This window comes from Rana temporaria, chromosome 4 (assembly GCF_905171775.1).
Source record: "Rana temporaria chromosome 4, aRanTem1.1, whole genome shotgun sequence".
In the NCBI taxonomy this organism is placed as follows: Eukaryota; Metazoa; Chordata; class Amphibia; order Anura; family Ranidae; genus Rana; species Rana temporaria.
Window position 1 is genome coordinate 153,688,227 of NC_053492.1, and position 144,179 is coordinate 153,832,405.

Consider the following 144,179-nt stretch of genomic DNA (forward strand, 5'->3'; position numbering starts at 1 on the left):
GTTCTTTGTGAATAAAGCACTTGCCTGTAAAACTTGCGGCGGCGTAACGTAAATGACATGCGTTACGCCGCCGCAGAGATAAGCAGATCTCTGAGAATCTGGCCCGTAGTGTCCAAAAACTATGGGATAGATTTTAAGGACTATTTTTTTTCGTTGTCTTTTACTAGTAATGGTGGCAATCAGTGATTTTTAGCGGGACTGCGACATTGTGGTGGTCAAATTGAAAACTATCTGACACTTCTTGGGGACCAGTGACACCCATACAGTAATCAGTGCTAAAAAAAACAATGCAACGATCACTGTATAAATTACATTGGCAGGGAAGGGGTTAACACCAGGGGCAATTAGGGGTTAAGTGTGTGCCTTGGAGGTGTTTTCCAACTGTGTGAGAGGGCAGCCTGGAGGAAAAGAGGGATCAAGTTTTAGCTTGGCTGAAATGCAAAGATCTCTCCTTTTGCTCCCTGACAAATCAGCTGTTTGCCTTGTTTACAAAGGCACACCGCTGATGCGTCTCTCTGCAGAAAAATCGGTGGGTCGCGGCGGCCATCATGGCCGCTGTACCTGCTGTGTCCAATTACAGCGGGAGCGGCAGTGCGCGCTTACCCCCTACACCACATGTACATGATTTTGTGCAGGTATGTGAATTTTCGCAGCAACTGACCTAAAAAAGAAAATGAATGCAGCCATAGAATCTGAGAGCTGGTAAACTGCAATAAAGTAAATGTTTGCTTTTGGGTTTAATACTGCTTTAAACGCTCTGCCGCAGCTGATGTACAGTGGGCGGTCCGGAAGCAGTATTAAACCCAAAAGCAAACATTTATTTTATTGCAGTTTACCAGTTCTCAGATTCTATGGCGGCATTCATTTTCTTTTTTTAGGTCAGTTGTTTTTCAAAAGAAAGAGAAGCTCTCTTCCAAGTGGTTACTGGGATGGAGCTAACCATTCAAGACTGGCATTAGTGCTTAACCACCTCCGTACTGGACACTTTTACCCTCTTCCTGCCCAGGCCAATTTTCGCACTTGGAATGACAATTGCGTGGTCGTGTAACAAGGTGTCCAAATTAAATTGTCATTTTTTTTGAGATGGAGCTTTCCTTTGGTGGTATTTAATCACCACAGAGAGTTTTTTTTTTTTGCTATACAGGCAGTCCCCGGTCTGCAAACAAGACAGGGACTGTAGGTTTGTTCTTGAGTTGAATCTGTAAGTCGGAACAGGTAAAAAAAATGTTTTCTTAAGTGTAGCTTTATCCCAAAAATCTATTTTTAAGCTTTTTGAATATCGTAGGCAAGGGTTAACACCCCTGTAACATTTGTTTTTCTGTCTGTGCCCCTGTTCAGAAGATTGACAAATGGATTTTGAAAATGTTGGATTGTTATGGAAACATGGACTGGTGATAAAGCATCAGTGGAGGTACCTTTTCCCCATAACTCTTACAGGAGTGAATTTCCCTTCCCTGGGGTAGATTTCCTCTCGCTTCCTGTTGTCTCCCCCTGTTTGTAGGTAGGAGTGGTTTGTGAGTGAGATGTTTGAAAGTAGGGGACTGCCTGTATAAGCGGAAAAAAATAGAGAACATTTTGAAAAAAGTTCTTAGTTTATTATAAATTTTTGCAAATATTTTTTCTTCTTCACTGATGTGCACTGAGGGGCACTAATGAGGCTGCACTGAGGGGCACTAATGAGGCAGCGGTGATGGGCAATGAAAGACTGCACTGATGATCAGTGCCCTGATTATCCGTGTGAATGTCATACTCTCTGTGCCCTGATAGATCTGCTCTCCTTCCCTCACACACTGTCCCTGTGTGAGGAAAGCAGAGGTGAAAATCAGCAAGTCTGTTTACAATGTGACCAGCTGTGATTGCACATGGGAAAGGGTCTCTGTGTAATTGACCCTGATCTGTGATCCACTGTGTCCAAGGGAGTGCGAGGAAAGTGCGTTCTAAGGAGGGCATCCAGGGTCACCGTCCCACAACTTGTGAGCTGCTATGTTGCCAAATATCAGCTATAGCGCGGTATTAAAGTGGTTAAAATTATCAGATTTCATTTAATTTCTGTAAAACCCTTATCCCAAAAAAAAAAAAAAAAAAAAAAGTTTGCTGTAACTGATTATAAAGTATAAGCTAGAGTTTGGCATCCATTTGTTAGTGTATTTAAATCTGCTTATAGATCCAACATTCTCCTACCCCACCTGACGATGTTGCTGTCTGTTGTGCTCATTTACCCAAAGTGGGGCACTTTAATACAGGAGGTGTGTTACTGTCCAGATCACTAGGTGAAAACAAAAATAAATAGGCCTAATGCTAATGATCGGTAAGCTGCATTATAATACATATTTGATTTTTGGTTTAATACTGCTTTAAGCTGATGTAGATAGGAAAAATAAATGTCTCTCTTTGGACTGTGAAAATATTAAACTCATTTGATACAGGCCAGACCTTCATATAATGCCAAATTCACTATCAATCATGTTTGGTTTTGAAAACAATTAGGTGCATTATCCTTTAGAGAATGCTAATGCACATGACACATGTGCCTTCCCCAGATACTCAAACTCCCCTAAGATTTTGACATTTGGAGACTAAAGGAACAGATCAGATGACTTATTTTTTCCAGCCGGAAGAATTTTTACTAATAGGAGAAGAAAGCTTGGTATAAAGGTGACAGCATAAAACCCTGTGGATTACAACATTGAGAAGAAATTATCAACTGGTGGATGGTTTCTGAAGAAAAAAAGTAACCTTTTGTCATTTGGGTTTATTTAATAAAGCAAGTACCATTTTCACTTCGCTCAGTGCATCTGTATTCACCTCAGTCTTCCAAATATGTGCAAATCAAATTATTATGGCAAATTGCAGGTTTACTTGGCTTAGGGAAAAATCTACCCCTGTATTAAATAACCCAATTGTATACTAAATTTAATTTAATTTATTTATATATATATATATATATATATATATATATATATATATATATATATATATATATATCTTTCTTTTGGTGCCATTCATATGTTTGTTTTTTCATATGTGTACGTTCATTTCTGAGCTAGTGTACGGGCCACGTTAAAGATGTCTGCGATGAGACGCCAGAATCCTCGGTGCTGACCTTGCAGGACATTCCGCTTGCAGGTTCCTTTAGATATTTCGGTATACAGATGACCCCTAGACCTCTGCATTATATTGGACTTAATTTGACCCCCTTGATTAACCGCTGTCGAGATAGTATTCAAGTTTGGAGCAGGCTCAAGATATCCGCGTAAACCTTATAATGATGATTGTGATGCCACATTTGCTCTATGTGCTCCACAACACCCTGATGGTCATCCCTCTGAATATATTTTGTATTATAAACTCGATTTTCCGGTCGCTTCTCTGGCAGTCAAAATCGGCCAGAATAAAACTGGAGCAGTTGCAGCACCCAAAGGAGGCTGGAGGATTGGCGCTGCCCAATCCCTGGCTTTATTACTTGGCTGCAAAGTTACAGCACATAGCGAGGGCAGTGCACCCCCAGCGGGAGTTGCACCTGAACTTGTTGGACTCCACTCCCGCGCTTACCACGGGGTCGGGGGTGGCGGATGATCTTGAGGCCCTACGCTTTAGTAAGTCCAATAAGTTATTCCCTACCTATGTACTCCTGCAAAAAATTTGGAATAAGGTAAGAACAATGCAAGGAGTACAGGGATTTACTAAATATAGCCCCATCTCTATTGGTCACAGGTCCTGGATACACTTACTAGAGTCTTCCAGACTACGATCCCTGCCGAACCTAAACATTGCTTGCTTGGTATACTTGACACACTACCAATGGAGGACATCCATAAACAAGCTGTAGCGAGGGCTCTCTTCCAGGCTCGAAAGTTAATCTTGAGGCACTGGAAATCCACGGAGTCCCCTACGTTGCAGGAATGGCTTGCCCAAATGGGTGACACTGTTCGCTTAGAAAAACTGGTCTATCAACACAGGGGTAAGAGACAAATTTGATAGATTATTGGCCCCATGGCTGGAAGTTCCCGGACTAGCCCCATTTGATCTGGTTTATGACCTATTGTTCTAGGATCTGTTATTGTTTTCACGTTTCCACCGATGTGTATGGGGAGAGGCGGGGTGGTCAGCTCTTTGCAGTGGAGAGTGGTTTGCCAATGTTCTTTTAGTCTGTTTTGTTTATTATGTTGCTCTTATGTGTGCTGAAACTTGCAGATCTTTTGTATTTGCTTTGCTCTGAACCATGTATGTGTGAATACCTTTTGTACTCAATAAACACATTTTGTTTGATAAAAAAAAAAGATGTCTGTGCAGATACAGTGCTGAGATAAAAGTGAAGTAAACTGTGCTACAAGTTTGCCAACAGATTTAATGGACTTTGTAGGTAAATATTCCTTGAGAATGGATAATTAGCTCCACTGGTAAACCCTTTACCAGATTACTTCCCACATCTAGAGCATCCCTCCTGCATACGTTCCTTTCTGGAGAGCCTCTCCCCCACTAATCCTCGGGCCTGGAGAATGAACCAGTGTACTGATTACCTGGCTATTGTTACTTTCATACCACCAATACACTTAAGCCTCATACACACGATCGGACTTCCAACTGATTTTTCCGTGGATTTTGCTCAGAATGGGAATTGACCGTGAACTTGGTATGCATACACACGGCAGGACTTTTACAGCCAACAAACACAAATGTAGTGACGTAATAGACGTACTACAGGGTTTTTCTGCTCCTTGCTGCCACCCTTTGGTCAACTTCTGCTATTGTCTGATTTTTAGCATTGGTTCTGAGCATGCGTGTTTGTACTTTAGTCCGATGGTTTTGTGTACACACGATCGGATTATATTAAATTAATGTAGCGCTATGTATATATACCAAATGAAATTACATGAAATAAGGGTGCAAATATATAATGTTATAAAATCATACACATGAATAATAAATAGTCCATAAAATTAAAATAAACTCTTCTTATGATCAGTGTTTCCACACAAGGAGTGCACACCACCACCAGTAAAAATGCGCGCTCACCTCCCAGATGAGTTAAAACTCATAAATAGATCTCTCCACGATCTTAACGATCTCTTCTTCATTAATAATCAATGATGGGTAATCCAGCAATCTGCAGACTGCTCCTCTCTATTGGTAACTCGGCACACTTGTATCCAAGAAAACAAATCACCTCCCAGCTTTGCTCAAAATTCCATGAGTTCAGGACATATAAAAAATAAGTATAGAAACCATAGTGTTCTCCGTATACAAATTTATTCAAAGCGCCCAAAAAAACAAGTTGCACTTACAAGATAAAACTGTAAAATCACATATAAAAACCTCTGCAGTAGCGCCGCCGTGTACACACTCACTGTGCCTGGCTAAAGGTCACACTGTCTGCTCCTCCCCCCTAGACACGTATCGGCCAATCACAGGCCTCAGTAGATCAGTAGGTTTAGCTGACGTAGGACATTTGTTGCCGGAAAGTTTGTCTGTTCTCACAGCGAATATTTGTCTGATGAAAAAGCAAAAAAGTTTGTCTGGTGGAGCGTACACACGGTCGGATTGTCCGCTAAAACAGGTCCGTCGGACAATTGTTGTAAAAAAGTCAGATTGTGTGTATGGGCCTTTATTTAAAGTTCATTATAGTAGACCCTTAGGCTAACCTATTAAAATTGGCACACAGGCAGGATTTTTAATGCACAAGAGACCTGTTTTGTCTCTTCTGCATTAAAAAAACTTGCCTGCCGGTCTACCCTTGTACCGTAAGCTGTGCACGGCACATGCACCAAAGTGATGTCACTCTCACCTGGCTAATGACAGCGGCTGGTGATCAAGACCTGGAAGCCGGCCAGGCAGGGGGCTCGAAGATGCCTCTTTGCTGGAGCTGAGGTGAGTATTGTTCCTCTTTAAAGATCAGGTCCAGCCTGGGTGAAAAAAGTGAAAGTCAGCAGCTACAAAAACTAGGGCGCTTACCTGTCCAGGGAGCCCGCAATGTCGACACCCCAGCTGATCTTGGGATCGACTCTCGGGTGCTGCCGCCTCCATTCCTAGTAAGGGACCCTGGTAGTGAAGCCTTTTGGTATCAAGCTTTTTGCAGCGTTCATCATATGTACAATCATTGAGTTTCTATATTCTTTTGTCGGAATATCTACCTCATGAAATAGACATGTCCATGGTTCCTCAGGTATATCTATGTTAGTAATTTCCCTAATATAACTCAGTATTTCCTTTAAATACATTCTAATTTTGGGGCACCCCCACCATATATGGGCCATGGTTCCTGTTTGTTTAGAGCCCCGCCAACACTTCGTTGTTTGTCCTATTTGATATTTCCCATTTGTTTCTGGAGTTCTATACCACCGGGTTATGCACTTATAGTTCATTTCCACCATCCCATTGTTTACCGATGATCCATGTACTAGTCTCAGAATTTTTCCTACTTCTTGGTTCCTTCCTCGGTTCCCCAATTCCCTCTCCCAATTTTTTATAAATGTCAGAATTTCCAGCTCTTCCACTTCTATCAAAGTTTTATATATCCTAGATATTAGGGTTGTACCGATACCAGTATCGGTATCGGGACCGATACAGAGTATTTGCGGGAGTACTTGTACTCCCGCAAATGCCCCTGATGCCTCATCCAATACTCGACCCCCCCCCCCCAGCCGCCGGCGCAATGAATGCCGTCGCATACCGCAACAACACCGCTGCATGGTTAAACAGCGTGCGGGGAATATGACAGCTTTCATTTGAATAGCTGTAGTGTTTCCCGCCGCGTATAGACACTCCCCCTTGCTCGGAATTGGACGGATCTGTCCAATCCCGAGCAAGGGGGAGTGTCTATACGTGGCGCAGCGGGGACACTACAGCTATTCAAATGAAAGCTGTGATGTTCTCCGCACGTTGATTAACCAGGGGAGACATGGCTGCATATGTGGGGGGACATGGCTGCATATATGGGGGACATTGCTGCATATGTGGGGGGACATGGCTGCATATATGGGAGACATGGCTGCATATGTGGGGGGACATGGCTGCATATGTGGGGGGACATGGCTGGATATATGGAGGACATTGCTGCATATGTGGGGGACATGGCTGCATATGTGGGGGGACATGGCTGCATATGTGGGGGGACATGGCTGGATATATGGGGGACATTGCTGCATATGTGGGGGGACATGGCTGCATATATGGGGGACATGGCTGCATGAATGAATGAAAGACATATAGCGCGGCACATGCGAACTAAATCGCCTCTGGGCGCTTGTTGTTTCTGTCTCTTGACATCCGTGCATATGTGGGGGGACATGGCTGCATATGTGGGGGGACATGGCTGCATTTGTGGGGGGACATGGCTGCATTTGGGGACACATTTAAAAAAAAGTATCGGTATTCGGTATCGGCGAGTACTTGAAAAAAAGTATCGGTACTTGTACTCGGTCCTAAAAAAGTGGTATCAGGACAACCCTACTAGATATATTCCCACTTGTGTTTTTGATGCTACATAATCACTCCTTCAATTATTGGGTGAGGAAGTACTGTTATGAAGTGTTTGAGCTGAAGAGGTTCCAGCGCAAGCACAAACAGGTGAAGGAGACAGGGTGCATCCCTGTCTTGTTCTGTTTTTCATCCTAAAGGGGGGTGACAATGTTCCATTTACTTTCACCAATAGGACCTTTTTATAATGTTTGTATCCACTGCATCATCCTTGGGCCTATCCCCATACTCTCTAGAGTGCTCTTCATGTATCCCCAGTCTACCCTGTCGAAATGCCTTTTTAGGCATCTATTGACAGGAGTAGACTGGGGACTCTCCCTTCTCTTATTTTTTGGAGTAACAGACGTGTTCTTACCCCATTATCCCTCCCCTCTCTGCTTGGTACAAAGCCCACTTGATCAGGATGGACCAGCTCCGTCATTAAATCTTTCATCCTTGTTGCTAATAATTTTTTTCGCAAACAATTTTGTCTCCGCGTTTAACAATGATATAGGTCTATAGTTTGAACACTTCGTACTATCTTTACCTTCTTTTGCTATAATGGTAATTGATGCCAATAAGGCCTCTTTACTTGTCTCATACCTCCTTCCCAATCCAATCATATATGTGCACAGTTTTGGGGGTCAGGATTTCTTTAAACCTTTTTTAAGTACAACGTTGTGTATCCATCTGGCCCTGGACTTTTTCCTGGTGCTGATTCTTTTAACGCCCGATTAATCTCCTCTACCGTTATTGGTGTTTCTAGGGATATTGCTTCTTCCTCTGTTATCCGGGGGATCCTAGCTTTTTTTTTTAAATACTCTTTTATTCTTTATTTTTTCCCCTCGTCCCATTGTCCTTTCTAATTGAGTATAATTGTTCATAAAAGTCACAGAAGACCGTCGCTATGTCCTTTGTATTATAGACATTGATTTCATTGTTCATTGATTTTTTTTTTCTTAACATCCTTGCTAGGCACTTGCTGTTTTTATTTCCCCATTGATATCTTTCCTTTGAGATTTTATTGAAGGTTTTCCTTATTTCCTGTTCTAATAGTTCCTTTCGTTCATCTCTTTTTATTACTATTTCTTGTGACCGTTCCTGATCTTGCCCTCTCCCTTTTTTATGTATTTGCTCTAATAGGTGTATTTCTTCTATCAATTTTGCTCTTTTTTTTATTCTTTCCTTCTTTCTCCTAGCTCCCATTGAGATCAGGATTCCCCTTATGTAGGCTTTATGAGCCTCCCACAGGGTATCGTCTGCAATCTCACTGGTTCCTTTTCAACTAAAATATTGCCCTAATTATTTTTTTATTATCTCCTCCCCTTGTTTATCTAGAAGATCTTCATTTAGCCTCCATGAATACGCTTGTATCTGAGTTTCTGGTATCTTTATTTTCATGGTCATTGGCGCATGGTCAGATAGTGTAGCTATTTCTATATTGGTGAAAACTACCAAGTCTAGCATTCTATGTTCTATCAACCAATAGTCGATCCTAGTGTATGTCCCGTGTACAGGGGAGTAGAACGTAAAATCTTGTGTCCTGGTTTGTTGTATTCTCCATATATCTACTAACTGGTGGTGGTGTAATCTCTGTTTTGTCGCCTTCAAATGGGCGTTCCTCGTCCCATTGTATACGGGACGTACTGTCTTGTTTTGGATCCATACAAAAATTCAGGTCTCCCGCCATGAACAGTTACATTTTTTAAATTCCGATAATTTTTCCAGGCCTCCCCCCAAATATACGGTTGGGCCTTTATTAGGGCAATACATATTAGCTAATGTGCATTCCATTCCTAACAGCTTCCCCCCTAAGAAGAGAAATCTTCTCTCCGTGTCAGTTAATCTGTCCTCCAGGGAGAACCAAACTCCCCTACCTATTTAAAGCGGAGTTCCGGCCACAATTTCACTTTTTAAATATAAACATTTTTTCATAAAGGACTAATGACATTTTTTTAAAACTACTGATGTAATGTTATATTTATGGGTGGAACTCCACTTTAAATTTCAACCCCTTTTGCCTTATTTGTCATTGAGTCGCTATATTACCAAGTTGGGAGCTGATGGGAATACAACCTCACATTTGTTTCATGGGACAGGTGTGTTTCCTGTAAGAAGACCACCTCGGCCCTATGATGCTCAATCTCTTTCAAGATTTTATGCCTTTTTGTTGGTGTATTATTTAGCGCTCGCACATTGTAGATCAAAAAACTGTAGTCATGGTATAGTTATTTGCAACCTGTTTTCATAGAGATGGGTTATTTGCATCCTATTTTCATATAGATGTAATCTATTTCTAAGTTTACAATTATTCTTAAAGCGGTAGTAAACCCGCAGCAGGTTTTTGTTTTTACATACCTGAAAGGCAAAAGGCATAATGAAATACTTACCTTGGAACGAGGCGTGGGGAACTTACCTGGTCCATGCTGAGGGAGATGTCATCTTGCCTCGCCGTGTCCTCCGGGTATCGCTGCTCCAGCGCTGTGATTGGCTGGAGCGGCGATGTCGCCACTCCCACGCGCAAGGTCCGGCAAAGTTTCACAGTCAATTTCCCGTGCATCAACAGATTTCATGTAGTGCGTATACAAAGATAATACTTATTACAGTCCATTTATCTGTTTCCTCGCCTCTCCCTTATTGGTATTCCTATTAGGGGGTACACTGGGACAGACACACGGATGCGCATGTCATCTTGCCTCGCTGTGTCTTCCGGGTAACGCTGCTCCAGCACTGTGATTGGCTGGAGCGGCGATGTCGTCACTCCCGCACGCAAGGTCCGGCAAAGTTTTACAGTCAATTTCCCGTGCATCAACAGATTTCATGTAGTGCGTATACAAAGATAATACTTATTACTCACAGTCCATTTATCTGTTTCCTCTCCTCTCCCTTATTGGTATTCCTATTAGGGGGTACACTGGGACAGACACACGGATGCGCATGTCATCTTGCCTCGCTATGTGTCTTCCGGGTATCGCTGCTCCAGCGCTGTGATTGGCTGGAGCGGCGATGTCGCCACTCCCACGCGCAAGGTCCGGCAAAGTTTCACAGTCAATTTCCCGTGCATCAACAGATTTCATGTAGTGCGTATACAAAGATAATACTTATTACAGTCCATTTATCTGTTTCCTCGCCTCTCCCTTATTGGTATTCCTATTAGGGGGTACACTGGGACAGACACACGGATGCGCATGTCATCTTGCCTCGCTGTGTCTTCCGGGTAACGCTGCTCCAGCACTGTGATTGGCTGGAGCGGCGATGTCGTCACTCCCGCACGCAAGGTCCGGCAAAGTTTTACAGTCAATTTCCCGTGCATCAACAGATTTCATGTAGTGCGTATACAAAGATAATACTTATTACTCACAGTCCATTTCCTCGCCTCTCCCTTATTGGTATTCCTATTAGGGGGTACACTGGGACAGACACACAGATGCACATGCAAAGTTTTCACAGTCAGTAAAGTTTGCGCAGATCAATGCAAGGTTTTTACATTTAACAGGGTTTCACCGTCAATTACAGGCCCATAGGCAGGTGCAGGGTTTTCCCATTTAACAAGGTTTCACATTCAATCACCCGTGCATAGACAGATTATGTGCAAAGTATGTTTAGGGATGTTTACTTGCTGTTTACAGTCTGTTTGCTCACCTCTCCCTTATAGGTGTTTGCTATCTGGGGGTTGCATTGTAATAGATAACGGTGTACAGTTTTTTTTACCGTTAGCAGAGTTTGCGAAAGCAAGTTCAGTGTGCAAGATTTTCACATTCAACAGGATTTCACCATCAATTACCAACTCATCAGCAAATTGCGGGCATAACTTATTTAAAAATAGTTCTTGCTATTCACAGCCCATTTGCCTGTTCCCCTATAGGTACTTCCATTAGGGGGTCACACTGGGGCAGGCAGAAGGATACGTATACCGGATTTTTACATTTAACCAGGTTTACAAAGTACAGAGATTTCATTTTCAACAGAGTTTCACAGTCTGCTTGTTATGACAGATTTCTTGCAAAGCATGCAAAAATAATAGCACCTGCTCACAGTTCATTCATCAGTTTGCTTACCTTGCACTAGAGCAGGTGAAAAGATGCACAAATAAGATTTTCACAGCCAGCAGGGTACTGCAGATAAACATGCATATTTTTCCACATTCAACCGGGTTTCCTAGTCCAATCCCATAGCATGATTGGATGGCATGTATAGCATATATAAGAAAAACTTGAAAAGAGGGTATGGACAGCCACACACCAGTAAGCCTAAAAAGGTGGCCTTTATTGATAAAAGGAAAAAGGCACAACAAAAACAGCAGACAGTGGGGTAATAGCTGACACGTTTCACATTGAAGTTCAATGCTTCGTCAATGTGAAACGCATCAGCTATTACCCTTTATCAATAAAGGCCACCTTTTTAGGCTTACTGGTGTGCGACTGTCCATACCCTCTTTTCAAGTTTTGCTTTGTGCATTGCCGGCACCCATCTGTTTCTGAGAGGACATTGATTGCGCGGTGCACTTACCTGGAGCGGCTATCTTCCCCTTATAGCATATATAAGGGTAAAGCTTACTGCACACAGTCCATTAATCTATTTGCTCCCTTATATGTATTCCCTATTAGAGGATCACACAGGTGCAGACAGGAGGATACACATGCCAGGCTTCACAGTCAATTAGGTTTTCAAATGCAAATGCAACATTTCTCTCTTTCTTAAAAGTTTCATGATCAGTTAGAAGTGCATAGGCTGATCGCATACAAAGCTCATAACTGTCTGCTCACCTCTCCCCCTGCATGCTCCTTCCAAGTCTCAAGGGGGGGGGGTGTAGGAGGGGGTCCTCCAGGTGTGTCGCTCCGTGTTCTCTCCTCTGCTCAGGGCTGCCTGCCGTCCCTCCTCCAACATCAATCCAGCTGCTAATTCGAGCACCCGCTGTCCTGGTGATGTTCTGGGGGTGCAGTGAGCTTTCACCTCTAGCACATGTCCCCGCCTGTCACGCCACTGGCTGCAGCCCGGAGCCTCCCTCATCCGCTCAGTCTGGCACCACAGTCGTGCTCCTTCCCCACATCAGCAGCAACAACAACACACACCCACCCTGAGCCCCAGGTTTGTTTTCTAACCATACACTTTTAAGCCTTGTGCACTATTAATGCAATGTGACCACACTAACACGCGCACTAAATTATTCCACTTTGTCATGGCACTGAAGGCATTTTGCTTTTATACTTCCAAAGCCTGCCTCTTGTTCCAAAAGTCTTTGACTAAATGTCTCACTATTAAAACATGAGGACACAGGTTTTCTGGGCATGGCAAGCTGTGTGTCCCCAGATTTCATTTAGAAAATCTGGTAACCTTAGTTTAATACTACTTTAAGTGGATATAGATGTCAGGGAGATTACCTGGCTAAAGAAGAAATGTACAGTATATAGTTGAGTAATTAGAGCCACAAATCATTTACATCTGATTTAGATTAGGGAAATCCTGTAACTGAATTAAATGCTTACACAACAGCAAGGATATTCCTGTGAACCCTTTTTCTCTAGTACGCTTATACATGGCGTGACAACTTGGGGTATTGTTTAACGCAAATGTAGCGCTCCAGTGAATTCAGTCCACTCAAGATATGTTTTTTCAGGTTTTCTTATGCACACTTTAATTTAAAACAGAGAGAAAAGTTCACAGCAATCAGCTTCCCTCGCAGGGGTTTCCACCATCAAAGGGGCCTGGCTTTTTTTAACAGCACTGTTGCTCAGGCTTCATGGTTTGGTCCTCCTGACCATCTAACACAATTTTGCATTGCACAACCACCATCCTGCAGCTCCCCGGTGCTCTGTCTCTCAGGCCTCTGTCTGTCCTCTATGGTACAGGCATGTACCTCTTTTCTCCCTTGCACAAACATAAACCCCAGGGGGCTGGTGTGGGCCTGACTCTCCTATGAACCCAGCACACACCTGTACCATCAGTGTGCCTGCGCTCTACAAAATCTGACCCTGTTAACACTGTGACAGGGTACTGCACTGTCACAATAAAAAAGTTTTTATACTTTGCATGACAGTATTTTGCAAGCTTTGTAAGCTGTACATGATAATGTCAAGTCTGTGATCTAAAAGGTCCCCCCAGATCCTTTTCCATCACTGATTCTTCCAGGGTACCCCTCCTAATATATACTGGATTTTTCCCTCCATAAGATGCACCTGACCATAAGACGTGCCTAGGTTTTAGAGGAGAAAAATAAATATTCTGAACCAAATGGTGTATTAAAATATTTACCAGTGCCCATGAAATGCAGCCTGACCTGTGCCAATGAAATGCAGCCTGACCTGTGCCAATGAAATGCAACCACACCAGTGCCAATTAAATGCAACCTTACCAGTGCCCATGAAATGCAGCCTGACCTGTGCCAATGAAATGCAACCTTACCAGTGCCAATTAAATGCAACCTTACCATTCCTTATGAAATGCAGCCTGACCTGTGCCTTGAAATGCAGCCTGACCTGTGCCTTGAAATGCAGCCTGACCTGTGCCATGAAATGCAGCCGTACCAGTGCCCATGAAATGCGGCCTGACCTGTGCCAATTAAATACAGCCCTAACAGTGCCAATTAAATACAGCCCTAACAGTGCCCATGAAATGCAGCCTGACCTGCGCCAATGAAATGCAGCCTTACCCGTGCCCATGAAATGCAGCCTGACCAGTGGCAGTTAAATGCAGCCTTACCAGTGCCCATGAAATGCAGCCTTACCACACAGAGCTCTGTCACGGATTTGAATATCCCGGTGCCCACTGTAACAAATTCCTGCCTCCTTTAATATACATCACACTGATTCAATGTATCATTGTGTTCCATCTATCTAGGAGGCAGGACTTTTTTACAGTCATCCACCTTGCACAGACTGGCATTTCCTGGTGAGGACATCATCACATCCGCCTGTCACTCAGATAGAAGACAGAGCAGCCCGAGCGGCCGCCGCGGCCATACTCCATTCAGCCGCTCAGGCTGCTCTGTCTTCTGTCTGTGGTTGAGTGACAGGCCCAGCTGGGAGATCCCCGGCAGTCACGGGAGACTTGGGATGTCTGTCCCCCTCTCTCCTGCCTCCCTTCTGCCGACATTGTAACATGGCGGCGACGGGGGGAACCCTGGTCAATATTAGCTACATAAGACGCACAGACATTTCCCCCCATTTTTTGTGTATCATATGGAGCACAAAATACGGCAATTTGCATGTGTATATTTGGCACCCAAGTGCATAACTTTATATTTCTCAATATTAAACCTCATCTTCTATATAGTTGTTCAACACCTTATCTTGTTAAGGTGTTCTTGTAATGATGTTATATCCTGGGCCATTCATGTAACCAGTTTCTTATTCATGTACATTCAGCCTCATCAACTCCAACAGACCTTATTTTATAGTTTAAACATTTATTAGGTACAGTATAAAAAACCTTTGCAAAATCTAGATAAACTATGCCCACTGGACTTCCACCAACCAATTTCTCATTTACTCCCTCATAGAAAGAAAACTGGTTAGTCTGACAAGCATGACCTTTCATAAATCCATGCTGGTTGTCACTTATTATACCTTTATCACAAATTTCTGTAAGTCGTTCCTTACCATTTCCCCGAATACATTACATACTATTGATGTTAGGTTTATTGGTCTTGTAGTTTTCTGATATACATCTCAATCCTTTTTTGCAAATTGGTACCACATTTTCTCTAAACCAATCAGTTCCAGTCGGTAAGGTGTCTTTAAAAAATCAGGAAACATTACTTGGCTATAACTGAACTCAGATCCCTAGGAACTCATGGATGTAAGCCATCTGGACCTGGTGATTTATTTATATTAGGTTTCTCTAGTCTCTTTCTTAACTATTTTTCAGTCAACCACAGAGGTACCTTTGGTGAAACATAATTTATATTACTGCTAGACCATCAAGCCCTCGTTTTCATCTGTAAACACTGAAGAGAATTTTTATTTATTTTTTAAATATCTGCATTTAGCCTTTTATTTGTAGCCAGCTTCCAACGTTACTTCATTGCGGGGCCTATCTGTTCTTTCACAACCTTTTTTACAATTTTTATATTTAAAAAAATGGGATTTGTTTTACTTGCTGTAGCAATGTCTTTCTGATATTCTATTTTAACTGCCATGATTGCTTTCTTTTTGCATTTCCTTTTTCTTTGTACCCTTTAAATGTCTGTTTTTTCTTTAAATATTTTAAAAAAATTAACTCTTTTGTTCTTTTATCTATACTACCCAATGGAGTACAATGACTAATTAACTTGTTTAATTCATCCTATGTGATCTTTGTTACAAAAATGTAGCCCTATTGGGTGTCGTGCAATAAGGATCGCAACTTATTGAAGTTAGATTTATCATCACAATGAAATCATATTTTTTTACAGGTTTATGTTCCTAATAATATACGTATACTTTGTGCTGTATCTTTAAACATGTCCAAAATTGTCTTAGATTCTGTTTAATGTAAATGTATCCCTCCGGTGGCATGTTTGTACTCGCATTTCACACATAATCAGGACTGACAAGCTAAAGTCATGTCACTGTCTGCATCCATATCGGAAACATCCCACAGGACCTGACAGCAAACTTCCTAGACAATTAAACCTGAAGAGACAAGCGATCTGGAGGGTATAAATAAGAGCTAAGAGGGTCTCTTCTAAACGACATCAAGATGCTGTGCTATGTGCTGCACTTGCTGCTTTGTCAGGTATGCATCTGCGAAATAACTTTTCCCTCTTGTAGACTAGAGATGAGTGTCATCCCAGGAATATTCAAAAGAGGAGATGTGCTCATTGGAGGGGTATTCCCCATCAAACGAACTAAAAGCTTTACAAATGTCATGTTTACTGATAATCCGTCCACCCAAGTATGTGATGACAGGTGAGTACTAAAAGACTATGTACATTTTAACTATATAGCTATCCCACATTCAATACCTATCACTGTGTAGCTGTCCTACATACAATACCTATCACTGTGTAGCTGTCCCACATACAATATCTATCACTGTATAGCTGTCCTACATACAATACCTATCACTGTATAGCTGTCCTACATACAAGACATATCACTGTGTAGCTGTCCTACATACAATACCTATCACTGTATAGCTGTCCTACATACAATACCTATCACTGTATAGCTGTCCTACATACAATACCTATCACTGTATAGCTGTCCTACATACAATACCTATCACTGTATAGCTGTCCTACATACAAGACATATCACTGTGTAGCTGTCCTACATACAATACCTATCACTGTATAGCTGTCCTACATACAATACCTATCACTGTGTAGCTGTCCTACATACAATACCTATCACTGTGTAGCTGTCCCATATACAATATCTATCACTGTATAGCTGTCCTACATACAATACCTATCACTGTATAGCTGTCCTACATACAATACCTATCACTGTGTAGCTGTCCTACATACAATACCTATCACTGTATAGCTGTCCTACATACAATACCTATCACTGTATAGCTGTCCTACATACAATACCTATCACTGCATAGCTGTCCTACATACAATACCTATCACTGTGTAGCTGTCCTACATACATCATCTATCACTGTATAGCTGTCCTACATACATCATCTATCACTGTGTAGCTGTCCCACATACAATACCTATCACTGTATAGCTGTCCTACATACAATAGCTGTCCTACATACAATATTTATCACTGTATAGCTGTCCTACATACAATACCTATCACTGTGTAGCTGTCCTACATACAATACCTATCACTGTGTAGCTGTCCTACATACAATACCTATCACTGTGTAGCTGTTCTACATACAATATCTATCACTGTATAGCTGTCCTTCATACAATACCTATCACTGTATAGCTGTCCCACATACAATATCTATCACTGTATAGCTGTCCTACATACAATATCTATCACTGTATAGCTGTCCCAAATACAATACCTGTCACTGTATAGCTGTCCCACATACAATACCTGTCACTGTATAGCTTTCCCACATACAATACCTATCACTGTATAGCTGTCCTACATACAATACCTGTCACTGTATAGCTGTCCTACATACAATAGTTATCACAGCTGTCCTACATACAATATCTATCACTGTATAGCTGTCCTACATACAATACCTGTCACTGTATAGCTGTCCTACATACAACACATATCACTGTATAGCTGTCCAACATACAATATTTATCACAGCTGTCCTACATACAATACCTAGCACTGTGTAGCTGTCCTACATACTGTACATCATTTATCACTGTATAGCTGTTCTACATACAATACCTATCACTGTGTAGCTGTCCCACATACAATACCTATCACTGAATAGCTGTCCCACATACAATACCTATCACTGCATAGCTGTCCTACATACAATACCTATCACTGTGTAGCTGTCCTACATACATCATCTATCACTGTATAGCTGTCCTACATACATCATCTATCACTGTGTAGCTGTCCCACATACAATACCTATCACTGTATAGCTGTCCCACATACAATACCTATCACTGTATAGCTGTCCCACATACAATACCTATCACTGTGTAGCTGTCCTACATACAATACCTATCACTGTATAGCTGTCCTACATACAATACCTATCACTGTATAGCTGTCCTACATACAATACCTATCACTGTATAGCTGTCCTACATACAATACCTATCACTGTATAGCTGTCCTACATACAATACCTATCACTGTATAGCTGTCCTACATACAATACCTATTACTGTATAGCTGTCCTACATACAATACCTATCACTGTATAGCTGTCCTACATACAATACCTATCACTGTGTAGCTGTCCTACATACAATACCTATCACTGTATAGCTGTCCTACATACAATACCTATCACTGTATAGCTGTCCCACATACAATACCTATCACTGTATAGCTGTCCTACATACAATACCTATCACTGTATAGCTGTCCTACATACAATACCTATCACTGTATAGCTGTCCTACATACAATACCTATCCCTGTATAGCTGTCCTACATACAAAACCTATCACTGTATAGCTGTCCTACGTACAATACCTATCCCTGTATAGCTGTCCTACATACAATACCTATCACTGTGTAGCTGTCCTACATACAATAGTTATCACTGTATAGCTGTCCTACATACAATACCTATCACTGTGTAGCTGTCCCACATGCAATACCCATCATTTCAGCTCTCACATCTGTTTACATTCCATGGACCAGAGCACCTTTTTACATTTTAGCTATTGACCTATTGATTTAACTATAACTTCATTACCTACCAGAGAAAAATGCTACACATATTGTTTTTTTTTTATGACAGACATGGCTTTCTTTTGGTGGAATTGTCCTTCAATAATTATTTTATTTTCTAATAAATTAAAGGCAAACAATGGTAAAAAATAAAATAAAAAATATATTAATAAAGTCTCCTTTTTTTTCTTTAAAAATAACAAACATGTTTTACTTACCTGCTCTGTGCAGTGTTTTGCTCTTCTCGGGTTCCTCAGCTTGCTATGGGGGAATCCGAGCCAAACTGCAGCCCTGTGTGTTCATTCAGACACGGAGCCGCAGTTCGGCCCCCCTCTCTCTATCTCCTCTTTGGCTAACTGACTTTGACAGCAGCGGGAGTCAATTGTGCCGCTGCTGTGTCTCAGCCAATCAGGAGGAAGAGTCCCGGATGACTGAAGCATTCGTGCACATCACTGGATCGAGATGGGTTCAGGTAAGTATTAGGGGGGCTGCTAAACACAGAAGTTTTTTTTATCTTAATGCATAGAATACATTAAGATAAAAAAAAACTTGTACCTTTACAACTACTTTAAAGTTAATATTTTATTCTTAATTTTTTTTTTCTACCACAAGAATTTAATTACATTTCTGGTAAACAAAAAAAAATGTTACAAAAGGTTTCCTAATTTTACGTCTCCATTCACATCTTTTTGGTGCACATACACATTCACCTGCATTAACATGCCTTAACATGCATTAAAATATGAAATTTTCATCTAAATGGGCTAATTAACACACCACCAGAATGCACCAAACGAATACTTGCACTATTTTTAGCAATGCAGTGCATGGTAGTGTGTTGGGGTAACATTCAGAATAAATGGCACTGCCGGGCTGCAATGCATTGCTGAAAAATGTGTGTGAATTTAGAGATAGGGCAAAAAATAATTGCTAGATGTAAAAGTGAGTAAAGGGAACTACTTAGGGTTACCTAGAGCTAAGCATAGGAAAAGCAAGGATGCTTTGGAAAACCTTTCAATAAACAAAGGGCCAGATTCAGGTAGATCCGCGCAATATTTGCGTGGGCAAAGGGCAACGATTTTTGCTCTGCGCCCACGCAAATATTTTGATATGCCCGCGATTCACGGAGCAGTAGCTCCGTAAATTGCGCGGGCGCTATGCTAAATAGCCCGGCGTAAGGGCGCCTAATGTAAATGATCCCGCCGGGGTGGGAATCATTTAAATTAGGCGCGCTCCCGCGCCGAGCGAACAGCGCATGCTCCGTCGGGAAACTTTCCCGACGTGCATTGCGGCAAATGACGTCGCAAGGACGTCATTTGCTTCTAAGTGAACGTGAATGGCGTCCAGCGCCATTCACGAATCACTTACGTAAACGACGTGAAATTTAAATTTCACGAGCGGGAAGGGCGGCTATACTTTAGCATTGGATGCCCCTGCTATAGCAGGAGCAATCTTGCGCTAAAGTCGCCGTACGGAAACTCCGTACCTTGCGTGCGCAGGGCCCGCGCAACTTTTGTGAATCGGTGGTAGTATGCAATTTGCATACTATACGCCGATCACAATGGCCGCGCCCCCTAGCGGACAACGCAAGAATGCAGCCTGAGATATGAAGGCATAAGGAGGCTTATGCCTGTCATATCCTAGGCTGCAGTCCGCGTAGCGATGTTCCTGAATCAGGGGCATTCGCTACGCGGGAGCAAAACAGCTATTGCGCCGCGCAACCTATGGTTGCGCGGGCGCAATAGCTTCTTGAATCTGGGCCAAATACTTTTTGCTGCAGCTAAATACAATGCATGAAACGTTTTACCTTGCAGTTAGTAGTGATTATTATACCATACTGTTACAGTAATCAGTGCCAAAAGTGTGGCTCAGGGTCTTAGCTGTCAACTGATGGGTCCTGGCATAAGGCCTATCTGATCTCCAGCAGAATGTGACTTTCATAAGCTCTTTAATTAAATCCAACAATGTTGCCCATTTCAGTGTTTTAGTTTAGCTTTATACTGTATAAACTCATTTACCCCTCAGAGAAAAACAACAGTGCAGATTTGCTAAAATTGCTGGTAAACTTACACAATATCAGATTATTTTTATGTTAGAACTATTTCTGCTTAATTTTGTTATCTGCACCATTGGCACCAGTTCCAACCCCAGTCTCCACTTCTATAGTAAATCAATTCTGTACTATAACTTTTTGTATGACTTTCTCTATTAATTATCTCTTGTTTCTACCATGCATTCTTCTAGATCAGTGGTGCCCAACCTTTTGAAGGCCGAGGGCCACTTAAGCGACTTGGTAACCAGTCTCGGGCCACAATGAGCGAAGTGAGCAGATGACAGGTCTGTGTCCAGTCTGCATATGCAAAGCAGACACAGACACAGCCCAATCTACTCTATGGCCCCTCCGATCCAATCAGATAGAAGGGGGCAGATCCACTTGTTTTTTTTTAGCAGATCGGATTGGAGGTAGGCGGGTGTAAACGGACAAAAGTCTATTTAGATCTGCAGTTCCATAGAGGTGAATGAAGGGTCCGATTGGGTCAGACCGATCATGTGAAAGGGGCCTAAGGCTGCTTTTACACTGATGATCTGTGGTCAATTGTGGCGCAGTGTATGGTTTTCCCGCCGGTTAACTGCACTTTGCCATAGACGTCTATTATATTCTGCAGGCGTGGTGCACTTTCTGAAAAGCTGCTTGCTTCCTCTACTGCCGGATTCATTTACAACACTGATGCTCTTGGATGGCAGGTCGGCAATCTGGGCTTGCAAACCAGCCATCCCAGGGCAGGAGGTCGCGGGCCACATCAGAGGGCTTTGCGGGCCACTGGTTGGGCACCCCTGTTCTAGATTCTACCATTCTATGACAATGTTCCTCTATCTTTTTATATCTTGTTTCTGTCATATACATCCTTTGCTACACAAATGTATGTATTTTTAGTTTACCACTTACATTCTTTTTTTACAACATATACTTTGCACACCAGAAAGAGGGATAGAGGTATACGATCATATTTATCACTGATAGTAACAGTACTAGTTATATTTGTATTATATGTCTTGTTATGTTAGTAACAGTAATAGTTATGTCTGAATTATATGCCACCGTCATTATAATCAGAAAGCCTTTTATCAGTTTTGATTTTAGGAGCTTCCGCTGGCTTCGGGCAATGATCTTTACAGTCCAAGAAATTAATAATAATCCATACCTCCTTCCTAATACGACACTTGGCTATAAAATCTATGACACTTGTGACAACATGGCTGAAACAGTGAAAGAGATGTTTGAGCTGATTTCTGGACCGTCAAATGAAGCAAGATATATTCCAAACTACCAATGTCAAAAGAACTCTATGTTAGCTGCTGTTATTGGTGAATCAGCCTCTGTGATATCAATAGCAATGGCAAGAATCTTGGGCACATATCACTATCCACAGGTGTTTTATTAGTGTGCCTGCTGTAGTAATATAACTTATGAGCTCATTAGCACTCATAGCGCCTGCAGCCGCTAAATGTCCGGCCGTCAGTGCACGTGATGAATTCACGTGCACCCAGCCCGCGGACATTATAAGTAAGAGCAGAGCGGAGCAGGAAGCTGAATGAGAATACAGGAGAGACACACAGCAGTGCTGAAAATACAGCGGGAACTTCCGGAATTAACTTTTAAGGTGATTGGTTGCTAGGTGCACCTAGCAACCAATCACCAGCTTGTTAATATGAAATATTAACTCTGGAAGCTCCCGCTGTGTTATAAGCACTGCTGTGTGTGTCTCTCCCATCATGTTCTCATTCAGCTTCTTGTTCCCTGTTCTGCTCTGTCTCCCTCTCTGCATGGGGCAAGGTAGGAAATGGCAGAATTGCGGAGGGGGGTGGGGGGAGGCTGTGTAATATGCAGGTGTGTGTGTAGGGGAGCTGTGTAATATGCTGGGGGGGTGTGTGATGTCCAGATGATATATATATATATATATATATATATATATATATATATATATATATATATATATATATATATATATATATATATATTAAATTATATAATTACTGTTCTGTTATCAATGTTTAAAAGTAAAGTTATTCAAAGTTTCTTGTATTTTGTTGATTATTATTATCATACAGCGGGATAGGGATCAGGCACTGCTATACAGTGAAAATCATCTTAATGTGCATTAAGGCAGTCTTCACTTTATAACGCCAGCATCAGTGGCCAGGCCAGGTGTCACAAGGAAAGGTGCTAAAGGTGCAAGAGAGCAATGGAGAGGGTGAGTGTAAGTTGAACAAACTAATCGCTGCCGGGGGGAGGGGCTTGGAAAACCCTGCAGCGATGCCAAAACTTCAAGCGAGTGAACCTGCATGCTCCCTCAAGGTGAACTGGCTTTGTATTAGTGAAGCACCTTAAAGTTAGGTAAACCTGTACTGTTATTATTACTATGTTAGGATTATTATTATCTTCATTTATTAGCAGGTGAATGTGGCCCTCCATGCATTCACATACATTGAATCCGGGCCTTAAGTGGAAAAAGGTTGCTGACCCCTGCTATATAGTGTCCTTGTCTCAATTAAAGCACTGTGTCATTTCTTTTTTTCTGATTATTTTGTTTTATTTAGATACACATTAATAAAACATTATACATTATACAATTATAGCAGTGCTTATTACTTTTAAGATACTGTTGTTGTACACATCTTCATTATATATATATACAATTCACATAGGTTGACCTTGCCACTGCGTTCTGTAGCGTATCCCCTCTAACCTATGGATGTGATCCTAAACACTCCTACCCATCTGTTAGAGGAGCAAAGAGAAGAAAAGAAAGAGAAAAAAAGATATATAAACCAGAAAAGAGAACAAAACCATAAAGAAAAGGAGGAAAAAAAAAAAAATTCGCCCATACTCTCTCCATTATCCCACACCCCCATTCCCCCCCCTCAAGCCCTGGAGTCTATAAAAGATTTCCAGGGTGTCCAAATTCTTAAATATCTTTCCTTTTGGTGTTGTGCTGTTTGTATTAATTCTTCTAATTTACTGATTTCTTTTACTTTATTTATCCACATCTCTATTGTGGGTGATGTTGAGGACTTCCATTTTTTTGTTATGCACATTTTTGCAGCATCTAATAGATGACCTAGACTTGTCTCCCTATATGCTTTCTCTTGTATTTGGTTCACATGTAAGAGGTAGAATTCTGGATCTTCCGGTATCTCATATTCTGAGCATATCTGAAGTATCCTTTTAATCTCCAGCCAAAAGCTCCTTATCAAAGGGCAGTCCCAGAATATGTGTAACAACGTCCCTTTATTCCCCAGGCACCTCCAACATTTATCTGACACCTCCGGGAAGATTTTGTTTAATCTTTCCGGTGTCCTGTACCACCTCGCGAATATCTTATAATTTGTCTCCTGTGTCCTTGCGCATATTGATGTTTTATGTATTCGTTTATATATGCATTGTCGCTGTTCCGTGCTAAATACCTTTTTTAGTTCCTGTTCCCAATCCTGGACACATTTCAGAGGATGATTCCCTGACTGTGTCAATATATCATAACATAATGATAGTGTATGTTGTAATCTTCCCCTCTCGCTACACATTTTTTCAATTCTCGTAATTGGTCTTTTGAAAACCCCTGGGTTTGGTAATGTATTCAAAAAGTGAACTATCTGGAGTGCATTCCAAAACTTTAGATGGAATCCCCCCCCTTGTTCCATCAGTTCAGCTATTGTGAGCCATCTTCCCCTTCGTATATAACTCACTACCTGTCTACACCCCCCCTCCCTTAAGTCTCGGAAAACTCCATCCTCATCTCCCGGGGGAAAAAGGGGGTTTCCCAGTACTGGGTATAGTGGAGAGGTCCTAGGGTCCATGCCCATCATGGAAAAAGCTGTTACACATATCTTCACTGTATTTCCCAGTATCGGGTTTTTGTTAAGTTCTTTTGGAAATGAAGCATACCACCATGGTGCCCTTTCTAATGGCGTTTTAGATTGGGATTGTTCAATTTGTACCCAGAGTTTAGTGTCTGCGTGCCTATTCCAGTCTATTAATCTGTTCAAGTGGGCAGCATAGTAGTACTTCCGTATATCTGGCACTCCCAGACCTCCCTGTTGTTTGGTATACATTAGTTGTTTTCTTTGTATTCTGGGATTTTTGTGTGCCCAAATAAACTTGAAGATGACTCTCTGGCATTGTTTGAAAAACTGCGCTGGGATATGGATTGGTAATGTTTGCAATAAGTAAAGGATTTTTGGAAGTATACTCATCTTAATGACATTACATCGGCCTAACCAGGTGTGGGACCCCTGGTTCCACTTATCCAGTAGTATCTTCACCTTCTGAAGCAATGGTGGAAAATTTAATTCAAAAATCTTATCTACTCTCCCTGAAAGTTGTATACCCAGGTATGTTAATGCTTTTTCTGTCCATTTAAACTTACATTTTTGTTTTAAGTGATTTATTAATGTTTGTGGGACGTTAATTCCCATTGCTTCTGATTTACTGAAGTTAATACTTAAGTTCGAGAGAGAGCCATATTTCTCGAATTCCCTCATTAGGTTCGGGATAGAGATCAGTGGTTTCGTGAGTGTGAACAGCATGTCATCTGCGTATGCAGATATTTTGCAATGGTTTTTTCCTATGTGTATTCCTGATATATTTTTATTTAAGCGTACGGTACACAGGAAGGGTTCTAGCGACAGGGCGAAGAGGAGCGGGGACAGGGGGCACCCCTGTCTTGTACCATTCCATATCTGGAAGGGTTCTGATACTATTCCGTTGGCCCGAACTTGGGCCGTCAGGCCAGAGTACATAGACAGTATCCATTTTATCATTTTATCTCCAAAACCTCCATGTTGTAAAACTGCCCTCATATAGCTCCAATTCACCCTGTCAAAGGCCTTTTCTGCGTCTGTATTTAATAGTACACATTGTGTCTGTGTTTTGTTTACAATCTGTACTAAGTTAATGGCTTTTATCGTGTTGTCGCGTGCTTCCCGTGTTGGGACAAATCCCACCTGGTCCAAATGTATCAGTTCTGGGATATATTGTTGTATTCTATTTGCCAGGATCTTAGCGAAGATTTTCACGTCTAAATTTAGTAACGAAATCGGCCTATAACTTTCACACAAACTCAAGTCTTTCCCCTCTTTCGGTATCACCGAAATATAGGCCAGTAAAGTTTCTTTCGTAAAGCTAGCTGATGTCCCTAGTGCGTTAAAGAATTTCGTCATATATTTCAATAGCGATGGGAAAAGAGTTTTATAGTATTGACCCGTATACCCGTCGGGCCCAGGCGCTTTCCCCTGTTTCATTGAATTAACTGCTACTTTGATTTCTTCTTCAACTATAGGGGCATCTAGCTTCTCTTTATCTGCTTCCATTAGTTTTGGTATTGCTGATTCCATAAGATACTGGTCGATCTTTCCTTTGATCGGGGGTTTACTTTTTATATTATAGAGAGAGCTATAATATTCTTGAAACTCTTTCGCTATATCCTTTGGTTTAAAAACTTTCTGTTTCTTTAATGGTTTGATACATGGGATATAGTTACTCGTCTTCTGTTCACGTAATAATCTAGCCAATCCCTTCCCACACTTATCTCCTGATTCGTATGCATACTTTTTACACCTCTGTATTGCTGCTTGAGCTTTATAGTACAAAAGATCTGTAATTTCCCTTCTTTTCCTCACCACCTCTTCCTCTCCTGTTGTAAATCCTGCCTGCTTATGTCTACTCTCCAACATGGCCAATTCCTCCAGTAACTTTTTCAGTTTTTCCGTACGTTCCCTTTTTATTCTAGACCCATGTTTAATTAGAACCCCTCTAATGACCACCTTATGTGCTTCCCAGATAATTCCGGGATCGCACTCCGGGGTATCGTTGGTGTTAAAGTAACATTCCAATTCTTTAATTACCTCTTCTAGAGTTTTTTTGTCTTGCAATAGACTTTCATTTAGTCTCCACTGGTTAGATCTAGTCTGTCTATAATCTTGTATCTCATATTCCAGAAAAATCGGGGCATGGTCTGACCATGTAATAGATCCTATTTTAGCTGATCGTACTGAATGTAATTGGGCATGTGGGATAAGAAAAAGATCTATTCGAGAGTAGGTTTTATGTGGTGAAGAGTAGAATGTATAGTCTTTTTCTTTGTTATGTAGCAATCTCCATATATCAGTCAACTGGTTTTTAAATAGAGTTTGGTTGAGACGATTTCTAACCCCACAAGAGATAGATGACTTTCCCGTTGATGTATCCATCTTGGGATCTAGCGGGATGTTCAAGTCCCCTCCCAGTATCAGGTGACCTTCTGAGAAGTCTTGAAGACGTTTAATCGTTTTACCCAGGAAAGTTTCCTGTTGCTCGTTCGGTGCATATACGTTGGCAAATGTTACCCCGATTCCTCCTATTTTACCTTTCACAAATAGATATCTCCCTTTCGTGTCTCTCATCATATCCGTGTATGTCCACTTAATTTTCCCTCCTATAAGGATAGATACCCCTTTTGACTTTGACTCTTGATTTGTAGCGTGATATACAGTTGGATAAAACCTGTTTTTTAAGATCGGGGTTTTATCTTCTCTGAAGTGGGTTTCCTGTATATATGCCATGTCTACCCTTAGTCTTTGCAGGTCATGCATAAGGACCCTCCTTTTTTCTGGTGAGTTCAATCCTTTTACGTTCAGTGACAGAATATTTAAAGCCTCCATCTCAATTCCCTTTAGTCGTATTGGGGAGGATATGGGCGGGAGGGGGGAATGGGAGAGAGGGAAAAGGGAGAGAAGAAAAAAAAAAAAAAAAAATACAAAAAAGAGTAGGATCAAACTCTAATATTTAGCAATCTGCTAATTAACACTCACCGTATACACGGTATTTGAGCGTCAGCCTATGGTTAGGGGCGTGTACCCCAGGTAGAACCCGTGCCCCCCTGCGTCCCAACCCCCTCAAAGAGCCTGTTCACACCATAAAGCTGAACCGGTATCCGAGGGCCTCTGAACACAGGCGTGCGCGAGTATTCCTCCCCAGGAGGGAGACAAAAAAGAGAGAGAAAAAATAAAAGTTCAGCACAAAACAGCAGTTCCCCTGGCTCTAAACCAAAAAACAAAAAAAAAGAAAGCGGAACCACTATTCAGGCTAGCCACAGAATAGAAAAAAAAAGAGAGAGCTTGGAGCTGGGCCTCTCCACGGTACCCTTCTAGACTCCTTAAAACAGAAACAATAGTCATAATGCACTATGTTGCACTTTGTTGCTCTATATTCCTCGCTTCATCTGAGAAAGAGAAGAAAAAAAAGAGAAGAGAGAAAAAGAAAAAAACAGAAAAAAGAAGGATACTGAAAGGAGTACTGAGGGGCCGGCTCCCATATCCTCATTCTAATAAAAAAAAAAAAAAAGAAAAGAGAGGAAAATAAACCCATTTTCCTTACATGTCATCATGCCCAGGTGGCATATAGAGACAGTACAAGATGGGGGTCAGCAAGATTCACAAAAGAGCATGAGAGCTATCACCAACCAAACATTCAAATAGTAATCCTTACATTCACTTTGCTCTCTGCTACATCATCCCCTCCTTTACATGTTCTGCCTTTACCCCCCTCCCCCTATCCCCTTACTAGTACATTAGTATGTTTAACTTATGGGATATATATTTAAATAAATTTACATTTACATACATTTATATACATTTATGCATACATTTAATATGCGCTCATATACATGTCCCATTTTCCCCCTCTTCCCCCACTCCCCCTTCTAATCGAATGGGATAGACAAAATGATATGGTTACCGCGTAAAACAGACAGAAAAAATAGATAAAAAGAAACGAGAAGAAAAAGGGGGGGGGGACTTTTCCTTTTTCTTTCCCTCTCCCAACTGAGTCTTAACTTCCATGTGATCATTACAGGTAGGTGGCTTATCGGGGATTGTGTATATATTGTGTATATATATTGTATATATTTACGCCTTAACGCGCAAACACATACGCCTACCTATACCGCATACAAGGGGAAAGAAAAGGGGGAGGGGGAGAGGAAGAGAGAGGAAAAAAAACAAAAAAAAAAAAAAAACCTTTCTAGAGAAAGAGTGCTGTGTCCTCTAAAAAAAGCCACATCCCACTAGCCCTTATTCGTGGCCCCCAATTCGGGCGTATACATTCCTGTGTAGTATTCCGTTAGTGCAGGTGAGAAAAAAAAAAAAAAAAAAAAGGGGGTGGAACCTCCGCGATTGGGCCCACAATCAGACCCCCCCACCTTGTGCCCCACAGCGGCGGCCCATTGTGGCCTATTGTGGCCTATTGTGCCCTTAATGTGACCTATTTGTGTCTAATGTTGGTGTTTATAATCTGTGTGCGACTTTCCTGTTGAATTGTGCGTTATGTGCATTATGTGCTGTGTGTGTCTGTGTCTTGATAGTAGAGTGTATTAGAGTGTATTAAGTGTATTTAGTTATTAGTTATTAATGCCATTATTGTTGTATTGCTACTGACCCTAGTAGCAAAACCAGTGCCTTACAAACTGAAAAAAAAAAAAAAAAAAAAAAAAAAAGGGGAAAACCCCTAAAAAAAAGAAAAAAAATAGAAGTGAAAAAAAAAAAAAAAAAAAGTATATAATCCTCTATGCTCCCCCCTCTCCGTCCGCCCGCCTACTACCACCTTTACTCCCCCCCTTAACCTGCCCTTAATATGCCCTCTTTGTTCTACCCCTTGTTCACATGATTTCACCAACCCCCACCCTCTGTATATTTAACACTTGAGTTATTTATTACACCCCAGTTGGAAAAGTTTTAGTCTTTTTAGTCCATTTAGTCCTTTTTCTTGTCCGCCCCGATAATTCTACTTCAAGGTACTAAGGATAGGATCCCCTTTTCTTTCAACTCCTGTCGACCAGTCCCTCCTCACCCTAACCCCTCCCCCTCCAGAAAGAATATATATAGATATGTAAAAAGGAAAAAAGAAGGGGGGGGCATAGGGAGCCAGGGTCATGTATGAAGTACCTCCGGGAAAGGGAGCAAAAAAAAAAAAAAAAAAAAAGGAATTAAAAATAATAGGTTGTAGGGTAATTTAATCCCGGCCCCCTGTTTTCCCAACTAACTCATTAACTCCTCATTTACTCCTTCCAGCCCCGCTGTTCGTTATCTCTTCTTCTTTTCTTCTGTAGGTCTGGGCTTTTACTCTACCTGCCCAATTACAGGGTCACCTTGTCTGCTGGTGTCCTCTTGGGTATAAGTCTGTGGGGGTTTTCCTTGTCTGTGTCCTGGCCTTGTTGGGGGTCTTCCTCTATTCCCCATGTACGACATAGGGAATAGCCAGTTTGGTATCTGAATAGGTGGTTTTTCCATAAACAGGAACAGATCTGGTAGTTCCAGGGGAGTTCTAAGCGTGAACGCAGCCCCAGGCTTACGGAACGTTACATTTAGAGGATATCCCCACCTATATGTAAACCCATTTTCTCTAGCCAAATCTAGCAATGGACGCAAACATGCTCTTCTCTGAAGCGTAGCGCGAGACACGTCCGGGAGGATTTTAATATGCGCCTCCTCATACACCACGTCCCGCATGTCCCATGCCATCCTAAGGATCATTTCTTTTTGTTGGTACCTGTGTAACCGGCAGATTATGTCTCTTGGCCTTTCTAAGTTTAAGGATTTCGGGCCAGGAGTTCTATGGGCCCTCTCAATTTCAATCTCCTTTTGCGGGATTTTCAATATCATTTCAAAAATAGACCTAATTTTCATATCCAAGTCCTCATTTTCTGCTGGTTCAGGGACCCCTCTTATACGTACGTTCTTCCTACGACTCCTGTCCTCTAGAACCTCCACCTGTAATTGTAGGTCAATTACTGCTTCTTCTGCCATGTCTGCCCTTATGTGCTGTCTCGCTTCTAATGCCTTCTCCAAAGCCCCCACTCTTTGCGTAATAGAAACAATAGTCTCCTCTCTCAGCATTACTTTTTCCGTCAGCGCGTTCAAGTCATGCCTTACCGCTTGCATCTCCTGACGTTGTGTCTCCTCCACCCGAAGTATCAGTACCTCAATCTCTTGTCTAGTAGGTAATTTCTCGATATCCTGTCTGGTAGGGAGAGCTGCCAGCATGGCTTTAATTTCTGCCAGTTCCATCTCCATTGGTCCCAGCTGCTTCCGGGTCTCTGCTGCGGTCTCTACCGTCGCTGTCTGTATCTGTGCTAGTAAGCCTCCTGCTCCGGAAGATCTTCGTTGCGGGGCCAGCCTTTCTCTGCTGACACAGCTCTCCCCTCCGCCTCCACGTCCTCGGGCACCTCTGTTAATGGACCCACTCGCGGCTATAGTCACAGGAGAAGCCGAGGTAAAGTAACTCTGAATGTCACTCTGTAGACCAATTATTGAGCTATTTGTTGGGTTGTTCGTCGCCGGGGCAGTCTTCCTTAGGTCCGCCCGCGTTACGTACTTGCGGCCGTTAGGCATACCGCGCTATGGGGCTATGGGGCTATGGGGCTTCATTTGCTAAGCCAGCCCGACCTTCTGGGATAGTTCTCAGTGCTCGCTACGTTTCCCGTGGAGAGGCTCCGGAGCTCCAAGCAGCGTGTCTCTCTCACTCAGTCATCTCTTTACCACTCCCTCTCTCCCCGCTTGCCGCACTGTGTCATTTCTGTCTGCTGCTTTGTTCCTCTGCTATCAGCATAAATTACTTCTGACCAGTTTTTCTGACACCAAGAGAAAAAAAGGTGACGGGGGAGGGAGCTTTAGCTGATTGACAGCTTTAGCTCTTTTCCTGTGTGCTGTAAAAAGGGGTGTGTCCCTTCCCTCCAATCAGCTCTCAGACCTCTCCTCAATGTGCTCTACAGTGTGTAAGTTCAGCTCTCTGCCCCCTTTTTTTTCTGAATTCTCAGACAAACTTTATAATTCAGCACTTTGTACAGATGAGCTTTACTGTACACATAGCATTACTCTAGCTTTAAAGGACTTTATGCTGATTTATGTACTGAAATTCTCTTTTTTTTTTTTTTACAAAAAACTAAATCCCACTGGAGGGATGATTTATTAAGGCTAGAGAAAAGGAAATGAGCACAGAATTCAAGTGGTGGTCCACAGCAACTAGTCTGGGTTTTTGTTTAGTTTTTCTATAAATTAAAAGTGTAAAGCGACACTAAACATTATTCTTATTCTCCAAAAAGAATACATACGCATTCACTACGTATTGGTAGTCCTAACATTAGATGTGGTGGCTGCATCAGTTTTCATTTTCTAATCCTGTAATCTATTGTTACTCTTGTTTTTCTGCTTCCTTGTACCATAATCAGTGAGCCCCAGAACCTCCCCTTACCCCCTCACCTCTATTTTTTTTAAATGAACAGTGCATGTTTGTTGTGGTCATACGCACTGCTCTATGCACACCACAAATCCCATAGTCTATCTTGGGAGCGAGCACGAGAGAATGGCTAAGTTTCAACATGCAGTGGGACCATGGAGAATGAACATATCCACCTTCTTATATATATTTTATTTTGTTTTCAAAAAGATAGACAGATACACGTTAAGGGCATTCACAATAATCATATCTTGTTATACCATCAACCAATACATCAACCATTTAAATTATCAAGAAAGTAAAAAAAAAAAGAAAAAAAGCAAAGGAAAAGCCGAGAGACAGCCGGGGGACCCCCCGATGTAGATTCTGTTTGTGCTTACTCCTCTTGGGGGTCTCCACCCTTCCAATTGTCTTCCGCGTTTCCTAACATTGGCTACCCCTCAATCTGTATCGACTACCAACTGTCTAATCCCTCCCATTTCCCCCTACCCCATAAAAAAGAGAAGGAAATTTTTTTTTTAAAAAAACCCTTCCCTCTCCTCTCCCTCCTTCAGACCCGCTGCCAGTATGTCGTCCCATTTCACCATTTATGTCTATGCCTTATTCATATCTCTTATAAATTAGACCACTTCAAGGAGGTGTCCTCCTTCCTCTGAAGCTAGAAAGGAATTCCAGGATGTCCAAGTCTCTAAATAATTCTCTTGTTGTTGGCGTGATGAGAGAACCAAGTCTTCCAACCTGCTTATCTCCTTTACTTTACTAGCCCACATTTGTATTGTAGGAGCTGCTATTGATTTCCATTTCAATGGTATACAAGTTTTTGCCACCCTCTAACAGTAATTCGGGTCACAGTAGCAAAAATTAATACATTTAGAGGTTTGCAGGAGACTGAAAACAAGGTATTTTATAGGCTTAAAGGATAACTTTACCTTTAAAAAAATATTAAATAAATGTTAACTATTTTTTTTAAAGCCTGGAAAGCATTGCACCAGCAATGTACGTCTTTACCATACCTTGTACAGGCAGGCAGTTTCATACTATCACAGTCTCTGCTTGTAGGTACTGTTTGATGATAGAACCAACTTTCTACCACATCTATGTGACTAGGAGTAAGGAATATTTTTGCAGGAATAATAAGATATGACACTGTGCTTGTCATCTTGGTCATGGAGGCTTGTCTTATTGGTGTACCTCATAATTTGAATTGTACACTGTCTCTTAGTGTCTGTTTTTTTAAAAATATGGAATGGTGTTAGTCAAGTTGCTAACCTTTATGCATTGGACCTCCTTTTGGCTTATTTGGAAAGTACCTCTCTTTTTTAGTTGATGTACATGCCTGTTCGATACTTGGCAGACACCTGATTCATATCTAAGGGCTTTGGTGGAAGTGTGTTTATATCCCCATTGGGTTCCCCAAAATCAGTATGTAATGAATCATCTCTACTTACCCATCTGCCCTCCACTAGAACCCTGAAGAAGCAGACAAGGCGAAATGCCTTGGGTTTTGGCTGTCTCCTTGGCATATATTTCTCTTGACCAATGTATTTTTTACTATCCATGCTGTATTTGATCAGTTATTAGAGACTATAATACCCATTGGAGACTAGGGGGGGTGTATGGGGATGAGTAGTTTGATGCTGTTACATTGTTTTTTATTATGATGTCTCATGTCATATGAGACACACTTTTTATCTATTAAATTAAATTATATTTTTATTCTATATGGTATACGAATAGTTCTTCCAAGGGGAGGTTTATCAGCACTTCCAAAGTCCCAACCTTTCTTTCTTTTGTATTGTCTATTACCCCGGGATGTGGTGCTGATTTTTAACTAAAATACATTTTTATTTAGAGAACTATCACAGCACTCAACAACACTGTGGTAGTTCATTGAGAACTCCAAGCCGACAGCCGCAAAGGCCATTTGCCATGATGTGGATATAGCACTTTTCATTTTCAGCACATATTTTATTTTATACATCCTCGACAAAGCTCTTTCTTAGGGTGAAACATGTAGGATACTTTGCTTTTCTTAGCGAGTTTGGGTGCACTATCACGTTTGGATATGATATTATGGTATTTTGGTTGGTGGGGAGGGGTTTTATTTCCAAGTAGCTCTCATATCTCTTAGTTATCATTTGCCAGGAGTCAGTATTTTATTGCAGCCAGGATGCTTTTTAAATCCAGGAAGACTGGGAGTAATAGATTGAATTTTGGAGCATAGAGTAAGGTGCTTTCTATCAGTTGATTAGAACCCCATGCTTCATTTTTGTACTTCCTTTAGTTGTTTACTGCAGTACAGATAGAGCCACTAGGAGGAGAGCGTTCAATGGTAAATTGAGGTAGAATGGTATCTCTTAGTTTACCCCTTCCTATAAGTAAAAAAACACACATCAAACAAATCTGCTTTAATAAAGTCCTAAATATTTTTAGGCCCTAGGTTTCTTGGTGCATGGGCAGGCGTACCCTGTGAGAGTTGAAAGGCTGTCAGCAGGGGCGATCCTAGGGTCACAGGCGCCTGGGTGCAGAAATATTTCTGGCGCCCCCACATGGACGTCATCATGTTACTAACTCCTCCTCTTTACAAATGTTTCTATGGCAACGACTCAACCACAGAGATGCTCCCCCACAAAGTCTTCATTAACCTGGGATACTTACATGATCTCTTAACAATAAACAAAATACAGGAAGAGGACACAGAGACGGCTTCTGTTAGAGAGTCTGTTAGATGTTTGCCGCCCCCACCTCTGCAGGCGCCTGGGTGCAATGCACCCTGTGCACCCTGCCTAGGATCGGCCCTGGCTGTCAGTAGTTGTAGAGTTGTAGTCTATTCATTTACAGAACTGTAAATGAATGACGTGGCTGGGCGGAGCCCTGCACTGCTGCGTTTTCTTTAGATTGTGGCAGTGAGCAAGGGGAAGAAGATCCCCCACTTGCTGCCAAAACGAGGGATCGGTGGGGGTCCAGGAATCGGTACATTTGTATCATGTTACATGTTACACCCTGAACATGGGTGTAACATGTAAAATGTTACAAAAGCTGAACTAATTCTTTAAAAAACATCAGTTTGAATGAATCTGTCCCAATGTTTGGTGATTTTTAGCCACAAGCCATAATGACAGCAAGTCCAAGTCTTATCAACAGTAAATCGAATTATTATAATACCCATACCACACTTAGCTACATTGAATTTAAGTTATTAAGCTTGTCAAGTTACTTTATTTATATCTGCTTGTAATTACCTGAGTTTTTTTTTCGAAGGTGAGTTATTTTTCCTCTATCAACATCTTAAGTAATAAGCAAGAGTTTCCTTCGTTTTTCCGGACCATACTAAGTGATACCTTTCAAACTACCGCTTTGGCTGCCATGGTGAAACACTTTGGTTGGACTTGGGTGGGCACTTTAGCTGAAGACAATGACTATGGACATCTGGGAGTGCAGCTTTTCACTGAACAGATTGCACGGCTTGGTGTCTGCATCGCATTTTCAGAGACAATTCCTCTAGCTTACTCCAAAACAAAATATGAACAGATTGCTTCCACAATAAAACGTTCCTCAGCGAAAGTTATAATTGTGGTCTCTGGAGACACTAACTTGATACCATTAATTTGGGAAGTAGCCAAACAGAACATTAGTGGCAGGACATGGATAGCAAGTGAAGGCTGGAGCACATCTGCTTTTGTGTTAGCAAAAGATCAAAGTCATTTTTTTATCGGTACTCTTGGACTTGCAATACCTACAGGAATAATCTCAGGTCTGAAAGAGTTTCTCTTTCAGGTGAATCCACTACGGGAACCTGAAGATCCTATAATACAATTGTTCTGGGAAAACACGTTCAGGTGTTCCTGGCCTGATCCTTCCCAATCCCAGAACAATACAAACATCTGTACTGGCAATGAGGACTTGTCATCTGTGAATAACACATATACAGATGTTTCACAACTAAGGATCACTTGTAATGTTTACCGTGCTGTATATGCCATCGCCAATGCCCTCCAAAGCCTAATTTACTGTAGAAATGAACCATGCACAGAAGTACACGACATAGAGCCCTGGCAGGTAATGTCCACTTCAGAGTTCAAATCCAGGTTGGGTTAAAGAGTAGAGAGAGATTAAAACCCCTGTCAGATTTTTATTGCTGTCTGTGCCCCTATTAGCGAGATTCGCCCTCTTTATTTGTGCTCATAGGCGTGCGCACAGGGTGTGCCTGCTGCTTGGCTGCAGAGAAAGGGACTCAGGAATCTCTGTCCTCAGCCCCTTTCCCTGTCTCAAAAGTGAGATATCATGGGTCTGTTTAGGCCCCTGGTATCTCACCAAAGCCCCCCAATGGTGCTCCTAAAAATTTGTAATAGAAAATAATAAAAAACTATTGTAAAAAAATAAAATAAAAATTAAATTGTAAAAGGTAATAATAAAAAAAGAATAAAAATAAACAGTCCCTGCCCACTGACACCATCAACTGTTCCACTGATGCTGTCCGTTGCCCCACTGCCCTATATAATATATATATATATATATATATATATATATATATACACGCATGTGTGTTTGAGTTTTGGGGTGCACACCCTAATGTAATAGGCTGTGCACACCTATGTTTGTGCTCTTACCATTATCATTGAAAGTGAAAGTAAAGGAAATTTGGGATGTTCCTCGAAAAGTTATACAGTGGAAATCTTGCAAGGATTGCCTTAATTTGAAGGATTTCCTCTCACTTCTTGTTTTGGCTATGAGATAGGAAGTGAAGGGAAATCTCCGCAATGAATCACAGATGGGAAAAGATAAACTGGTAGGTGTTATGACCCTCCCTTACTCTATCCAAAAAAAAAAAAAAATGTTTTGCCTATAGTTCTACTTTAGGTACCAACAGGTGCTTTCATCATGTATTATATATATACTGTATCTTTCCTCTGGGAGAACGGAAGGAGAACAGTGATGTGTTTATGTCATACTTCCTTCGGGGGACGTGTATGACTGCACAGTACCTAGTCACAACCAGCCCAGAGGTGTGAGGCTGGCTATGTGAGCCCTGAACTTTGCCTATAAATGCCCCCCACATCAGAGCAATCCCACTGATTCACCTGCATAGATCCCCTCCCTAGTGCCTGGAAATGTAGAATTTTAAGATGAAGCTAATGACATCACAATGGATAAAAACATTCTATTCTCAAATCAAAGACAATAATTGCAGAAATTATACAGTAGTCTTCATGTGCATGGGCAAATGGATCTAGGACTTTTTAACTGGAGTCTGGAGTTCAACTTTATGATTTATAGCAAATGATTGGCTATACAAAGTGAACATGGCTTCACCTTATTCACTAACATTTACTTTGCAAAGTGAACATTTACAAACATGACAAGTTAGCTAACACTGATGTATGGACAGGACTGTATGCCAAAATTCAATTTTAACTTCAAAGTCCAGGAATTATAATTTTTGCATACTTACCTTGGGCCAGCTTGGCTCGATGTAGGAATCCATATCTGATACATAGAGGGCTGCTGGGATGTTGTAAATCACTTTAGTAGCAGTGTTGCCAACCTATCAGATTAAAATTTACTGGCACGACACCCGAAATTTACTGGCGCAGCCACATTTTTACTGGCATTTCACAAAAGTTACTAAATTACATTTTTAGGAGCAAATTTCAGTATTTAGGCTACAAACAAGTACGCTGGGCAAATAGCAATGTGATTTAAGGTAGATATTAAGGTAAAAAAACATATTTTTGTTATTTTTGATATAATAAGGGCAAATTATTTAGTCACATCACCCGCAGCCTCCATCCCCCTCTGCCACCAACACCCCCTGCCTTCACCACCGTCTACGGTGCCACAACCTCCCCCGGCCTCCAATCTCCCTCTGCCTCCAATCTCCCCCTGCCTCCAATCTCCCCCAGGCCCCCTGCCTCCAATCACCCCCTGCCTCTATCCCCCTCTGCGGTGCCACCAACAAACTCCTGTCTCCATTCCCCACCCTCTGCAGTGCCACCATCCCCCTCTGCGGTGCCACCAACACCCCCTGCCGCTAACACCCCCTGCCTCCAATCTCCCCCTGCCTCCATTCCCCTCTGCGGTGCCATTCTCCATGCGCAGTTCCAAGCCGAACCAATCTTAGCTATTTTTACTGGCACATTCCTGCAACCACGGACATTTACGATCGGGGGGAAAAAGTGCTTGTTTTTACGAACTGTCCATAAAAATACAGAAGGTTGGCAACACTGTTTAGTAGTCAACACTACATATAGTCAAAGCCATGATCTTATGGACCCTTTGGGAATGGGTTGCCCCCTGCACACTAACCACATGGATTGCTTCCTTGGTAGCTACACCATTCATAGAATGCCTTGTATAAAGCATTTTCTGATTGAACAAGGTTAAGAGGAGGGAAAGTGAAATCAGGATTTTCACCTCGTCTAGAGATTTATATCTAAATATTGGATATGGATACATATATTGATGCTAGCTGGATGTAAGTATGCAAAAGACATGATTCCTGGAGTTCAGCTTTAAGAACATGGTACTATCAGTTTATCTGTCATAGGTAATGATATAGCAACTCTTAATTTGTCTAATAAATGATCGTTTATGACTGACTGGCATAAGATACTGCACACCTTTCTATGACATTCTGTTATGTTCCTGTTGTTCATAAATTAGATACGTGTGGTATTTGAAATGGTTTCATTTTCCTTATTGCTAAGGGTGTTCATGTTGTAGTATTCTAATGCAGGCCATACATAATTTTTTTTTTTTTTTTTTTTTTTTTGAACAGTGGGTTTAACAAAAAAAAAAGAAAAAAAAAAACAGGTTCCCTCATCCACACATTTGATGTGGATGGGGGAATCACTTTCGCTCTCCCATTGTATTCTGCTGGCAGCGAGCCTTCCCTGACAGCAGAATACAATGACCAGTGTTGGAAGCTCTAACCAGTATCTATATTCAGGAAAACCCAATAGGCTGGTTGTACATAAGTAGATTGACTTGTGTGTAACCAGCTATGCCATACATGCAGGGCCGTCTTAATAGCATCATGGGCCCCTGGGCAAAGTAATGCTCTGGGGCCCCTACAATGATGACAGTGCAGGTAAACAAACATCAAGTAGGTAGGAGGCAGATTGCCTCCCCTGTGTATCTATCACTCTCAGTGCCATCATAGGGCCCCCAATTTCGGGGCAGCGTGGGCTCAAAGACCAGCTGCTTTGAGGAAAGTGCAGGGGCCCCTCATGCAGCTGGGGGCCCCTGGGCAGTGCCCAGGTGTGCCCTCTCATTAAGACAGCCCTGCATACATGGATCAAAATTTGGCCGTTCCCAGCTGAACAGTACAAATTTCTATCCATGTATGGCCAGCTTAAGACTTTCTAGGCTATAAAGTCATCTCCTGAACCAGAGGATGCAAAAGCCATGACTGTGCATTGCAAGAACAATTTTTGGAACTTTGCAAGTGCCTTTACATTTAATCTAAAATACTGTGATAAGAGATGTATAAATATTACAATAATTAAAATCAGTCATATTATTCTCTTCATTCACATGGTCTGCATTATATACTAAATGTATTTCATATTTAAAAAAACAAAAACAAATGCATAATTTTATGTATTGCTTATCATTGTGAATAATTGTAAGATTTGCATAACATTTTCAGCAGTATTGATCTCATCATTTCATTCCAAATTACAGTTAGTATGGGCATTAAAAAGAGTGAATTTCACAGACCACAGTGGAAATTTACATTACTTTGACCAGAATGGGGATCCAATGCCAATGTATGATGTGTTAAACTGGCAGATGGGAAATGATGGCCTGCTCCAGTATAAGAAGGTGGGGAGCTACAGCGGCAGTACACCAGACAGGCACCAACTTCTCATGGATGAACATGAAACCACCTTATGGAATGGAGACAAGTCACAGGTTAGTGCTAAATAATACAAAGGATACTCATCCCCAGCCTAGCTAGTCAGAGTTTTAAAATTATTTAACCACTTAACCCCCGGACCATATTGCTGGTCAAAGACCAGAGCACTTTTTGCGATTCGGCACTGCGTCGCTTTAACTGACAATTGCGCGGTCGTGCGACGTGGCTCCCAAACAAAATTGGCTTCCTTTTTTTCCCACAAATAGAGCTTTCTTTTAGTGGTATTTGATCACCTTTGCTATAATAAATATCCCCCAAAAATATATAATAAAGTTTTATGGCATTTTTATTAATATTTTTTTTTACTAGTAATGGCGGCGATCAGCGATTTTTTTCGGTACTGCGACATTATGGCGGCTGGTCGGCAAGTACCGTATTTATCGCGGTATAACACGCTCCCGCGTATACCGCGCACCCCTAAAGTTGCCCCAAATCCTGTGGAAATTTTTTTTTTTTGTACTTACAGTTTTGGTGTCTTGTGCGGCGTCCATCGGCAGCCTCGTCGGGTCCGGCGTTCGTCTGCGGCTTCGGGTGTCCTCTTCGTCGGGGTCGGCGTCCTTCTGCGGCTTCGGGTGTCCTCTTCGTCGGGTCCGGCGTCCTTCTGCGGCTTCGGGTGTCCTCTTCGTCGGGGTCGGCGTCCTTCTGCGGCTTCGGGTGTCCTCTTCGTCGGGTCCGGCGTCCTTCTGCGGCTTCGGGTGTCCTCTTTGTCGGGTGCGGCGTCCTCGCGTCCTCCCCGCTCGTTTCCCGCGCCGAGTTTGAATACTGCGCCGACATATACAGAGCGCAGTACACTCGTGTATTGTCAGCAATGCTCTGCAACTCTCGCGCTGACGTCCTGTATGTCCAGGACGTGAGCGCGGAAGGAGCCGAGACTGCCCGACTATACCCGAGTGTACTGCGCTCGGTATATGTCGGCGCAGTATTCAAAACTCGGCGCGGGAAAGCGGGTATTGGCGTATACCGCGCACACACGATTTTGCCCTGATTTTCAGGGCAAAAAAGTGCGCGGTATACGCCGATAAATACGGTAGTTAAATAAAAATCAAGATGGCACTATTTATTAAATAAGGATGGAAAACTTCTAGCAGATGCAGAATGACAACATATTCTGTTTGCTCTTTTGACATTTTTGATTTTATATTTAAAGTAGTATTAAAGGAACACTAAAGGTTCGTTTTTTATTAGATCAATTGATTGCTGTAAGCAAGAACATTTAAATATCACTTACCTCGTTTTTCCTTTTGACCTCCAAAATACAGAAATCCAGATTTGAAAATGCAATTTCCTGTCTCTCCTCTTCTTGCTTTCCACCAGCATCTGAGCCGTTTTGCATGGTGGAAAGCAGAATGTTCTCACCCCCTCCCTATGACTACAGCCCTGCGTGAAGATGCTCTCTTATCCCGCACAGGCATGGAGGCTAAGCCTAATGGGAACTGTAGTTCCCATTAGGCCGTGATGTAGCAAGAATGAATGCGCACCGCAAACCAGGAAGTCAGTGAGTGTAACGATTCAGGAGTGCTGGAGGTGAATAAAACAGCTCGATTTCAACAGGTATCAAACTAGTTATAATGCAAAACATTACTTTTTACTTTATCAGCTGCTGTCAGACTTTAATTTAAGAGGAAAATATTTTTGTCTTTACAACCCCTTTAAACCCAAAAGCAAACTTTTATTATATTGCATGTTACAATTCCAGGTGATGGCTGCATTCGTTTTTTTTTTTTTTAGAATTGCTTTATTTTAATTTCACCTGGTGATCCTGCCAGTAAGTCTGTTGTTATACATAAGAACATGCTGATCTGCAGATATAGCAGTTACCAGGATGAGACAAACCATTTACACTGACAGGGGTGCTTACAATGATCAGCTTTTGTTTATTTATGTAAAACCTTTATCCCAAAAGGAAGAAAACTATTTGTTGCAACTACTTATAGCAGGAGACTGACTTCAATTTGTTAGGGTATCTAAATCTGCTAGTACAGCTAACACTCCCCTCCCCCCAGACTGACAATGCTGCTGTCCAAGGGTGAGCCCTGTGCTCCTTCATCCAGAGTGAGGGCACTTTAATACAGGAGGTGTGTTACTGGCCAAATCACTAGGTAAAAAGAGAGGGGGGAAAGGTTAAAAAAAAAAGAAACAAATACAGCCACCACATCTAATGATTGGTAAGCTGCAAAATACAGTATGTGAACCCCTTGGAATTATATCGTTCACTACCATGGGTTCAATCAGAGATACCAATCATGACATCATGTCAATATTAGAAATCCACATATGTCCTGCAAGGCAGCAAATACATTTATGGGATTTTTAGGGTGTATCACCTGCCAAAGAATCATTATACATCAAATGTATTCAAATTCAAAGTTTATCAGTACAACTTAACCAGACATCAGGTTAATCGCATTAAAATCCAAATAAAATAACAAAAGTATATAAATGGCATTTAGACCCCTTTCACACTGAGGCGCTTTGCAATTTGTTGGTGTCAGAGTGTGTGTGACTAAGTCATGACATCAGAGGTGGTCAATTGGATGGCCTGACCAGTTTCACTGGTCTCCACCGACTGCTTCAGAGGCTCAATTGAGAATGGTCTGTCTCCATGTGTTGCCCCTGGGCTTTAAATGGCTTCTGGTGCGTGCTTACTTGCACGTCATGCTTGCGTCGTGGCATATCACATGCTCATCGACCATACTAGTGCGTGCATAGCAGCGTCGCCGTGTCCCGCGTTGGATGGCGTCATCATGCATAATATGCACGGGGGTGCAGGAGCAGTGGATAATTTTACAATGAATGAAAAAGAAAAAGGAAAAAAATGATTCAAAGTGTCCACATGGGGGAGATAAATGTTAGAACATTTCCACAAAAATCAGCAATCCCAGGGGCGGCATTGAAGCCACAGGACCAATTCTTATAAATAAATATCAAAGAACAATAAACAGTATATTCAAATTTTCTGAGATTGTGGATTTGGTGTTTTCATGAGCTGTAAGCCACGATCATCACAATTATGACAAATCACGGCTTGAACTATCTTGCTTTGCATGTAATGAGTCTATCTCATATATTAGTTTCACCTTTTAAGTTGCATTAGTGAAATAAATGAACTTTTGCACGACATTCACATTTTTTGAGTATCACCTGTCCTGTACTACCCCCATTGTGCCACAATTGGCCTTTTGTCTGCATTTCAAAAGTCTCCCTGTGGGTAGCCGTAGAGTCACCCTCTAACATGTAGGGGAAGAACTCACAGCTCCCACACCAGGTCATGCCCGTACATATAGGGGCAGATCCACAAAGAACGGCGCCTAATTCAAATCGGCGAGTAGGGGGGCGTGTTTCATTTAAATGAACCGCGTCCCCGCGCCAAACGAACTGCACATGCGCCGTCCCTAAATTTCCCACCGTGCATTGCGCTAAATGACGTCACAAGGACGTCATTGTTTTGACGTGGACGTAAATTACGTCCAGCCCGATTCACGGACGACTTATGCAAACAAATTTTTTTTTTTTTTTATTATACGCGGGAACGACGACCATACTTAACATTGAGTACGCCACCAAACAGCAGCTTTAACTATATGCCGGAAAAATCTGACTAGAGACGACGTAAAAGAATGCGACGGCCGCTCGTACGTTCGTGGATCGTCGGAAATAGCTAATTTGCATACTCAACGCGGATTACAACGGGAACGCCACCCAGCGGACACCGAAGAATTGCATCTTAGATCCGAAGGCGTACGAAGACGTACGCCTGTCGGATCTAACCCAGATGCCGTTGCATCTTGTTTTGAGGATTCAAAACAAAGATACGACGCAGGAAATTTGAAAGTACGCCGACATATCATTAGATACGCCGGCGTACTCGCTTTGTGGATCTGCCCCACAGAGTACTGGGGGGGGGGGGGGGGGGTCTCCAAAAGATATCACTGTGTACCAGAAGGTTGTTAAGTGAGCACGCCCCTTCTGTACACTAATTGTGGGTCTCTGGAGATGAATTTACAAACTGCAGTATGTTCCCTCAGGAGACACCAATGTTCTGAACAGATATCCCTTATCTTATTTGTTCTTTGGGTATACTGTAAACTTAGTCTTATAGGGCCTGACTCTTTTTCCTGTCCCTCTCTTCATTTAAAAATAAGAGAGTCCCTATCACTGTCTTTAGTTCTATTGTAGGCTTTAGTAAGCCATTTCTTATTGTAGCCTCTTGCGTGAAATCTCTCCCTGAAAACTCTAGCTTCCTATTCGAAGTTCTGCTACTTTGTACAGTTATGACGCGCCCTTAGATATTGGCCAACTGGTATATTCTTAAAGTTTTATGCCGCGTACACACGGTCGTTTTTCGGGCATGAAAAAAAATGAAATTTTTCAGCATGTCCAAAAAACGACGTTTTTCCAACTTCATCATTAAAAATGATGTTGCCCACATACCATCGTTTTTGAAAAATGATGAACAAAGTGCGGTGACGTACAGTACAACACGTACGACAGGACGCTGAAGGGGAACTTCTATTTACCTTTGGGCTGCTTTTAGCTGATTCCGTGCTAGTAAAAGACGATTTGCGCTTTTTTGTCTGTTACAGCGTGATGAATGTGCTTACTCCATTATGAATGGTAGTTTTACCAGAATGAGCGCTCCCGTCTTATAACTTGCTTCTGAGCATGCGCGGGTTTAAAACGTAATTTTAGCCCACACACGGTCATTTTTTACAACCCGAAAAACGACATTTTAAAAAACGTCATTAAAAAAATTCAGAAGCCGAAAAACCATGTGATGGACAATAAAAGACAAATCTTTACAACCCCTTTAAGAGCGTGAGCAACAATTCTAGCACTAGACCTCCTCTGTAACTCTAAACTGGTAACCTGTAAAAAAAAATTAAAGCGTCGCCTATGGAGATTTTTAAGTACCGAAGTTTGGCGCCATTCCATGAGTGTGCGCAATTTTAGAGCGTGACATGTTGGGTATCTATTTGCTCGGCGTAACATCATCTTTCACATTATACAAAAAAATTGGGCTAACTTTACTGTTTTTTGGGCTTGTCTTTTATTTTCTAAATAGGTTCCTTTAAGCTAGTGCATTGTTGGTTCTCTTACCTTTTCCTTCAATTTCCCTTCGAAATGGGTTTTCTTTGTTTAAATTTCTCACTTCCTGACTCTCCTCTGTAAGCTTTCCACCATCATCCAATCGGTGGAAAGTCATTTAGAACAGCTTATTGAACACCTTACTGAGGAGGAACAGGAAGTGAGAAATTCAGACAAAGAAAACAAAGAAAAAAAACATTTAGAAGGGAAATTGAAGGAAAAGGTAAGTGAACCAACAATGCACTAGCTTAAAGTAACCTATTTAGAAAATAAAAAACAAACCTTTACAACCCCAATAACAGAAACACTCTTCATGATAAAAGGTTTTGATTTTATAGGATTGAAGTTTAAACTCTAAACGGGCCCCCATTATTTACACTCCTGGTTTCTTTGCTGGTAGAAGATATAATATTGTCTCTATGGGAAGGGCCGTCTTTAATATGGTTTGGGCCCTGGGCAAACATTTTTTTTGGACCCCCCTCCAGCTTATTTTGGGCCTGGCTGGTTCACATGTATGTGTTTTGGCGGCCCTCATTTGTGCAGGCACAGCAACCCATTGATTTGAATGGGCTGCCATGCCTTTGTTTCCTGCAGAAAGAAGGTGCATTCAGCATTTAAAAAATACAGTTGCCTTGAAATCCATTCTGCTTTTGCACCATGCTACTTACCTGCAGCTCTTGCACACACAAACGCACTGTGTTTTTAAAAGCGTGACCTAAACGTCTAAAAATGCAGCAAGTTTGACAGTGCGGGAACTGCAGATAAGTAACAGCAGACAGCAGAATGGACAGACAGTGCTGTATTTCAGTGCTTGATGGGCATAGGTGTGCCGTGTGCGCAGCCTATTACATGAGGCATGCGCTTTTCTTTGCAGGAAACGCAGGCATGGCGGCCCATTCAAATGAATGGGCTGCTGTGCCTGTGCAAATGTGGGCCGCCAAAACACATACATGTAAACCAGCCAGGCCCAAAATAAGCCCATCAAGCAGTTAAATACAGACAGTAATGCCATGTGCTCTGAGGCCTTACTGGTCTGTGATTTAAAGAGTTCCTCTATTTTACACATGGCATGGCATGGGGTCCCATGGTGCTAAAGCAGAATGGACAGACGGTGCTGTGACCCTATGCCATGCCATGTGCAAAATAGAGGAACTTTTTAAAACACTGACCAGACCTGCAGTGAATCATCAAATATTATAAAGACTTTGGGCACACTCTACAGAAAACTTCTATTTACAATATAGATTATCAAACAGTGACATACCTTGAGGAGCAGGACATGAAGAAGTCCGCCTCGGGAAGAGCAAACTGGGGATGTTATAAAATCACATTCTAATTCACTTTTATATACAAGCAGCACCCAGTGGCAGGAAGGGAGAAGTGCAAGTCTAAAGGGAAGCCAGGGGTGTAAAACACTGGGAAGGGAAGCATTACTGGCACTGGCTGCGTGCCGCTGATGATTTTCAGCCTGATTTGTGGGCAGCACAGGGGCTTAACGGGCGGCTCTGCTTTGGGCCCCCAACAGTGACAGGGCCCTGGGCAGCTGCCCCTGTTTGCCCTATGGTAAAGACGACCCTGTCTATGGGGGTTATTTACTAAAACTGGAGCACTCAGAATCTGGTACAGCTGTGTATGGCAGCCAATTAGCTTCTAACCTCAGCTTGTTGAATTAACCGCTTGCCGACCGCCCATCGCAGTTTTACTGCGGCAGGTTGGCTCGGCTGCGCAAAATCACGTAATATAACGTGATGTTGCGTCGCGACCACTATGGGCGCATGTGCGCCCCCTGCTCACCTCTGGTGCTGATGCGAGTGCCTGGCGGGCGCGATTACCGCCAGGGCACCCGCGATCGCTCGTGACAGAGTGAGAACCGGGAGCTGTGTGTGTAAACACACAGCTCCCGGTTCTTTCAGGGTTTAGAAATGACTCATACAATGTATGAACAGGGATCTTTCATTTCCCCTAGTCAGTCCCACCCCCTTTCAGTTAGAACACACTTTAGGGAACATAATTAACCCTTGATCACCCCCTAGTGTTAACCCTCTTCACTGCCAATGACTTTTTTTACAGTAATCAAGGCATGTTTATAGCACTGATCGCTATAAAAATGCCAATGGTCCCAAAAATGTGTCCAAATTGTCCGATGTTTCCGCCATAAGGTCGCAGTACCAATAAAAATTGCAGATCGCCGCCATTAATAGTAAAAAAAAAAATATTAATAAAAATGCCATAAAACTACCCCCTATTTTGTAGACGCTATAACGTTTGCGCAAAGCAATCAATAAACGAATATTGCGATTTTTTTAACGAAAAATATGTAGAAGAATACGTATTGGCCTAAACTGAGGAAAAAATATGTTTTTTTAATATATTTTTGGGGGATCTTTATTATAGCAAAAAGTAATATTTTTGTTTATAGCGCAAAAAAACAAAACCGCAGAGGTGATCAAATACCACCAAAAGAAAGCTCTATTTGTGGGTAAAAAGGACGTCAATTTTGTTTGGGAGCCACGTCGCATGACCGCGCAAATGTCAGTTAAAGAGACGCAGTGCCAAATCGCAAAAAGTGGCCCGGTCATTGACCAGCAAAATAGTCCTGGGCTGAAGTGGTTAAACCTTGACAATAAAACCTGCAAGCTGATTGGTTACTATGCAGCGCTCGACCAGATTTTGCACTCTCCAGTTTTAGTAAATCTCCCTCTATGTCTGTTAGGTCTGCAGCAATTGCTATTTTTGCAAACACACACAAACAATGCTTCTTGCAACATATAGTAATACTTTGAAGTATAATGAAGACATTGGATGTACCATACCAAAATTGAGTGTACTGAGTGTATAAATATTACATGACTAACCAAATCTCTGTCAGCCTCCAGTCTCGGTGTGCAGTGCCAGGTGTAAGCCTGGATTCAGGAAGAGCATAATGCAGGGTCAGCCAGCTTGCTGCTTCTCATGTATCCCATGTCCAGATGGAGAAATATCTAATGAAACAGGTAATATTCTTCATTTCAGTAACTTAAAAGACATCCATAGATATGTACTATTACATAATGATAAAGCAGAACTAAATCTCCTGAGGGGGAGTAAGCTCTTGCTATAATGTGCAACTACATTAGGGGGAACTTTCACACTGGTCAGGTTTTGATCAGTTCTTCAGTTATTAAAAGCAGAAGAAAAATGCATGAAACATGCATCCCTTTAAATCCTATGGAATTCTTCAATTTGTGAATTGCGTTTCTGTTGCATTTGTGGCTTGGTAAAAAAAAAAACACACCTCTCCTTTAAAGTGAATGAAAACCACAGCAAAAATGCATAAAAAATTCAACACACCTGTGGAAATGCTTTGTCCAGTCACGTGTCCAGTGTAAAAACGCAAAGCAAATGCAGCAAAACGCATTAAACATGCATCAAGAACGCAACACATCATAGCAAAAGCACATATGCATTTTTGCCACAGAGCAGTGTGAGAGCAGCTTAATAGTGTTTCCTCTTTTAGACTCCTTTCACACTGACATATTTTTCAGGCGGTTCAGCGCTAAAAATAGCGCTGCTATACCGCCTGAAAAAATCGTGCCCTGCAGTCTTCAATGTGAAAGCCTGAAGGCTAGCCGCATCTTTGGAGCGGTATAGGAGCAGGGTGTTTACCGCTCCTATACCGCTCCTTCCCATTGAAATCAATGGGAAACCGCGGTAATACCGCCCGCAATGCGCCTCTACAGAGGCGCATTGCGGGCAGTATTAACCCTTTTCCGGCCGCTAGCGGGGGTAAAACCGCACCGCTAGTGGCCGAATATCGCGTTAAATATACGACGCTGTGAACAAGAGCCTTAGCTGTCCAGCATCTCTCTCTCTTCATTAGCTGAGACACAGCAGCGTGAGCCATTGGCTCTCACTGCTGTCAATCACAGCCAATTAACCAATGAGGAGAGCGTGGGGGCAGGACCGAGCTACAGCTCTATGTGCATCAGTTTCCCTATAGCAAGAGGCTTGCTGCTATCACATGTATGCTGCCATGGAGGCACCAGGAAAAAGTTTTGCTTTTAGTTACACTTTAACCACACAAATGGTTCCAACCTGGATGGTATGTACATGTCATCCCATACTGGTATCTATCTATCTATCTATCTATCTATCTATCTATCTATCTATCTATCTATCTATCTATCTACCGTGTTTCCCCGAAAATAAGCCCGGGTCTTATATTAATTTTGGCAACAAAAGACCCAGTAGGGCTTATTTTCTGGGTAGGGCTTGTCATGTGCTGATTTCTCCCCCAATCTCCCTCCCTGCCTGTCAGGAATCCCCAGTGGCCAGTGGAACCGAGTAAAAGTGCCTGCAAAACTCAAGAATGCTCTGGATTACAGTATCAGATAATGAAAACTGTACCTTTCTGCAATCCATGTGTGAGAAACACCTTCACATAGCGCCGCACCCGTGTCCCGCCAAAACACTGCAAATCGAGGGGGGTTCGATATCCCCCGCAGAAGAGAGCTGGCAGAAGAGAGGAGAAGGCCTCGTACACACGCCCGAGTTCCTCGGCAAAAACCATCAAGAAACTTGCTGGGAGATATTTTTTTGCAGAGGAAACCGGTCGTGTGTACACTTTCGTCGAGGAAACTGTCGAGAAACTCGACGAGCCAAAAAGAGAGCATGTTCTCTATTTCCTTGATGGGAATGGAGAAAATTGGCTTGTCGAGTTTCTCGCCGGCTTCACAAGGAACTCGACGAGCAAAACGATGTGTTTCGCCCGTCGAGTTTCTCGGTCGTGTGTACGAGGCTGAAGAGCAGCGGGACATCAGCTGAGCGCCGCTATGCACTTCCATGGCCCACCTGAGCTCTTGTTCCTGCTCTGAGCACTGTGGGGGGCCAAAATCCCCCACTGACAGCTGGCTGAAAAGAGGAGAAGAGTAGCGGGACATCAGCTGAGCGCCGCTATGCGCTTCCATGGCTCGCCGGAGCTCTTGTTCCCGCCTCAAGCACTAAGCGGGGGTCGAAATCCCCCATTGACAGCTGGCTCAAGGGCGGAGAAAAGCAGCGGTACATCAGCTGAGCTCTGCTATGCGCTTCCATGGCCCAACGGAGCTCTTGTTCCCGTTCCGAGCACTGAGGGGGGGTCAAAATCCCCCGCTGACAGCTGGCTGAAGAGGAGGAGAGCAGCAGGAGGCCAGCTGAGCTCTATACCGAATGCATTCAGCACACACAACCCACATCACATACCACGCTAGGTCTTATTTTCGGGGTAGGGCTTATATTGCAGCCCTCCCCAAAAATCACAATAGGGCTTATTTTCGGGGTAGGTCTTATTATCGGGGAACACGGTATCTATCTATCTATCTATCTATCTATCTATCTATCTATCTATCTATCTATCTATCTATCTATCTATCTATCTATCTATCTATCTATCTATCTATCTATCGTGCTGCATATTAGAAGTTCAGTCTATATTCTGTTCTGATAATTATTTCTTACTTTTTTACATGTAACTTTTCTGTTTTATTCAAAGTATACAACACCTGTATTACTAAAATATACATATGATTTGAGTAAAATATGCATATTTTGCATAATTAATGGATATTGTGTGCCACCCCATATCTTCTTTTTTCAGATTTCGCTGAATGTATAAAATGTGACCAAGACTTCTGGTCCAATAACAATAAAACTGCTTGTATTCCTAAAGAAGTGGATTACCTATCTTTTGGGGAACCTCTTGCAATTACATTCTCCACAGCAGCCACTCTGGGGATCTTTCAAACCATTATAGTTACACTGGTGTTTATCAAATACAAGAATACTCCAATAGTGAGAGCCCAGAACCTAGAAATGAGCTTCCTTCTTCTTATATCACTATTGCTGTCTTTTATTGGAACCTTTACATTCATTGGTGAACCCTCCACCACTTTATGTGTCGTTAGACAAATGGTGTTTGCTATCAGCTTTGTCCTGGATATCTCATGTATATTAGTTAAGACATTAGTTGTCATTATTGCCTTCACAACGACAAAGCCCAACCAGAGTGTGATGAAATTCTTCCAGCCCTCTCATCAGAGGGCACTGGTGGGCCTGACCACTTCTGTTCAGATTGCAATTTGTGTTGGGTTCTTTTCATCTATGTCATTGATTATAAAGAAGAACAGGGATGCTGTAATAACAAAGATAATTCTAGAATGTAACCAGGAATCTGAACTGGCATTTCTTATGGCTATCGGATATATCGGGCTCTTGGCGCTGGTTTGTTTTGCTCTGGCCTTCCTGGCTAGAAATCTGCCTGACAATTTTAATGAAGCAAAATTTATTACATTCAGCTTGTTGGTCTTTGTGATGGTCTGGGTGTCCTTCATACCTGGTTATTTGAGTACCAGTGGAAAATATGTCACTGCTGTGGAGATATTTGCTATCCTCTCATCTGCTACTGGCCTGCTTGTGTGTATTTTCTTCCCCAAGTGCTACATTATACTGCTCCAACCATCTAGGAACTCTAAGAAAAACCTTATTGGACATTCCTACCTTAAAAAATAATTATACAGAATTTTGAAAATGTTTCAGCATACAAAAAAGTCTTGGAACTATGGCAGATAAATTATATATATATATATATATATATATATATATATATATATATATATATATATATATATATATATAGACATAAATAAGAAAACCATCTAATATGTTTGTGTACATTTAGGACCATATTCAAAAAATAAAAGATTTTAGCTTACGTAAAAAAGTGTGATATCTTGCTCTTATCTATTGTAAAACCGATACTGCTTTTCTCTGCGCAGCTGCAGAGAGGATAGTTTCTGCCCCCCATCTCAGCAGTCGGCAGCAAAGAGGAAGACAGAACTCCTACAGACCCTGTGGCTTTCTGTGCAGCCTCAACACCCCCTGTCTTCCTCTCTCCCGGTCTCAGCATTCAGCAGACTCCGGAAGCTGACTCCAGCCCCCCCTGTGGTCCTCCTCTAGACCCTGCACGTTTCCTAGCTTTGTTCCAGCAGCAGCACAAGATAAGAGGGTGCACTATGATGTAAATGGAGTGCGGGGGACTCCTAACTTCTGATGGTGGGGGGCTCTTGACCTCTGATGTAAGGGGGGAGGGGTACTCTGCATATCTAGTCTTACAGATTTTCAGCGGATAAAAATTTCTTAGCATGCTAAGAAATCTATCCGCTGGAATCCAGTTCAGCGGACTGATCCGGTCATCTGTACAGACTCACCGGATCAGTCCGTCCGCTCCCATCCCTCGATTCGACGCATGCGTGGAAGTATTTACCTTCCAGGGTCACGCACGTCGTCGCGGCGACGGCGCGGCACGTCACCGCGGATGTATTCCGCTGGGATTTTGATCTGATGGTGTGTACAGCCATCAGATCAAAATCCGCCAGAGGATTTATCCGCTGGAAACGGTCCGGCGGACCGTTTCCAGCGGAAATCCTCTCGTGTGTACAAGGCCTTAGGTGGCAGACAATTTGCAGTCACTTCCAGGGGCACCCCTTTCAGTGTTGATGCGGTTCATTTTAAGTTTTTTGAGGCTTAGCCTTATTATGGTGTAAGTCAATGGCCGTAGGCAAGGCTAATATTTCTATTGGTTAACCTAATGTATTAATTAACCTGTTTATTAGTATGTGAATTAGGTGTATTCTATTTTGCTTTAAAATACTTCCTGTATTTATTATTGATTGTCTGCGGCCTATTTTGTATGAATTATTGTAGTATACTAACATTTAAGTTACACAGGTGTGAGCGGCCTTTAGTTTATAACTAGGTGTGTCAGTGGGGACCAAGCAGTCATGACAGAACAGGAGGAGAACCCATCATACCAAACTGCTTCTGTGGGGGTAAAACTACATAAACACTTGCACTTGTTCATCCTCCTTGTGACAGCAATTACCTCCAATTGTTTCAAAGTTTCTTTCAAAATTTTTGCTCTTTTTTCATTTATATGATAAAAAATAAAAAACCCAGTGGTAATCAAATAGCGCCAAAGGAGAGCTCTATTTGTGTGAAAAAAAATATACAAATATCATTAGTGTAGAGTTTTGCATGACCAAGCAATTGCCAGTTAAAGTGTCACAGTGCTGAATAGCAAAAAAATTATCGGAGAATGAAAAGGGTAAAACCTTTCGGAGGTCAAGTGGTTAAACTTCATCGGGGTTGCCTTTTGTTTTCATATCAGAAATTTACGCAGAGCAATTATGTATGCAGTTAGGCTGTAGCTAGCGTGAGATTTTTTATTCGCTATTTGGGATTATTGGGTTTCTTCTAAGTCTAGGGAAGTATTTGCTTCTGCTTACCACTGGGGAGTGTTCTCCAGCTGATAAAGCTAAAGGATACAATGTTTTGGATTATGAATATTTATTCTGCCCTTAGGCTCTTTTCACACTTGTGTGATTTAGGATCTGACTTGTGAGAACCAAAGCCGCAGGACATGTGAGATGCCATGTATGTCTTTGAGAGCCGTTCCAATTGACATTACTGAAGTTGCCGCAATTTCCGCAATTTCAGAAAAGGTTTCTGCACTACTTTGATCCAACTTTCACACAAACAACTTTAATGCCCGAGAGTCTTATCACATCAAGTCGTGTCAAAGTTAGACTCCAAAGTTGCACTGAAAATAACGTAAATTTTGAATTGGCTAGTTAGTAGGAAAGAAGCCTAAGAGGTCTATTCCAGTGACGTGGGCAGGGGGAGAAAATGTCTAGGCTTTTGCTGGAGAGGATGTGTGTGAAGGGTCCAGACCTTGTCTCCCATTATTCCTGCCTGGGAGGGTGAGCAGGTTTTTCCCTTGGAGATGACCAAGTTATAGGGGCTGATTTACTAAAGGCAACTAGACTGCGCACTTTGAAAAGTGCAGTTGAACTCTGCAAGTGCATTTGCTCCAGAGCTTAGTAAACGAGGTAAAGCTTCACTTTGTAAAAAATACCCAATAATGTGCAAGGAAAATAAAAAAACAGCATTTTGCTTGGATGATAGTAAATGATAGTAAATGAGCAGAAGCTCTGCTGACTTTCAAGCTCTGGAGCAACTGCTCTTGCAGAGTGCAAATGCCTTTAGTAAATCAACCTCAAAGCGTCTGCGACCTATGGGAGTTATTTACAAAATGCAAATCAACTTTGCACTACAAGTGCAAAGTGCACTTGAAATTGCACTTGGATGTAAAGCTGAGGGGTAGATCTGAACTGAGGGGAAGCTCTGCTGATTTTATTATCCAATCATGTGCAAGCTAGAAAGCTGTTTTTTATTTTTCTTGCATGTCCCCCTCAGATCTACAGCGACTGCACTTCCAAGTGCACTTTCAGTGTAATTTCAAGTGCACTTTGCACTTTTAGTTTGGACTTGTAGTGCAAAGTGGATTTGCCTTTAGTAAATAACCCCCTATGGGATATTTTTATTAATTTTTTATTATTTTTTTTACTGGTAATGGCGGCGATCAGTAACTTGTGATATTGCGGCGGACAGTCGGACACTTAGGCCCCGTACACACGACCAAACATGTATGCTGAAACTGGTCCGCGGGCCAGTTTCAGCATACATGTTTGGTCGTGTGTAGGCGCGAGCGGGCCGAATTTCAGCAAACATTTGCCCGCCGGGCCTTTTCCCAGCGGGCAAATATTCCTGGACGTGTTTTAAAACCGTCCGCTGGAATCCTGCCCGCTCGGACATGTACGGTCGTCAGTACAGACCTACCGTACATGTCCGAGCGCCCGCCGTCCCTCGCATGCGTCGAATGACTTTGACGCATGCGTGGAAGCCTTTAAATGGCAGGCCCGCCCACGTCACCGCGTCATCGCCGCGGCGACGACGCGGACACGCCCCGCGTAGTGTTTACACGCGGACTTCTGTACGATGATTAGTACAACCATCGTACAGAAGCCCTCTGGCAGGCATGTACGGTGAAAACGGTCCGACGGACCGGTTTCACCGTACATGTTTGCTCGTGAGTACCCGGCCTAAGAGACACTTTTGACACTTTCTGGGAACCAGTGACACTAATACAGTAATTAGGGCTAAAAAATATGCACTGTCACTGTACTAATGACACTGGCTGGGAAGGGGTTAACACTATGGGCGAGCAAACAGAGGATCCATGCCTTCCTTTCTGACATCTGCTTTGTTTACATAGGCAGACCACTGTTCTGCCTGTATACCAAAATATCGGTGGGTGGCGGAGTACATCAAGTCCACAGTACCCGTCAAACAGTCCCAGCTGTGTATAATCTTAGCGGAAGCGGGCGGCCGGTGGCGCGCATGCGCGTCCACTACCAGGAAGTGTTGGATCACGTAATGCAGTAGGTACATGATCTGATACAGCAGTACAACCTTGCCGCTGTATAAGTAAAAAACTGACCCGATTCCCCTATTCATACATTTTAGGTGGATGTGGGAATCACTCCCACTGAGCTATTGTGTTCTGACGGTGGTGAGACTTCCCAGCAGTGCTGGTTAAGCGCCATTTATCTGACAGGTTGGTTGTACAGAAGTTGATCGGTAAATTGACTTCTGTATAACCAGGGTGCCCATACATGGAGCGGAATTAATACAGTCCCTGCTGAACTGGTGGAATCTTGATCCTTGTATGGCTGGCTTTAGCGATGAATAGATCTTAACCACTTAACGACTGCCCACCACAGATATATGCAGATCTATGCTCTGTGCTTGATCACAATCTGACACTTTAGGGTCTGGGGCGTGCGCGCCGCCGGCAACCCGCTTCCACTGTGATTATACACAGTGGGAGCCCAGTGGTGGGTACCATGGACACGTGTCTGCCGGCACCCGCTGATTACACAGACAAAATGAGAAGCAGCCTATGTAAACAAGGTAGATTGTCATTCTGGCAGAAAGAAAGGAATTGATCTTGTGTTTCCGCTTAGCTGGAGCACAGATCTTTTCCTTCCCCTAGTCAAAGCAGCTGCCTCACAGTGAGTAAGCAGAACCTAAGCATGCAGTTAACCCTTTGATCGCCCCTGATGTTAACCCTTTCCCAGCCTGTGTCATTTGTACAGTGACAGTGCATATTTTTTAGCACGGATCACTGTATTAGTGTCAAAAGTGTCAGTTAGGTGTCTGATTTGTCCACCGCATTATCACAGCCCCGCTATAAGTCCCTAATCACCACCATTACTAGTAAAAAACATTAATAAAAAATAACTAAATAAAACTATCCCATAGTTTGTAGATGCTATAACTTTTGCTCAAACCAATCAATATAGGTTTATTGGGATTTTTTTTACCAAAAATATGTAGCAGAATACATTTAGGCTTAAATTGATAAAGAAATTTGATTTAAAACATTTTTTTATTTGGGTATGTTTTATAGCAGAATGTAAAAAAAATATATATTTTTGTTTATAGCACAAAAAAAACTAAAACGCAGAGATGATCAAATACCACCAAAAGAAAGCTCTATTTGTGGGGAAAAAGTATCGCACAACCGTGCAATTGTCAGTTAAAATAACGCAGTGCCGCAATTGCAAAAGATGACCTGGTCATGAAGGGGGGCAAACCTTCCGAAGGTCAAGTGGTTGAAGATGAAACATCTGCATATACATTTTTATAACACAGACATTGCTGAACTTGTGTATAATTTTTCTTGGCAGTTTTATATGGCATTATGTTGCTTCCATAATATGTTTGCAAGTATAGGTGGTACTTCCTCCTTACATGTAGGCTATATGACACCTGTGTTCAGGGCTCTTTGTTTACCTGCATGAATGGGTCACAGTATTTCCATGGAAACCATTTAGAACACATGCAAGAGATACTGCATCATGTTCAGTATGCGCTGAGTTAATGCCAGGAACATATAATTTATCTGCTATTATCTCTGTCCCCTGACAAACAAGACATTAACATTGCTGATGTGGGTTCAGGTGTTTCTGTTGCTGGAAGGGAAAGAAACAAACAAGTAGTGACAAGAACATCTATCATCATAAATGGTCCTGACATAATAAAATGTCACACAAAGAAACATGCTACTGAAACAAAGAAAAGAAAAAAAAAATTTAAACATACATTATTTTGCCACACTAAATCTAGAAATAGATTTGCAATGGTGGTCATTAAAAAAATAAATACAATTATCTGACCTCCTAAAGATATTTTTCTCGATCCATAGTTGTAATACCGCGTACACACGATCATTTTTCGGGTTGTAAAAAACAAAGGGCCAGATTCACAGAAGAGATACGACGGCGTATCTCCTGATACACCGTCGTATCTCCTGTCGTATCTATGCGGCTGATTCATAGAATCAGTTCCGCATAGATAGCCCTAAGATCTGACAGGTGTAATTGATTTACACCGTCGGATCTTAGGATGCAATACTTCGGCCGCCGCTGGGTGGAGTTCGCGTCGTTTTCCAGCGTAGGGTATGCAAATGAGGTTTTACGGCGATCCACTGAGGTTTTCGCATTCGTTACGTCGTCGCAAGTCTTTTTTTCCCGTCGCAAAGTTAGTCATGTTTTTTCATGCCTTAACTTTACACAGCCCATGTTAAAGTATGGCCGTCGTTCCCGCATCAAATTTTTTTTTCCGGCGTAAGTACGTTACGCACGTCGCGAGCTTGCGCCGGACGGCTTTACGTTACACCGCCGCAAGTTTACAGGTAAGTGCTTTGAGGATCAGGCACTTACGCTGAAAACTTGCGGCGGTGTAACGTAAAGACGATACGTTACGCCGCCGGAGTTTTTTGTGAATCTGGCCCAAAGTTTTTAAGGGTCTAGAAAAAACTACATTTTTTTCAACCCGATCATTAAAACGGCCTTGACTACACACGATCATGAACAAAAATGCTCTAGCAAAGCTTGGTGACGTACAACACGTACAACGGCACTATAAAGGGGAAGTTACATTCAGATTGGCGCCACCCTTTGGGCTGCTTTAGCTGATTCCGTGTTAGTAAAAGACGATTTGCGCTTTTCTGTCTGTTACAGCGTGATGAATGTGCTTACTCCATTACGAACGGTAGTTTTACCAGAATGAGCGCTCCCGTCTCATAACTTGCTTCTGAGCATGTGGGGATTTTTCATTTTGTTAAAGCCCACACACGACCATTTTTTACAACCTTAAAAACGACAACGTTAAAAACGTTGTGAAAAAATAGAGCATATTCAAAAAAAAATTTGCCGTTTTTCAGAACCCGAAAAATGCTCTGAAGCCCACACACGATCGTTTTTAATGACATTAAAAAAAAAGTAATTTTTTACAACCCGAAAAATGATCGTGTGTACGCGGCATAAGTGTAAACATAAATGTGCACCTAACTACAGGTACTGAGACTAGACATGCTATAGTAGATTAGGGTGACCACATTTCCAAACTGCCATTCAGGGACACTCCCCCTCCCCTTCCCGAAAATCAGCTTGTGCTGTAACGAATCGCAGCACAGCCAGACCGGCAGGTGCGTGCTCTACCCAAAAGCACTGATCACGCCCCCAAAACAGGCTGCCACATCGCCATTTTGCTCACTGACAGTACTTGTCCTGGCCGGCCGAGGCCAGTTTTACCTAGTTCCAATGCTGACTCAGTGATTTAGACACAAGAGGCAGGGTTTATGTGTAGCGGGGTCATCCTGTCAGAGTCTAATGACAGGCCATCCTCGCTGGAACTTTATTCACGCTTGTAAATATGTAAGTTACCTTTAAGGAGTTATGCATTGTGGGATTGCAAGTAGCTGGAGATATTGACTCTTAGGAGAAACAGACTACACATCCCACAATGCCCTGCAGCATCGGAGCATGTGATACCTCCGCACAGACTTATGGGGGGGTTATTTAAGGAAAGGGCGCGGCTGATCGCTCTCTCTCGGGACCAGCATTCTTCTCCTCCGCGGATCTGCTGAAGACAGCACAACGTGTTGCTAGGCCAGAAGCCTGGGCCCAAATTCACAGAGAGACCAGCCATCCAGAAGGAAGCAAGACTCCAGTATCCAGCTCGTGTTCCCAGAGATCGGAGAGGCAACCCAGCTGAAAACTGAAACAGTGGAGAACCCTCGTTCAAGATCCTTGTGCGGTGGAGCAGTGTTTTCCCTACTCGCTTTCTCAGAGGAACTCAGGCGGAGCGGGCCTGTCGGGTGAGAGAGCACATGCTTGACCTTTATTTCTCCCCTTAGTCAGACACCTTAGTGCCACCCTAGAAGCCGGAGACGCGTGCTTGGGCCCTAACAAAAACTTAGAGGCCCCTTAAACGGTTTAACGCCTTGTAGAAGTGACTGACGCTGACGAGCGATCAGTTCACCAACATTTGCTGTTCCAGATACTTTGTTGTGTAACTTCTTTCACTGATTGCCACTTGTGGATTACAAATTTAATGTGCACCAACCGGCCGCAACGTGGACATTAATTGTTCTACAGGATTTCCCGCTAGAGGGAGCTTGCGAGCATAGACTTCCTACCTTAGCTCAAGTGAAAGGTACCATTCTTTAGTTCAGATCTTTATCTACTGATATTAACTGCTGATTCCTGCAAGGGCCCTTGCAGAATCATAGTGAGTCATTATCTAACAGTTGTTTGTTGTGATTAAAACCCATGTTGTTTCTTTAAGTTCACATGAAGTAAACTTATCTTTCCTGGTTTAAATATATTTACTGTGTGAAGTGTATTTTCTTGTCTGGAGGGACCATCCATAAAGCAGGTAATACTATTGTTACATTATCACTGCATGTTGTGTGCCTGCTATTGTGACTTCACCCAAGCAGAGGTCGCAATATTTTACCCACCAGACTTCTGATGTGTCAAGGGAGGGTTCGAGCTAGTTGAATAGGGGTGAGCCAATCCAAAGAGAGTAGATCCCAAAAACAACCAGTGGCTCACGCGGGGGTAGTGCTACATATGATTTCTCCAATCACAAGCAGGGGGCGGGGATTGTGCCTCTCCAGACATTCCCGGCAAGGACAAGTACCATCAGTGAGTAAAGCGGTGATATGGCAGCCTTTTTTGATGGCATTAGAATGGGGGGGTGGCTGCGTCGGTTTCATTCCGGGACACTATATTGTCATGGAATGAAGGTGCCCGGACAGACCTGCAAAATGTGGGACTGTCCCAGGTAATCCGGGACATGTGGTCACCCTATAGTAGATGGTCAGCAGGCAAGCCACAGCAGATGGTTAGGAATTATGAACATGCAACAGGCATGGTTGCACACTGGGAACATACAGGACATGTTACAAGGAGAGATGGCTTCAGGTTCCCTGCTACCATGGGTTTTCACGCACGATCCATCATGTTTGACATTTTCAGTCCAGGCTAATTAATGTGGATATTTGCCAGACTAAATACTTTATAACCATTATGCACTGCTTGGCCTTTGAACTTACTGGCTAAGAAGAGCCAATAATGGATTGTGCATGGCAGTGTGTTAAGACTGCCAAAGCACCACGATAGACCAAAAGTCAGACATGTACCAAGTTTGGTGAATGTAGGGCACCATATTGCACAGTAGTGCATTGCCACATATTGCAGTGAGGTTCAATTCAGTTGTTTTGGGAAGGTGTGTTGGGGTGCCATTTGTTATGAATCAACATTACCGTAATGCCTTAGTGTGAAAGGGTCCTCACTAACAACCAATGTCTGAAAGCGTGCTGTGAAGTTATGGGACAGTAGGCAGGACATATATATATATCCTATTAACTTATATATAAATAATATAACACTGGACTCAGTTTTTCTTTGTGGATGCAATTGGTCGCTGTCTTTTTTTATAGGTATAAAAAGTTTATTAACAGCATATAATGTACAGTAATATCAGCTTTAAAATTATACCAACAGCATATTTAGCTCAGCTATTTCAAGCTCAAGCTAATAAAATGATAACACAAACTCCCATTTTCGAAAAAATGGACAAAAACCTCATAACTCAAGCCACGACAAGGGAGGGAGAGCAGGATGTGCTCCTTCTTGGATCCCCACGACTGCTTCAGTAATGACGCATTTTATTTTATTTTATAGGCACTGACTCATGCCAGGACCGTTGAAAAACACTTTAACCAATTAAAGGTAAGTACCATTGACCTATAAATAAAATGTATATATTTTTTTATTATTATTTAAACCATTTTTTTATTTAAACCATTTTTATCTGCCAATATGTGGATGGTGGGGACATTTTGCCCCACCTTCCACTTTTAATCCACTGACTGGCAGGCCCCGTACACACGACCAGTTTCCTCGGCAGAATTCAGCTTCCGACCAAGTTTCTGGCTGAATTCTGCCGAGAAACCCGGCCGTGTGTACACTTTCGGCCGAGGAAGCCGACGAGGACCTCGGCGAGGAAATAGAGAACATGTTCTCTATTTCCTCGTTGTTCTATGGGAGAACTCGGCCCGCCGAGGTCCTCGGCGGCTCCAGGACTGAACTGGCCGAGGAACTCGATGTGTTTGGCACGTCGAGTTCCTCGGCCGTGTGTACGGGGCCGCAGTTCCTACCACTAAAACAGATGCCAGTAGGAGGGATACTTCATTTCACTGATCATACACCACAATAGCAATATGTGTACAGTATTACAGAAAGTTTAACAATCAGCAGATAAACATACTCCAAACACCTGGTGTTAGCGTTTCAATCATCATGGCACCATAATGCATGTAACGAGACCCTTGCTCGCTCGGTTCCGCTCTCCCGACACTCCTCTGCTACTATTGGATCAGATTGCAGATCGCAACGTCTGATGGTTCGGTCATCCAAGGCTCCGGGACTCGAACTACAGCTATGTGCCGTTCGAAAGCCATCAGAACAAACACCAGGCAGGCTGTATGTAAGTTCAAACAGGAAATTCATTTAATGGATGCACAACACACTTTTATACAGAAGTTTGAACATCCCGCCCCCAACAACCGCTTTCCTATTGGTCAATTGTAAAGTACATGGTAGTTCTCTATTAGGTCCTCTTAGCCATGCAAACGAGGACTTGAAACAGGGTCAGCAGGGATTGGTCCGATAGCTTGAATAGAAGGATTGCTATGTGTAATGAGACAGAAGCCCCAGGGGGCAATCAATGTACACGAGTCCCTCCTTACATCAGGTGTCTCCAGCAGAATCCTGCCTTACATCAGGTTTCCCCAGTAGAGTCCCTATGTACATCGGGTGTCCCCAGTAGAGTCCCCACGTACATCTGGTGTCCCCAGTAGAGTCCCTTCTTACACCAGGTGCCCCCAGCAGAGTCCCCCCTTACATCACAGGTGCCCCCAGCAGAGTCCCCCCTTACATCACAGGTGCCCCCAGCAGAGTTCCTCCTTACATCACAGGTGCCCCCAGCAGAGTCCCTCCTTACATCACAGGTGCCCCCAGTAGAGTCCCTCCTTACATCACAGGTGCCCTCAATAGAGTCCCTCCTTACATCACAGGTGCCCCCAGTAGAGTCCCTCCTTACATCAGGTGCCCCCAGTAGAGTCCCTCCTTACATCACATGTGCCCCAGCAGAGTCCCTCCTTACTAGTGATCATCTCTACATAAGCTGGAGCCCTGTTATAGGTGGAGGCACTTCCAATTATATATTCATAGTCCACTCTTCCTTTAGTGAAGGCTCTGGCTCCTTTTGGTTACCTGCAGGTTAGCATCATAGCCTGTATGGAGAGGGCAACTTTATATGACCCCCCCCCCCCCATAACAGTGCTACATATGTTTCCCCAGCCACTGTGTAATGTCAAGTTGGCTCCAGTGATGAGGAGTATGGAGGGGATGATGATGATGAGGTCACTGAGACGACTTGGGTGCTGGATAGAGCAGAGGAGAAAAGTGAGGAGGAGGCACAACCTCAAAGAGGCAGGATTTTCTTCAAAGGCAGCCATCAAGAGAGAGCAGCCACCCTATTCCATCAGATTGTAGAGCTGTTATTACCCGGCCCACTTCCCACAGTTTGAGCTGTGTGGGCTTTTTTAGTACATGTGTGTGCACAGCTGATTGCACTGTTGCAATTTGCAATCTCTGCCACAAGCAGATCAATCATGGCAAAAACACCAGCCACTTAGGTGCCACATGCTTGCAAAGGCATTTAACTCCCACCACTCAGCCCATTGGCAAGAGCACCTGAAAGCCACTCAAAAGGGACACAATTCTCCTCCTCCTCACTAGCTAAGGGTGTCACAGGTCCTTGCAACACGTCTGCCAGCAGCACACCACCAGCTGTAGAGTATAACAGGCAAATTTTTCTGCCCCACATGCCCAGCATCTAAATTCCAGCTTGCCCAAATTGCTGGATTTACAACTCTTGCCTTTCCGTCTGGTGGATTCTGCCCCTTCCGTATGTGGTGTACCACATTGAGAAGTTCCCAGTCACTATTTATTTGCAAGTAAGGCCATTCCAGTTCTGTACCATCATGTGGAAGCCAATGTTTTGGCTTTGTTGGGAAAGGTCCACCTTACTGTTGACATGTGGTCCAGAAAGTATGGTCAAGGGACAATATATTTTGTTCACAGCACACTGGGTAACTCTGCCTGCAACTTGAAAGGATGCAGGACAGGGCTCAGTACTGCAGCTTGTTTTGCTGCCACTTTTCCATACAGCTGGTGGTGATGATCTGTCAACTCCACCCCCTCCTCCTCCTCCATGCCCTCCTCTGCTGAATTGTCCTATGAGCCACCAGTACCATCTAAGTCATGGGTCCTCAAACTACGGCCCTCCAGTTGTTCAGGAACTACAATTCCCATCATGCCTAGTCATGTCTGTGAATGTCAGAGTTTTGCAATGCCTCATGGGATGTGTAGTTCCGCAACAGCTGGAGGGCCGTAGTTTGAGGATCCCTGATCTAAGTGATCAAGGGGCTATTCAACAAGTCAGGCTAAAAGATGCCTTGCAGTGGTTTAGCTGATTTGTCTACGGGACAGGAGCCATTTAAGGTGGTCATACACAGCCAGTGTTCGGTTGGCTGAAATTCAGCAGGTATTCCACCTGCCCATAGACCGCCTGATTTGTGACCTGCCCATTGGGTGGAACTAAACTTTGACAATAGTGCAGTGGGTGCACATGCAGCAGAGGGCTATTAACGAGTACCTGTGTGAGTATGGCACAAGGACAGGCTCAGGGGAGCTCTGAGTGCAGGTGCTGCCCTTATATAGGTAATTTGGTGCCAGAATCAGTGGCTAACACGTGCATGCATGCGCAAATGTGTTTGCCTGTGCGTGCTAATATCTGTGCATGCGTATCTGCCTCTTCCTTGGATCTTCGCTGTGCTATGGCTATCTCTAACAGATGGTGAGCCGTGACAATGCATGCATCAGTGACACTATCCCTCTTGTGTTCCTGCTGGAGCAGACTCGGCGTGGCATTATGGACAGGGCACTTTAGGCAGAGCAGCAGGAGGAAGAGAAGGACTTAATTTCTTCTCAAGGCCAACTTTATGCAGACACCATTCTTGCGACCCCACAAAACACACAAGAGAAGAGGGAAGAGGAGGAAAATTCTAGCAGTTTTGGAGGCATTGAAGCAGAGGAGGACATACTGTATGTCAAATCTTAAGAGATTGTTTTCCGTCCCTAGAAACTTTGGGAGTAGTAAGTGACTGGGAGGAGGCAGTTCCAGATAGTGTAATCCTCAGTGACCCCTAGGACTCTGATTCTCATGCCTCCGTAAACTTGCTGTGCATGAGCTCCCTTATTCTTCAAAGCCTGCGAAAGAACCTGAGAATTTGTGCCATCAAGGAGAAGGATCATTATTGGTTGGTAACCCTCTTCGATCACCATTACAATGGGAAACTCTCTGAACTTATCCTGCCCTTGCAGAGGGAGCACAGGATAAAATATCTTGAGGACACCTTAAAGAGGAGTTTATGTAACACCTTTCCAGACTCTGGTAGGTTACAGCCTCATGGAAAAGGTAGTTTTGAGGCTTCTGCTGTCAAAGGGGGACACTTAAGTGATGCATTTAAAAAAAAAAAATAGTCCTCACTGCCCAGGGCTGTCAGCATTCCATTGGCAGCATCTGCAGAATATGGTGGAAGATTATCTCGGGGTGAAAACAGAAATGGAGAGCTTTCCAGTAGATGATCCACTGGGTTACTGGGTCATGTGAATAGACCACTGGCCAGAACTTCTCCAGTAAGCAATTGAGCTGCTAGGCTGCCCTGCATCCAGCGTGCTTTGCAAACAACAAGGAAATTCAGCTGCTTCATTGGGTAAACTCCCAGGATGCCAGTCCACCATGCCTTTTTATATCTACTAATGCCGAAAAAGGCATTTAATAGGGTGGACTGGGCATAACTACAAGCTGTGCTGGCCAGGTTGGGTCTCAGCCACAAAATGCTTAAATTAATAGGGGCCCTATAAAGCCACCCGGAAACTCGAGTCAAGGTGAGTGGAACTCTCTCGGGCTCCTTCCCCATTCGGAATGCGACAGGGCACGGTTGCCCCCTATCCCCACTCATATTTGCTCTTATTCTCGAGCCTTTGCTGAATATGATTAGTTTGAATCCTAGCATTAAGGGACTTAGTGTGGGGATTACGGAGCACAAACTGTCAGCTTATGCTGATGATGTCCTATTTTATGTAGCAGACTGGCTGATCTCCCTTTCTAATATTATGATTGAGCTACAGAGGTTCCACTCACCTTCAAATTTCAAACTTAACTATAGCAAGTCGATTCTCCCCCTTGCCATTCCCCTAAAATGTGCACTTGGTTACAAGCCTCCTTTTAATTCACTTGGTGTCGCTCTTCCTTAACATATCTAGGAATTCATCTTCCGGCCCAGTTCTCTCAACTATACACTAGTAATTATGTCCCCTTGCTTGCAACGATTCGATCAGACTTGCTAAAATGGGACCATACCACTTTCTCATTGATGGGCGAGTCAGTATCTTAAAAATTAATGTGTTACTACAGATTATTTTCTACCTACAGATGGTGCCTATATCATTGCCCCGATCCTTCTTCTTGACCATAAACAGCCTGTTTGTAAAATGTATCTGGCAAGGGCGGAGCCCCTGGGTGGCTCTTCGCACCCTGCAATGCCCTAGAAGATCAGGGGGATTGGGGGGTTCCATCCCTCCGTAGATATTATGAAGCAATTGCCTTGCAGCAGATATTGAACTGGCACCATAATGTACATACCAAATTATGGGTTCGCTGGTCCCCTATGAAATTCCTGGCTGGACGCAAGCTATCTCACTCCTCCTGGGGAACACCTCTCCTATTTTCATACATGGACAAGGGATGGAGAGGTGCATTGTGGTAAATTCATACAAGAACAGGGTCTGGTAACCCTGGACTGGCTCCGTGACCAATTTAATCGCTTCCTGCTGGATGATTGGCACTACAGGCAGTTGCGTCATTTTGTCCTCAGCTTGCCTCAGGGTATCAGACCCCCATCCTCCCTCACTTCATTTGAGAAGCTATGTATGTCAGCTGCCCCCATTCCACACTCAATCTCAGTTTTTTATGAGATGCTGCAATCGGTAGATTCTAGGGGTAAGCCAGTCTGCATATGGGAGTGGGAGAGAGACTTGCAGCATACGTTCACAGAGACTCAGTTGGACCACCTGTATCGCCTCACCCATGTGAGTTCTGTAGACACAAAGATGCAGGAAAATTGTTTCAAACTATTGACCTGTTGGTTCAGAGTACCTGCTAACCTGGCTAGGATTTTTCCAACAGTCTCTGATGCCTGCTGAAGGGGCTGTGGGTTGAAGGGCACTTACCTACATATTCGTGGGAGTGCCCAAGGCTCTGGCCATATTGGCAGGATATCAGGGCCCAGATCAAAGGGATCTTGGATATTGAGATGCCTGACTCTCCCATGAAGTTCTTGCTGCATGTGCCGTCTATTCCTCTCAGCCATTAACGCAGGTCAGTCCTGCCTCATCTCCTGAATGCAGCCAGGCACTTGATCCCTGTTCACTGGAAAACAGCTCATGTTCCTGGGCGAGCTGATTGGATCCACTTGGTCAATAACATAATGGCTGCAGAGGATTGGATGGCAACATGTAGGGACCGATATGAAAAGTTCTATGGGACTTGGGCCACTTGGAAACATTACACTTCCAGTGTATCACAGTCATCGGCCTCAAGGCTCCATACACCCTTATAGTAGAGGAACTGATCTAGCTTAGTTTTGTTAAAGTTCGAGGCAGACCTGCCTGGTTCCATGGAATATATTTTTTTCCAATTATTACTCATCTTCTCAGAGATAGTGCTGGCTATTGTGTGTTTTTGTTTTTGTTTTGTTCTGTTATTTAATATGTTTTCTTTTGTTTCTCTACCACTTTAATGCTTGATCCCCTCTCGCCCCCCCCCCCCCACACCCTTTTACCTACCCCGGCCCATACTGGTCCTCATAAATATGTATTGCTCGCTTTTGGAATCATAGCTGTTGACTGGTTCAATGTGGGTATAAGATTGTATTTCAACATGTATGGTTATCGATGGTTATGCCAATACACTTTGATAGCCAAATTCAAGTCTGTAACCTTTGCCCTCGTGCCGGTTTGGGCTCTTTGTTCTTTGGTTTGGTGTTTATAATTTAAAATCCGTATTTTTGCTAGAAAATTACTTAGAACCCCCAAACATTTTATATTTTTTTTTAGCAGAGAATCTAGAAAATAAAATGACGATTCTTGCAATATTTTATGTCACACAGTATTTGTGCAGCGGTGTTTTAAACGCAACTTTTTGGGAAAAAGACACTTTCATGAATTAAAAAAAAATTAAAAAGTAAAGTTAGCCCAATTTTTTTGTATAATGTGAAACATGATGTTACACCGAGTAAATAGATACCAAACATGTCACGCTTTATAATTGCACGCATTCGTGGAATGGCGACAAACTACGGTACCTAAAAATCTGTTCTGAATACTGACTACTGAATACTGTGTATTTTTTTTAAACCGGCGCCATTGGCAACCGAGTAAACAGGAAGGGACGTTGTGACGTCGCTTCCGTGTTTACACTGAAGAGGCTGGATCGAATTTGTTCGGGGCTTTGTTTCAGTCTGCGGCTAGGGAATGGAGGCAGTGGATCTTACATCGGGTCTCCCGTTGGGACGGAAGGCCCGGTAAAAGCGGCGGAGGCAGTGGGATGGGGGGATGTCCCCTCCCGCTCCTCCAGGATAACAACCAAGCATCTTTTAGCTGTATCGGTTGTTATCCCTGGAAAGCCAATCGCCGGCTCTAAAAAATGCAGTTGCAGCTGCGGGCATCATCCTGATATAACCCCCCGAAAGTCGAGGACGCATATGTGCGTACGCTCGGTGGCAAGGGGACAAGAACACTTATTGACATTTTTTTACTTTTTTAACCACTTAAGACCCGGGCCACTATGCAGGTTAAGGACCTTGCCCCTTTTTGCGATTCGGCACTGCGTCACTTTAACTGACAATTGCGCGGTCGTGCGACGTGGCTCCCAAACAAACTTGGCGTCCTTTTTTTCCCTCAAATAAGGCTTTCTTTTGGTGGTATTTGATCACCTCTGCGGTTTTTATTTTTTGCTCTATAAACAAAAATAGAGCAAAATTTTGGAAAAAATTATTTTTTTTTTACTTTTTTTCTATAATTAATATCCCCAAAAAAGATGTATATATATATATATATATATATATATATATATATATATATATATATATATATAAAAAAAAATCCTCAGTTTAGGCCGATACGTATTCTTCTACCTATTTTTGGTAAAAAAAAAAAAAAAAAAAAAAAAATCGCAATAATCGTTTATCGATTGGTTTGCGCAAAATTTATAGCGTTTACAAAATAGGGGATAGTTTTATGGCATTTTTATTAATAATTTTTTTTTACTACTAATGGCGGCGATCAGCGATTTTTTTCGTACATGCGACATTATGGTGGACACATCGGACAATTTTGACACATTTTTGGGACCATTGTCATTTTCACAGCGAAAAGTGCTATAAAAATGCACTCATTACTGTGAAAAAGACAATTGCAGTTTAGGAGTTAACCACTAGGGGGCGCTGTAGGGGTGACCTCACATGTGTTTCTAACTGTAGGGGGGTGGGGCTGGACGTGTGTTGTCAGTGATCGTCTTTCCCTATATCAGGGAACAGACGATCACTGACATTGCCACAGTGAAGAACGGGGAAGGTGTGTTTACACACACCTCTCCCCGTTCTTCAGCTCCTGTGACCGATCGCGGGACACCAGCAGCGATCGGGTCCGCGGGTCAACGGAGCTTCGGACTGGGCACTTAAAGAGGAAGTACCCATACGTGATTGCGCCCAGCCGTGTCATTCTGCCGGCGTAAATCGGCATTAGGCGGTCCTTAAGTGGTTAACATATTTGAACAGGCTCACATTTGATCTTTATTCAATCAGTGCCTTCAGATAAAGGTGAAATTCTTGAACCAAAACACAAGAAAAAATACCTTTTTTAATTGAAAAGGTATTTTTTCTTGTGTTTTGGTTCAAGTATTTCAAGTCAACAAAAATGTCATTAGATGTAATGTCATAGCCAAAGAAAAAGTAAGTGAACCCTGTGCATTATAAACTGATATTGCTTTATTTTGCAGAAATTACTTCTTGTGTAAATGGCCACCAGTCTCTGACTACTTCTCCATGCAAAATTCCTTCAGTTTCAAAATATTTGTGGGTTTTCTTGCACAAACTGCTCATTTCAAAATAAGAATAGCAAGGCGCTGAGGTCAGTATCAAATAAAAAACACTTTATTAAAATAAGCAGCACACTTACATTGATGTTAGCATGAAACAGCATTGATAGGGAACACTTGAGACCAAGCAGCTGTAATCAGTGTGAAGCCATCATGATGCGTTATCAGGGGCTTTGCCCTCTTCTTCAAATGCATTTGAAGAAGAGGGCAAAGTCCCTGGAAACACGTCATGCACACCCCCTCTCCCGACAGCTGTCATCCTTGTGTGCAGCCTAGAACACCGCAGCTAATATCACATACTTTGAGCTGGCTAGCTCCCTGTCATCCTTGGTCTCTGTTTACTCCGTGAAGCCTACGGCCTCACATTGATTACAGCTGCTTGGTCTCAGGTGTTCCCTATTCATGCTGTTTCATGCTAACTTCAATGTAAATGTGCTGCTTATTTTGGTAAAAGTGTTTTTTTATTTGATACTGACCTCAGCGCCCTGCTATTAATTTTCTTTTACATTGAGGTGATCCTACCTAGATCTTCTGTGGGAGCTGTAGAGGTTCCAGTCTCAGGCCCTTCTCCTGTTCAGCCATCAATGATCCATCCATCCATCTATCCACCCTGTTGATGTTCTACAGCTACAGATGAAAGTTCAAATGGACCAAGGGACTTTGCACTTCTCTTAGGAGCACCGTATTCGCCGTGTACTTGTACACTCTTTGGATTCATTTCAAAATGCCCCTTACACATTTTTAAATTAGCGCTTTGGCTAGGGCAGTCCAGAACCTACTATTTCTTCTTTTTCAGCTATTCCTTGGTGAATTTGCTACTGTGCTTCAGATCATTATCATAAAGTAAGGCCAAATATTTGCAAAAGTACATTCTTTTTAGCAAACTATCTAAGTAGCTTAGTAAGGGAAACCTGAGAGTTTCCTCTAATCACTTCTTGCTGCATCTGACCTAATTCTTCCACTTATTCTCATTCTAAAAAAATACTGTCATCTACCTATCATTACCACTTTTGCAGAACAGCTCTAATATCAGAAAACCACACTAAATAAAAGTAGGTTACTGTTAAATATAACTCAATGTTGGAGTAGTGTTTGGATGGATCTGGGTGGTCTTAACATATTCAAATTTTTTCTTTTGTCCTTTACCGTAGTAGCAAAAAAAGGTTATTTATTAGATACTTATACTGTAAATCATATGAACTTTTGAACATAATGAACTTTTTGAACATTATAAACTATTGAACATTTTGCATCTGTCTGTATGCAACATACACAAATGGTGCTGTTCATACGGTAAACTGTGCTGTTCCTGAGCAATGGAAAGATAAAAACATTGGGTTGATTTACTAAAAACTAAAGGTCTGCTGACTTTATCTAATCATGTGCAAGCAAATTACGATTTTTTTTATTTTTATGCATGTGATTAGGTATTCTTTGCAAAGTGAAATTTAATCAAATTCACTAAGCTCTGGGCAAAATCTCTTGCAAAGTGCAACTACCCTAGAAAAGTCAACAGCCTTGTTGTCTTTAGTAAATCAGGCACACTGTAGATAAGATGAGGGAAAACCCACAGTCAAGAACGGTCAAATATATGTTCAGTCACAGATACACTTTTGCACAAAGTTCACACACATGTACACTTTCTTTAAAGTAGAATAATAAAACTTCTCCAGTTCTGGTAGATCATAATAATAAAGCATGCAATGCCAAGCTGCAGTTTCCAAAGCGAGCAAAATCCTTTCTTATAGTAAGAGAGGTATGAACTCTAGAGAGATATAATTTTGCCACTGTACAAATCATTAGTAAGACCACATCTGGAATATGCAGTTCAGTTTTGGGCACCAGTTCTTAAAAAGGATATCGGGGAACTGGAGAAAGTGCAGAGAAGGGCAATCAAACTGATAAGAGGCATGGAGGAGCGATTAGAGGAAGTGAATTTATTCTCTCTTGAGAAGAGGAGAATAAGGAGGGATATGATCAACATGTACAAATACATAAGGGGTCCATATAGTGAACTTGGTGTTAAGTTTTCCATTAAAGGTCATCACAGAGGACAAGGGGGCCCTCTTTACTTCTAGAGAAAAAGAGATTTCCTCTCCCACTACAGAAAGGCTTCTTCACAGTAAGAGCTATGAAAATGTGGAATAGACTCTGTCAAGAGCTGGTTCTGGCCAGCTCAGTAGATTGTTTTAAAGAAAGGCCTGGGTTCTTTCCTATATACACATAATATAACAGGATACTAATATTTATGTGTAAATTTGATCGAGGGAACAACCGATTGCCTCTTGAGAGATAAGGGAGGAATTTCCCCTGCTGGAGCAAATTGGATCATGCTTTTCTGTTTTTTTTTGCCTTCCTCTGTATCAACTTTGGTTATAGTATTGTGTATATATATATATATATATATATATATATATATATATATATATATATATATTTTCCCTTCTATTGGTTGATCTGGATTGATTTTTGTATTTTTTTCAACCAGACTAACTATGTAACAACGTACTTCTATGCAAAAAATGTAACCTTAAAATTATCAGTCTGATTAACCCCCCTGGCGGTATTCCCGAGTCTGACTCGGGGTAAGATTTTTATACCAAAATCGGTATCCCCGAGTCAGACTCGGGCTCGCCACGCTGCAGCCAGAGACAAAGATACTTACCTTGTCCCTGGATCCAGCGATGCCGCCGCGCTGTGTGAGCGAGCGGGACCTCGCTCGATTCACACAGTGTCCTCCTGTGCCGCCGATCTCTGTTCCCTGCGACGTTACGACGCACGGGGCGGAGAACAGCGACAAATTCAAAAAGGTAAACAAACACATTACATACAGTATACTGTAATCTTATAGATTACAGTACTGTATGTAAAAAATACACCCCCCCCTTGTCCCTAGTGGTCTGCCCAGTGCCCTACATGTTATTTAATATAATAAAAACTGTTCTTTCTGCCTGCATACTGTAGATTGTCCAAAAGTGTCCCTTTATGTCAAAAATGGTTTTAGAGCAGCTAGAAAACAGCGATAATAAATTATAATCACTTGCAGAATTCTGTGATAGCGATTTGTGGGGAAATTCGTCATAAAAAAATGTAAGTGAGTTATTCCTAAGAATTACAGGCCTACAGTATAAAACGCCAATTTTCCTTGCAAATAATGGTAACCCTTTCAGCACCTTTTTTCTGAAATAATCATACCGCCAGGTTAGAGAAATATATTATTACTTTGTATCATAAAATTTTTATAATTAAAAATACTTTTGTATTTAATACCACCTATTTTAACACTAGAAATAAATACTGAGAAGAAGATATAAAACATAATTCCTATTGTAGAATATACAGTATATATTCTAGGAACATTTGCCTATCAGCTGTAGAGGAACTACAAGTCTCAGCATCAAGTACAGCATGCTGGATCATATATCTTTAAGTTGCAGGTTAACTGATTGCCTAAGATTTTCTTTTCATGTCTTGTGCATGAACCACCTCCACTCATGACAGCAGTAGAGTTCCCTAGGGATACTAGCAGGTCTATTTAATATTATTACAGGTAAGGTAGCAGATTCACTAGTTGCTGACAGCAAAGCTTCCCTCACCTGACTGACAAATGCACCATGTTATGTGTGATTCAGCATCTGCCAACCTCCCCTGGATTATCCTACGCCTTCACAGGTCAATAACTGAAAACAAGCCTCTATTGCTAGGCTAGCTACTGGACCTAAACTGATCATCTCTGACATTGGCTCTATCTGTGCTTGTCATCGCCACAACCAACAAAATGATCATTCTAAAGGACAGCAAGATGTTCTGTCTACTTGTCGCCTTGACCATCTGCCTACAGGACCAATTTGTAGACCATGTGCAGGCTCAGGAGTGCAGATTGATAGGGAAGTTTGATCTACATGGATTTGTAGAATCTACAGACCATGAGCTGATCATTGGAGGACTGTTTCCTTTTCATCAAAGGACCATACTGACCAATGACACCGATATGGAGGAGCCCAAGTCTCCAAAGTGTGAGGGGTGAGTCTATTTTTTCTGATCTCGATGAAATAAGAAAGCTATAAGTTTTTTTTTTAAGCGATTAATAAATAGCGCCAATTTAACTCTAGCCGTTCTGCTGTCCAATATAGTATGGCATGTTGGTATTATATATGGCTTTACAGTATTGCATTTAAGGGTATATATCTTTAGCCTGAAAATTAAGTTATCTTCAATCACTGTAGAATTCGAATATCATAAGTGAAATATCTTAGCCAGATTTTGTATCCCTCATGTACCGGTAGGCCTATTTTGTAAGGCTGTGCACAGAACAGAGAGCACATACTGTATACTCATGTGTTTTATGGTTTAATCAGTTTGGCCTGTTGCATTGCTATGGATAAGTAAACTTCTTACTTCATCATAGCTCCTTGCTCCATCTTGGATGAGTAGTTTTCAACTATCTTTACATCGTACCTTTGTTTTTTTATGATTTCCCTTTTAACAAGAAACCTAATTGTTACTTTTTAGCACATCAGATGTAATATTTTGTACCAATAATATACAATTTATCATGCTATATACGATTTACTACTGTCACAAAAAAAGCATACATACGCAGTTATAAGGCCGCGTACACACGGTCGATCCATCCGATGAGAATGGTCCGACGGACCGTTTTCATCGCTTCACCGCTGAAGCAGACTGATGGTCTGATGTGCGTACACACCATCGTTCCAAAAACCGATCGGATCAGAACGCGGTGAAGTAAAACACACGACGTGCTGAAAAAAACGAAGTTCAATGCTTCCAAGCAGCATGCGCATGCTCAGACTTGATTCTGAGCATGCGCAGGTTTTGAACCGATGCTTTAGTGTACTAACCATCGGTTTGGACCTATCGGTCAGCGGTCCATCGGTTAGATTTTAAAGCAAGTTCTCTAACTTTTGTCCGAAGGACAAAAGACAGATGGGGCGTACACACGGACGGTTTGGACCGATGAAACTGAACTTCGGTCCGTTTTCATCGGTTTGGACCGATGGTGTGTACGCGGCCTTAGAGTAATGCCACTATTACATTAATGCCATGGCTGTGTAACTACATATAGGGAAAACTGTGTAACTTATAATATCCAACCCAATATCAAAGCAGGGCTATACAGTATGTCAGTATAACAATATCTTGGTTACAATAGCATTTGGCTCATACTTTTTAGATAAAAATAATAGGTTTGTTGTCCTGGCATTACAAAAGAAAGTAATATCGTAAAGGGTTTCTCAATGTGGGAAGGCACAGTTCTTGTAAGACATGAACCTGTGCCTACTTCAAACAGCCAAATCTTTGTTTTTTAAAGCACCCCAATCCACTCCTTGAAGTAAGCACATTACCTATTTCCCCTTATCTCAATTTTATTAAATCTAGATTTTGCTATATGGCCCTATTATGTGTATGCAATTGTACTGTCATGTTATTTTATAATTAAAATGATTAACTGGACCTGTTTTACATACCTATATACAGTATACTCTGAAACTTGACCAACTGTATCTTACAAAGAAATTTCCAAAGTGTCAAACAAGAATCACTGAGCCGACAGGGACTCCTGCGATTAGTCTTTGCTGAGGCGTTGCAAAGAGCAGGTTCTGGAAGTCAACTAGTTAAAGTGACTGAAAATTAGGCTTTGAGAAGCTGAGATTAATGTACTTGTCATTGCATTGTCAAAATGTATAGCTTAGATGTAGGACACTGAGCAGTTTGTTGAGAAAGCTATTGAGCCTGATCCACAAAATTAATTGAACAAGGACAAAGATAACTCATAGTGGTACTATACCTGCATTAAAGGTCACATGAGCATCGAGATGTATGTGTACGCTGCAAATGTGGGTCACAATTTGGATTGTAGTGTGCGTTGAACATACAAATAATGATTCTTTTGCATTTTCTATTCTTGTATTCTTGTAAGCTGCAAAAAATAAATTGTTGCAATGTGCTACTGCCCATCACAGTTTATTAAAGGAAGCCTTATATTCCCATTTAGCAAATGTGGATAATATAATAGGTATTTTAATCCTTATGTGTGCACCTTACTTATCATCAAGTTATAATAACTTTATGGTAAATGTTATCATATTATTTCATCTACATTGACATACGGAATTACGGCAGCTGTGATATTCAGTTGAGATTTAGGCCTGCTGGCTGCAATTTATAATTAAGGTGTGCAACCCTCAATTACAGTGAGATGAGCTACTTCCCTCATCCTTGTTTAGAAGACTCCCTCTGTATCATCTCAGCATAACAGCTGTGATTGAACTGTATGACATTCACATGAATCTTTTAATAAAACAATCAAATTGCAATATATACTATAATTTTTATGTAGTCTACATGCTGATAGGCTGCACTTGCCCATGCATTGTAAAGATACTGCAGTTGATTTACTAAAACAGGAAAGTTCAAAATCTGGTGCAGCTCTGCATAGAACCCAATCAGCTTCCAGGTTTTCTTGTCAAAGCTTAATTGAACAAGCTGAAGTTAGGCCCTGATTAATTACCATGCACAGCTGCACCAGATTTTGTACTCTCCAATTTTAGTAAATCAACCCCTGAGGCCGGGTTCACACTGGTACGACAAACGCTCTGACATTAGGAGCTCATGTCGCATGACGTGTTAAAAACAATGTTTCCCTATTGGAGCCGTCTTAAAATTTGAAAATGCTCCCTGTACTACTTTAGTTTGACTTTGATCCTACTTCAGCCCATTGAATATCATTGAAGTCGGATCAAAGTAGGATCCTTGTCCTAACCATCCGACTTTTGACATCCGACATGTGATTACAGTAGCAGTAAAAGGAATTTATCTCACACTGGGATTGTTTTGATTGGTCAAAGGACAAGTCAGACTATCACAAAGTCGGATCAAAGTTGTATCCTGTTCATGAAAGTCGGATGGATGTAGGACCAATGTAGGACTGACGTCGCAGAGCAAAGTAGGGTGAAAGTTGTATGACTCTTGTGTCGTACCAGTGTGAACCCAGACAAAGGCCCCTTTCACACATGCGGATCGTATGTCCGCTTTTTTATCCATCCGTTTGCGGATGAAAAAGGGACATACATTGGTCCCTATGAGATTGCGGGTGTCAGCGGATGAACATCCACTGACACCCGATCTCATCCGCCTCCGCAAAGATCCGATTTTGCAGATGGAAGAAAACCCAATTTTTCTTTCCGTCTGCGGATCGGATGAACACGGACATATGGTCCGTGTTAATCTGATCCCCCCATAGGGGAGAGCGGAGAAAAGACAGGGCGGTCCCTGCACAGTGTGCGGAGACTGCCCTGTCATCCGCCAGCTCAGCAGGGATCAACGGAGCGATCCCCGATGAGCATACGGAGACGGATCATTACTGAACGTATAACACACACTTTTTTCCCCTTAAAATCAGGGGGAAATCGTGGGTGCATGTTATACGCTGATATCGCTTTCTTTTACCAACGGGGTGGGCGGGGATTGGGCGGGGGTGTCATGCCGGCCGTCCTGCCTCTCCTAGCCCTGGGACAGCCCACTGGTGTACTATAAAGATAAAAAAAAATCACTGCGAGTCCTATTACATCCTTTGAAGTGTCATAGCCCACAAATACCTCATTCTCCCTTTTCTTTCTGGCCGCTCTCATCCTCCAGTGATCATGTAACCAGCCGGAAATAACAGTGACACAGTATGTATGAGAAGGGACTGGCAGTGATTGTTTTTAAAACTTAAGGGCCAGTTCACACCAGACGCAGTTCCGTTCAGTTCCGTGTGCATTTTTCTGCACTAAAAATGCATGCACAGTGTTTTCCATGTATTCCAATGGCTCTAGTTCACACCATGCAGTCAGTTTGACCGGAACCTGACTGTATGATGTGAACTAGAGCCATTGGAATACATGGAAAACACTGTACATGCATGCATGCAGAAAAAAAGCACACGGAACTGAACGTAACTGCGTCTGGTGTGAACTTGCCCTGGAAGTGGTGTCCCAGGAGACTGGGGGGTCTCCTGGGGGCGCAAGGGGGCTGTGCAATGTAAAGGAGCTGTGTACTGTGCAGGGGGGAAATGCTGTGTAATGTAAAGGGGAGCTACATAATGTGCAGGGATCTGTGCAATGTGCAGGGGGGGGGGGGGGGGGGTGTTCTGTGTAAGGCTTTGATGTCTGTGTAATGTGCAGGGGGGGGGGGGCTTTGGAATGTAAAAGGGGCTGTTGAATCACTTTTTTCACAAAAATGTTGCTTTCTTTTGGTGGTATTTAATCACTACTGGGGTTTTTATTTTTTGCTAAACAAACAAAAAAAGATGTAACATTTTGAAAAAAAAACAGTTTTCATAGTATGTTATAAAATTTTGCAAACAGGTAATTTTTCTCCTTCATCAAAATGCGCTGATGAGGCTGCACTGATGGGCAGTGATGAGCTGCACTAATAGGCTGCACTAATAGGCACAGATAAGGCGGCACTGATGGGTATAGATAAGGCAGCACTGACAGGTGGCACTGGTAGGCCGCAACACTGATAGGCAGCACTGGTGATGAGGCACTGATTGGCACTGATAGGTGGCACTGTGGGCACTGACAGGTAGCACTGGCAGGTGGGCACAGATGAGGTGGCGGCAGCTCTCTTCGATCAGGACCGATGTCCCTCTGACAGCTGCCGGTGATCAGCTTTTTCTCTCTCCTAGCGCTATCAGCGTAAGGAGAAAAAATAGCCGATTACCGGCTCTGTTTACATCACATGATGATCATGTGGTAAGGGGTCGGGATCCGATTAGTGATCAGCGAAGACTCACAGAGCGCGCTCGAGCACGGGAGGACTTTATACGACAGCCGCCCGGCAAAGTAGGTCCATGCTGTAGCCGTCATTTGGCTATAGTGTGGACCAGGGGCGTCGTTAGGGCGGGGCTTGGTGGGCTGGAGCCCCGAATGGTACCCCGAAAAGCCCTGAGTCTCGGCTGTTTAATTTAACATTATTAGCCCCGAATCCCCTGAAAAAAATGTGTGAGCGCGGACCGCGGTGCTGTGTCATGTCAGTGTCTGAGTCTGTGCCGTGCGAGCGTCCATCCAACGACATCACAGACACGGCCCCGCCCGCGATCCCAGGATTGGCCAGTGAGATGTCCATCATAGGCGCGCTGTGCTGTTATGATGGACATCACAGTGGACCAATCCTATGGCGATTCACGGCCAAAAGGGGTGAGAAAGTGCGCGAAGCTTGACTTCACGTCAGGCGCAGCAAACAGACTGGAGTCTGTGTGAGGAGGCGGCAGACCGTGGCACCAGCGTGGAGGACGGCTGGAGACGGCTGGAGGACGGCTGGAGACGGGTGGAGGATGGCTAGAGCACGGCAAGAGCAGACAGCCAGTGTGAGTGACAACAGGGGGGGGAGCCGGGAGGACACCTGGACAGTGAAAATTAAATATACAATATAAATTCCAGTGTATTACAGTTATACTGCATACACAGAACTGGGTGATAATAAACTATTATGACCAACGGATGTTTAAATGGTGTCCATGTGTAAAATATATACCATACAATGTGAGTGACAAATAAATTATTAACAGGTGTTAATACACAATCTGGTGACTGGAATAATCCATGTGCAAATGGATGCAAGTGATACAGTCCCAAAACAAATTGGAGATAATCAAAGTGCAGAGTACTCTTGTGTCTTCCAAATATGATATGCCAGAAAAAAGTGGTTCACCAAAGTTCACCAAGTATAAAGATAGATGCCTCCTTACCAAACGTTGTTGACCAAATAATTAAAATATGGTCAATGCTAGCTTGTGGTTAAATATGGGTCAGCAAAATCTCATACAGGTTCCGATGTCAGCAGCAGACCAGATCCCAAAAAAAGAGAGGAAATGCCTCTCAGCTAGTTAATATACATGGCAATGTTCTACAGCCATTTACATTTCTACAAGATAATCCAGACCCTTCATTCATTCCTACTTTGAGTTCTATACACTGGATTGACTTTGCAATTATGCGGTTTATCTTTTGAATAAGAGCGTTACCACTATCACTGGAATTGATGGACTGATCTATTGATTAACCTTTAGGCCCCGTACACACGAGAGGATCCATCCGCTGGAATTGATCCACGGACCGGCTGCAGCGGATAGATCCCCTGGTGTGTACAATCCAGCAGATCTGTTTCCGCGGATTTTTATCCCCTGGGATGGATTTCAAGCAGATAAAAATTTGAAGACATGCTTTCAAATCTATCCGCTTGAATCCATCCCAACGGATTGATCCGCTGGTCTGTACAGACTCACCGGATCCATCCGTCTGAATGGATCCCCCGCATGTGTCGTAATGATTCGACGCATGCGTGGAATTCATTATATGACAGCGTCGCGCACGTCGCCGCGACCGTATCCGTGGATAAATCCTCTCGTGTGTACTAGGCCTTACAGTGACCTCTGTGCTCTCATTCTGCTTGGTGCTATATTGGCCCATTGGAACATTGTTTGCAGGTTATTTATACTCCCTAGTGGAAGCATTTAATACATAGCCCCAGTATAAGATCTGCATTTCCAGTGCTCACCCTCAGGGTCATTGTCATCACTGTTACTTTTGATGTTATATGTCCAGATATCTAGGGGTTAATAATTATACTTTGGTCAAGTGGGATTTCATCATACCCCCACTTTTAGAATACAACGTTGTAATTTTTTACAGTGTATTTATTATGTGGTGGTCAGGTCAGTGTATGCAGTTCAGGTCATTGTAGTCAGGACAGGTGAGTGTATGCAGGTGAGTGTATGCAGGTGAGTGTATGCAGGTGAGTGTATGCAGGTGAGTGTAAGGCCCCATACACACGATAGAATCCATCCGCTTAAAAATCCCAGCGAATGGGTTTCAGCGGATAGATCCTATGGTGTGTACACTCCAGTGGATCTGTTTCCGCCGATTTTTCTCCCATGCGATGGATTTCCAGCAGATAAATATTTGATGACATGCTATCAAATCTATCCGCTGGAATCCATCCCAACGGATGGATCCGCTGGTCTGTATAGACTCACCGGATCCATCCGTCCGAAGGGATCCCCCGCATGCGTCGTAATGATTCGACGCATGCGTGGAATTCCTTATATGACAGCGTCATAATCGCGGCGACGGCGCGACACGTCATCGCCAGAGGATTTCGGCGCGGATTTCAATGCGATGGTGAGTACACTCCATCGCATGGAAATCCGCACAAATCCTCGAGAGGATTTATCCGCGGAAACGGTCCGCTGGACCGTATTCGCGGATAAATCCTCTCGTGTGTATGGGGCCTTAGTGTATGCAGGTTATGTCAGTGTGTGTGTGTGTGTCTCTGTACTAACTCACGTAGGTCAGGGTATGTGTATCAGGTAGGTCCACCTGCGCCACTCCACCGACCGCACCCCCCCCCCCCCCCGGTGCCGGCTTGGCTTCGGGCTGAAGCCCCTGGTCTTTTTGGCACCTAGCAACGCCCCTGGTGTGGACTGTTACATGTGCCTGTAAACAAATTGTTTTCTATAGTCCCAATAACAGTCCTTAAAAGAAGTTTCTCTGTGCCAGTAGTGGATCACCTAGTCATAATTCACCCAATCACCCGTAATAAACCACCACCTTTCACATTTTGCACTCAACAAATCGCGGTATAATAAGAGCTTGATCAATACATGGATCTTTCAACTCTCTGTATGGGTTATTCTGAAGTTACCCCAGCAGATAAAGTGATATTCCTCCTCTCATGTACTCATGCAAAATAAATGGCCATCATTGCGAAAAATATTCGAAAAATGTATTAGACTTTAAAACATAAAATATGTATACACTCACATTTAGGGATGCCATTAGGCCAGCACTAAGTCTATCCAACAATCCAGCACCTCAGTCTACATTCGCCGCTCCTTACTAGGAAGCCAGTGTGCAGTCCAAGCCTCGATTGTGGGGTGGGTCAGGGCCGGGTGTGATGTCAGCATCGCTCCACTAGCCTCAATGCGTTTCGCATATACTATGCATAATCAGGAAGCGTTATATGGTAATAAGGCAGGGTTTGACAAATTTGCTTGGAATCTAGGAGCCAGCTAAAAAAGTTAGGAGCCAGAAACGTGCCCCGTCCCACCGAGCTCACACGCAGAAGCGAACGCATACGTAGTGCCAGCATGTGTTCAAACCACACATGTGAGGTATCACCGCGATTGGTAGAGCAAGAGAAATAATTCTAGCCCTAGACCTCATCTGTAACTCAAAACATGCAACCTGTAGAATTTTTTAAACGTCGCCTATGGAGATTTTAAAAGGTAAAAGTTTGTCTCCATTTCACGAGCGGACGCAATTTTGAAGCGTGACATGTTGGGCATCAATTTACTCGGCGTAAGATTATCTTTCACAATATAAAAAAAATTAGGCTAACTTTACTGGTGTCTTATTTTTTTATTAAAAAAGTGTGCTGCGCAAATACGGTGTGACAGAAAGTATTGCAACAACCGCCATTTTATTCTCTAGGGTGTTAGAATAAAAATATATATAATGTATAATGTTATATAATGTTTGGGGGTTCTAATTAGAGGGAAGGAGATGGCAGTCAAAACACAGGGAAGCTCCATTAGCATTAGCATTGCTGGTTGTCTTGTCATACCAACTGTCACCACAAGATGGCGCCATATTACAGAAGGAAGCATAGGCCTACCGGCCGGCGCGGACCAACGCGATCACGCTGTGGGGGAGGTGGGGCGCACAGAGACACAGGATGGGGTACCTCAATGAGGCGACCTAAGACTTTTGCCCCAGACGGCACCTTATTTAGTCACGTGGTGGGGGGCAATGGCAGCACAAACATGCTGCGTAGAATGCCTATCTGCTGCCCGTCATTAGTACAGACAAATACTGTATTTATTGGCGTATAACACTCACTTTTTTACCCTGAAAATAGAGGGTAAACTGTGCCTGCGTGTTATACGCAGGGGGCTGTGGAAAGTTTTTTTTCTGAAACTTCCCTCCTAAAGTTAGGGTGCGTGCTATACGCCGATAAATACGGTAGCTTATGCCCCACTCTTCTGTACTGAAGCCCAGTTGAGCGAAGTGCAGATCCTTCTGTACATCTTTTATGTTTTACACAAAAAAATAAGGTAATGTGTTGTTTAACTTTAGTGTATTTTTACCGAAAATGAATGTCCTAATATCATGTGACATAAAACGTTGTAACTACCAGCATTTACTTCAGAGAATATATAATGTTTGGGAATTTTAACTAATCTTTAGGCCTAAATGTTTCTTTTATTATGACTGCAACCCCCCAAAACCCTCTAACCCTCTTTTAGCTGAGCTTTATTGTTTAAAAATGTTAAAGCGGAGCTCCGGTCCTTTTTGTGGTCACCCGAACCCTCGCTGCTCTCCTTCTCCTCCCCCTCCCCTCGCCCCAGGGCCGGCATTTCAACTGTGGGCACCCAGCTGTGACAGCTTGCGCCTTCACAGCCAGGTGTGCACTGCACGTGCAGGAGTCACACTGCGGCTGCTGAATGGTCTAGAACAGGGAGAGGAGACCTGCGATGCGAGTGGGAATGGGTACCTGTCAATTCTGCCATGTTTATCCTGGAGCCATAAAGACTTTCAAAGGTCAGTTGTGATGATGCTAACACCTGTTCAAGATGCCTGTAATGGAAAATGGCATTCTTTGACTACCTTCCTGCACACTTTTTTGAGGGCAGTAAAGGTACTCTGAGGCCCTGTATACACGGGCCAGAATCTCGTCAGGAAAAAAAAATTATTTTTCCTGATGAGATTCTTGGCAAGAAACTCTTTCCGCCCGAGTGTACAGACACTCCTTTCATAAGAACCACGGTTCTTTTGAATGGCAAGAATGCAGTGACGTCATTGCGTACGACGAGCATGCACACGTCACATTCGATGCCGTCGCCGCCATCTTGCTGCACCCTACCTATGCCTAGGAAGCTACCGCGCATGTGTCAAAGTCATTTCGAGCATGCGCAGGTTTCCACGGCGACAGGTAAGTATACACACTCTCGGGTTTCTCGGCAGGAAAACACTGTCGAGAATCACAACGAGAAAATAGAGAACAGGTTCTCTATTTTCCCCAATCGACATTTTAGGCAGTTTTCTTGATGAGAAACCTCAAAGCCTCGTACACACACACACGGTTTACTCGGCAAGAAAGCTCTGCCAGCAGTTTTCTTGCTGGTTTTTGCCAAATAAACCGAGAGTGTGTACGAGGCTTTACTAATTTTTACTGCTAGTGGCATTGCCACTCCTTCCTTTTTATTTTTTCCCCCATTTTGGATAGAGCAGAAAAGGGTCTTGAATGTGATGTCAGCAGCCCAAGCTGTCTGTGTCCCTGAAGTTTCTCAAAGCTAAAACTTCCAAAAATCTATCTATGGTCAACAATGAGCAAAGAATGCATGTTGGCCTTGCCAAATTGTCCATGAACTTGCCCAGATAGTTAATCTAAATATTACAGTTCATGCATTTGCTTGCCAAAAGGCAAGAAGAGTGCCTACTAATTTAACTTACATCTAAAAGCTTACAACCCCAATGGAGCAGTGAAAGTCCAGTCCAGCAGAGCCCAGCACAGCACAGGGGCCAGCACAGCACAGAGCCCAGCACAGCCATGTCCAGCACAGCCCAGCCATGTCCAGCACAGCCCAGCTTTAAGGTAATAAAGAAGCTGGTGGTGGCAGTAGGTGATGGTGGCAGGAGGTGGTGGGGGCATGAGGTGATGGTGGAAGAAGGTAATGGTGGCACAGTGGCAGGAGGTGGGTGAGGTAATGCTGGCAGGAGCTGGTGGGGCAGGAGGTGATGGTGGCAAGAGCCGATTGTGGCAGGAGGTGGTGGCGAGAGCAGGAGGTAATGGCGGCAAGAGCTGGCAGGAGGTGATGGTGGCAGGGGGAGGTGGGGGCAGGAGGTGATGGTGGCAGGAGGTGGACCTCTAATTAATATAATGCAATATGCAAATTCATATAGTCATATAATGTAATCAACATTTCAATATCTTCATGAGACAACATTGATCAGAGTATCAGGATACACATTCTGGAATAGAGGAAAGGTAATATGGAGAAGGTATTTAAAGTGTTTGTTAACCCCCCCCCCCCCCAAAAAAAAATAGAGATCCTGGTCCCTTAAAGCAGAATAAACAGCAGAGTGCTTGTGCTATGTAATCTGCCCCTCTCTAAACTGTAAAAAACCTGGCTGATCCTGCCACTTCCTGTATCCCCCTCTCTGCTCTGATCACTATAATCAGGGCTGCTGAGCCCTAACCACCGTGGTCAGTGTATGTACCATCGTCATCCACAGCCCTGTTCTGCTCTCCTCTCTCCCTCCCTCCCTCCCTGCCTGTCAGTTCGGTGTTCTGTGTCTCTGTCTCGGCCCCCCCGTTGCTATTATTAAAAATAAAAAATTACAAATGGTCATTGCCAGCCCCTCTATTATAGTCAGACATACCACACTGTATTAGTCTTTTAGAAAAACGAGGCATGTAAATATCTTTTTAGAGCGATCTTCAGGCACGTCACTTGACTCTCGGCCAGTTTCCAGGGCTACTGCAGGAGGGGCTGAGCGGCCATGTAACCTCTCTGGCTGATGTCAGAGGGGGATCTTGGCCCCCACCTGCAGAAGCCATGTATCGGAGATGTAAAGAAGCCACAAGTCATGTGACCGGCCTGAAGATAGCTCTAAAAATATATTTACATGCCTAATTTTTATAAAAGACTTATACAGTGTGGTATACCCCTTTGTATTCTGCTTCTTAGTTCGGAGTATTTTCTAATCTGTCATGCAACTGACCCGCTAACTATCAGAATTAGGCTTCAGAATGCCTCATCTGGCTCTAGCCTATGCTGGTTATTGAGCCCTAAACTAAAACTAGCTATAGAATCCAAGACCAGAAGGGACAGGGTTAACTAAAATAACAATAGCTGTATATAAACTCTATTGCAGTTTCAGGGTCTTGGCAATCTTCTTATAGCCTAGGCCATCTTTATGTACAGCAACAATTCTTTTTTTCACATCCTCAGAGAGTTCTTTGCCATGAGGTGCCATGTTGAACTTCCAGTGACACCACAGTTTATCGCACCTGCTCCCTATTCACACCTGAGACTTTTGTAACACTAACGAGTGACATGACACGGGGGGATGGATAATTGGGCCCACTTTGGACATTTTCACTTAGGGGTGTACTCACTTTTGTTGCCAGCGGTTTAGACATTTATGGCTGTGTGTTGAGTTATTTTGAGGGGACAGCAAATTTACACTGTTATACAAGCTGTACACTCACTACTTTACATTGGAGCAAAGTGTCATTTCTTCATCTATAAACTCTGCGCCAACCTACAAATACTAAAATTAAAATAGTAGTAGGTAAAAATAAAAGATAACATAAAATAAGCTGCTCCCCTTAAAAAGTAATGAACACTCCAAATGGCATATAAAGTGGGGTAGGGGGTGCTATTACAAATAACACAACTGCATTTATCTTATAGTAGTGAATTAATGTGACTTAATAAACCATGGAAAAAGCACACACTAATGAGTCCATATGTGTAAATCCTGGAAAAAATTAATTAACAGTGCTGAAAATGTAGTCCCAAAGAATGCAATATAGTCCAATCACAGGAAAATGGTTGCAAGGTGATCTTAATTTCCACACTTATCAGTGAGTGATCCTTCACCAGAGATAACGACACCCAAAGTGAATAGAAGAATATTCTGCTTACCAGATGTATTTAACTTCTTTACTTAAAAAGAGAGTCAAATATCGCTTTGGTAGGATTATGCCCGCTCGCATATGTATATTGCGTGCGTTCCACGGACCACAAGGAACAACCAGAGGACCGGATATGGCATAGGACACCGTGACCAGGTACCGCCTCGACGTACATTTTGTGATTAAGTCTTTAGTATATATATATATATATATATATATATATATATATATATATATATATATATATATATATATATATATAGCCCTGCTCCTGTTGAACAGGCGCTGCTTTAAATTTAGTGGGGGTCTGAGCTGCTATTTGGCTCAGACCAGAGTGACTAAGGGCAATTTAGCCTCTGTTTTAGCCATTGCTGTGCTGGGAGTATCCACCATTGCTCGCCTGGGGGTGTTATTACCACCCCAGGCCAAGGGTGGCAGCAGCAGAGTCAAGGTACATTGAGTGTCCCCCTCGGCAGCGAATCAGTGGGAGTGCTTGCCCCGCTGTACATGCTGGGGAGGGGTACTTAAGGGACAAACACCATTGGTGCAGGGGGTCCATCCGTTCGCGCCTCATGTCCCGCCTGACCTAAGGTGCGTGTTTTGAATCCTAGATCCGGGACCACTTTGGCCCGGGGTTGGGGCTTCGTCTGGTGGGCCCAGTTGTCTGGCTGGGGCCTGTACCGCAAAGGTGATCCTGTGCTGTCCGTCCTGCGGGAGGAAGCCACTTGATGAAGGAAGCCAGGGGAGGACCTATTCTGGAAAGGACCATGCAAGAGGCTGGTACCTAGGGAGAAGGCCTGGAAACCTCATCTAAGGATGCACCGTGCACCGAGAGGCCTGACAGTGTCGCCTGACGGATCTAAAAGTTCTAATGAAGCAAAGCTAAAGAGATCCGGGTGCTGAATCCTGTGGCAGAGGATTCCGGACCAAAGTGTCTCATCAAGAAAGGAAGGTCTGTGGCAGAGACTGGACTTTACTTTGTGCGCCATCCCGGCTGCTAGGCCAATGAGAGGGACCTATCCGGGTGAGCAATACCCACTCTGGCTAGAGTGGCGACAAGAACTGTTTGCTGAAAACAGGAGTGTTTCCGTACTTGAGACTATACACCTGAACCTAACTACCCTTCCACCCATCACTTCTCTTTTTCTACTAAAGTTCTCCAAAATAAATCCAAGAAAAAGAAGTGCATTGTGTGGACGTTGAAATTCTTCGGACCCTCCTTTCACCCTGGACAGCGAGAATGTAGAGGTAACGTGCCACCCAGAATATAACCAGCAGCTCCTGTATAACCAGCAGCTCCTGCGGGGGTAGTGCTACATATATATATGTATATATAGTAAAGCTCTCAACTGTCCCTGATTTTGAGGGACTGTGCCTGATTTGCAACAATGTCCCTCTGTCCCTCGGGTATATACTGTGTGTGTATATATATATATATATATATATATATATATCTATATATATAAAACTCAACGTGTGTGTGTGTATGTATGTATGTATGTATGTATGTATGTTCCAGCATCACGTCCAAACGGCTAAAGATATTAACATGAAACTTGGCACACATGTTACTTATATGTCAGCAACAAACATAGGATAGGTGGTTTAACCCTTACCCACCCCCATTTGCCATGGTCGGGGTTTTTCTTTAAAGTCCCATTCAACTCTATGAGAAATACATGTTACTTCATGTTCCAGCATCACGTCCAAACGGCTAAAGATATTAACATGAAACTTGGCACACATGTTACTTATATGTCAGCAACAAACATAGGATAGGTGGTTTAACCCTTACCCACCCCCATTTGCCATGGTCGGGGTTTTCCTTTAAAGTCCCATTCAACTCTATGGGAAATACATATTACTTCATAACTTACAAACGGCTGTAGATATTTCGATAACACTTGGTCACATGTTACTTATATGTCCACTTAAACTATAGGATAGTTCATTTATCCCTTAACTACCCCCATTTGTGAGAGTTGGGGTTTTTGTTTAAAGTCCCATGCAAATCAATGGGAAATGTATGTTCCCACATAACTTCTGTACGCCTGGAGATATTTCAATAATACCTGGTACACATATTACTTATATGCCAAATAAAAATATATGACGGTTAAATTAACCCTTACCTACACCCTTATATAAAAGATGGGTATATTTATATTACTATGATTTTCCTCCCCAAAAGGTTAAGATAGGAAGACCGGGCAACGCCGGGTATTCAGCTAGTATATATATATATATATATACACCCGGGAAGCTATGGGCAACAATAGTGAACTATTAAAAATAGGAGCACTTGCCTATTACTCCCTCCTGGCCTGGATTTAGCAGCAACTTTTTCATAGACAAGACATGTGGTCTCAGACTTTCTCTCTCTCCACTTCCTCTTTCTGGGGTTTTCAACCCAACAACTCAGAAACAGGAAGTGAATACATAATATATATCAGCAGCCAGGCATATACAAATAAAGACAGTAGAGAGCAGCCAAATCCCTACACAGAAAAAAAAAACACTATTTTGAAATTGTTAGTTCCAGCAGAACAAAGCAAATGACCTGGCACGCAGAGTGTACCTGATGCACAGACACATGTGAGCACGCTGGTTCTGACATTGATGTCAGCACAAGTATTTCTCCTACTGCTCCAATGCCACCTCAATATACTAGTTCAGCACCACCCTCAGTTTTTTTTAGATTTATCTGAAAAAAGCACAAGAGATGTCATGGCAGTGCTGGTAATGACAAATTGAATGTTAGCAAAGGATGTGGAGGTAGAAGCTCATAAAAGAACCAGTGCTTCACTGGAACTTAGTGCTTCACTGCAATGGGATCCTCCTGGTCTATGTATAGATATGAACAAACGTCTGAGGCCCCATGCACACGTCCGAGAAACTCGACGGGCAAAACACATCGTTTTGCTCGTCGAGTTCCTTGTGAAGCTGCCGAGGATCTCGGCGAGCCGAAATTTCCCATTGAACAACGAGGAAATAGAGAACATGTTCTCTTTTTGGCCCGACGAGATCCTTGTCGGCTTCCTCGGCCAAAAGTGTACACACGACCGGGTTTCTCGGCAGAATACGGCTCCGATCGAGTTTCTGGCTGAATTCTGCCGAGAAACTCAGTCGTGTGTACGGGGCCTGTGAGATTTCCTTGTATTGCATGGCCCTTAACAAGTGACACACTTTAGATTTCCAAATAAACAAAGCAAAAAGAGCATTTGATTTCAGAAAGTATTAGAAAAGTGAATTGCCCAATGGAGGAATTTTGGGAAGACTCATGTTTCATGTGCAGAGAGCAAATATGCTGCCTACTGTTTTTGCTGCAAACTCTTTCTACCAAGGTTTGTTGTATCTTTGCTGTGCTCTACTGGAACGCATGATTGGAGGAACCTAGATGGAAATTTGGTTAACCATGATAAGGTTACAACATTCTATAACTGGAAAAAACTGGAGACAAGAGACAGATTAAGGTGAAATTTTTTGAAAATAATTGCTGAATTGATTGAAGCTGAAACTTTGCCCTGGCACAATGGCTAAAAAAAGGGTAATTTAATCAATTAGAATCCTGGCAATACAAAATTTAACCAGGAAAGTCACGTCAACTTTTCCCAATGATTTTTATTTTTAATTTGTTGAAGAATCAAGGGAGTTTGATCCAGTACTTAAATTGTTACTAAACCCAGTAATATGGAAATAGTTCATCTTTTTACATTAAAATATTATCACTATATATACATTTTTGGCTGATCTGTATACCATGGTCAGTGATAAACTACACAGTTTCTCCAGTGCTGAGAGTTCAGGTAGGAGGATATTTCCACTACAGCCTGCATCCACGCCCACATGTGTGATACCAATATCATGTGACCTGGCTAGCTCTGAGAACAGGTAAATGTTCTCTCCAGCATGAAAGACACAACTGAGCATGTGCAGGTCGGCTACCCTGTCTGTGTTAGCTGGCCTTCCTCAGATAGACAGGGCAGGAGGGGGAGGATCTGTGCATACAGGATAAAACAGCCTTTTTACACAATGCAGAGGATTAACCCCTTAAGTTCCACAGTGAGTATAACAAGCATGCTATGCTGCATATACAGACTGATTTTACTGTTGTGGGTTTAGTAACACTTTAAAGAGCAAGTAGTTATGAATTATAAACCTTGGCAACAGAATATAAAATGATATTATCCAGCTATTTCCTCAACAAGTCAGGCAGAAAATAGTGGCAGAATTAAATGCAGCAAAATACTACTTTATGACACTACACTGTACTCCTGATACATGTTAGGATACATTATGATATGTTTGCTATTTAAGAAAAATAATTACAACCTATACAATCAATTTAACCTGCCTGTGAAAGTTGTGAATCTGTAGGGTATACTAAAGCCTATTGTAAAAAAATATGCAGCCACTAAAGGTATGTAAAGTCAAACATTAAAGCGGAGGTTCACCCGTAAATATGACTATTTCCCCCTAGATGGATGCTCGTTTTGTCTAGGGGAATCGGCTAGATGTTTTAAAATATGAGCAGTACTTACGGTTTACGAGATGCATCTTCTCCGTCGCTTCCGGGTATGGGCTGCGGGACTGGGCGTTCCTATTTTGATTGACAGTCTTCCGAGAGGCTTCCGACAGTCACATCCATCGCGTCACGATTTTCCGAAAGAAGCCGAACGTCGGTGTGCAGGCGCAGTATAGAGCCGCACCGACGTTCGGCTTCTTTCGGCTACTAGTGACGCGATGGATGTGACCGTCGGAAGCCTCTCGGAAGACTGTCAATCAAGAAGGAACGCCCACTCCCGAAGACCCATACCCCGGAAGCGACGGAGAAGATGCATCTCGAAAACGGGTAAGTACAGCTCATATTTTAAAACGACTAGCCGATTCCCCTAGACAAAACGAGCAGGAATCTAAGGGGAAAAGATAAAAAAACAAATAAATGGGTGAAATCCCGCTTTAAACACATACAATTCCTTTAAATAGCATGCCGTAAACCTGGGGACTAATTTTAGCCTGGAGGAACATGTACCAAGGCAAAAAAAATATAAAAAATTAAGGGCCAGATTCACGTAGAATCGCCCTACGCTGCGGCGGCGTAACGTATTACATTTATGTTACACCGCCGCAAGTTTTCAGCATAAGTGCTTGATTCACAAAGCACTTGCCTGTAAACTTGCGGCGGCGTAGCGTAAATCCGCCCGGCGCAAGCCCGCCTAATTCAAATGGGGCGGGGACTATTTAAATTAGGTGCGTTCCCGCACCGAACGTACTGCGCATGCTCCGTCCCTAAAATTTCCCGACGTGCATTGCGCTAAATGACGTCGCAAGGACGTCATTGGTTTCGACGTTAACGTAAATGGCGTCCAGCGTCATTCACAGACGACTTACGCAAACAACGTGAAATTTCACATTTCGATGCGGGAACGACGGCCATACTTAACATTGGCTAGACCACCTAGAGGGCAGCTCTAGTTTTACGCGGCGTATCTCTACAGAAACAACGTAAATTTACGGGCAAAGCGGACGTTCGTGAATCGGCGTAACTAGTCATTTGCATATTCTACGCCGACCGCAATGGAAACGCCACCTAGCGGCCGGCCTAGAATTGCAGCCTAAGATCCGACGGTGTAAGTCACTTACACCTGTCGGATCTTAGGGCTATCTATGCGTAACCTGATTCTATGAATCAGGTGCAAAGATACGACAATCGTATCTCAGAGATACGACGGCGTATCAGGAGATACGCCGTCGTATCTCTTTTGTGAGTCTGGCCCTAAATAATTAAAAACCTCGGACAGCCAATCTAGGGAGAAGATAGTGAATGAATGAATGAATGAATGAAAAACTTATAAAGCGCGGCGCATGCGAACTGAATCGCTTCTGGGCGCTAGTTGTTCGTGTCTCATGTCATCAAAAGAGCAGAGTTTTGATCCGTCTTCTGAAAGTCAGGTGGTTTTCCTCCAACCGAATGCTGGTTGGTAAAGCGTTCCATAGTCTAGGACCCTGAAAAGCAAACCTTCTTTCTCCTTTGGACTTGTATTTGGTTTTTGGTACCCTGACCAGATTTTGGTCGGTGGATCGCAGAACGCGATTCGAATTGTGAGGTTCTATCTTGTCGCAAAGATATTGCGGAGCCTTCCCATGGATGCACTTATGTGTCAGGCAGAGTGCTTTAAATGCAATTCTGTCTTTTACTGGCAGCCAGTGAAGGGTTCTCAACGAAGGTGAGATTGATTCCCATTTTTTTTTCCCAGTCACCAGTCTAGCGGCCGTATTCTGTACGACTTGCAGACGAGAGATTTGGTACTTTGGGAGTCCGAGGTAAAGGGCATTTGCATAGTCCAGTCTGGAATTCACGATTGTTCCCACCACGACTGCTACGTCTTCTTTGGGGATAAATGGAATAAGTCTGCGTAGTAGGCGCAACAGATGGTGCGCTCCGCTGACTACTGACCCTATTTGTGCGTCCATTGTCATGAAGGTGTCGAAGATGACCCCGAGACTTTTGACTTTGGAGCTAGGGGTGATGATTTGGCCCAGAATGGGCGGGGGTGTCCAGGTTGTTGCCAGTTGACTCTTTCGGCTGGCGTGAAACATAAGGAGTTCTGTTTTTGAACTGTTGAGTTTAAGATAACTCTTAGTCATCCAGTTTTCTATCAAAGAGAGACATTTCTCTAAACTGAGATGATGATCCTTTTTGTTGCAGATGCGAAAATACAGTTGCGTATCGTCTGCATAAGAGTGATAGAGTAGTTCTTGGCTACTGATAATATCAAATAGTGTCAGACAAGCAGATTTATATGGACTTAAAGCAGAGCTCCACCCAAAAGGGTTAATTGGATCCTGTCTAAATTGGCCCTAGTACATTAATGTGAATTTGGGACCTAAGATTGTAAGCTCTTTGAGGGCAAGGGCTTATGTGAATCATGTACAATATATTTGTTAAGTGCTGGTCAGTGGTCAGTTGTTACATTTAAAGGATGGGTTCAGGTTTAGGTAAACTTTTTAAACAGCATACTGCTCTGGTGGTACAGCAAATGTAAGTACCGTACCTATTTTTTATCCTGGTTCACTTGTAATATACTCTAGTTTAACCTTTTCCCAGCCAGAGCTGTTTTTTTTTTTTTATTTTTTTTTTACACATGGTAAAGTGTTAATTTTACGCCTGAAGAATAGTTAAACCCCCACATATTATGTATTTTATAAAAACAGGGCCCCTAAAAACTAAAATGGTGGTAGTTGCAATTTTTTGTGTAATGTCATATTTTAGTGCATGTTTAGCAAGTGCTTATTTTTAGTAAAAAAATACGCAAAAGTTCATTTTTGTGCAGACGAACACAAATATATTGGCCATTTCCTTGGCAAAATATAAAAGATGAGGATGTCAAGTAAATCAATACCAAACAAGTTCAGTCTTAAAATGACACATGCCTGTGAAACGGCGACGAACTTCAGTACTCAAAATTGTCCAAACGCAATGCTGTAAAAGCCCAAAGTCCTTACAGGTTATCAGCTTGGGGTTAATTGTGAATGATGGCTCTAGAATTATTGCTCTCACTCTAGTGTGTGGAGCAATACAGAACATGTGTTATATAATGTTTGTTTTAATAGCTAGGCACCCTTGGCATGCCTTGCAAATGTATTCACCCCCCTTGGCATTTTTCATGTTTTGTTGCCCCATATCCTGGAATTAACATGGATTGTTTGAGGTTCTGCATCATTTAATTTACAGAACATGCCCACAACTTTGAATTTTTTTTTATTGTAAAGCAAACAACAAATAGGACAAAATAACAGAAAAAGTCAATGTGCATAACTATTCACCCCCCTAAGTCAATACTTTGTAGAGCCACCTTTTGCGGCTATCACAGTTCCAAGTTGCTTTGGATAAGTCTCTATGAGCTTGCCACATCTTACCACTGGGATTTTTGCCCTTTCCTCCTTGCAATACTGCTCCAGCTCCTTCAAGTTGGATGGTTGCACTTGTGAACAGCAATCTTTAAGTCTGACCACAGATTTTCTATTGGATTTAGGCCATTCCAACACATTTACATGTTTCCCCTTAAACCACTCAAGTGTTGCTTTAGCAGTGTGTTTGGGGCCATTGTCCTGCAAGAAGGTGGACCCCCATTCTAGCCTCAAATCACACACAGACAGAGTGGTACAGATTGTGCTCAAGAATATCCCTGTATTTTGCACCATCTATCTCTCCCTCAACTCTGACCAGTTTCCTGGTCCTGGGACTGCTGAAAAACATCCCCACAGCATAATGCTGCCACCACCATGTTTCACTGTGGGGATGGTGTTCTTTGGGTGATGTGATATGTTGGGTTTGTGCCAGACATAGCATTTTTTTTGATGGCCAAAAAGTTAAATTTTAGTCTCATCAGACCAGAGCACCTACCTCTAAACGTGTCTCCCACATGTCTTTTCGCAAACTCAAAACGTGCCATTTTGTTTTTTTCTGAAAATAATGCCTTTCTTCTAGCCACTCTGCCATAAAGCCCAACTCTATGGAGCGTACGGCTTATTGTCGTCCTATGTACAGATACTCCAGTCTCTGCTGTGAAACTTTGCAGCTCCTCCAGAGTTACCTTAGGTCTGTGTTGCCACTCTGATTAATGCTCTCCTTGCCCAGTCCGTGAGTTTTGGTGTGCGGCCGTCTCTTGGCAGGTTTGCTGTTGTGCCATGTTCTTTCCATTTGGTTATGATAGATTTGATGGTGCACCCAGGAATCAAAGATTTGGATATTTTTTTTAGCACCTAACCCTGACTTGTACTTCTCAACAACATTGTCCTTTACTTGTTTGGAGAGTTCCTTGGTCTTCATGGCAGTATTTGGTTAGTGATGCCTCTTGCTTAGGTGTTGCAGCCTCTGAGGCCTTTCAAAAAGGTGTGTATATATAATGACAGACCATGTGACACTTAGATTTCACACAGGTGGACATCATTTCATTAAATATGTGACTTCTGAAGGTAATTGGTTGCACCAGAGCTTTTTATGGGCGTCATAACAAAGGGGGTGAATACATACGCACATGCCAATTATCAGTTTTTTATTTCTGAAATAGTTTTATGTATATATTTTTTTAATTTTAGTTCACCAACTTAGACTATTGTGTTCTGATCCATCACATATAATTTAGATTAAAAAACATTGAACTAAAGGCTGCAATGTAACAAAAGAGGTAAAAAGCCAAGGGGGTGAAGAGTTTTGCAAGCCACTCTATATATACCTAGGTAAATGTGCATAATTCCACTAGGACTCTTGTTGGGAATAACTGTTTGTACATTGGATGCACAAACTATTATTAATCTTTTCTTAAATAAAGCTTGTATTATTTCCATACCACTGCTCACCTACAGTATATACTTATGGTTAATGTTATTTGCTGATTTCAGTAGCTCTTCTGCTTCCAATTATTTGATTAGATTACTGGTTGATTTTCCAGGAAGAGGCACTGTCCTGGGTGAAGGCACTATCAACTTTATTATCAAACACACTCTTCCACTTAGAAAAGGTTCTGGTTCTCCTATCTCTACAGATGTACCACAATATCCTGTTTGGGGAGGGCCGTTTCTCATAACCCCCTTTAACCACTTCCCGCCCGGCCTATAGGCTTTTGACCAGGCGATTTACGTCCGGGAAGTGGTTTTGAAATCCTGACTGGACGTCCTGCAGGATTTCATGCCGCGCTCGCCCGTGGGGGCGCGGAGCGTGGCGATCGGTGATGCGGGGTGTCAGTCTGACACCCTGCATCTCCGATCTCGGTAAAGAGCCTCCGGCGGAGGCTCTTTACCACGTGATCAGCCGTGTCCAATCACGGCTGATCACGATGTAAACAGAAAGAGCCGTTGATGGCTCTTCCTCACTCGCGTCTGACAGACGCGAGTAGAGGAGAGCCGATTGGCGGCTCTCCTGACAGGGAGGGTTCGCGCCGATTGTTTATCAGCGCAGCCCCCCCTCGGATCGCCACACTGGACCACCAGGGAAGCCCACCCTGGACCACCAGGGAAGGGCAAAAAAAAAAAGGGGGCAAAAAAAAAAGTCTGAAAAAAAAAAAAAGCATTAAAAAATAAAAAAAGATGCCAATCAGTGCCCACAAATGGGCACTGACTGGCAACATGGGTAAATCAGTGCTGCCCCACAGTGTCCATCAGTGCCATCCACAGTGTCCATCAGTGCCACCCCACAGTGCCCATCCATGCCCAGTGCCCACCTATCAGTGCCCATCTGTGCCACCCATAAGTATCCATCAGTGCCACCCATAAGTGCCGCCCATGAGTGCCCATCTGTGCCGCCCATGAGTTCCCATCAGTGCCGCCTATGTGTGCCCATCAGTGCCGCCTATGAGTGCCCATCAGTGCCGCATACCAGCGCCGCCAATCAGTGCCACCTCATCGATGTCCATCAGTGCCATCTCATCGGTGCCCATCAGTGCCGCCATATCAGTGCCTGTAATTGAAAGAGAAAACTTACTTATTTACAAAAAAATTAACAGAAAAAAATAAAAACTTAATTTTTTTTCTAAATTTTCAGTCTTTTTTTAGTTGTTGCACAACAAAAAAAACGCAGAGGTGATCAAATACCACCAAAAGAAAGCTCTATTTGTGGGGAAAAAAGGACGCCAATTTTGTTTGGGTACAGTGTAGCATGACCGCGCAATTGCCATTCAAAGTGCGACAGTGCTGAAAGCTGAAAATTGGCTTGGGCGGGAAGGTGTGTAAGTGCCTGGTATGGAAGTGGTTAAAAGAGGGCTGCATCTACTTTTTTTATATTATGCTGCTGGGAGATGCTTCCTTTCATCAGATGTTCCTCTGAGACTATGAAAACTTCTCAACCTATGCTTTGATATAAAGAAATGAATCAACACTTGTCTAATGTATAGCTAAAAGGAAACTAAAAAAGGAGAAACATAAAAAAGAAATGACCTCGGAGCATCTTATAGAAGTTAGACTGGTAGTCTGTGCCTGGCTGGCGCAGAAGGAGGGTCAATTTTTAGCACACAAGGATCACCTTAAAGGGGTTGTAAAGGTTTGTTTTTTATTTTCTAAATAGGTTCCTTTAACCACTTAATGACCCGCTCACATATATATACGTCATCATTTTAAAGATGGTTATCTCGGTAACGGCAGCAGCCGCTGCCACAACCGACATCCATCTTTCCTGTGAGCGGTCCTTTAAACAATCTTTTTGACCCCAGATCTCATATTTAGGAGGATTTGCCATGCTTTTTTCTATTACAAGGGATGTTTAAATTCCTTGTAATAGGAATAAAAGTGACCGTTTTTTTTTTCTTTGTAAAAATGAATAAAACAAACAAAAAAAAATAAGAAAAAAAAAAAAATCTTAAAGCGCCCCGTCCCGACGAGCTCGCCCGCAGTAGCGCCCGCATATGAAAACGGTGTTCAAACCACACAAGTGAGGTATCACCGCGATCATTAGAGCGAGAGCAATAATTCTAGCCCTAGACCTCCTCTGTAACTCAAAAAATGCAACCTATAGGATTTTTTAAACGTCGCCTATGGAGATTTTTAAGGGTAAAAGTTTGACGCCATGCCACGATCGGGCGCAATTTTGAAGCGTGACATGTTCGGTTTCATTTTTCTCGGCGTAACATTATCTTTCACAATATAAAAAAAAATGGGCTAACTTTACTGCTGTCTTATTTTTTAATTTAAAAAAGTAATTTTTTTTTCAAAAAGACTGTTGCGCAAATACGGTGTGCCAAAAAATATTGCAATGACCGTCATTTTATTCTCTAGAGTGTTAGAAATATATATATATATAATGTTTGGGGGTTTTAAGTAATTTTCTAGCAAAAAAACTGTTTTAATCTTGTAAACACCAAGTCTGAAAAACAGGCAAGGTCCTTAAGTGGTTAAGCTAGTGCATTGTTGGTTCACTTACCTTTTCCTTCGATTTTCCTTCTAAAGTAAGAATTTCTCACTTCCTGTTCCTCCTCAGTAAGCTTGCCCCCATCATCCTAGCCGCTCTGGCTGGGGGTTAGTCAGCCAGAACAGCTTACTGAAGAGGAACAGGAAGTGAGAAATTTAGACAAAGAAAACAAAGAAAAAAAACATTTAGAAGGGAAATCGAAGGAAAAGGTAAGTGAAACAACAATGCACTAGCTTAAAGGAACCTATTTAGAAAATAAAAAACAACCTTTACAACTCCTTTAAATAAGATTTTGGACTACATACATACTGGCCTGGCCATACATCATTATGCACTATATAAGTAACTAAATCCTCCAAACATCAAGCAGTTTTAATAAATACTATATTTAACTTTTAACTGGCTGTGAGAAGGCATATATACTATGGCAATACCAAAGCCGCTGAGAGGCTGATTGACAGTCAGCAGCTCTCTGCTCGGGGATCTGTGAGAAACGAGCCATCGGCAATGCTCGGTTCTCAGTAAAGAGGCGCCAGGGGGACAGATGCAGCATCGGTCCGATGCTGCATCCACCTAGGTAAGTATAAATCTGCAAAAAACAGGATTCCCATACTTTTCCTTTAACACAAACATCTGATACATGTAGGGCTCGTTCACACACGTGTCAATACCCTGTGTTTATGCAGCATTTATTCAGCCTCATAACCGCCCTTCAATGCCTGCCGTGAATATTACAATTACACCACACAGCGCTGTTTACACTAAAGTGGTAGTGTTGTGTTAAGCAGCATTCATGAGACATCAACACTTGCCAGCCACCTTCATTGATTTCAGTGATAATGCTCTGTAACTAACTGCACCTTAACAGCACCTAGAGCATCTATGGCATGCTAGAAATGCATGTTTTAAAGTGCTAACTGGGCACTGGGGGAGAGACAGTGGAGGTTCCTGTATCCCACAATGCACTGGGAAATAATAGATAACTAGGACACAACAGTCTCAGCCACTTTCTGTTTGTACAGAGCAGCCATTTTTATTTAAAAAAAATTTTTAACACTACTTTTATTTATTTTCAAATTTTTATCAACTTTGTTGCTTTTACAAGAGAAGAACAACATCCCTTGGAACATGACAGGTCCTCATTTTGGAAAGATCAGGGGTTTATTAGCCCCCATGTCTCTCCTCTTGCCTCCAAAGCATCTTATCAAACCGAACCTCAAAAAGAGACCCATCTAATGCCTTTAACCCTGATATCACATCATGCAAACACGTATTCTCCAAAGCATTCAGGTCATTGTCGGAATTTGGGCTCAAACTGCAAGTCATCCACTGTTATCAATCTGTACTCAGTCTAAACAAGAAGTAGTAGACCATGTGGGAGGCTCTGATTGTAAGTGTGGATCAATGTTATTTAATGTGGGGAAATAATGTTTTTGTATTAGTGGCGTCACTTGAAGGAAAAAGTTCCCCTGCTTTGGCGGTGTCACTGGAAGGAAAAAATGCCCTTGCTTTGGTGATATCACTGCAAAGAAAAAATGTCCCTGCATCAGTTGTGTCACTAGATAGAAAAAATACACCTCTGTCAATGTTAGCCCTGGAAGAAACAAATTCAGTGTTATCACTAGAAGGAAAAAATGTGACATAGATGTCACTGGAAGAAAAAAATGCCCCTGTTTTGGTGGTGTATTTTTTGCCTGAAAACTCCCCTGCCGCTAAACTCCTACAAACACCTATAGTGTGCATGGACACATATGTTAATATGGAGGGAAGTTTACCTGCAGTTAAAGAAAAAAGCTGGAAGAACCAGCTTATTTGAGCTGTAGTGTACATGAGGCGCTAGGAGTGATTTGAAATTATTAGACAACGCCCAATGTCTAACTAAATTTTACCTTTTGCTAGAATAAAAAGGCAAAAAGACAATTTTTTATTTTATTTACTAAAGTCAAATCACTTAAAAAATATGATGCAATGTTAAATCAATAGCAAATGAGTGTCTATGTAAATCCGTGCAGGTATAAATATGTGAATATCATACCAAAAATATAGAACATATCCATCATAAAGTATAGTCCAAAAAACATCTATAAGGCCATGATTAAACACCCAAAATACAAATGAAGATCTCCCTGTCACCATTGTGCTGATAAAGTGCAAATCAAAAACACCCAGTGATTAATACCATATGAGGGCAGCTCATTGTCACAATCAACCCCCAAGATTAATGGAAGGTCTGAAAGTGCTTTTGTATAATCCATTCCAGACAATGCGTCCTCATATGTGAATCCTGATCACAGATCGATACATCAATATTGAAATCCTATTTGCAAAGAAAAAGAGGCTAAGGCCTTGTACACACGACCGAAGATTGTCCGCTGAAACTGGTCCGCGGACCAGTTTCCGCGGACATGTCCGACCGTGTGTACGGCCTAGCGGACAGGTTTCCAGCGGACAAAAGTTTCTTAGCATGCTAAGAAACTTGTCCGGTGGAAACCTTTTCGTCGGACATGTCCGATGGTTAGTACGACTCATTGGACATGTCCGCTGGTTATGACGTATAACCAGCGGCCCGAAATCCCGCGCATGCGTCGAATTGATTCTTCCGTGTTAGAGAACGTCGGTGTCGTCTACGTCACCGCGTTCTCTGTCCGCGGGGATTTTGGTCTGATGGTGTGTACACACATCAGACCAAAAGCTCCCAGCAGACATGTCCGATGAAAACGGTCCGCAGACCGTTTTCATCGGACATGTCTGCTCGTGTGTACAGGGCCTAATAGTGAACTGCCACTTAAAAACTTTTAATTAAAAAAAAAAAAGGTTACACACACATAGGAAGAAAAGTGTTGGCATGTCAAAATTCCCACAAAACACAGTGGATTCACGCTCTGGTGCCACAATCCAGGCACGCCCATAGTTCAAACATGTTCAAGCATGATGACAACATAGGGAACCTGCCCTACCTCTACTGTATGAGTTTCATCTGAATGACTTCCTCAGGGGCCCTGAGGAAGCACTTTCTGACTTTCCATTAAACTTGGGGGTCAATTGATTTAACATTGTTATTGATTTTCCATTGCATATATATCATTTATGAGGTGGCTTCCAATTTATCACTTTTTATTAGATTTTGTATATTTATTACTTGGGCGCAGCACAATAATTTTGTGTTTATTTGCCTAAAACCTCATAGTTTGCTAAAAATCAATTCATTGATACCTTGTTTGTTGCTACAGATGTTACATATTATCTCTGCCCATTGCACTTCTGTACTGATCACGCATGAAGTGAACTTTTTTCTTTCTCTTTGGCAGCTTCAATTTCCGGGCGCTGCGATGGACTCGAGCCATGATGTTTGCGATTGATGAAATTAATAAGCGCAAGGACATCCTACCAAGAATAACCCTGGGGTACCAGATATTTGACACATGTTTTACTATATCAAAATCAGTGGAAGCCACTTTAACATTCCTAACTGGGCAGAATGAAACCCATCCAAACTTTAGGTGCAGTGCTGGAGCTCCCCTGGCTGCCGTGATTGGAGCAGGAGGGTCTGCGCTATCCATCGCTACAGCCAGAATACTGGGGTTGTACTATTTTCCACAGGTAACATGGTTATTGTCTTTATGATCTAATGATGGTAGCTTTGCGGATATGTGTTTGTTTCTAAAACGCTAATACAGCAGTAATAATAATTAGCTGACACTTTTCCCCCCGCAAAAGCCCTGGGAGACAAAAACAAGAAACATGTAGTCTGGAGTTAGGTTTTCTTTCAGAAGTAGATTGGTTGAGGCTGAGCAGCTGATGGGAAATCTACATTCGAAAATGCAGCTGTACCTATGGGAAACACAAGATATAGGTTCCTGCTCTTCTCTAAGCACAGACGCAGGGAATCCGCTTGCCGTTTTTGCAGCTGTGATTATGCCACTTGTGCCATTAAAATGAATGGCAGACCCACGCGCATGCAAAGAAACAACGCGATTTGGCTTCGGGTGATTGCAGGTGTGAGAATAGGTGTGATTTACACGCTGTACCACACCCACAATAACTTGCAACATAGTGAACCTAGTCTAAGCAAGTAAAATCTATGGCAGTGTGGGTCCCCAGATTAATATTATTATTGTATTTATACAGGATACATAAAGTGCCAAGAAATTGATTTGTAACTCCTACAATTCTCTGACTCAAAGCAGCTGCTATAACACAGCTATTATACACTGCTCAAAAAAATGTAAGGAACACTTTAAAAACACATCAGATCTCAGAGGGAAACTATCATGTTGGATATCTATACTGATATGGGCTGAGTAATGTGTTAGGAATGAAGAATGCCACATTGTTTGACGGAAATTAAAATTATCAACCTGAAGACACCCCGAAAATCAAAGGGAATAAATGATGCAGCAGGCTAGTCCATTTTGCTGTAATTTCATTACAGCAACTCATAATGGTAATTTGCATGGCCCTCACGTGCTGGTATGCATGCCTGACAATGTCGTAGCATGCTTCTAATGAGATGACGGATGGTGTTCTGTCATGCCCTGGATCTGGACCAGGGCATGACTGAGCTCTTGAACAGACTTAGGTGCAACTTGGCGGTGTTGGATGGATCAAAACATAATTTCCAAGAGGTGTTCTATTGGATTTAGGTCAGGCGAGTGTAGAGGCCATTCACTGGTATCAATTCCTTCATCCTCCAGGAACTGGCTGCATGCTCTCGCCACATGAAGCCAGGCATTGTTGTGCACCAGGAGGAACCCAGGACCTACTGCACCAGCGTAGGGTCTGACATGGGGTCCAAGGATTTCATCCCGATACCTAATGGCAGTCAGGGTGCCATTGTCTAGTCTGTAGAGGTCTGTGTGTCCCTCCATTAATATGCCTCCCCAGACCCAACACCAAACAGATCATGTTGAACGATGTTACAGGCAACATAATGTTCTCCGCGGCTTCTTCAGACCCTTTCACGTCTGTCACAAATGCTCAGGGTGGACCTGCCAATTCTGGTGTTCAATGGCAGATGCCAATAAAGCTCCATGGTGCTGGGCAGTGAGCACAAGGCCCACTAGAAGACATCGGGCCCTCAGGCCACCCTCATGAAGTCTGTTTCTGATTGTTAAAGACATTCACACCAGTGGCCTGCTGGAGGTCATTTTGTAGGGTTCTGGCAGTGCTCATCCTGTTCCTCTTTGCACAAAGGAGCAGCTACCAGCCCTGCTAATGTGTTAAGGACCTTCTACGGTTCTGTCCAGCTTTCCTAGAGCAACTGCCTGTCTCCTGGAATCTCCTCCATGCTCCTGAGACTGTGCTGGGAGACACAGCAAACCTTCTGGCAATGGCACGTATTAATGTGCCATCCTGGAGGAGTTGGACTGCCTGTAAAACCTCTATAGGGTCCAGGTATCGCCTTATGCTACCAGTAGTGACACTGACCCTAGCTAAATAAAAAACTAGTAAAAAACAGTCAGAAAAGATGCGTAGGGAAAAAAAATGTCAGTGGCCCCCACCTGTAAAACCATTCCTGTTTTGGAGGTCATCTCATTGGTGCCCATCTAGTCGACCTGTTATGAATTTCATTAACACCAATGCAGCTGAAACTAACAACCCCCTCTGTATACACCCCTCCCCCTCTGCAACTTAACTGACCAGATAAATATCCCAAGAGTTTAATTGACTTAATGCTATACTCTGATTAAAAAGTGCTCATCTAATTTTTTTGAGCAGTGTATTATTATTATTACTATACAGGATTTATATAACACCAACAGTTAACACAGCACTTTACAGAACAAAGGAAGGCACTACAGTTACAATACAATTTGATACAAAAGGATTAGGAGGGCCCTGCTCGTTAGAGCTTCCAATCTAAGATACTTCCATATTTGTATTGCTCCCTGTCCTGGAGCTTATTGATGACAGGGCATTCAACATGTATGATTAAATGGCCAGCTAAATTATAAAGTGGGAGGCTCTACCTGTGATTTAGCCCTGGTTCACACTAGTGCAGTTTTGAAATTGTGATACCTCAGCGCGATTATAAATCCGCCCGATGAGTGTGATTTGGATCTCACTGGTGTGAACCAGGGCTTCGGGGATTAAAATTAGATTAAAATTTGAATTACTTAAAGCCTTAAGCCTAGTACAAATGGGCCAAATGTCGGGTGGCATTCAGCCTGTGTGTACTGGAGGTGGTCTGACAGAATCTGGGCGTTCATCTGGCTTCCGTCGAAGGAACATAACCTGTAAAAGGTCTGCTGATTGGCTCCTGTTCAGCACTCTCAGCCAATGGATGAGAGCGCTGACTGGAGTATTCTGGTGGGAGGCGGTCCCCTGTCAGAACACAATAGAACAGCAGGGGAGATCGACGTACTAACATTGGATAGTTAGTACAGTGGCTCCTCCTGGGCTATCAATTTTATTTTTTGTTCAGTCCAGCAAAACTACTAGTGTGTATGAGGTTTAAAGTGGTTTAAAGTGGTTGTAAAGGCAGAAGGTTTTCTATCTTAATGCATTCTTTACATTAAGAAAAACCTTCCGTGTGCAGCAGCCTCCCTCAGCCCCCCTAATACTTACCTGAGCTCCCTCTCGATCCAGCAATGTTGCATGAGAGCCACAAAGTCCGGGGACTCTCCCTCCTGATTGGCTGAGACAGGGCGGTGTCATTGGCTTCTGCTGCTGTCAATCAAAGTCAGTGAGCCAGTAAGGGGGGGGGGGGGGAGGCCGGGCCGCGCCTCTGTGTGTCGGCTTGGCTCAGGTGCCCCATAGCAAGCTGCTTGCTGTATCGCTTTAGATTTACCTAAAACAAAATGGTCATTACCTTCAGTGAGATGTGTCTCTTGGGCTGCTGTGTCCTCGTTTTACCAAAATCCTCCTCCTCCGATCATTCCCCATTCATAGAAGCTGTAGTAATGGCTTCAATGAATGGTGGAGTGGGGCAGAAAGGGCAGGCATAGTCTGTAGATACAGGAAAGAGTGTGATGAGATTTTACTGTATAAAGATATAGCAGAGATTTAAACACACGTAGCAAAAAAACTGAAAATACACATATTGTAAGTACAGCCCCTACCCTGTCCACCTTTAGGAGATCCCTGAAAACTAATTTATTCAGGGAAGCCTATCCCACACCCACCTAACAACTGTCACCGAGCTGCCCCTATCAAATTATTCTCTGCAGCTATTACCTTTTGTACCACCACCCCCTCCCTTGAGAATGTAAGCTCTACGAGCTTCTGTATTGAATTGTACTGTAATTCTGCTGTCCCCCCTCTACATTGTAAAGCGCTGCGTAAACTGTTGGCGCTATATAAATCGTGTATAATAATAATAATAATACAGCTGTATAACTATAATGTTTAACCCAATGGAAAACAACCATGTAGAAAGGGAGAGTAACACAAGGGCCAATGGCATGTATGGAATCAATACACAGACATTCCAAGCTGCAAAAACTAATTTCAGGGAGGTGCCAAACTAATTTCAGGGAGGTGGCGCCTTGCATTGGCGCAGACCCCCCCCCCCCCAAATTGACTGCAACATTACCAGTGCCAATTAAATGCAGCCTGATCAATGCCAATTAAATGCAGACTTACCAGTGCCCATGAAATACAGCCTTACAAGTGCCCATGGAATACATCCTTACCAGTGCCCATGAAATCCAGCCTTACCAGTGCCCATGAAATACAGCCTTACCAGTGTCCATGAAATACAGCCTTACCAGTGTCCATGAAATACAGCTTTACCAGTGCCCATAAAATACAGCCTTACCAGTGCCCATGCATCCCGATTACACAGAGCTCTGAAACGCATTTGCATATCCCAGCGGCACCTGTAACAAATTCTTGCCTCCTATGATACATGTCACACTTATTCAATGTATCTATGGATCAGTGTTCCATCTATTTAGGAGGCGGGACTTTGTTACAGTCCTCCACCTCGCACAGACAGGGGCGTCTTCACATCCAATCCACCAGCCATTCAGCCACAGACAGACGACAGAGCAGCTTGAGCCGTTGCTGCGGCTGTACTCCTTTCGGCCGCTTGGGTTGCTCTGTCTTCTGGCTGTGGCTGAGTGACAGGCACAGCCGGGAGTTCCCATTAGGCTTCACTGGGCTCAAGCCCATGGGCCCCGCCCAATAGGGGGCCCCAGGAGGAGAAAGCAGGAAGAGCCATGCAGCTGCTGATGAAGATGTAAGAAGTTGTCTTCAGCCCCCGCTCAACAACTTTGATCAGTTGGTAAAAAGGTACCACCCCGCTCAACAAAACAACTTTGATCGGCGGCACCCCCTGCTCAACAACTTTGATCGACGGCACCGCCACCCGCTCATAAACTAAGACCCCCCCCACTCAAGCCCAGGGGCCCCCACTACTCTAAGTCCTGCCCTGCTTGCGGGTAAGCCAAATGCGGGTGACTCCCGCGACTTGCAGGAGATGGATGTCTGAATACAGATTGTGATAGGGGTTCCTATGAACACTACACATGTGCAGGTTCTTTAAGCACCATTGGTTGTTTCTGTTAATGCCCCACTCTAATTTGCTTTGGCAATATATCTTTCTTCATACTTGTTAAACGTATTTAAACTTTTGCTGTCTCTGTATATCTCAGAACTTACTAGGAACTTATTAGGATATGGGGCTGCTCTTTACAGGAAGGAACGTTTTTTTTTCTTTGTATCAACTGTGGGTTTAGCATTGCTAATCAGTTTGTTTTTATTATGGTTATTATTGTTTGAACCCATTGGATATGTGTAATGACATTTTAACCGGTATAATTACCTCTAAAAACATACATCAACATTTTTCTTGTATCTCTGGTGGAAATTCAATTGCACTAAATAGGGGTTTATCCACATAATCAAGAATAAAACCTTAGTGTTTTTTTTTTTCATTATATGGGCAATTGGGCATTACTGGTCCTCATATGAAGCCTATTTATAATATTTTAGTGCTCCCTGTTCCTATCTCATTCTGTATTCATCAAACATTTTCCTACAAAATTATGATGTGTCCACACAAACTTTATTGTCACCAAAGCTTCTCTGATGGACCAAGCACAGTGACATAAAAGAATACCACTAGGAGAGCTCATGAAAAATTTGTATATACTTTTAGCCTAGGTTCACACATATGTGGTGCAGTTTGCGACCCCTGCGCATTTCCCGCACCACATTGCACTGTGTTTGCGATCCTGCTGCGGGTGTCAATACAAAGTTAACGATACCCCAAATGCAGTTTCATTTACCCATAATCCATGTATGTGTATATGGATCAATTTATGAGAAGTATCCCTCTGAAAGAGTAGTTAAAGTGTTTTATAACCCCAAGCAAATTATTGATTTCCTGGTCCCTTAAATAGGTTGACCAGACTTCCCCGGTTTCAGGGGACAGTCCCCGGATTAAGGACACTGTCCCCGGACCAAGTCTGTACCTGGTTTTGTCCCCGGATTGGATTTGAACAGGAGCTGGGGAAATTTCAGACAGTCGTGCAGAATAAAATTAAATAAAATCTGAATTACACCCCCCCTCCCCCACTCCGCCGCTCCTACTAGCTTAGGGGGTGTATTTTTCCATTATCTGTGCCTCTTTTTGATGATCATATGCTGGTCAGAGCAGAGGGAATATTTCTTAAGTTTTGGGCGCATGCCCATTCAGCTCTGCTCGCATGTTCTTCTGCCTTGGCTCAAGTCCCAGCCAACCGTCTGCCTGCTTATCTCCTTGTCTTCCCTGGCGGAGTGATCTTCCTCAGCTCCCAACCCAGTAGTAGCTGGGGCATGGAGAGTAAGGCCGCGTACACACGATCGGGCCATCCGATGACAAAGGTCCAAAGGACCGTTGTCATCGGTTAACCGATGAACCTGACTAATGGTCCGTCGCGCCTACACACCATCGGTTAAAAAAAACTATCGTGTCAGAACGCAGTGACGTAAAACACAACGACGTGCTGAAAAAAACGAAGTTCAATGCCTCCAAGCATGCGTCGACTTGATTCTGAGCATGCACAGGTTTTTAACCGATGCTTTTGCATACTAACGGTCGATTTTGTTGTTTTATTAGGAGATGATAACTTGGATGGGGTAGACTGAAATATGGGATGCCCAACTTGAAAAACGTCCAAAACACAGAACAAAGAAACAACCTCCTCTGTATTTACAGATATCCTATTCTTCCTTCCTTCTGCACAAACTTGGTTCACTATGTGCAGCACCTGCTGATCACTCCTGGTGGAACTAACAGTCACTTTGTAATTCAGCAACAGCCCATTACATGACTATGGTATCACATAATTTACCCTTTTACTGCTCAGACCCACCACTTTTACTCCCCCTTAACCTTTAATAAATAATGAGACCACCACTGTAACTTGGAGTAAAAAACTGGCCATAGCAGCCTCCTTTTATTTAAATAACTTTAAATATTAAATAATAAATAACATGTAAACACATATACCTGAGAAAAAACAGTTGTAACCCTCTTAGTGCTGAACTTTGCAGGCGCCATTAACACTAACTTGTAACCATTTTAACATTTTGGGCACTGCGGTACCTAACCTCTGGTCATAGGCCTCAAGCTGGCTCAGAGACGACCACTGACCGCAGTGCCCCCATTAACCAACCTCCCAGCTACACTTGGTAAACTGGCAACTAACACCCCTTCAGAACCCATACCACCTCTGGGTAATGGCATCCATCTTTGGGGTAATTTCTTCTCCTGCAAAGTCCAAACACCCGCCACCGCCACAACATCTTAAACATCTTAAACCTTGTATCTGTACGGGAGAAACAAAAACAAGGAAAGCACCCAAAACAAAGCCAACTATCACATAACTTACAACTACCATAGCAGCAAACCCATAACCAAGGGAGGGTGGGTGGCTAAACTTTCTCCCCACGTTGTGTTGCCCGGGAACGCGGGGAGGAGGAATTTATAACCTCTCCTCCCCTCCCCACTGCCCTCTCTCTAACCACTCCCACCTACCAGCCAAGGGTTTCTGTTAACCCTGTCATGGCCGGCCCTACGCCTATTGCAGATTTGTCTTCTGCTCCGGGCCTCACTGGCTAGGAACTTTCCATCCCTTTTGTGGAGTGAACAATATCTCCCCCGATCATCTACTTCCTTGTAGACACTAAGCCCAGTTCTACTCTGGTGGGATCCTTCCAAGCCAGCCTCCTGAGCTTTAGCCTCCTGAGCTTTTACCCCCCCACGGTAAGGGGTCCCTCAAGGGACATCAACAGCCTCCCTCAGCACTGCTTCTCCATCTTTCACCCAAACTCCATGCTCGCATGGCCCATGTCTCTTTAAGGGTTTTTTTCAGTCCCTTGCTAGGCCCAATCCTAGGGATTAGCTGAGTGCCCATTAACCTCCCTGGCGGTATGATTATTTCAGATTTTAGGTGCTGAAAGCGGTACAATTATTTTGCATGGAAATTTGGCGTTTTACATTGTAGACCTGCAATTCTTAGGAATAACTCACTTAAATCTGTCCAAACAAGAGTCTAGTAGACATCCCGGGTATAATAAAATTGAAAAACAAAATCATAAATTATAATATAATAAATAACTATAATAACTATTACAAATAATACAATAATTATAATAAAAATGATTCAATAATGTAATCAAATCAAAAACACTGAAATTTGCTCAGTTGCAGAATTGTCGCTGTCATAACTTTTATTGTTTGATGACGAATTTCCCCACAAATCGCTATTGCTCAATTCTGCAAGTGATTATAATTTATTATCGCTGTTTTCTAGCTGGTCTAAAACCACTTTTGACATAAAGGGACACTTTTGGTTGCTATGGACAATCTCCAGTTTCCAGACAGAAAGAACAGTTTTTATTATATAAAAGTACATGCAGGACACTGGGCAGACCACTAGGGACAAGGGGGGTGTGTATTTTTTACATACAGTACTGTAATCTACAATATTAAAGTATACTGTATGTAATGTGTTTATTTACTTTTTTGAATTTGGCGCCGATTTCCGCCCCATGTGTCGTAACGTCGCAGGGAACAGAGCTCGGCGGAACACAGGCACTGTGTGAATCAAGCGAGGACACCGCTTGATCACACAGCGGAGAGGCATCGCAGGATCCAGGGACAAGGTAAGTAATTCCCTGCCTGTGGATGCTGCGAGGCGATCCCGAGTCTTGCTCGGGGTTACCTTTTTAGTTCTGAAATTCCAACCTGACCCAGACTCTGGAATACCACCAGGGGGGTTAATATTCATGGCAGCTCCTCCTAGCCTCCACCCACTTGTTCCAGAACATTCTCCAATGTTATAGAAACAGGGGGAAGCACCAGAGAGCTGCCAAGAGGAGTCATCCAGCCCTGGTCTCTAGTAACCATGACCCAGATTTAATACCTCAGGTCTAACCAAGAGCCAGCGATGTTTTTTCTACTCTCACCACTAGTAGCACACACTAGAGGGTGCTACAAATAAAATCCTCTATAAGCTTTAAGTAAATCGTGTAGTTACAAAAGTGCATGGCAAAAGTGCGTGTAACATTATATCTGTTCAAGTTGCTCAAACCTCTGTATTCAATGGTTAAACGTGCATAGAGGCTTACGTTTTTGGAGGGGGCACCCTATTCTTCAGAGATACCTGAATTGCACTAAGAATGCACTTGCAAATTCACCATGCTTCTGATTCTAATTGAGACGCCCAGTGGAGGTTCCTAGCGATTAGCTACAAGAGGCTGTTTCATTGAAAACAATGAAAGGCTGCTGGCTCCCTCAACTAATCATGCCCACTCACAAACTGTATAATCGCTCATGCAGTCATCAAATGCAAGTGATTGGCTCTGGACACGCACTACCTGGGTCCAGGGCTGATCACGCGAATGTGATCACTGTTTGAGAGATTACATGCTAGTTGGTGAGATTAGCTGCAAGAGCCTGCAACCTCTCATTGCTTTCAATGGAGCTACCTTTCACAGCTAATTGCCGGAACCCTCGCAGGTACTCGCATATAATTGGAGGCGGGGTGCATTTGCAAGTGTGAATGCACCCTAAGTCTGCCTTTTAGGGATGGACTATTTAAAAGCAAACTTAGTCCAATTTGATTAACTCTGAAGAAGAGGGTACGCCCTTGAAACATGTTGACAAGCATTGATGAGCTGCACTAGTAAATATTTTGGAAATGTATTTATGTGTTGTTGGCTTGCTGATTTGTTACACGAAAGAGAGGGTATGTGAAGCCTTGCCCAAGGAAACTTGCAAAGCAGTTTTAGAGGTTAAATTGACAATTTTTTTTTAATCAATGTTTCTAAAATATCAAATATAAATTGGCAGTGTTTTGTTTTGTTTTTTAAAGTCAATTATTGTTGTTTTGAGGCCTCTTTTTTTGTCCTGTGCATGCTCCCTATTCTCCACTGATGCACTTCACTGCTACTAGAGCAAGCAGTGACATTATTTCTGGTCACATGCTCCGCCCTGTGTACTACAATTCCCATTGAACTGAATATGTCTGCATGTAGATGTGTAGTCCCATCTTGTGGGCAAGTACAAATGGGTGGCTATGTTCACATACACAACGGGGGCATGGAGAACAAATATAACCACCCTAGAACGGGAAGTCTGAAACATTAACATTACTATTTTTAGACATATTGCATTTATTTTATAAAAAATGTGTTTAGTGTCAGCAAAATTGTTTATACATCATGTCATTGCCATTGGCTCTCAGGTGTGTTTGCCCATTTACTAAGGGGTGCTATAAAACCATTGGTGCACTGCAAGCATTCATACACCCATGCATGTCTGCATCCAGCTCCCATGTGTACTAACTAAGCATGCTTAAAGCAGCATAATGCAAAACTAAGATCTCTCTTTTTTTTTTTTTACAGGTTGGATACGCTTCCTCCTGCTCTGTGCTCAGTGATAAATTTCAATTTCCATCCTTTCTGCGCACTATACCCAGTGATTTATCCCAGTCCAAAGGCTTTGCTGAACTAGTAACATATTTTGGATGGACATGGGTGGGTACAATAGCAGCAGATGACGACTACGGCAAATATGGTATTAAAGTTTTCAAAGAAGAGGTAGAAAAAAATGGTGTGTGTATTGCTTTTTCTGAAACACTTCCACGGATCTACAGCAAAGATATTATAGATAATATTGTTAAAGCAATACGTCAATCATCAGCCAATGTCATCGTCATCTTTTCTTCAGACATTGATCTTAGTCCATTAATGGAAGCCCTAGCAGAAACTAATATCACTGGAAAAACATATATCGCAAGTGAGGCCTGGACTACATCCGCTCTGATAGCTAAGCCACAATTTTTCTCATTCCTTGGAGGAACAATTGGCTTTGCGATTCGTAGAGCAGAAATACCAGGATTTGAAGATTTCCTCTTGAACATACATCCAGAGCATGGCACCGGCACTGATGACCTAGTCTATGAGTTCTGGGAAGAGGCCTTTAACTGTACTTGGCCCACCCAGAGAGCAGCCTTTTATACCAACATCACTATAGAAGCAATTGTTGCAGGTCGAAAAAGAAATATTTCTCCACAGCTCTGCACTGGAAAAGAGAAACTTTCCGATATTTATAACACATACAAGGATGTGTCAGAGCTTCGGATCACATACAGTGTCTATAAAGCTGTGTACACCATTGCTAATGCTCTCCATGATTTAGATATATGTGTTAAAGGTTCAGGGCCTTTTCCTGGTAGAGAATGTGCAAATTTGCTTGATTTTGAGCCGTGGCAGGTAAGTGCTCAGTAGATTTGATTTTTTTGGGAGTGAAGTCAGAGTAGTGTAAAATGTATCTTCTAGCAATTTTTAAAGATATCAGTGGTCATATATGACCATGACCATGATTGGCTGTCACGGCGGTCACATGTTTAAAAAATTCCTGACTGCAAGGAGCGATCAGGAGGTTTCCGTTAGCCTCCGGTCACTGTGCCGGTAGCGCACATGGCGCGCTTTCGGTACAGCTCTATTGGTGCTATTGCACGCAACTATGCGGCCGTTCGGCACCAAGGCCTGGCTGCCGAGAGGCCGCATATTTGCATGCGCTTGACGCCAACAGGTAAATATATACTTTAACTATGCTCTGATATTATAATTTATGTGTGATTAAGGCCAGCCAGCAAAATTCCTCATTATTGTTTTATCTCGTTAAAAAGATATCTAAAGTTTGACACATCTGCACAGATTCATCAGCCATAATATTTCACTTAAATAGAAGCCATATTGCAGATTAATAAAGCTGTGCTTGGAAAAAAGAGTGTAGTAATCAATCATAACTAATTTAAACCCCCTTTTTAGTAAATCTAAATTTAATAGGTATGCTTGGGGTTACTGCACTTGTACTTGCTCTACTAATAACATTGCTAGCACATGGCTGTATGTTCCCCCCCTGTGTCGTTCCCCAGTTATCTTCATTACACTATGCTCTTCACCTTCCCAATTCATCCCACCTTCCCACTTCATCTACTTACCTGTGGACCAGTGACCATTATGGGTTGGTTGAGGTAAGGTAATCACTGTAAAAGATACAGTGGCCCTTTTTGGGGAAGCCAATCATCTCAGTTTGATGTAGTATTTTCTCCAGAAAATTAGGGATTCTGCATGGGTGTTTCTTAAGGAAAAAAGCTTTGAGTTAGGATGTGTACAGAGTATTTTTGCAGACTCCAGCCAATTGCTATTTTGAAAAAGGTTGTATTTTAGTGAGGTACAGTGCTTTTCTCAGAATAGGGTGATTTTGGTCATACTTGGAGGTCCTCAAGGAATAAAATGTTCAGCTTAAGACCAGAGCCTAGATGGCATTCTAGAAAGTACGGCGCCTTTCACACTGGGGCGGGAGCCGCTGTGGCGGTATAGCGCCGCTAAAAATAGCGGCGCTATACCATCGGATTTGCCACGGGATTCGGCCGCTAGCGGTACGGTATTAACCCCCGCTAGCGGCCGATAAAGGGTTAATACCACCCGCAATGCGCCTCTGCAGAGGCGCATTGCAGGCGGTATTGTCGCGGTTTTCCATTGTTTTAAATCGAAAGGAGCTGTGAAGGAGCGGTATACACGCCGCTCCTCTCACCGCTCCAAAGATGCAGCTTGCAGGAGATTTTTTTCTCTCCCGTCAGCGCATCGCCTCAGTGTGAAAACCCTCGGGCTTTCACATTGAGTATGCAGTGCAGGAGTTTTTCAGGCGGTATAGCAGCGCTATTGTTAGCGCTGTACCGCCCTAAAAACTCCTCAGTGTGAAAGGGGTCTTAGGGGCAGAGTGACAGTAAAAAAGTGAAAGATGACGATACTATAGATGATTTTATATTGCTAAAAAAAAGTTTAAAGAGGAGACAGATGCTGGCAACTGTAATGAATTTTACTTCCTTTGTGTGAGGTCTTGCATAGTGCTTTAATTGGGTGCTGTACATATTGTCCTTAACCATACTGAATAAGCCTGCATACATGGCTCGCAGTTTCTGAGGCATGATTGGTACATACTACACTATTCCAGGACTGTACTGTACACAATGGGGTTTACTTACTAAAGTTGGAAAGTGCAAAATCAGGCTCACTTCTGCATAGAAACCAATGAGCTTCTAACCCCAGCTTGTAAGCTTTGGTAATAAAACCTGGAAGCTCATTGGTTTCTATAAATAAGTGAGACTGATTTTTCACTTTCCAGGTTTAGTAAATAAACCCCATTGTGTACTTAAAAGTGGGGTATGCCTGTATAACAATATTTTTACCTTAAGATTTACACCAGAAAGGTTGGTTTCACTGAGGTAAAAACAACTATTTGGCTTTTTTCCTCTCCATAGGGCTTATTTTAATTTTTTCTGTTTTTTTTTTTTTACAGCTTATGTACTATTTGAAAAACACCAAATTCACAGTCTTCACAAATGAATCCCTAAAGTTTGATGAATCAGGAGATGTGGATGGCTATTACGATATTTTAAATTGGCAGTGGCGTGATAATAATACGCTATCATTTACTAAAATAGGACAATATATATCCAAATCTTCTGGAGGATCTAATGAGCTCAAAATAGATAACAGCTCAATATTTTGGAATACACCAAATGGCCAGGTAGGTGTTATCAATATTAAAAATAATATATTGCCAAGAAACGTATGTTAGTCTGATTTTTCTATATATAGTACATCATTGCTTTAAGAAAGGCCTGGATACTTTCCTAAATGTACAGAATATAACTGTACTAAGATTTGTAGGTAAAGTTGATCCAGGGTAAATCCGATTGCCTCTCGGGGGATCAGGAAGGAATTTTCCCCCTGCTGTAGCAAATTGGATCTCATGCTCTGCTGGAGTTTTTTGCCTTCCTCTGGATCAACTGTGGGTATTGAGTTGGGTGTATGGGATTGTACTGTGTTTTTTATTTTGTTTGTTTATTTTTTTTGTGGTTGAACTGGATGGACTTGTGTCTTTTTTCAACCTGACTAACTATGTAACTATGTAACTATCACTGAACGATCACAGAAACTGCCAATATTTTTATCATATTTTCATTTAGCATAAAAAGGAAATTTCCCTGCAAAATTTGTACAGCTGTAATCCCATTTTCACATACTGTATGTACCTGTTTACCTGCTTTATTGAAAGCCTTTTTTTTTAGAAAGCTGGATAGCTCAAACTGCTATTTACACATGCAACTGAATGTTAGAGGAATAACTCAAACCCCCTACTTCCCACCACTCTCCGCCATCTCTGTTCAGATAACCAAAGAGTCCAGTTAAAGGTATAATGTGACTCGTTAATGAAAGATAACTCAGGCAGACATGCTTTAATAGTATCTAAAAAATCTATATACAGAACTCACTTTTAAATACCCACCATAGGACACATACAGTATACATTAAAATATATTTTATTAAATATTTCTAAGATTAAAATACATATAAGCAAATCTCAGAAATGTGAGCAAAGGTGAGATGAGGGCCCTGCTGGTAATTAATACTAATATACCACTCTGTAATACTGTAAAGAGGGGTCTGCACCCAAATTAAAGAAGAATGTTAATAATTAAAAATTACACCATGTCTTCTGAATTGCATTCATTTTTATCCTCCTGGTAATTTAGCTTCTTCCTCTGATGGTAGATGGTGTAATAGCCTCAAACTAAACATGACAAGTCAGGACAATTGTGTTTTATCAGTTAATTTACTATAATAATAATATTAACCTCCATGGCGGTATGATTATGTCAGCTTTTTGAATCTCAAAGCGGTACATTGTTTTGCATGAAAATTTGGCGTTTTATATTTTAGGCCTGTAATTCTTAATAATAACACACTTAAATCTGTCCAAACAAGAGTCTAGTAGAGATCCCGGGTATGATAAAGTTTGAAACTCATTTGCTTTGTGAATTCCATGCTTGTCTTTCTGCGCTGCGTCGGCGTAGCGTATATAATTTGCGCTACGGCGGCGTAATGTGCGCCCGCTCTCTGTGAATCCGGGCCAAAGTCTTTACTACCCTCTCTGGGCCCATTGCACTCTTGCTAAAAACGAAACCAGGAAAATCAGCTCAAGGGACATAACTTAAAAGTAGTATGATTTGTCTCTTGTGTTGATTCTTCTTGTTTTAGGGGAAATCTTGACCCCCCCCCCCCACAAAAAACGATGGGTGTGTTGTGGGTTAATGCAGCTTTAGGGCTGTCAGAACCCTGTCATCAAGAGAGATTGACTATGTCTGCCCCTTCCTGCTCGATCTGCCATTCATTCTTTGAATGATACGGCTACTGAAAATTACACAGGATCTCTAAATGGAGGGACAGAGCTGTCAGTCATCCACCCATCCCTATTCCGAGATCCTGTGTCATTTATGGGAACTGTAGTATAGAAAGATAAAGATTTCTTCTAAAACAAGAGGAAACAACACAAGGAACACATCATACTAACTGTAATTTTTGGTCAATGTTCAGATTTTTCTGTTTGCATTTGAAGAAAATACAGATGAATGATACATATACAACAAACATCAGTGATGTTATTTATGCACATTTCTCTAGGCTCCCCAGTCTGTTTGTAGCATCAGCTGTATCCCGGGATCAAGGAAAGGCATTAGACAAGGAGAGCCAGTGTGCTGCTTTGACTGCATTCCATGTGCAGATGGAGAAATTACTAATGAAACAGGTAACACACTTTTTCCTTTATTATGATAAAAATTGGAGGGATGAAATCGGGTTTGCTATTCCAAAAAAATGTATCCCAGTCCTTTTTGTTTGGAAATTAGCATTTCAAATGATCTTTATCATTTGATGTCGGGAAGCGGCCCTGTCATCATCAACATGGGGACAGGTGCTTTGGGGTGGGGGGGCCACAAGGCGCCCCCCTGCCCAAAGCACCTATCCCCCCATGTTGAGGGCATGCGGCCTAGCACGGTTAAGGAGGGGGGGCGCTCACTCGTCCCCACCCCTTTCCTGACCGGCCGGGCTGCTGCTCAGATACGGGTCTGGTATGGATTTTGGGGGGAACCCCACGCTGTTTTTTCGGCGTACGGGGTGTCTCCCTAAAATCCATAGCAGATCCAAGGGTCTGGTATGCTCCTGTAGAGGGAACCCATGCCGGTTTTTTATTTGAAATTTGGCGTGGAGTTCCCCCTCAAGATTCATACCAAACGCAGCTGACACAGTGCACTGCGCTTACCTGCGGATATGTGCCGATAGCTGCGGGATTTCGCAGCTGGACGCATTGAGATCTATTTTTTCTATCCGCACAAAACCGTGGGGAACAAAACCGCAGGTAACCGTAGTGTGTGAATGATGTCATAGGAAAGCATTGTGTGCTTCTAGCTGCAGTAAAATCCGCAGCTAAAAGCACCATTCTATCCGTCCGTGTGAAAGGGGCCTTAAAGTGCAACTCTGGGCAGATTTGAAATGATCACTTGCAGTGGGGCTGTGCCTGCACTACAGAGGTTAATTGCTAATGTTGTCTAGGGGAAAGGAGAAACAGTTTTACATACATGATCCCCACTCTCCCGGCAGGCAGAGTTCCCCTACGAAACAACGGTGGACTGTCCTTCCACATCCTTAGGTCTTTTTTTTTTTTCTCAAAAAGAATGTTTATTGACACATATGACAACAATCATAGGTACAGGGTATTTGTACTAAACTAGATCAGTCCACATCCTTAGGTCTTAATGACACAAGGACCCTAGACTGGTGGATCATGGGGATATGGACGGGGGCGGGTTTAGTTAAGAAGAGGAGTGGAAGAATGAGTGTAAATACTGCCCCACTGCATAGAATAGGTACAGAAGTGTTACTATTTCTGTTTTGACCCTTCCACTAAAACGGTTTGTCTGTGTCTATGACAGAGATGTCAATAAAAACTTGACAGAGGCTCCAAACGTTCCTTACTTTAAGCAAAAGGAATACAACTTTTTTGTGTGGAATTGGGTTTTAAAGAGCATATACAAATCCAGTCATTTTTGCTGGAGCTGTTTACCAAGTTTGAGCTGACATATTTACCATTTATTGTACCCATAGATATTAGATGAGGATCAGTGCACAAACGCACTTAACCTGTATTCTCAGGGAACTAAAAGACTGGACTGGTTTAAAAGCTTTGCCCCAGTACAACTGTTTTCTAGGGCACCAAGGCTGTCTGTTCCTCCTCCCTTGTCCATTGCTCCTCCTCTCTTTCTCCCTTGTCCAATACCCTAAGCTTTTAAAAATAGTATGTTCCTGTGTAGGGGTGAAACTGTTCGAGATGACATATAGCTTGTGCATGGACATTCAACTGCAACAAACAGCTAAGAACATGCATATTAGCTGCATATTTTAACTAAAAAAAACACAAAGATTTTGGGTCCTTTTCCATCTAGAGGTTAAAATGTAGGTTCACCTTTTCACAAAAAAACTAAAAGGTGAACTAACACACGTCACCTTTTCCACCTTCTGGTCCCTACTGCATTTACCTTCTTGAATGATTAGTTTTCACTGTCCTAGTGCAGTGGTCTGGGGATTTGAAAGCAATGGTCTTTTTCTCTTCTTTTCTTAGGGATGTTGGGATGGATCAAAGCAATTCTGATTGGCCAGTGACAAACCTGAATCGCTCTGATCTGTCCGGGCATCCCTAAGGAAAGAAGGGGAAGAATACTGAGGCTTATAAATCCCCAGACCACTGCACTGGCTGCATGGGCAATGAAAGCTAATCATCCTCAGAGGTAAGTACAACAGGGATCAGGGAGTGGGGGTGGTTATAGTTGTTAGTCCACCTTTTCATTTTTTGTGAAAAGGTGAAATTACACTTTAAGCTCTGATGAAGGGGGTGCTACTGAGTCCCCAAAATGCATGGATATACACTATGTTGCCAAAGTATTGGGATGCCTGCCTTTACACGCACATGAACTTTAATGGCATCCCGGTGTTGGTCCACAGGGTTCAATATTGGGTTGGCCCACCCTTTGCAGCTATAACAGCTTCAACTCTCCTGGGAAGGCTGTCCACAAGGTTTAGGAGTGTGTCTATGGGAATGTTTGACTATTCTTCCAGAAGCGCATTTGCGAGGTTGGCCTGACTCGCGGTCTCCACTCTAATTCCTCCCAAAGGTGTTTTATCGAGTTGAGGTCAGGGCTCTGTGCCGGCCAGTCAAGTTCCTTCACCCCAAACTCGCTCATCCACACTAAATTGCCAACAGTATTGGGCCACCCCTCCAAATCATTTGGTGGAGGGGGATTATGGTATGGGGTTGTTTTTCAGGGATTGGGGTTAGCCCCTTTGTTTCAGTGAAGGTAACTTATAAGGCATCAGCATACCAAGACATTTTGGACAATTTCATGCTCCCAACTTTGTGGGAACAATTTGGGGACAGCCCCTTCCTTTTCCATAATGACAGCGCACGGATGAGCGAGTTTGGGGTGGAGAAACGTGACTGGCCTGCACAGAGACCAGACCTCAACCTGATAGAACACCTTTGGGATGAATTAGAGCGGAGATTGCGAGCCAGGCCTTCTCAGCCAACATCAGTGCCTGACCTCACAAATGCGCTTCAGGATTTTTGTAATTTTCTCCAGCCAATCTTGTTATTTACCTGCCTTTGCCACACTGCACCTCCAGGAGGATCACACTACTATTAATTTATTCACGTTTAATACTTTCTGAATTACTTCTCTGCTAACTGGACAATGTTGATTTTGCTTACTTGTAGTAGATTGGAGGCAGGCATTGCATACGAAGCAATGTTTCTAAATTGAGGAACACATGTGTTACTTCTTCTGGCTTTGTAGTGTGGCAAATGTGTGTAAATAGCAAAATGAACTATATAGAATTAAACATTATTTGGCAAATAAAACATTGGTAACAAATATACTATTAGCCAGATTCATAAACACTTACGACGGCGTATCAGTAGATACGCCGTCGTAAGTCCGAATGCGCGCCGTCGTATCTATAAGCGTATTCTCAAACTGAGATACGCTTCACTGTTGCTAAGATACGACCGGCGTAAGTCTCCTACGCTGTCGTATCTTAGCTGCATATTTACGCTGGCCGCTAGGGGCGTGTACGTGGATTTACGCCTAGAATATGCAAATGACCTAGATATGCTGATTCACGAACGTACTTGCGCCCGATACGCTGTTTACGTAAGGCGTTTTTCCGGCGTAAAGATAAACCACCACAAAGATAGCGCAGCCCATGCAAGGTATGGACGACGGAACAGCCGTCATATTTTACATAGTTTGCGTAAGCGTACGTGAATGGGGCTGGGCGTAGGTTACGTTCACGTCGAAAGCAAGGAGTATTTGCGACGAGTACCAACGGCCCTCATTTACATGGGGTCACGGGTAATTTACATGGAGCACGCCCCCTACCTGCCTATTTTGAATTAGGCGGGGTTACGCCGGGCCATTTGCGCTACGCCGACGTAACTTAGGGAGCAAGTGCTTTGTGAATACAGTACTTGCCTCACTATGTTACGTCGGCATAGTGCAAATGGGATGCGCTACGCTGGCATAAAGAGACACGGCTCTACGTGAATCTGGCCAATTGTGTATTGAATGCTGTGTATTTAACTGTGTGCCTGGAGTTCTACTTTAAGAGTGACCATAGACATTAGAGGGTGGTGGGACATTCGGGCAATAATAATGGGCAAAATTATGCAAGATTGAGGGTTGCTAGTTTACAGTTCCTAGATGGTCAGCTCTAAGTGTGAGGTATTACAAATATATAGAGATGAATATTAACACCCAACCTGATATAACAATTGTGAAAATAGAGAAATGGAACCAATCTTTATAGCATTTGACCTTTCAAAGAAGGAGGTTTCTAAAGAGCTTTCCAAAAGGTTTATCCATTAGTCTCTTATGTAGGGCAAAGTCAAAGGTTCACTTAACTGCCTCTCTCCCAAGCTTTACATACTCACCCTCTTTTCAATGCCCCACTTATCTGTTCAGCTGCCAGAATTGAAGAGATATTGAGTACTCCACGTTATAGGGAACGCCTCTCTTACTTCCTATAGTACAACACTGGGTCTTGGCTATTCAAGGGGCAGGTATGGAGTCCTAAGACCTGTGTAGGCTTTAGTCATGAAATTCATGGCTTCCTCTCTTTGCAGCCATCCAAATGTAAAGTTTTTCTATGTGCTCACATGACCACATAGCACAGGCTTGTGTGTCTGTCTGTGAAGGGCCAACAAGGCTACAGCTGCTTCTCCCACTCTCATTCTGAGCATGGGTGCATAGGGGATTGCAAAAAACAGACACTGAGTCAAATCCAACTATAGTTAGCTATTCTAACTTAGAGAACTCTTACTAATACACATTACTGAGTAGAAATATCACCTAGCTCAACTGATTAAAATAACTACATCAAATGCTTTCAGTAATTCAATTTTCATTACTGTTTTTTTTATAGATGCAAGAGAATGCATAGCATGCCTTCCAGACTTCTGGTCCAACACACCAAAGAATGAGTGTGTTTTGAAGGAAGTGGAGTTCCTGAACACAGATGAAGCTTTGGGGATCACACTGATATTCTTGGCTGTGTTTGGTGCTTCATTGGTTATTGCTTTTACTATTATCTATACAATTTATAGGGATACGGCATTAGTCAAGGCTAATGACCGCACTTTGAGTTTCCTAATTCAATTTTCACTGGTATGTACGTTTATGACATCTATCCTTTTTGTAGGAAAACCAGCGGCATGGTCATGTATGGCCCGACAAACTACTCTGGCTCTTGGATTTTCATTATGCCTCTCAAGTATACTTGGCAAGACTATTGTTCTGATGTTAGCCAAACGAGCTGCTAAAGCTAAGAAGGGCAAAAAAGGTGGTAAGGGCAATAAGGGCGATAAAGGCGATAAGGGTGAAAAGGACGATAAGGGTGATAAGGAGGATAAGGGTGATAAGAGTGATAAGAGATTTCAGATAGTCATGAAACCACTGTATCAAAGAATAGTTGCAGTAACTGGTTTAATTATCCAAGTCGGGATATGTACGGCTTATTTGATCCTGAAGCCACCTTGGGTTTATAAAAATATGGAATCCCAAAACATTAAGATAATCCTTGAGTGTAACGAAGGTTCCATTGAATTCCTGTGCTCTATGTTTGGGTTTGATGTTTTTCTTGCTATCCTTTGCTTTATAACTTCCTTTGTAGCTCGAAAACTTCCAGACAATTTCAACGAGGCTAAATTCATCACATTTGGAATGCTAGTGTTCTTTATTGTTTGGATCTCTTTTGTTCCAGCTTACCTTAGCACACGAGGGAAATTCAAAGTAGCTGTTGAAATCTTTGCCATTTTAGCATCTAGTTTTGGTTTGCTCGGTTGTATTTATGTCCCCAAAGGGTATATAATTCTCATAAAACCAGAAAGAAACACAGAAGAAATTGTTGGTGGTAAAGGCCTCATGAATGATAAGAGTGCACCAGCAACTTCAGCTTCCATTACTAGCGAGATCAACAGCACAACAGTGTCCACAGTTGTGCTTGATGATTAAATTGATCATTAAAGGCATGTGTGAATGTCTTTTATACGTTTACCTAAATGGTACCAGGCATACTTAATAACAATGAAAACAGTGGTAACATACAGTAATCCACAGAGACCTTGTATCAGGGACCTGAAGGTATAGTGGTGTTTACACATTTTCTTTCTTTGCTCATTATGGCCAGAGCTAAAAAATGTTTTAAATGTTTAATAATGTTTTCCTTATTGGTCACATAAACATGAATATTAAGTTACAATTACGTAGTCTTTCCAGCCAGAACCTGGAGCTCTGGCCTTCTTTTCACAATATAAAGGGCCGTACACATGGGTCGAAGATCGGGAAGCATCAGCGGGCAACAGCCTGCTGGGTTGAACGAAAAAAAAAACTTATAGTGTGTACCATGATTACCTTTCAGCTGTGCTGATAATATCCCCTTGTTTACAGAACTCTAATGAGTTTTCAGAGTAGAAATTCCTCTTTACCTCCATAGTCGGAAGGATAAGTCTAAAGCCTCGTACACACGACCGAGAAGCTCGACGGGCGAAACACATCGTTTTGCTCGTCGAGCTGTCGAGGATCTCGGCGAGCCAAATTTCCCCATTCCCGTTGAGGAAAAAGAAGACATGCTCTCTTTTTGGCTCGACGAGATCCTCGACAGTTTCATCGTCAAAGTGTACACACGACCGGTTTCCTCTTGCTGTTTTTTGCCGAGAAACTCGTCGTGTGTACGAGGCCTGAGATTTCAGTCAGACAAAGCAGAGCTACAAATCACCCTTTATTTTGTATTAAATATTTATTTGTAAAACAGAGATTGTATACAGATAGTACAAAACGAGTATGTAACAGTTTAAAAAAATATATAAACTTAAAAACAAAAATAAAATTGATCCAAAATCATTATAGTTTACCTTTAAACTGTTAAATCTTGCTGAAGTAATGAGAGCTGATTTCTTATTGGCTGCTGTGACTTAATGAAAATAATTTCCTTAGCCATTTTATTACACATACTTCTATCCATTGAAGGTACAGAAGTAATACAATTTAAGAGTTTTTGTAACATAATAACTACCGTACTTTTTTTTTTCTGAAATATTTACTTTTATTCAGGAAAGATTTACTTTTATTTGATTTTGGAAATAAAAATGAAAGCATAAAAATATATTTTACAGAAAAATAAGGAGAAACGTAATTTAAAATAAAAAGTAGTAGCAGTGCACACCTAGCACTGATCTTTTTTTAAATGCCACTGCGTGTGTTATTGAGATCAGTGAGATATGAGCATGAACAAGCAAATACAGTATATGTAACCTTCCCTTTTATTGGATTGATTGGGTCTTAGTAATACAATTTAAAAGAAGATGTGTTCTACATGTGGTTGTGCTATAATTGAAATGTACTAATGTTTTGAGGCTTAGTTTTCATCTTGTTCCCCTTGAGAATCAAGCAGGGAGGTGTTTGACAAAGTATAATTGTAAGTGTATTTATCCTATTTAAATGCAACCTATACTGTATTTCTGACATCGCATTCTAAAAACACTGCAATGCTGACACTTTGGCTTCAATAATTTGAGGCACTGGCTTGGAAAAAGTATACAGATTAGAAGTTCTGACTTTTTAATCCATATGGTTGTTTCAGGTCAATAAGTGTATTAGTATTGAAGACAAGCAGGCAACTTGTTTTCTCAGGCCTCGTACACACGACCGAGTTTCTCGGCAAAAACCAGCAAGAAACTTGCTGGGAGATATTTTTTTGCCGAGGAAACCGGTCGTGTGTACATTTTCGTAGAGGAAACTGTCGAGAAACTCGACGAGCCAAAAAGAGAGCAAGTTCTCTATTTTCTCGACGGGAATGGAGAAACTTGCCTTGTCGAGTTCCTCGACAGCCTAACAAGGAACTCGACGAGGAAAACGATGTGTTTCGCCCGTTGAGTTCCTCGTTCGTGTGTACGAGGCTTCAGAAAGTCATTAGTGACAGGTCTTGTATTTCTCAAAACAGGTTTAATGCACGTTTATTTTTCATTCTTAGAATTTGTATCAGATTAGATCCAAATACATTTTTGATGTAATTAACCATAACATCCCATACTTTATTTTTGTGGATAGTCAGCAATTTGGTTAAGTAACAGAAAAAAGTATAAGTCTCTAGGGGCCAGATTCACAAAAGGTATACGACGGCGTTTCTCCTGATACGCCGTCGTATCCCTGTTTCTATCTATGCGACTGATTCATAGAATCAGTTACACATAGATATCCCTAAGATCCAACAGGTGTAATAGTTTTACACTATCGGATCTTAGGATGCAGTACCGCGGCCGCCACTGGGGGAAGTTTGCGTCGTAAACCATCGTCGGGTATGCAAATTAGGAGTTACGGCGGATCCCCGACGGATTTTCGCGTTCGCTACGTCGCCGCTAGTCTAGTTTCCCGTCGCAAACTTAGTCGTCGTTTTAGGTGCCCTAACTTTAATCAGCAAACGTATTGCTGTCTAAAGTATGGCCGTTGTTCCCGCATCGAAATTTAAAATTTAACGTCGTTTGCGTAACACGTTCGAAAAAATGACGTCACGGCGTGCAAAGCACGGCGGGAGTTAGGAAACGGAGCATGCGCAGTAGCTCCGGCGCGGGAGCGCGCCTAATTTAAATGGCACACGCCCATTTGAATTGGCCCGCCTTGCGCCGGAGGCCGCGAGCGTAGTTTTCATCGCAAGTGCTTTGTGAATCAGGCACTTGCGATGGAAACTTGCGGCGGTGTAACGTATCTACGATGTAGATAGGGGGGCCATGGATGGGGGCGGTGTCTGTGTGCCCTTAATGGATGCCCCTGATCTAAACATGGAACTTCCCAAACCAACAACCAGAGCACAGACACTGCCAGTATGGCTACCTTTGCTCCTTATAGATTCTGCTTAACTTAAGTATTTTTGAACCCTTGTCTTGGTGGCTGTAAAAAAGCCATATCCTATGGAGCAGCAGTGGTCACAGAAAACCCTCTTTCATTATATATGTGTAGGCTCTATAAAGTACAGCCTAAAATCCCAGTTCTTATTAAGCCTGTGTGGCCATTGAGTGGTAACCAATCCACTAAGCTTGCCCATGGTATGTCACAGTTCTGAATGAGGATGAAAACATAGAAAATTGTCAGTAATGCAGGATGCATGTTCGGGTACAGAATGTAATCTGGTTCTTTCGTCATACAGAATGTTACTTCTTATTGTTTCTAATTGTTTTTCATGACACCATTGTACATTATTTTAACAAATTGTGTTTTGGATGGGTTTTGAGTTGAATAAAGTCTCTATAAACAATGTTTGTCTGTGATTATGATGAAATTGATAAAATAAAATTTCCAAATTTGTCCAATAATGTGTGTTTCCTTGAGTTGTTCTTAGGAATATAGCATAAACCATAGGGATTACATGTCTCTATACCAGTACAAATTAAGGTCTCCAGATTTTCTAAATGAAATCCTTACTGAACACCCAATTTAAACTGCACCCTCAAATTGTGCATTGTGGTAACAAAATCATACTTGGGAGGCACACCCTAAAATTTGTTTACATTCAAGATGGTGCTGCTATAAGACCAACAAAATAGATTACAGCGCATACATACAAAAATTACATTTAAATCCTGCTTGGTCACACTATATGGTTATATAGTGCTAAGCCCACTTAATGCGTCAAAGTACCCCACTGATACCCCACTGATAATGGGGTACTGAAGCAATTGTTACAATAATTATATACAATAACTATTCTTCTAAACTTGTCCATACCTTGTCCATACCTATAATTAGCTAGTCTATTAAGACTCTGATAAGCACAATGATATAAGGTTATCTATGAAAGTAAACACACTGCTTAGTAAAATAATATCTTTCATTTATTTCCCAAGAAAATAGGAATATGCTAACATCAAACATTAACGTAAAGTATAACAGCAGAACATAAAAAATACTTCACAATCCTCTAGACGTAGTCTCATCGGCTGGGCTCAGGATTGCAAAAGAGAGCCAGAGCCATGAGGCTCAGGCCAAAGCCAGGATCCAAAAGGGTCAATCTCTCTTCTGTGTGTGTTTTTTATACATTCATTCACATCCACTCATACCCACCCCCACTTGCCCCCTGTCCAATAAGATAATGCCAAAAGGTAGCCGTTCTCAATAGATTATGTTACTGTCCGTCTTGCCGCTTTTGCCTCTAGGGGCAGCATTGTCCATGTATCATCTCCAGGTGCTTGTTGATCTTTTGATCTTTGTTATCATTCATCCTGGCAACCATTGCTCTCTTTGAAGATTGCTTGCAGAGTGGTAATCAATGATTCATATCCTCTTGCCCTAGCCGGACCGGAGCCAGGCTTTGCAATGTACAGTTAGAGGTGTAATTGGTTACATTCCAACTTACGGGCCATCTGCCTGTATCCTCCAGGGAGTGAAATTACCAGAAATGATTTTAAATCATGCTGCCTTCCAACAGGTACTTTGACGCAGTAAGGGTGCTTAGCACTATATGACCATATAGTGTGACCAAATCCCACATGTTCAAGTGTTTTTAAATAGCCTTGCAGGATTTAAATGTAATTTTTGCATCTGTGCGCTGTAATCTATTTCGTACATTGTGGTAATAGTGAACAGGGCTTAAGTGGGTATGGTAATAGATTATGAAAATGTAAATTGTAGAGTGCAAGGGTCAAGATTAAAGGCTAAGTTAACTTTTTTATTTTCTAAAATCCAGCTCATCTATGTACCAATAAATTAAGGCTGGGTTCACACTGCCGCACGGAGCTGCTGAAAGCAGGGGTCAGGTGCGTCCCTGTTCACCGTTTCAGGTCCGATTTCGGTGCTAATTTTTGGCTGAATTCGGACCTGAAACAGACCAGAAGACGCACAGGACTCCCGTGTAATTCACTCTGGAGTTGCTCAGGAGATGTGTGAACCAGCTCCATTGAGAGTCAGTCACAATCTCCTGACATGCGAATTGGATGCGGCGAAAACCGCATCCAATTCGCATGTCAGGAGATGAACCCAACCCTAAAGCGGAATTACACAGCATCTTAGCACCGCAAAGAAAAAATTTATTCAATTTATTATTAATATTCAAACCAAACTTGCCCATCCATCCATGTGTCCATGCTTTATTTTGCTAAGAAATCACCTTGAAGAACACCCCCTAGTATTTCTCGTCATAGCCATCTTAAATAAGGGCAGATGATTCATGTAGCATTTACTTACTGAAATCCATCTGCTCTTATTTCAGGCATATAGGCAGAAGGGTGTGCTTAACTGTGAAAACTCCTCCTCCCCTCCAGAAGACTACTAAGACTAATAATATACCTTCCTATCTATTTACTAATGCTAACAGCATAAGGATTAAAATAGTCAATGTTTTAATGATTGAGAGAGTGAAGTTCCACTTTAATGTAGCTCGGATGCAGAATAATACAAGCGTTCTTTGATCTTAAGAACCTAAGAACTTAAGAACCTTACTTTAGCCCTTGCTATATTTTTTCAAAAGCATCAGAGACTCCCTGGTATACAGACAGAGACAGAGAAACCAGTAAAACTCAAGAAGGAGTTTACCAGCTGACCTCATTACCACACCTTCACTCAACAACTAAGTTTTCACAGCATCCCTGGCATTTTTCCACGTGTGCATTTGCCTGGCATCCCTTCAGATGGGCTCAGGCTATATGCTAAACTCCCTGAAGCTGCATGCAGCTCACAAGACACCCCTGATGTAGTGCAAGGGCCTGCCTGATTGGATAAAGAGTGCTTGGATAGATGGTGTGTCCTCCTGTTATATAGTTTTGGTAAATCTAAAGGCCATTGCACAGAGATTGTACAATCAGATTGTATAGTGTATGGCCACGTTTATACACCTAAATGTATCCAGTTGCGCTTTCAGTGTCAATAATTGTTAACGGCACACTAAACACAGAAGGAAACACGTTAGAAGAAAGTTTTGGACATTTGAGTGGACTTTACCGGTACCAGAAAGCAACACTATATAGCTTTACAAAATAAATGTATTTATTTAATGTTACAAATGGATAAAAAATGTATGTAAAATAAAAACGAGAGAAAACAGAGCTCTCATTTGTATAACCACAGATATGTAAAACATTCCTATTGCTACTGAGTCAAACAAGGTCAAAGTTTCGCTGTTGCTTCTTCAGGACATATTTCCATTGACTGCAGGTAAAGGGATTCTGCATTGGAAAGGGAAGAGTATCAAATACTTCATCAAATGGATGACAGATGCAGACAAGTCACATATAATAATGTAAGCCCCATAGGTAGTATGGGGACAGTGTATATAAGGTGCCACTCACATAACATAGATAGCCCTCCCATGTGTGGCATGCTGCATGATACCCAGGTGCAATCAGACCAGCGTAACACTCCCTAGATCAATACAATCAGAAAATACACCTGATGCCCCAATCTATGAGGAAAACAAATATATATATATATATATATATATATATATATATATATATATATATATATATATATATATATATACAGGCATACCCCACTTTTAAGTACACAATGGGGTTTATTTACTAAACCTGGAAAGTGCAAAATCCGGCTCACTTCTGCATATAAACCAACAAGCTTCTAGGTTTTATTACCAGGCTTAATTGAACAAGCTGGGGTTAGAAGCTCATTGGTTTCTATGCAGAAGTGAGGCTGATTTTGCTCTTTCTAGCTTTAGTAAATAAACCCCATTGGGTACTTAAAAGTGGGGTATGCCTGTATATATAAAATTAATACTACAAATAAGCCCCCATATAAATATATGGGGTAAAATGTATATAATATAACGACGTCATCTTGGCATGGTACTCACAAGGCCAACAAATCCACAGAGTCACTATATTGGGGTATCCAGTCTTTTCACGGTATATAGAACTGTCCTCCTATTGGTTCCTATTATGTACTGTGGATATACAGACCACAAATAAGTATTTACAGTAAAGTATCATATACTATAGTAACAAAAAAACAACAATAGTTCAAATACCTAAATCAAATGATTCAGGACGAGGGTAAGTGATCGATTGACCTGTACACAAAAGCTTAATCTTGGGATTAAGATTTTACATAAATAAAAGCTGATCATTGTAAGCACCCCTTGTTTTTTTTTTACAGTTATCTGAAAGTTTAGGTTTTTGGTGTTTTTCAAGATGTGCAATGAGAGATCACACAAATAATCATAGATACTGTATATAACATTTTATTGAGCAATGACAGATAGAGTGACAGAATTACAAGTGTAATAGGATCAAAAGACTATATAAAGAAACTTAGCTGCATTTAGAATATAGATGTTTTTTCAAGAGTCCCTGCCCATTTTCCAACGACTTGGCAGTTGGTCAGGACAGACACCAACATATCGCAGTTCTGTTAGGCCTCGTACACACGATAGGTTAACCAGAGGACAGCGGTCTGATGGACCGTTTTCATTGGTCAAAACCAATCGTGTGTGGGCCCCATAGGTTATTTAACCATCGGTTAAAAAAAAGCCAACTTGCTTTAAATTGGTTAAAAATCCTTGCATGCTCAGAATCAAGTCGACGCATGCTTGGAAGCATTGAACTTTGTTTTTTTCAGCACGTCGTTGTGTTTTACGTCACCACGTTCTGACACGATCGGTTATTTAACCAATGGTGTGTAGGCACGACTGACCATCAGTCAGCTTCATCGGTTAACCTAGGACAACGGTCCTTCAGACCTTCAGACCGTTGGCTGTAGTATATACAGAGCCAGTGAGTATGTAAAAACCAATAGTAACACAATAGTAACATTTGGACCAAAAAAAAGAGTTTTGCTTGTGAAACACCAATTCACATTGCAAGAGAGCAGTATAAAGCAGTGGAATCACAATATTTAACCTATGGCTACCATATTTTCTTGAACAACGGTATGGAGTATGATTTGGTTGGAATCTTTTTGAATATCATAACAAAGGTAATGCAGTTCTGTGTTGTCTCTAGCAAGTGGGTTGGAGATTTCTGCATGGTTGCAATATTTTTTTTTGACAGCCATTGCCTTGGCCAAGTGTTGGGTATTTAAGGGCAGATATTACTTATTATATACGGGCATTTATCTGCTAGTAGAAGGACCACTGGGATATAAGGAAAATTCTGGATAGTAATTTAATGATCTGGATCTAAAGGTTGATAGAACTGATGAATAATCAGCTGAATGATCAAGACAGATAGGGGTTGATTTACTATAGGAAAATAGGCTTTTCACTTTGCAAGGGAACTTTCCCCAAAGCTTATTGAATGTGGTGAAATTACTCTTTGAAAAGAATACCCAATGACGTGCAATAAAAAAAATAGTGCAGTATATTCAAAACTTCACTATTATTATTCAAATCTTTAATATATTGGGCTCACACTATCTTGTGCTCATAAAAGTGCCAACCATGTGATCCTCCAGAGTGATCATTCCTCCATATGCCAACATACCTTAACCCCAGGGTTGGGTGATTTCGCTTTCACAAAGCTGCTCCACATCCATTTGCTTCACCGGCATACAATCACCAAATCCCCATAAGTAAATTGCAGGAAAGGCATAGAATGAAATAGGAGACTACTAGTGCAGGAAATCCTACTAAAATCACATTTATTTGATTGAAAATGCTCACATTGGCAGGCTATGATGTTGATTTACTAAAGGCAAATAAGCAAAGAGCAGTTGCTCCAGAGCTTAGTAAATGAGCAGAATCTCTGCTGACTTCCATCATCAAATCATGTGCAAGCAAAAATGCTGTTTTTTTTTTCATTCTCCTTCCATAAGATTGGGTATTCTTTGCAAAGGGAATCATTACCTAATTTATCAAGCTCTGGAGAAACTGCACTTTGCAAAGTGCACAGCATATTTTTCTTTAGTAAATCAAACCCTATATATCATTTCCAGTAACCAAGATAGCATCACAGGCACTTCTGGTTCCTGCTGATGTCACTTTCTAACATGGTTTGTAAATTACTTTCTCAAAGGATCAAACTATTTGAGATTCATCCTCAGTTTTTTGGGAAGTAGGAGTGGGAGTATACTCCACATAAGAACTTTCTGGGCATATAGTTAAAAACAATAAGATTGTTAGAGAGAGCCCTAACCCCCCATCAGCTCCCCCCTTCCCTGCCCCTTCTCAGTACTTATCCCCCCCCAGTACAGGCCCCCACACAGACAGAACATATACCCCCTCCCAGACCCTTCTCAGTACAACCCCCACAGTCTAGACCCCCCCATCCTCAGCAGTATTAACCCCCCTACAGTACAGACCTCCCTCCTCCCCACCTGTACAGGCAACCTATCCAGTACAGATCCCCCTTCCTTGTCATCAGTACAACCCTTCCCCCTCCTTTCAGTACAGACTCCCACCCTCCCTACTGGTACAGAACTCACCTCCTGTACATACCCCCCCCCCCCCAGTACAGGCCCCCGCACAGCACATATACCCCCTCCCAGACCCTTCTCAGTTCAACCCCCACAGTCTAGACCCCCCAACCTCAGCAGTATAAACCCCCCTACAGTACAGACCCCCTTCCCCCCCACCTGTACAGGCAACCTATCCAGTACAGATCCTCCTTACTTGTCATCAGCACAACCCTTCCCATTCCTTTTAGTACAGACTCCCACCCTCCCTACTGGTACACCTCCTGTACATACCCCAGCCCCACCAGTACAGATCTAGCCAGTTTAGGATTTGAAAATGATTGAGATTCTCCAGTTCATTCATATGCAAACCCCCTGCCAATTATTCATTAGTAACGCAAGGAAGCTCCTCCTTGACTCCAGTCGCATTGCACATAACTCCATGAGGGCTCAGACGAAGTCCAGAAGTGACGAAACGCGCCAGTGTCATGGTCTCTACGCTATACCTATGTCTTCTTCTTGATTTAATGATGTCACTATTGTCCTGCTTGCTGGAGAGGAATCTGCACTTCATGCATCCCCATGTTCAGCTTTAGTGATTCTGTGGAACTGTGCTTTGTGAATCACCCCCGTTGCTTTTGTGAATATTTTGCTACCAGTTATTAGATCACCAGTCATCAGAGGCAGTCCTGACAAGAGCAAGAAAGCCCTGTTCCTTTACCAAGATGAAACACAGAAACAGCACAGAACAAGGAATGGTAAATCAGTAATGGGTGAAAAGATCAGCTGCAGCGAGAAAAAGGCCAATAGTAATGTCTAGTCCTTTGACCTCTGCATGCCTTTTCAGGTAGTTTCTGGAGTTCAGATCCTCTTTAACAGATAAGTTCACCTTTTGAAAAAATTAAAATAAATGCACATTTTTTGCAGGTAAAAAAATGTGAATGTATTATTTTTTTGTTGCAGGAGCTTGTAAAGCATTGCACTGCAATCAGCAGATCACTGATCCCAAGCAGGACTCCTGCAGACCTGTCAGTGTATCTGTGCGCTCATACCTCGTACGAGCCAGCTGATACATGCTGACAGAAAGAATCAGCGAACTACCACAGTGCTCACAGTTCCATGGTAGTTCATTGAGAAATACAAGCCGATAACCGCTAAGGCCGCCGGAACTTGGAGTTTGCCACTCACAAAACACCGCAAATGAGTGATGCGGCCGGTCAGGCTAAGCTCCGCATTGCTGTGTTTTTTTTTCAATTGTGACAGCTAATGAGGCAAGAAGATCCCCCGCTAGCTGTCAAAGCAGGGAAGTTGGGGGCTGGTCTTTTCATACATGTTACACTCTGAATATGGGTGTAACATGTTATGAAAAGTGAACTTATCCTTTAGGCCTCACGCCCACACATTGGCAGCTGGTGCTACATTCTTTTTGGGCGGCGCAAATAAACTGAAAAGAATTTGAAAAAAAAAACCCATGAAATGCTGCCACTGTGCCATCAAACGCTGTCACTGTGCCATCAAATGCTGCCACTGTGTTTACCAAATTCTGCGACTATGCCTACCAAATGCTGCGACTGTGCCATCAAATGCTGCCAATGTGCCAAATGCTGCCAGTGTGCCCTGTGCCCAATGCTGCCAGTGTGCCAGTGTGCCCAATGCTGCCAGTGTGTCCAATGCTGCCAGTGTTCCCAATGCTGCCCTTACCTTGTCTCGGGTCGTCAGCGGGTGACGGGGGCAGGCGGCGAGCGGTGTCCTCCATTTCTTTCTCGTCCTTCCAAGCCTGCTGCTTCAGCCAATCAGGTGACCGGTAACCAGACCCGGTGAACCTGATTTGCTGAGAGGAGGGTCAGTGTTAGGGAAGCATTTCCCTAATACAGTACGATTTAAACAGGGAATGCACAGCCGTGAACCCGCTGTTCTACCATTTGGAAGCCGATTAGAGCCCACAGGCTCTAATCAGGCGCTTCCAAAACACACCCACCGCTGTTATTCAGATGGGCAGCACTCAACATGGGTCCGGACACCTGAATAATGGGCGGCAGCGGTGACAATAGATAGATTCATGCAATGCATGTGTAGCGCCTGGCTACTTTCATAGCCGGTGCTGCTGTCAATTTAGAGGGTGGTCAGAGAGTTAGTTGCCTCTGACTGTGTTTATTTGGCTAAATTCAGGGCCTCTGTTCCAGCTTTGGCTGTACTGTGTGTGTTTACTGTCGTTGTCTGGGGAGTTGGTCCCGCCCCGGACAGGCAGGTGGCAGCAGTAGAGTCAAGATAGTGTGGATATTTCTCCTCGGCAGCCAATCAGGAGGGTTGATCGCCTTGCAGTGCATGCTGGGGAGGGGTATTTAGGGGCGGACTCCAGTGGTGCGGGGTTCGTCTTCACCGCCATCTGCCTGGACAGTCGTCCCACCACCCCCGTGTGTGGCCCTCCTGGCCGGGGTGTGGGTGTTTCAGGGTTCCTGGCTCCGGGACCATATTGGTCTGGAGCAAATGATCTACCTTGTAGGCTCAGTGTGTAGACTGAGTCTGTGGTTGCAGAGTTGTCCTGTGCTGTCCGTCCCGAGGGAGGAAGCCGACCGATGGAGAACCTGTCTGGGAAATACCAAGCACGAGGGAGAGGCCTACTGCTTCATCGAAGGACACATCATTTCTGAGAGGCTGGACAATGGTCGCCTATCAGGCCCGAGATTACTAAAAGCTGTTCAAGGGAGATCCGGGTGCTTAATCCAGTGTTGAGAAGGATTTTGGACCAAGAATATCTCCACCTTTGGGAAGGTCTTTGGCAGAGACTTTGCTAAAGTTCCGAGTGACATTCTGGCTGCTAGGCTGGTGAGAGCGGCCTATCCAGATGCACTATACCCACTGGCTAGAGTGGCGACGCAAGTTGTGGTTGGAAGCAGGACTGCTTGCAAAACCCTGTTATACGCCTGAATCCATTACCTACCACTTCTTCTATCATCTCACCTACTACTACTTTTACAATTTTTACCCCGTTGGGTAATAAAGCACAAGAAAAGATACCTACAGTGTGGACATTGACTTTCTTACAGCTCTCATCCAGTACCCTAGATGGCGGAGAAACAGAGGTAACGTGCCACCCAAATCAAACCAGCAGCTCCTTCGGGATAGTGCTACACATGAATCTATCTATTGTTGAGCGACGGGTGCAGGAGAGAGGGGGTGGCACTTCTTCGCCCACTATGGACGCACCGCCACTGTGCCCATGGACGTTTTAAAAAACGGGCTGTAAAGATAGTACAGACACCAGGAAAAAAGCTGCATTTTTAACGTGATTTTTTCTGCGTTTTGCATTGAATTCAATGCACGTTTTCGCTGCGCTAGCTTTCCCCCGCCCGCAGACCCCGACAATCAACAACCAGGGTTGTCGGGAAGAGGCCCTTGTCCTCATCAACATGGGGACATTTGCACGGCGATAAGCCTCATTAAATCGCATTTAACACCTTTTGCCGTCTTTACAGCTCTAACGCTGGAGCATTAGAACGCACTGGTCCTGTTTTTTTTTTTTTTTTGTAGCTTAAAAACGTCATGATGGGCCTGAGACCATAGGCTAATATGGAGAGGGGTTTTTAAGCTGCAAAAAACACTCATAAAAGTGGCTGTAAAAATGTCCATGGACACGAGACCTTAAGTCTATTTCATTCAATGGTTCTAAGAAAGTACTGAAGAGGTTAAAGATATGGGTATATGATAATGCATACATTATATAGCCAGTTTGTCAGAAGCAGGATCAGATGTTAATTCATAATCGTTGTCCCTGCAGAGATTCATTCATGAAAAACAGCCCCTGGGTATGATTGCCCAAGAGAGCTACACGTGAACCTCTGGTATTGGATGATTGAATATATGCAGTATATTTTTTTCCATTAAATGACAAGTAGGGTGTGAAATGGGAGCACTGGGAAAGTACAATCTACATGGCAGCTTGCAATTGGCCAGCTAATTGCTGTTCATTTAAAGTTTCAATCACCTGAGGAGGAAGCAAACAAGCAAATAATTATATACATTTAAGGCTCCGTTATGTTCAACTATATCTATATAAAATATATATTTACGTATTATTTACGTATGAATACGCAGACACAAAAAGGGCATTTGGAATATTTTTTTTCTAGGCAATAACAAGTGATCTTGTGGACCACTTAAGGGACATACATGATTATATTGGAGTGCACCCGTCTAATAAGAACAGAAACGAGACAAGGTTGTTAATTAAAGTAAAAATACTGTGTAACCTTTATAAATATTTTTTTATGGAATGCCACTGGCAGGGGCGTCGGGAGGCCCGGGCTTGGGTGGCTGGAGCCCCGAATGGGTCCCCGTAAAGCCCCGAGTCTCAGGCATGCAGGTTTGCCATTGTGAGCCCCGAGCGGCGACCGCCAGGAACGATCTGATCCCGAGCACCGCAGAGCCAATTCCTGCCGAGTGCGGCCGAGTGCCATAGCAGCAGGTCTCGCCTTCTGGAGCCTGTGATGGACGTCCCACTGGACCAATACCACGCCACAGGACGTCTGACGTCCATCACAGGTGCTGCAGGCTCCAGAAGGCAGGAATTTACAAATACACATGACTCGCCGCTCGGGCGGGCGGCTCTCCTCTCCTCAGGCTCCTCGGTTCCCAGGCTCTCCCAGGCTCCAGTCCTTGGCTCTTCTTCCCTCCTCGGCTCCTCCTCTGATGCCGGAATGACTGACTGCTGTGACACCGCTGAGGTAGGTCAGAGATAGTGTAATGTGTTTGTATATAGGTCAGTGTACGTCTGTCACTACGGTCAGTGTAGGTAGGTCAGGTCACTACCGTCAGTGTAGGTATGTCATGTAGGTCAGTGTACATAGGTCAGGTCACTACCGTCAGTGTACATAGGTCAGGTCACTACCATCAGTGTACATAGGTCAGGTCACTACCGTCAGTGTACATAGGTCAGGTCACTACTACTGTCAGTGTACAAAGGTCAGGTCACTACCGTCAGTGTACATAGGTCAGGTCACTACTGTCAGTGTAGGTATGTCAGGTAGGTCAGTGTACATAGGTCAGGTCACTACTGTTAGTGTAGGTATGTCAGGTAGGTCAGTGTACATAGGTCAGGTCACTACTGTCAGTGTACATAGGTCAGGTCACTACCGTCAGTGTACATAGGTCAGGTCACTACTGTCAGTGTAGGTAGGTCAGGTCACTACTGTCAGTATATGTATGTCAGGTAGGTCAGTGTACATAGGTCAGGTCACTACTGTCAGTTTACATAGGTCAGGTCACTACTGTCAGTGTACATAAGTCAGGTCACTACTGTCTGTGTACATAGGTCAGGTCACTACTGTCAGTGTACATAGGTCAGGTCACTACTGTCAGTGTAGGTAGGTCAGGTCACTACTGTCAGTGTAGGTATGTCAGGTAGGTGTACATAGGTCAGGTCACTACTGTCAGTGTAGGTATGTCAGGTAGGTCAGTGTATGTAGGTCACGGGCCATCCCAAAAAAGCCAGCGCGTGTCACATATCCCCCCCCCTCTGCTTTCTGGCCTTGGACTTCGGGCTGAAGCCCCTGGTCTTTTTGCCACCTAGCAACGCCCCTGGCCACTGGTTCTCCATTCATCCAGCTGGACCCCATGCCAACATATTTCCCGTCTGGTCAGCCATGGTCTTCTTATATGTGTCACTACCATATGTTATCCAAAATATGGAAGTTCATGAAATAGTGCTGTAGTCATGCCTGGGATGCTACCAGACACTAAGCTGATTGCGGAGGTCTGCCGCGAGTTATCGCGGGATTTAGAAAGTACTTGCTTAAAGTTCTTTCTAAATACTGTGATAACTCGCGGCAGACCTCCAGAATGTCTCCTGGGAACAATGACAAAAGCTCCCAGGAGACATTGCGGCATTGAGGAAGTGACGGAATACCCGCACACTACCCAATGAATCCATATACAGGATTACTAAGGTACAGTGGATCAAAAAAAAAAACATGCGGTTTAGTAATTATGCATATGAGCGTATCATTTTTTGGTGGGGGAGTGGATCTTGGGTGGGAGTTCCCACACTTTTTTCCCCAGGACTTGACCCCTGATTATACTGTATTGTAGATGAAGCAAATGTAAAGCAGTTTGGAAACTTTTCTTCATGAAATCAAAAGGGTTACAAAACAGGAAACCATCCACAGGGGCATTGGTGTGCGCAGCCTATTGCATTAGGGTGTGCACTGCAGAGCACAAACACACATGCGTGTATATCAGTAGAGCAGTTGACGGTGTCAGTATAGGAAAGACTGGTGTCAGTAGGGCAGTGGATGGTTTTAGTAGTTCATTATGGGGCTTTGGTGAATGATCAAGGGTCTAAACAGACTATTGATGTCTCACTTTTGAGACAGAGAAAGAAACTGAGGACAGAGATTCCCCAGTCCCTTTCTCTGCAGCCTGCAGTAGACATAGCTTACTCTGCTTTAGTTAAGAATGAAGACAAGAGCGATTAGTACAGATCATTTAAAGTGTTCATTCAGAAAAAGAAGGGGCCAGTTAATGAAATATTTATCAGCCCCTTCCTTGCTCCTGAGAGGAAATGAGGGAAGCTGGTGGCACTGCAGGGGAAGACAGAAAGCAGGGGAAATTGGCACCGCACGGGGTGGTTAGGGTGTGCCCAGGCACACCCGGCACACCCTGTGCGCACGCCGATGCACAGGGGATTTATACAGAGATCAGCAGGGAGCCTTTCCATTCACCTTGAGAAAATCTGCAGCCTCCCTGCCGAAATACGTTGCCTGTAACCAGAAAACACAGTGATGTCACAGAGTTTTCACCATGCTTCTGAGCTGCAGTCACCAGCCAAATCAGTATGATTATTTCCCCACTGAGTTTTTATAAAAAGAAGAAATATAGTTTTGGACTTCAACCCTTCATTTGCTATATTAGGTAATGATTCCTTCTGTCATACAGGTCACATGTAGGATTTAGGGTTTGTTGTTTCAATGTTATAGTAAAATGTTGATGGTTTCCGAGGGACATTTTTACCACTAGCTGCTGAAGAATCCCTTTAGTTTTTCCTGTGAGCACTTTAAGGCTTGCATACAATATAATATTGATCCTCTGTTCTTTATTCTGCTGACCTCCTGTCCTTTGCCCTGCTGACCCCTGTCCCCTGCCCTGCTGGTCCCCAGTCTTCTGCCCTGCTGGTCCCCAGTCCCCTGCCCTGCTGGTCCCCAGACCTCTGCCCTGCTGACTCTTGTCCCCTGCCCTGCTGACCCTTGTCCCCTGTCCTGCTGACTCTTGTCCCCTGCCCTGCTGGTCCCCAGTCCTCTGCCCTGCTGGTCCCCAGTCCTCTGCCCTGCTGGTCCCCAGTCCCCTGCCTTGCTGGTCCCCAGACCTCTGCCCTGCTGACTCTTGTCCCCTGCCCTGCTGACTCTTGTCCCCTGCCCTGCTGACTCTTGTCCCCTGCCCTGCTGGTCCCCAGTCCCCTGCCCTGCTGGTCCCCAGACCTCTGCCCTGCTGACTCTTGTCCCCTGCCCTGCTGACTCTTGTCCCCTGCCCTGCTGATCCCCAGTCCTCTGCCCTGCTGGTCCCCAGTCCTCTGCCCTGCTGGTCCCCAGTCCTCTGCCCTGCTGGTCCCCAGTCCTCTGCTGGTCCCCAGTTCTCTGCTCTGCTGGTTCCCAGTCCTCTTCCCTGCTGGTCTCTAGTCCTCTGCTCTGCTGGTCCTCAGTACTCTGCCCTTCTGACCCCCTGTCCTGCTATTCAATAGCAGCATTTAGGAGCCTATAGGCACATTTAGTGTTTTTTTCTGCCGGAAAACGCCCTCAAAGTGTCATGAATATGCATCAAGCCTGTCTGCCTACCTGATCTCCATGTGTTCATTAGAGGCAGATCCTGCTCTGGTTCCCCTTTTTATCACTTCCTCTTCCTGTATGGCTCCACCCTAGTCCATCCCAGGAAGCCTATATTAACCGTTGCTCTACAGGTCTGCAGTGCTGTTCAACAGTGTTCCTATGCTTACTTCCTGTCTGCAGTGTATTGCTAGTTCCTGGTTGCAGAGTGCTACGATCATCTTCCGTGTACCGTTTTGGCTTGTCCCCGACTTCCCTGTCTGCCTGTGCCCCTGACTATTTGCATGTTCCACGGTTATCCTTGTCTGCCTGTTGCCCTGACCTCGGCCTGTCCATCACCACTGTTTGTCCTGCTGGCTGCCTCCCCCTTCTCCCTGCGGAGTGTGACTTGAGGAATCCCGGGAACGTGACCTGGACCCAGTTGCGGCCAAGACCATCCCTACCACCAAGGGCTCTGGTGAATACAAAACTGGGTCTTAGACTCCGCGCCCTGGGTGACCTTAGGTTCACGCTTCGTCTCTGCTAGCAGCAGTCGGCCATAGGATTCACCACCCTGTGGTGCATCCCTGACCCCTACGGGGTGCACTTGTCATCTGGCTACGGGTGACCTGACAGTTTGAACAGCCATGAATCCGGCCGACATGCCGCTCCCCGCAGATGATCCGTTACAGTGCATTGTTCGCAGACTCGAGACGCATGAAGCTAATCAGGATCAGGTGATGCGTTTCCTTCAGGATCTGGCTTCCCGCTTTGATCAGCTTCAGACCTCGCTGGGAACCCCGAATCCGCAACCCCAAGTACAACCTGCAGCTGCACTTGTTGCACCAGTCGCAGAGTCGCATTCACTGAAGTTATCACCTCCAATCCGTTTTTCTGGAGACTCCAAAGCCTGCAGGGGATTCCTTAGCCAATGCACTATTCATTTTGAGCTCCTGCCCCAGTACTTCTTGTCTGATCGGGCCAAGATAGCCTATATCATTTCTCTCCTCTCAGGGGAGGCCTTAGCCTGGGCTGCCCCTCTGTGGGAATTGAATGATCCAGTGGTTTCTAGCCTGCCTGTTTTCTTGAAACTTTTTCGGAATATCTTTGAAGAACCGGCTCGTGTCTCTTCAGCAGCCAGCGCCCTTTTACGTCTCCGCCAAGAATCCCGTTCAGTGGGACAATATTCTCTGCAGTTCCGTATCCACTCAGCTGAACTGAGCTGGAACAATGAGGCCTTAGTCGCAACCTTTTTGCATGGCCTATCTGATAGAGTGAAGGATGAACTAGCAGGAAGAACCATCCCCACTGATCTGGACGGAGTGATCTCCTTGTGTAATCAGATCGATATTCGCTTTCAGGAAAGGACCCTAGAAAAGCAACGCCAACATTCCTTGGCCCTTAGTCAGCCTGAGCTCCCCTCTCTTCGACCCGTGGAGCATCCCTTGCCAACTGAGGAACCCATGCAGCTGGGTCGGACCAGGCTATCCCCTGAGGAACGTGCCAGGCGCAGAACTCTAGGCCTGTGTCTATACTGTGGGGGCAAAAGTCATTTTCGTGACACTTGCCCTCTTCGCCCCGAGAAACGCTCGGGTTCAATACATCTGGAAGGTGGAGTATTGGATCCAGAAATATCTCCTTCACCTTCTCGTCTTTTTCTTCCTGTGTCCCTTCATTTTGGTGCTTCTTCTCATTCGGTCTCGGCATATCTGGATTCCGGAGCCGCTGGCAATTTCATAGACTGGGAAATCGCATCGTCCATGAGACTTACCCTTTTGCCCCTCACCACACCATTGGTGGTCTCGGCGATTGATGGCACTGTTCTCCCGGGGGGTCCTATTCGCTTCCAGACGGTCCCTGTTAAGATGTCAGTAGGCACACTTCACCAGGAGTGGATATCCTTCCTTGTTCTACCTAAGACCTCAGCTCCTATCGTTTTGGGTCTTCCTTGGTTAAGACTCCATTCTCCTCACATTGACTGGACTGCCGGACAGATCCTGGCTTGGGGTCCCTCCTGTTCCACGTCTTGCCTACCCAAGGTTGCCCCAAAAGAGAAACTTCCTGTTGCCACCATTCCAGAATCTTTTGCTCGTCCCACCACATGTAGTGATGTCCGGAATGTGTCCTGCAATAGTCAGGCTGATGCACTTTCTAGCCAAAGTAGCACTCTGGATGAGGAGCCCGTCTGTGAACCTGAGCCGATCATTCACTCCAGTTTACCGTTGACTGTCCCTAAAACGCACAGCCAGGCTAACTTGTCTGCGAGTTCTGCAGTCACTACGCCTTGTGATGCGATTCGGGTAATCGCTACACCTGAATATGCTATTCAATCGGCCTCTGCATCAGCTATGCCAGGTCAGCCCATGCCCAGTGAGCCTCCTACCTTTTCTTGTTCAGGCCCTCCTGCAACCTGTCTAAGGGGCTCAATCCATCCTTTGGATAGATTGCCATCGTCGGCCAAATGGGGTTTTCCACCTTGTTTTCAGGGCTCTCTGCATTCTGCTGGTTTCCCTGCTATCCAGCTTGACTCCTGTGCCCTGTCACCTTCTAACCAACCTGACTTCAGGGTTCCTCTGACCTCTGCCCAGTCTGATGGTCCTGTGCTTAATCCCCAGTTCATCTTTAAGGGTCTGCTTGATCCTCCTCGGATTCCTGTTGACCCTCTCATGCCCTTACTTATTAATAAAAGGCCTTTGGTCCTCAATAAATCCTCTCCTCCTGTCCCTACTTCGGTTCTGGTCAATGAGGATACTCAAGTTCTGGATTCTCATCTCCGCAGAGGCGTTCTTCAGTACCTTGTGCTTTGGAGAGGATTTGGTCCTGAGGAGGCGTCTTGGATTTCTGCATCTGAGATCTTTGCGCCCCATTTGTCGAAGAGGTTTCTTCTGGGATTCCCCTTTAGCCCTGGCTCCAGGCTGGGGAGGGGGAGGGGCCTTAAGAGGGAGGGTACTGTCATGAATATGCATCAAGCCTGTCTGCCTACCTGATCTCCATGTGTTCATTAGAGGCAGATCCTGCTCTGGTTCCCCTTTTTATCACTTCCTCTTCCTGTATGGCTCCACCCTAGTCCATCCCAGGAAGCCTATATTAACCGTTGCTCTACAGGTCTGCAGTGCTGTTCAACAGTGTTCCTATGCTTACTTCCTGTCTGCAGTGTATTGCTAGTTCCTGGTTGCAGAGTGCTACGATCATCTTCCGTGTACCGTTTTGGCTTGTCCCCGACTTCCCTGTCTGCCTGTGCCCCTGACTATTTGCATGTTCCACGGTTATCCTTGTCTGCCTGTTGCCCTGACCTCGGCCTGTCCATCACCACTGTTTGTCCTGCTGGCTGCCTCCCCCTTCTCCCTGCGGAGTGTGACTTGAGGAATCCCGGGAACGTGACCTGGACCCAGTTGCGGCCAAGACCATCCCTACCACCAAGGGCTCTGGTGAATACAAAACTGGGTCTTAGACTCCGCGCCCTGGGTGACCTTAGGTTCACGCTTCGTCTCTGGCAGCAGTCGGCCATAGGATTCACCACCCTGTGGTGCATCCCTGACCCCTACGGGGTGCACTTGTCATCTGGCTACGGGTGACCTGACACAAAGTCTGTTCCTAAATTCTGAGCTTAAAGGGGTTGTAAAGGTAAAACATTTTTTTCCCCCTAAATAGCTTCCTTTACCTTAGTGCAGTCCTCCTTCACTTACCTCATCCTTCTATTTTGCTTTTAAATGTCCTTATTTCTTCTGAGAAATCCTCACTTCCTGTTCTTCTGTCTGTAACCCCACACAGTAATGCAAGGCTTTCTCCCTGGTGTGGAGTGTCGTGCTCGCCCCCTCCCTTGGACTACGGGAGAGTCAGGACGCCCACTAACACACAGCTCCTTTCTCTATCTGCAACGTAGAGAGCGCCCTGACTCTCCTGTAGTCCAAGGGAGGGGGCGAGCACGACAC

The 144,179-nt window shown here is 43.1% G+C and overlaps 2 protein-coding genes across 2 annotated transcripts; both read left to right on the top strand.

Moving 5' to 3' along the window:
* The first annotated feature begins 15,921 nt into the window (after positions 1 to 15,921).
* Positions 15,922 to 51,570, top strand: LOC120935657 (extracellular calcium-sensing receptor-like). Its single transcript, XM_040347712.1, has 6 exons — positions 15,922 to 16,343; positions 21,856 to 22,156; positions 35,254 to 36,051; positions 39,679 to 39,909; positions 47,868 to 47,991; positions 50,610 to 51,570. Exons 1-6 carry the CDS (start codon positions 16,135 to 16,137, stop codon positions 51,518 to 51,520), a joined length of 2,574 nt encoding a protein of 857 aa, XP_040203646.1. The 5' UTR covers positions 15,922 to 16,134; the 3' UTR covers positions 51,521 to 51,570.
* Positions 51,571 to 73,116: 21,546 nt separating this feature from the next.
* LOC120936684 (vomeronasal type-2 receptor 1-like) lies at positions 73,117 to 123,636 on the top strand. Its single transcript, XM_040349229.1, has 6 exons — positions 73,117 to 73,576; positions 101,477 to 101,768; positions 112,008 to 112,877; positions 114,973 to 115,203; positions 117,141 to 117,264; positions 121,989 to 123,636. Exons 1-6 carry the CDS (start codon positions 73,332 to 73,334, stop codon positions 123,074 to 123,076), a joined length of 2,850 nt encoding a protein of 949 aa, XP_040205163.1. The 5' UTR covers positions 73,117 to 73,331; the 3' UTR covers positions 123,077 to 123,636.
* Positions 123,637 to 144,179: the final 20,543 nt, after the last annotated feature.

What these genes read in the sequence shown, in the direction of transcription:
- LOC120935657 (XM_040347712.1), top strand. Translation starts at nt 16,135, where the DNA reads ATGCTGTGCTATGTGCTGCACTTGCTGCTTTGTCAGGTATGCATCTGC. An exon ending in ACGACATAGAGCCCTGGCAG is followed by an intron (nt 36,052 to 39,678) that starts GTAATGTCCACT and finishes TCCAAATTACAG; the next exon opens with TTAGTATGGGCATTAAAAAG. An exon ending in AGAAATATCTAATGAAACAG is followed by an intron (nt 47,992 to 50,609) that starts GTAATATTCTTC and finishes TTCTTTTTTCAG; the next exon opens with ATTTCGCTGAATGTATAAAA.
- LOC120936684 (XM_040349229.1), top strand. Translation starts at nt 73,332, where the DNA reads ATGATCATTCTAAAGGACAGCAAGATGTTCTGTCTACTTGTCGCCTTG. An exon ending in GGTTGTACTATTTTCCACAG is followed by an intron (nt 101,769 to 112,007) that starts GTAACATGGTTA and finishes TTTTTTTTACAG; the next exon opens with GTTGGATACGCTTCCTCCTG. An exon ending in AGAAATTACTAATGAAACAG is followed by an intron (nt 117,265 to 121,988) that starts GTAACACACTTT and finishes TTTTTTTTATAG; the next exon opens with ATGCAAGAGAATGCATAGCA.